This window comes from Carex rostrata, chromosome 16, assembly GCF_964058835.1.
Source record: "Carex rostrata chromosome 16, lpCarRost1.2, whole genome shotgun sequence".
Lineage (NCBI taxonomy): Eukaryota > Viridiplantae > Streptophyta > Magnoliopsida > Poales > Cyperaceae > Carex > Carex rostrata.
The window spans coordinates 3,698,404-3,826,247 of record NC_135933.1 but is presented as its reverse complement, the minus strand read 5'-3'; the positions used below and the strand labels follow the sequence as shown (position 1 = coordinate 3,826,247).

The 127,844-nt window shown below is 33.6% G+C and overlaps 9 protein-coding genes across 12 annotated transcripts; 7 read left to right on the top strand and 2 right to left on the bottom strand.

Annotated features, from left to right (window-relative positions):
• Positions 1-21,770: 21,770 nt before the first annotated feature.
• On the top strand, positions 21,771-24,105 carry LOC144567187 (B-box zinc finger protein 19-like). The gene is made up of 5 exons (XM_078317256.1): positions 21,771-22,103; positions 22,658-22,754; positions 22,867-22,982; positions 23,321-23,629; positions 23,734-24,105. Exons 1-5 carry the CDS (start codon positions 22,011-22,013, stop codon positions 23,815-23,817), a joined length of 699 nt encoding a protein of 232 aa, XP_078173382.1. The 5' UTR covers positions 21,771-22,010; the 3' UTR covers positions 23,818-24,105.
• Positions 24,106-40,709: 16,604 nt separating this feature from the next.
• On the top strand, positions 40,710-42,238 carry LOC144567734 (auxin-responsive protein IAA26-like). The gene is made up of 4 exons (XM_078317897.1): positions 40,710-40,910; positions 41,126-41,277; positions 41,480-41,570; positions 41,920-42,238. Exons 1-4 carry the CDS (start codon positions 40,831-40,833, stop codon positions 41,993-41,995), a joined length of 399 nt encoding a protein of 132 aa, XP_078174023.1. The 5' UTR covers positions 40,710-40,830; the 3' UTR covers positions 41,996-42,238.
• Positions 42,239-51,669: 9,431 nt separating this feature from the next.
• On the top strand, positions 51,670-55,222 carry LOC144567360 (endoglucanase 23-like). The gene is made up of 5 exons (XM_078317484.1): positions 51,670-52,128; positions 52,703-53,002; positions 53,471-53,632; positions 54,153-54,428; positions 54,748-55,222. Exons 1-5 carry the CDS (start codon positions 51,700-51,702, stop codon positions 55,072-55,074), a joined length of 1,494 nt encoding a protein of 497 aa, XP_078173610.1. The 5' UTR covers positions 51,670-51,699; the 3' UTR covers positions 55,075-55,222.
• Positions 55,223-56,485: 1,263 nt separating this feature from the next.
• LOC144567798 (cytochrome P450 71A9-like) lies at positions 56,486-59,269 on the top strand. The gene is made up of 4 exons (XM_078317980.1): positions 56,486-56,845; positions 57,006-57,282; positions 57,739-58,030; positions 58,558-59,269. Exons 1-4 carry the CDS (start codon positions 56,530-56,532, stop codon positions 59,149-59,151), a joined length of 1,479 nt encoding a protein of 492 aa, XP_078174106.1. The 5' UTR covers positions 56,486-56,529; the 3' UTR covers positions 59,152-59,269.
• Positions 59,270-62,021: 2,752 nt separating this feature from the next.
• On the top strand, positions 62,022-71,149 carry LOC144567797 (uncharacterized). The gene is made up of 11 exons (XM_078317979.1): positions 62,022-63,470; positions 64,289-64,368; positions 64,594-64,787; positions 65,207-66,170; positions 66,641-66,768; positions 66,860-66,919; positions 67,019-67,069; positions 68,472-68,542; positions 68,974-69,125; positions 69,230-70,051; positions 70,219-71,149. Exons 1-11 carry the CDS (start codon positions 62,164-62,166, stop codon positions 70,977-70,979), a joined length of 4,590 nt encoding a protein of 1,529 aa, XP_078174105.1. The 5' UTR covers positions 62,022-62,163; the 3' UTR covers positions 70,980-71,149.
• A 3,456-nt stretch (positions 71,150-74,605) lies between these two features.
• Positions 74,606-76,970, top strand: LOC144567796 (uncharacterized). The gene is made up of 5 exons (XM_078317977.1): positions 74,606-74,988; positions 75,334-75,503; positions 75,783-75,831; positions 75,928-75,994; positions 76,614-76,970. The coding sequence occupies exons 1-5, from the start codon at positions 74,814-74,816 to the stop codon at positions 76,732-76,734; spliced, it is 582 nt and encodes a 193-aa protein (XP_078174103.1). The 5' UTR covers positions 74,606-74,813; the 3' UTR covers positions 76,735-76,970.
• Positions 76,971-78,602: 1,632 nt separating this feature from the next.
• Positions 78,603-82,979, top strand: LOC144567185 (subtilisin-like protease SBT3.5). Of its 4 annotated transcripts, none has more exons than XM_078317252.1 (12): positions 78,603-78,870; positions 78,983-79,077; positions 79,601-79,698; positions 79,781-79,936; positions 80,040-80,151; positions 80,421-80,646; positions 80,728-81,045; positions 81,136-81,233; positions 81,390-81,629; positions 81,726-81,840; positions 81,964-82,168; positions 82,254-82,979. In XM_078317252.1, the coding sequence occupies exons 1-12, from the start codon at positions 78,799-78,801 to the stop codon at positions 82,820-82,822; spliced, it is 2,304 nt and encodes a 767-aa protein (XP_078173378.1). In that variant the 5' UTR covers positions 78,603-78,798; the 3' UTR covers positions 82,823-82,979. The 4 variants fall into 4 exon arrangements, with proteins under 4 accessions (XP_078173378.1, XP_078173379.1, XP_078173380.1 ...); XM_078317253.1 differs by having other exon boundaries at positions 78,603-78,874; positions 78,993-79,077; XM_078317254.1 differs by lacking the exon at positions 79,781-79,936.
• Positions 82,980-84,201: 1,222 nt separating this feature from the next.
• Positions 84,202-92,716, bottom strand: LOC144567679 (uncharacterized). The gene is made up of 10 exons (XM_078317843.1): positions 92,654-92,716; positions 86,599-86,697; positions 86,399-86,464; positions 86,191-86,307; positions 86,024-86,098; positions 85,818-85,920; positions 85,674-85,721; positions 85,460-85,581; positions 84,929-84,946; positions 84,202-84,619 (listed from the first exon to the last, which is right to left on the bottom strand). The coding sequence occupies exons 1-10, from the start codon at positions 92,714-92,716 to the stop codon at positions 84,533-84,535; spliced, it is 798 nt and encodes a 265-aa protein (XP_078173969.1). The 3' UTR covers positions 84,202-84,532.
• A 16,524-nt stretch (positions 92,717-109,240) lies between these two features.
• Positions 109,241-123,521, bottom strand: LOC144567678 (uncharacterized). Its single transcript, XM_078317842.1, has 4 exons — positions 122,676-123,521; positions 122,536-122,568; positions 109,502-109,767; positions 109,241-109,349 (listed from the first exon to the last, which is right to left on the bottom strand). The coding sequence occupies exons 1-4, from the start codon at positions 123,519-123,521 to the stop codon at positions 109,241-109,243; spliced, it is 1,254 nt and encodes a 417-aa protein (XP_078173968.1).
• Positions 123,522-127,844: the final 4,323 nt, after the last annotated feature.

Sequence of the window (127,844 nt, the reverse complement as noted above, 5' to 3'; positions counted from 1 at the left end):
GTCTTTCCTTTTTAGCTTAGTTCTGACGTGGTTTCAACTGCCACAACCGTCATAATTTCAACTGTCATAATTTCAAGTACAATATGTATGTTTACATGATAATATGTGTATGTTTATAAGATTATATGTGTATGTTTATAGGATTATATGTGCATGTTTACAGGATAATATGTGTATGTTCACGGAAGGTGGTCCCCAACAGCTGTCACGCGTTTTTAACAGCTTTCACGCGTTTTTATGTTGACAGGATTTGTTGAATTAGTTTACAGGATTTAGTATTGATGTTTACAGAATTAGTTGAAAATATCTGAAGATTTTTGGAAGACTGAAGTTGGGGAACTGTTAGCTGCTTCCATAAAATAAAACAAGCGATAATATGGAAAAATGTAAGATACCTCTTGTGGGGATTGTCGGATTATTCGGGGCATCTTTTAGTTTTTCAAGTTATGTTTCGTCATGCAATAGAAAGATGGAGTTAATTTCTTTACTTTATATTTAAATTGTTAAATGAAAAATAAAATAAAAGTAATGATAAAATAAAATAAATGAGTTAATTCGAAATAAATTATTTTAGTTTTTCAAGCGGATTATATATAGGTTTTCTTTTCTAATAACTTACCCTTCCATAGAATTAATTTAAATCATGATTTAAATATCAAATGGATGTATCCAATTGATGGTAAAGTTTTCTTTTATTTTCAATATCCTTGGAGATATTCGAAGTATCGAACCAAATTTTAATTAAAAAAATGAATTGAGTTTTTCAGTTTATGGCAATGTGACAGCTGTTGTGAGCGACTAGTCGACTATAGATTTAAATTGTTTTTTTTTTAAATATAGGAAAAATATCAAGTCAGGCCGGGTGTTTTGTTTAATTCTAAATTGAAATGTATTTTGAATAAAAAAATATAATTATAAACGTTTTCTTTAATTCTTCAATAATAAAAATGTTAAATTTGGGTAGATATAAAAGACATTTATCATTTCATCGTATAATTTAAAAAAAATTCACAATACAATTAATTTCCAAATTGACTCAAATCTGATACATCTTCTATCTAAATAATTAAAAACACATATAATAATTTTATTTTAAAATGTTTTTCAAAATATCAATTAAATATATTATAAAAATGTAAGCAAAAATTATCTATGTATTTTCAAATTTGGTGCATAGAAGATGAATAGAATTTGAACAAGCCATCAAGGCTGAAGCTTTCAATTTGTTTTTCTAAAGAGAAAGAAAAGGATATTTTACTTAATGGAATTGACTGTGATGGTTGATTGCTATTTTCCAAACAACTAAAATAGGTCTTAAATTAAATTCATAGAAGTTAATTCTTTGACACTTGGAACTGCATGAGACACTTTTCGCGAGGATAAAAAAGTGATTTTTTGCGACGGAGTACAGTCATTGTTCAGTTTTTTCTTTTTGCGACGATACTTTTCGCGAGGGAGTACCGTCATAAATGTGTTTTTTTTCTTGCGAAAAGTGTCTACTCTGTTGTTGCATGCCTAATCCATGAAAGATAATTTAGTCATAGAATTCCCTGCTTTCAAATAAAATAGGATTTGACTTGAAGCCTTCAATTTGTTCGTTCAAAAAGAAAACAAGACGATTCATACTTTATTGTTGAATTAAAGTATTAAACATCATAATTGAAAAATATCTAAAATGATATGAGAAATTCAAAAAAGATGGTGTTATCATGCATGAACTGATGAAAGTGTTTTTGTAATTACACTGTTTCAGCAATGAAATGGGCTTATAATCTCTTTCTAAAAAAAAAAAAAATGAACTGATGAAAGTTAGATCTAAACACTTTATTTAAAGTATGTAGATAATTGACAGAAATATTTAAAGAGCTAGTTTGATTTCACGCATCGTACGGCCAATAGAAACATAAAAAGAAATGGAAATAAATTTGCTGCGATCCTACAGGATCGCAGGGTTCCTGCGATTCTAATCTCCGCCGTTTATAGTTTTTGAGATTCGTGCACAAAAACTATCTCTTTTTAAGATTCCCACACTGTAATAAATAAATGGTGGAAATTGGAATCGCAGGACCTGCGATCCTATAGGATCGCAGCAGATTCTCACCCAAAAGAAATATGATTAGTGCGTTGCATGAAACTAAATTAGCTTTGTCAATATCTAAAACCGTAACTAATTTTTGTAAATTTAGAAAAATTATACATTAATTGTTTAACAAGAGTAACTCAGGTTAATTAATATGGTTTTTTTTTGTAAATGATATTAGGGAAATATAAATATTGTTATTTGGTATCACACCATCACCGAGCGAGATTTGGTGAAATGGCCCAGACAGAAATATAAGATCTTTTAGCACTCTTGAATCTTTGATTGCTGATGCCTGGTGGTGATAGCTCATACCGCCTGACTTAATAGAAAATAATAAGATTTAGGAGGGGGCAAATGAGAAAATAGACTGCATTGCTTAAAGTTCCGAACTTTTGCCCTATAAAGCTATACGCGCGGGCAGTGCATGAGCAACAACACACCTTTTCCTTTTCCTTTTTTTTTTCTTTTGACTGTACTGCACGCCTCCAAATATATATATACACGAGAGGCATCGGAGTACACCCTTTTTTTTTGACACCGGTTACACTCAATATTTACAAAATTCAAACAGTCAATCTAAACTGTTTAACTTATTGGATATGTTAAAATATGCTTGTAGATCAAATTTTACATTTTTTTTTTAATTTTGCCTGAAAATCCGGATGAACAGTAAAACAGTAAAAATTTCTGGACCACCGAATCAGTAATTTTCAAAGTGGCTTAATAAATAGTAAAAAAATTTAAAAAAAATGTAAAATTTGGTCTCCAAGCAAATTTCAATATGAAAAACAAGATTAACGGTTCGGATCGACGTTTTGAACTTTAAAATCACAAAATATGAGTGTGAAATAAAATAGTCGCTTTACTTCACAACTCACCGTAGCTCATCTATATATATATATATATATATTTTTTTTTTTTTCATTCGGCTGAATACCAAATACGAAAAAGATATTCAAATGGGTTTTCCCATTATTTATACGTCGTGTCCGCATCGGCAAAAATAAAATAATAAAATATATACTGCGGAGGGACACCTGACAAGTGACAATGGGTACTTTAATAATTTAAATAAATTAAATATAAGTACGTTATTGGTATAAGATCGTCTAACAATCAAAACTTATGCAATCTAAATATTATTTAATGATATATTAAACAACGTTATTTAATATTATTGAAACATCAAGTTTATAGAATAGACATCAAATTTTGTCATTTTTATATATGTAATATGCGAATAATATTTAATAAAGTTTATAATTAATGTTGGATTTCAAGTTTAGACTTTGCTTCTCTTCAATTGTCAAAATAAAAAAAAAATTAAGTGCTTCCTCATATATATCTATCTTTAAAAAAAATCTGTTGCTATTAAACAATATGTAATATTTAATAAAAATAAACAATATATTAAAACGCAGGAATGTTTTATCTATAATTTCAAAATAAATGTAATATTAATATAAGATAACATAAGCGTGTCCGAAATGAAATTGCTCTCTATGACATAAATGATATCTCATTGTAAAATATTTGGAATGATCAATTTCTGCTTTGGAAAGCATCTCAATATATCAAATGTCAGGGTAGCACAAGGGTGTTTCTAAGTTTACTAAGTCTCTTTGTGAATTCAATTTTAAAATATATCGGATTGACTTCAAACGATGAATCTAAACTATTGAAATTATTCTACCTTACGAGCGAAAATTTTAAATTTTCAAATTAATTTTGTACAGAGTCAAGCGGTCAAAATGTGTCCAAAAAATGAATGCATTCAAATTAATTTATAAACCTTCTAATTTTAACCTTATGACTCTATATAAAATTAATTTAAAATTGAAAAATTTCACATGTAAAAACATCACTCGTAAAGTAAAAGGATTTCAACGGTTTAGATTCGTCGTTTGACGTCAATCCGATAGATTTTAAAGTTGAGTTCACAAAGTAACCTGGTGAACATAGGAACACTCTTGTTCTACTCCAAATGTCATACATTACATGCTACTAGTCTCGTGAAACAATTTATCTATATTTATATATCTCAACATATTCTATAACAAGTTGCTCAGGGGAACTGTCGTCTTCAGTTAACCTATAAATTAAACATATGTGATGTTTACAATACTTGAACAACTCGCCACACATTTCACATTATATAATTTGTTCCGGATAAAATCTCCCTCATGTTGCTTTACAATGCAGCAGTGAACGACAATTGGCGAATTATGAAACTGAACTGGCGGTTGGAGCAAAAGTGGGTTATGAAAAGCACTAATCTTTATTATTATGATGATCTTTGTCATGATTACCAAGTAAGAGCAGTTGGTCTACTGTCATTTTCTCAAATTTTATTAGCAATTGCTCTCTCTCATTTTATTCATTTTACCTCAAATAAACGAGGTAGTTACACTGAACACAAATTAAAGAGACCTTAGATCCGAAGATTTAGTTGCCTATAACATGTTTTATTTTATTTTTATAATGTAGGACGGTTACAAAATGAATACTATTTTTAGTAAACTTGTAATTGTTTTATCAAATTTTTACTTTATCTTTTTGTTGCCATCTAAAGGCGGCAAGAGGGAGTTCATGCTATTGACATTTATCATTATTTAACACATAACTAGAGGTGCTATCGGGTCGGGTCCGGATACTATTATATTTGGACCCGTACCTTAAAAATGTTCGGGTCCGAATTTCGATCCATACACTTATCTGTTTCAATTCGGGTCGGGTCCAGATCCGGATACCTATCTACTCGTAGATATTTCGGATCCAGTCTTTCGGTTCCGGGTAGATAGATACACATAACTTGTTTGTAGATTATCGGGTCCGATTCGGATACGGGGCGGTTCCGGATCTGGAGCGGGTATATGTCACAAAAAAATCAGGAGGATGGAGAGAAAATAGCTTTTGAAAATAAAAATATTGAAGAAGAGATATAATTTTTAAAAAGTAAAATATTAGAGATGACGATTTCTTTTTCTATGGTTCAAAAAATATATGAATAAAATATTAATAATTTGTAGAAAGGACATATCAATGAGAACAATAAATTTCCATTATTATGCAGAGGATATCAATGAAAATATTGAAGGATGTATTCATAGTAATAAATTTTATTTAAACAATCAATGCAGCTGTTATGGAAGAAATAAATTTGACATTCATCTATGTGTATAAACTTAGCGAATATGTGACTGCATTATATTTTCTCACATTAAAAAATTTACTGGGCTCACCGCGGCTTATGCAAAAATTGATATGCAAAGTTGTATTTTTATATATTAATAGTTATTAATATATGTTTTATCGGGTATTTATACGGGTATCGGGTCGGGTTCGGTTATGGGTCGGATAATTAAATGAAACCCATATCCTACCCATTATAGTATCGGTTCCGGTTCGGATCCGGATCGGATATTAAATTATTAATTTTGTAACCATACCCATAATTTAACCAGTTATATTTTTTAAACCATGCCCTATCCAAATTAATCGGATCCGGATCGGTTCCGGGTCGGATCCGGGTAATCGGGTAAAAGTAGCACCTCTACACATAAGTTACATTCCTTATATTTTTTATAAAGAAAAACAAATATTCAAAAAACAACAATAGGATAGATTTTTATATGTAAAATATGCCATTTCTATATATATGAAAAGACCCGTTCCACATTCTGCATATCTTATTTTGATTTTTTTTTTTTTTAATTATCCCCCAATCTAACACGTAGAATTTTACATAGAATATTGAACCTGATTTGAACTGCCAATGGTTCGATATTGCAGAAAGAGAGAAATTAGGAGGCGGTTTTTATGCTGTTGAGAATTGGAATGTAGCTTTCCAATTTCTTTGTTTTTATTTCTGGGTTGTGAAATTCTGTAACTTTAGAAGATTTTCATTTATTAAAAAATATAGGTTGATAATTTTTAATTGAGTTTATTTTTTTAAGGAAAAAAAGAAAGAAAAAAAGTAATGCCAAAGCTTGGAACTCATAAATTGGCACATGTTGCTTCTGAAATTAAACATTTAGGACCACAAATGATAAAATATTTGGGCCATGCAATTCTATCTCATGATAAAATATTGGGCCGAGATTTGTTTGATCAGCCCATTAGAAATGGGTCGACATGCTGTGCATACATACTTCTTTCAGGTATACTCTAATAAACCAAAACGGAGGATCAACATATAAAAATCCTTCTAAATAATATCCACCGTGCAAGCCTTAAGATCGGCAAAATCTTAAATCGGACACTCCGCTGATCCGCTTCATATATAGGCAACCGACTCTTTTCTTTTTGCTATTTTAAGAATATTTTAGATAAGATAATTACAGAGCAGCCATATATTTCAGGCATGAAAGATATATGCGATCTTGTCCTTGTCTAACGAAAAAGGTTTCTTCTGGTAAATAATAACCTTTTGAGCAATACTAGTCAGTAGTCACTGTTAAAAAACATCCAACAAGTGGGCATGTGCTGGTGATTGTGAGCTCTAGAGTCGCAACCATCAAAATGTACAAATAAAGTAACAGAATGTCTCAAATAGTGTAAATTAATACAAGGAGATATCAGATATAATCCTTCGTAAAAATTCCCAAAAATTAAGGATGTTGATGGGAAACACTAGTGCTGACAGGGGTGATCAAGGTAATTTTGTTGCTACAAAAGAGAAGTTTATTGGAAAAAGTAAGTTTTGTGAGTACAGAGGGGTAATATTTTGAACTCCTTAATGCATGGCTCAACTTCAACAAAAGGAGTCAAATAGCAGTGCAGGTCCTGTTTCATAATTACTTTAGTGTGTATTTGGGGATATATTCATCTTCTGGCTATCTAGTCAAAGACCTCTTAATTTGTTGATTCATTATATAGAGGCATACATGTTCATGTGCTGGTCTATAATAAGAAACAATAAGCAAACGGATACATGTACTGCAAGCATATATATTTGTATTAAAATTCAGGCTAATGTAAGAGGGAAAGTACCACACTGGAAATTTTAGGCCAATTTTTTTTCACAACTTTTACCCATCAACCTTGTAATTCAATATCAGGGCCCAAAATCACTACATTAGTTGTAAGCAAATAGAGAAGTAGAGAGAACGAATCCAGCTTAATTTAAAAGCAAAAAAGCAAAGCAAAAAATAAATCATAAGATAAGCCGAACTTAAACTTTTAATTTTGCAATTCCAAGCAAAGAAGAACAACACCAACAAGTAATCTACATATATAAAAACATACACAAAAAATTCTCTAGCCATAATATGACACCACTGCACACCAGTCTCAAATAAAAACAAACATGGCACTTTGCCATACTAGTCATTAAGTCCACTTGAGCCCCGTACTGCAGCATTACAGCTTCTAAAGTCATATTAAAGGAAACGATTCACAAGTTAGATCATGCCAAGTGACATCAACAAATAGTTTTGCAGGGCCACTGTCTTTGACAATGAAGCGGCAATAAGAACAATGCCGATTGGTGATCTCCAGAGTTGTCTTGACAAACAGCTCTGATGGAGCGCCTGAGAGCGCAATGTTGCGGCGTGCATGCCTGAGATCTATATCAAGGAAAAATGATGATTTACGTGGAAAAACTACAAAAGTCTTTGAGAAGGGAATGAGATTGCCAAGCTTAATATTGACATCCTCGTCAATTGCCTTGCCAAAGAGAGTGGTGGTAGCATCAGGATGAGTGAGTAAACTGTTGCGAGCTGTCACTTGCCCAAAAATGCGCATCCCATCTGCCATGGCGATGTAGGGGTCAGGTTGGCAGCAGGTATTGGCACGTCGGTTTCTCCCTTTCCCTCTAGGACTCCCAGTGAAATTACTAAGGTTCCAATCTGCAAACATGATTTCCACGCTAACTGCCCTCGCATCCTCATACACTGCATACATGACCTCTAAGGAGCAATAAGGGTTGGTAAACTTCCTGCGCAACAGCTTATCAATGCACGGGTAGAACATACCATTGGTGTTCCACATATCAAATCGTTTAGATGCTTCTGCTCTTGCAGCGTCTGTCATCTTTTCTTTTGCATATAGTTCTTTTAACAAACACTGTTCTGTTGATAAAGATTCTTCTTCTTCTTCTTCTTCTTCTTCTTCTTCTTCTTCTTCCTCCTCTTCTTCCTCCTCTTCTTCTTCTTCCTCTTCTTCCTCCTCTTCTTCCTCCTCTTCTTCTTCCTCTTCTTCCTCCTCTTCTTCTTCCTCTTCTTCTTCCTCTTCTTCTTCCTCCTCTTCTTCCTCTTCTTCTTCTTCTTCTTCCTCTTCTTCTTCTTCTTCTTCCTCTTCTTCTTCTTCTTCTTCTTCTTCTTCTTCTTCTTCCTCTTCTTCCTCTTCTTCCTCTTCTTCTTCTTCTTCCTCCTCTTCCTCTTCTTCCTCTTCTTCCTCCTCTTCCTCTTCTTCTTCTTCTTCCTCTTCTTCCTCTTCCTCTTCCTCTTCTTCCTCTTCCTCTTCCTCTTCTTCCTCTTCTTCTTCCTCTTCTTCTTCTTCTTCTTCTTCTTCTTCTTCCTCTTCTTCTTCTTCCTCTTCTTCTTCTTCCTCTTCGTCTTCTTCCTCTTCGTCTTCTTCCTCTTCCTCTTCTTCCTCTTCTTCTTCTTCCTCTTCTTCTTCTTCCTCTTCTTCTTCTTCTTCTTCTTCTTCTTCCAAAGCAAAAGTCCTATCAAATTCCAAGTTTCCATAGGATTTGTCAACCAGATCCAACCTGATCCCAATAGGACCAATCCCACATATAGGTACTTTCGCTCCTCCACTCACTTCTGTAAATTTCTGAGGGATCAAATAAAAGAGGTGCTTAGTTAGATAATGCAAACAAAGTTATCAGGAACTTCTAATTTTTAGTTTCATTATATCATAATGTCTGAGCCCCATAATTATATGTAATAATAAGAGTGGTGAAAGATATAAAGAGCCTCATGCAATTCAGAAGAATCTGAACATGGCAGTAGCCATCTAAATTTTTTGTCATGGTCAAAAATCAAAATAAAGCATTAAAAGGAAACTGGTTATAGATTTGTACCCCTGAATTTATTAGCAGGAATGTGCTAAAGAGCGTGTGCAGAGCAGGACGGTCTATGATTGTAATATTACCTGAAATTTCTGCTTGCATCCTTGGACCAAAACCAAACTTTAGTGCAAATACCTCCATGAGGGGCATCGTGTAAAAATATTCTTCCAACTCAAAAGGCTCTAAGTCCTTCACATAACTATTCCAATCGCTCTGGGCCTTCACCATTTTTGCAATTTTGAGTTATCTGCACATGACATAGCAACAAAGTTTAACATTTTCCAATCAAACAAAAGAGATGGATCATGTGTGGCTTACATACAAAATTTAACATTTTGTAATCAAAGGGTACTGTCTCGTGCTTCTTAGTTAACCAATACTGAAGGCTGGACTCTAAAATCTGCTAATTTATGACAAAAAGAATAGAAACAGTAAAGAAAAAACAGAATACATATTGGTCGGTGAATTTCAGCAGGCTTAAATTGAAATAACGACCACCATGAATCAACAAGCACCAGATAAAAAGTTACTAAAAACAAATTACATTTGTTTATGAAAGTTTCTTAATCTTCTAATTGATTTGGCACAACAAAATAAGACAGACTATCTATCAGTGGCGAATCTGACAGAGGAAGCTAAATGGGGAAACCGATGACTATATCCTGGAACAACGCCCCAACAATCCTTATCACGCAACAGATTCAATTTTTGGAAGAGAGAGAGAGATAGATAGAGACCAGTAGGCGATGCCGATCAGAGTTTGCGCGAAGAGCTTTGCTTGGAGTAGTCGTCTTTCGCCTTTCTAGGGTTGGTTGCCGATCAACATAGACCGACCGCAAGAGAGTTGGGAATGAGGTTCTGAGGCAGAGGCCTGGAGGTTTGCTCTCGGCCAGCAGTGGCGTAGCCAGGATTTCCATCAGATAGGCAAATAAAAAAAAGAAACCCTTCCGAATAAAGACGTCGCCTGCTATTTATAGTCCTACAGAACTCGTCTCCGCACAGCCACACAACTGCAACTTACAATTGTTATTTCTCTGCAGTTTTTACTTGTTAAATTATGAGAAATTGAATACTGAAAGAACATAATATAGTGACTATTTATGGCAGAGCGCCAGATTTTAGCACGGATTGTAGTACTGATGTCAAAAACCTAGAATCATAGTTCTAAAAATTAGAATCAAAATTGATAAGTTGATAATGAAATCAAAATCGAAATAATCGGAAAAACATTGACCAAATCATATCGAAAACTCATATTTTCTTGAAGTTTTATACTAAAAAAATAGAAAAAATTATACAAATTTATTTTGTCGAAAAATTATGTTAACTCAAAATACATCCAAAAATTACTAATATAATATAGGAAAAATTGTGAGATTGCCACTACAAAATCTTGAAATTGCGAGATTGCCACTCCAAAGTTCGAAATTGTAAAATTGCCATTGTAAACTTAGTGAATTTGTAAATCTGCCATTCATGGTGTATTCTTAAATTATTTTTATTAAAAATTAAATAAAAAATACTGATTTGGTATACGTATTTATGTATTTCCAATTTTACCCTTCATACCATTAATATGTTATTTGTTATCTGCCATTTTAAACTGCATGCCTCCAATTCCTCTTCATATCTCGTTTCTCCCTGCTTCTCAGTGCGTCCTTACCTCCGGCGCTTCTCCGTGCGTCGTAGCACCCCTCCGCGCCCCTCCAAATCACAGATCTGTCATCTCTTGCGCAACACCTAGCTCCTCTCTCTGCTATCCACTTTCTTGAGCTAACGACGAAAACCACCTCCCTTGCCCTTTCAAAGCTCTTCATTTCCGGTAAGCCCTCGTTCACAGCGCAACCAACCACTTTCCTGAGCTAGCGATGGTAAGCCTAATGTTAATCTCTGCTCAAATCTCCCCACACAAATATCCACATACATTTTTCTCTACTTTATCAGCCACATACATCTTTATTTTAATATTCTATTTTTAAGGCCCACACAAAAGTCGGCCCAAGAAACCATCTAAACAATTGTCCCACTTTGTTAGAATCTCCTTCTACCTTGGTTCTGTTCACACTTTCCTCTTTGAACAATCATCTAAATTAACAATGACTTCGAAGCCAACTGTGGAATCTGGGTTGTGAGTTTTTTACAGGAGTAGGCGACGAACCTTATATGGAGTAAGCAACGGTCCTTATCAGAATTAGACAGCAAGTTAGTCCTATATACTCAGTACATTTTTTTTCAAAATCTAGGGGTAGGCAGTTGCCTACCCCTGGATAACTGTGGCTCCACCTCTGCTCTCGGGTAGGGTACGGGTACCTCGGGTAAACCTGAGACGGGTAACGGGTAGGGTGGGTAACGGGTAGGATGGGTATTCGGGTAGAACGGGTAGGGTGGGTAACGGGTAGGACGGGTATTCGGGTAGAATGGGTACGGGTAGACGGGTAGACGGGTACGGGTAGACGGGGTTTTTTCTTTCAAAAAATGTACCCTACCCTTTTCATATCTGTGCCCGTCTCGGGTAGGGGTAACGGGTATCTCGGGTAGAGTCCGAGTTTTTTTTTTCTGTTTTTTTTACAGTGTTGTACGAATATTATTACGTGTTTATAATTTATAGGTACAAATTGGTCCAAATTGAACAAATTATGTGACAATAGCCCGTATTTGTCCCGTAAAACGTACAAAATTATTCTCTCTGCACAGACCATCGAATTCAGATCCAGTGCAATACCCGACTGAGTACAATTACATCTCATTTGTCAGTTTTAACTTTGCACGAATTTCAAAACAAACTCTCCTTATCTAAATAGGCATCAAATTTCAATCGCTCGGCTGTAAGTTAATATGAGCTAATTGGACTCGGTCAAGCACCTGGGACTGGGAGGATACATACTCCACAATTGGCCTATATATTAAGGGGATATAAATTGATTTATTGTCATGGCAAACATCATATTCAATGGACCATGTTTTGAAGTACTATAACAAATCATATCAAATTTATTGATACTCTATTATTACTTTAATCAGTAGTCCAAAGTATGATTTCTTAAATTTATTGAAGTTTAATATTATTTTTTTCTGATACTTATCTTAATTTATCATTGGATATGAAAAAGAAACACATATATAATGTTGTCTCACTTCCCTTAGCAAATAAATCAAATAATTTATATTGATACAAATTAATGCTTCAACTCAAATAAATTACCAGTTTATCGTTTATTAAATAGTAGAGTGAGATTATGTACTAGAGTTATCAATATGTGTAGCTCTAATTAATTTTAGGCGTCTTATAATCAAATAGTTGCATGAATGATTATGCTAGAGATGGGTACTTAAATTAGTCACAAGAAATTTGTCAATGAAAAGAAAAACTTGTGACTTAATGAAAGGAAAAACTTGTGACTTAATGAAAGGAAAAATTTGTGACTTGGTAGTTTAAACATGCTTAAAATGTGAGAGCTCACATTATAAATTAATACCAAGTGACTCAAATTTATTTAGAAAAAAAAATACAAATTGAAGTTATACATCATATTTGAAATAGTTGGCATTTAATAAATAACTATAGTTTGAAATAAATATTTCATAAACCGTTGGAGGAAACTAAATGAATGGAAAAGAAATAAGAAAATATTATTTTTTCTTTTAGTTAAAATCATAATAAAATATCAATAAATAAAATTGAGTTATCAAACATAGCACAACCGAACACTAAATTTAAATTTTTTTATTATTAAATTCGACAAAAGTAAAAAATAATAACAATTTGATGAACTAATTTATTACCAAATGTGTAATCTTTATAATCAATTTACACAATTACTTATTCGCATATTTTTTTATGGTTCTCACATACCATCATTAGTTTGCAATTAGCTCTTAATTTCATAAATGAGAAATCAAGTCTTAAAAAAAACTAAGATTTGATATGTATAAAATAAGTTCTAAATTTTATAATTTTGGATATTATATTTATATCACTTGTGACTTAAAACAATACTATGCTTCGTACATTTATTTCAAATTTGAATTTTCAATAACTATACAAACATAAAATGCTTGTTAATATCTTATTAAAGAGAATAAATTAAGATAAAACTTATGGTAACCTAATGTATCCCATTTAGTTGGGCGTTCTTAAATCTCAACGAGTTAATCATGCAATTTGTATAAAAAAGAAAATAATAGAAATAAATAATATCAGACGAGAGTTAGAGAAGGTCATAATCTCATTGTCCAGTCATTAATTATAACTAAAAACTTAACAGTGTTGAATTTAGTAATAAAAAAAAAAACAATGCATGTAATAACAGAGCCCCATAAAAAAAATATTGAAAAATACAATGACAAAACTCAAATAATGCACCAAAACATTATTTTTTTTCTTCCTTGATAGTGATTTTGTTTAGCAAGATTAAATAATGCACCAAAACAGAAATCAGTCAATTGTTATGTTTAAACGTTTCAGATGAAATTCAACAAATTTTCTAGGGTAAATTTAATCTGAGGTCACTAAATTTTTTACTTTGTCATGAATTGATCACTCAACTTTGATTTGTTCCAATTAAGTCACTAAATTTTTTATTTGTCCCAAATTAGTAACTCTATAACTTTTCCATCCAAAATGTTAACCGTATATGCCTATTTCATCCAAGATGCTAACGGAATATGCTTATTCCGCCGAAAATTCTAACGGAATGAGCATATTCTGTCCAAAATACTAACGGAATGAGAATATTCCGTTCGAATTTTGGATGAAAAAGTTATTGAGTGACTAATTTGAGACAAATGAAAAGTTGAGTGACTTGATTGGAACAAATCAAAGTTGAATGACCAATTCATGACAAAGTACAAGCTTTATGACCTACTGAGAAATTTACCCAATTTTATAACACAATTCGAGGTTCATCTACTAGGCAATGCAATGAAAAGATAGAATAGAATAATAAAAAATAAATTTTGATTCATGAAAATAAGAAATGAATTTCAGAAATATGAAAATAGAATTCAAATGTTTGTTTCTACGACGCGATTGAAACACGTTTAGTTTTTTTGTCACTTCTTTCCAATCGTATTTTATCTGTGTCCAATGCGCGTCAACAAACTGACCTTATCCAGTGTCTAGACATGTTGGTTACGTATCCATTTTTGACACAGGTGTCAGACTCAAACTGTCAAGGTGGATCCAGAATTTTCATAAGGGAAGCAAAAAATTATCAAATCGGCTTTAAATAGCTAATCAGATTTAAACTCATTAACTAATTGAGTACTCGATATAAAAACAATGCTTTGACTTATATTTTTCAATTATCTAACTTGTAATTTTTGATGCTTTAACTTATAATTCTAATTACCAATCATAATTCAAAAAAATTATTTTAATTTTAACACTAAATTTAATCTAAATTACAAATCAATGCCATTGGCTTTTTCACTGGTTGAGAGATAGAGTTTCAAAGATTGTGGGTGGTTTATGCAATGGTTGTAGAAAAATGTTGTTCGATCCAGATTCGTGTGTCATCACTGATAGGGTAAAGGGTATCAAAAAAGTGTTCATACAAGATCATTTGGGTTGGATGAGTGCGTCCACCATCTTTGTGCTACTCACATAGCCAAGAACATGAAGAAGAACTACTGCAATGATGAGACAATCAAGTTCTTCAAGATATTTGTGAAGAAGATGAAGATGGGCGATACGAGCAAGGGATGGAAGCAATGGGGAATGTGTGTGTCCGTGCTCTCAACTGGTTGGATGGGTGGGTAACTATTTGGATCAAGATGAGTGTGAGTGTCCAAAGCCATGGAAGATATTTTAAGCGCTGGACGGTGGTTACCGTTGGAGAATAATTATGACTACAAACGGGTCCGAGTCACTTAATAATGTCTTCAGGTTATCTCGTAAGTTATCAGTGGTAGCAATAATTGAGGACATGTTTTACAAATGTCTCACATGGTTTGTGCAAAGGAGGGCCAAAGCGAAATTTGCAGCCAACCAAGGCCAACAGTTATCTTGTCGGGTTCATAAGGTACTTTTTTTCCTTCATTTAGTTTTAACAAATTCATTTAAATAAATTATTAATTCACTATTTTTATCTATTCGTAGTTTATTAACAAAAGATTCAAGAAATCAAATTTTATGACGACGCTTGGGAGTTTTGGCAACTTCAATGAGTTTGAGGTAACATCCACACAGGAGAGAGTTCATGCATTCATACTTGATGATTATGACCGATTTACCAAGGCTAATTTGAAATACACTATGATCATCAGAGAAAATAACACAATGGGATGCGCATGTCAGAAGACGCAATTGGAAAGAATACCGTGTTCTCATGTTCTGACCGTGTGCCGTTTCCGATGCATCGACCCTGGTAATTTTTTGAGTCACTACTACCGTATTCAGACACTGATCAACACGTGGAGGGATGAATGACATGTCTATGACAATCAGTCGGAATGGCCTGAACACGAGGGCTATGTCCTTGTTCCAGAACATAGACTCATTACTTTGGGAAGAAGACTAACCAATAGGATTCCGATGTGGTTGGATTTACTACATAAGAGGAGAAGAGGACACCAAGCCAACCAAGATATACAAGAAAGTCAGAATAAAGCTAGAAGAGATGCACGAGGTAGCTAATTTTGTTAATTTTATTCAATTCCAACTTTTAAAAAAATTATTGAGACAATGAGATTTAACAATTACTATTGTTTTATCAATTTGCAGGTTGAGAGGCAATCAATCCATGTTTCTTTCTATTTTGTGGTTGGATTTACTACATAAGAGGAGAAGAGGACACCAAGCCAACCAAGATATACAAGAAAGTCATAACAGAGCTAGAAGAGATGCACGAGGTAGCTATTTTGTTAGAAGCTAAATTTATGGTTTTGTTTATTGGATATTTCAAGAATATGTGAACAATGTGATGTTCTATTGCTAACTAGTGGTTTTTAATATCATGTAATGTTTTAATCTATAATTGTTACTATTTATTTGGTAAATTTTTTTCTTATTGTTTATCATATTTTGTGAATAAAGCAACGATGAATGTGGTAGTATACACGTAGTTATGGATGAAACTACATAATAGACACTCAATATACTTCTGTTATCTATGATAGACAAAAAACCAATGATATTTATACATAATAACAAAATATAATCCAACAAACTAACATAATACATAACTATGTTGGTCCCAAGGGCACCTAGAGGGGCTGAATAAGGCATTTTAAATTTTTTAATCCAAGTTATAAAGTTCTAGTGTGTCGTAAAGTTATTTTTGATGGAAACTTAGAATAACTTTGTTCTAAACTAAAATGTAAAATAAATAGTAGAGTTTAGAGACACTTGACACGAGAGTTGTTTACAGAGTTCGACACTAACGCCTACATCTCTGGGGCCCACGACCTTCGAGTTGGCGCGCCTTTCTTTACCCAATAAGAAAGGATTACAAAGTGGAACTGGTGAGCCCTTACAATCTTCTGGAAAGTCACACGGCCCGAACACGAGCACTAAAGGCTCAAAGGAAGACTATCTGATTCGCGAGGCCTCAAGGATTGCTAGGTGAGCACAAGGCTCGAAGTAGTAATTGATTTGATCACGCAGGATCACCTAGGAGTTATTGAATTGATTGAATAAGCTTGATATTGATTATGAGTATTGAAGTTTAAGTGCACTAGTAACAATGACTTTCTCTAGATGTGAAAATACAAAATACAAAATATTGGAGCTAGAGTGTCAATCCAAACCTTGGTATAACTTCTATTTACAGAGAGCTGGTAAAAAGGAAGTATTTGGTGCTGATCGTTGCAACAATACATGGACCATTACAATGGTAGGATAATTTGAACTGGTTTGGATTGCAATGGTAGAGGACCGTTATAACGGTCCCCATAACGGAAGTCTCTAACTTGCCAACCATTTAGCGCCGATTATTATTGATTTATTCCGGCGCAGCACATTCTATGAATTTATTTCGTTGCAACGGTTCTTGTACCGTTGCAACGGTAGACCCCACTTAGGTCAGTCTCAAGCTTATTTTACTAATTTTACAGATTGATTGCCCTTAATCTTGAGTTAATGCTTTTGCTATCCAATATCTTGTGCTTCATGACTACATCATCGATGTTATCTTACAGTTTATTAATTCATCCTCGATGTGTATTTATTGAATCCTCAGTTGTCATGAACCTACACAGTGTCTCAAGAAGGAAAACTGTAAAATGCAATTATGTATGTTTTGTAAATCCAGTCAAACGGACAAGTCGAGGGCTCCAAAAGCCAACAATCTACCATTTTTGACGATTTTCAAAACATACATATCAAGTGAGTGCATAAATTGGTTATTCCCACAAAGTTCAGAAAATTTGAATTTTTTGTTTTTCCCTTGTTCTTGTGTTTGTGTGTAGTGTGTCATGGAATACCAATATAAAATGAACTTGTAATATCTCTCCCCCTTTTTGAAAATAGTCAAAAGGGTTAGAAATAAAACATAGTTATGGTCAAAACGGAAGAAATGGCTCCCTTTCAATTCATGCACTCTCCTTTAATTTGATAAAATTGTAAATTAAGTCATATAAATAAAATATCAATAAAATATTAAAATTAAAGTATGTAAATTTGCACTAAATTTGAATTTTAAAGTATATGTAATGCAACAATGAAATTTGACTCTTTTTAGTTATGAAATAAGAGAATATGTAGTGCAACATATAAACACAACTTGATCATTCAATTCTTCTAAAATAAGAGAATATTGAGGTTAAAATATCGATTAAGTGTATTAGCCTCTTTTTCTAAGCAAAATATTGAAATTATAGTGTGAATTTCTAATGAATATTAAAATTTAAGAATATATATATATATATATAGGACTTGGCTACGGTGCTATGGGTAGCTAAGAGGCCTCCCGTGCTACGGCTCAATATTTGACTTTTCAAAATTCTAACGGTCGATCCGAACCGTTCATCTTGTTCTCCATATTAATATGTGCTTGGAGACCAAATTTTACATTTTTTAAAAATTTTTTACTATTTTTTTAGATTTATTTAAAATCGTTGTTTTTCAGGCAAATCTGGACCATAAAAAACAGCGATATTCAATAAATCTAAAATAATAGTAAACAAATTCCAAAAAATGTAAAATTTGGTCTCCAAACACATATTAATATGGAGAACAAGATGAACGGTTCAGATCGACCGTTAGGATTTTGAAAAGTCGAATATTAAGCCGTAGCACGGGAGGCCTCTTAGCTACCCATAGCATATTAGCCAAATCCTATATATATATATATATATATATATATATGAGGAGGGTTCAAATGCGCCCAAATTTTTGTGCACCCAAATGCATCCTATCCTTTTTCTCTGTTTTCAAAGTCCGAATAGTCAATCCGAACCGTTAGATGCGATCTATAAATTAAAATGTGTGCTTGGAGACCAAATTTTATATTTTTTGGAATTTATTTACTATTTATTAAGCCACTTTGAAAAATCGCTGATCCAATGGTCCAGAAAATGTAAAATCAGCGATTTTCAAAGTGGCTTAATAAATAGTAAAAAAATTCCAAAAAATGTAAAATTTGGTCTCCAAGCACATCTTAATATATAGATCGCATCTAACGGTTAGGATTGACTATTTGGACTTTGAAAATGGAGAAAAAAAATTTGAAAGATAGGATGCATTTGGGTGCACAAAAATTTGGGTGCATTTGAACCCTCCTCTCTCTCTCTCTCTCTATATATATATATATATTGATCATTTTGGTGATTCTTCTAATCGGTATAATTTTGAAATTTAATAAATGATCAATAGATTGTGCCTCTAAATCAGGTGGAAATATTGAAATTATATTGTTGGAATCGATCATATTTTTGTCTTTTTATTTAGATATTTTTAAATATGGTTATATAAAGTCTCTAAATATGCGGAATTATTGAGATTAGAATTATTTTAATTTGATCATTTTTATTCTTCTAAAAGTAAGATATATTGAATTTTTAAGAGATGATCAAATACTTTGCTTCTAAATATAAGCATACATATTGAAATTATGCAGAATTTGAAATTGAATAAGTTGATCATTTTTTATTCTTTTAATCACCGATATAATGAAGTTATATTTAATGATCAACTATGATGCCTCTAAATAGGTGGAATTTTGAAATTAATGAGTTTGCATAATTCAATCAATTTTAGTCTTCTATACATAAGTGAATGTTGAAATTTAGAAATTGATCAAATAGATGCGCCTCTATATTGGCAAAATATTGAAATTAAAATGCATCGTATTCATATATCACAAAAATTTGCATAATTTGGCTATTGAAGAAAAATTTGTGCATGATAGATACTCATATAAATATGTGCGCAATACAAGTCGTAAAGGAAATCCGTGCTTTAAAAATAATCACATTATTATATCGAAAATTGCATTTTCTTTTTCAAATGTGAGGATTATATTTTTGATTGTCATATGATTTATTCTAAAATATAGGACTTTGTTTTTATGCATTTTAAATATATGGCATGTGTGAGATATATTTTCGACTTGTCATCTTATAAACTTGTATATATTTATATATGTGTGTAGATATATAAGTTTTGTAGGAATGCGTTCATTCGAATCGATATCTCGCAATCTCAACACTATTTTATGTGTGTGCGTATATATATAAATGTATATATTATTTATCCATTTAATCGCCTCCTAATAAGCAATATGTATAATCTAGCAGTTCAAACCATAGCCTAAACAATTTATATCACATGCAAAATAATCTGTGTTTAATAATTGTTTCGAATCAAACGTCTCATATATATAATTTTTTAAAAGTTTTTTTTTCCTTATTTTTGTTTAATCTTTCATAATTTAATGCGTTTTAATGAATCAGTTAATACTTGATCAGCGTTTAATTAACTAAAATTTTAAATTAGGGGTAATTTTAATAACTTGTTTGTTAATTATTAGTCCAAATTTATGGATTATAACAAAAACTGTTGGATGTGATTTATGTTATTTTCTCTATGTGCTCATAAAAAATATCACATTTCAATTTTGTTTTTATGTGAATTAATAAGTTGAAAAATTAACGTCTCTAAATTATCCACATTAGTACATTTATTACAAGTTCTTGATGTCAATCAAAATAAAGTTGAAATATCATAATTTTTTACAAGTGCATAGATAAAATGATGTAGATCATATCTAACGATTTTATTTTAACTTTTAAATTATTAAAGTATTTAAAAAAAGAGTTACAATGAAGACACAAAAAATTAAGGCATTTAAACCTTTAATAATCTTCCCAAACATTTTGAAAACATATTTGACCTATTGATTAATTATATCTCACACAGAGACAATCCAGAAGAAAGGAAAATAAAAATAAAGGTTTGCTGTTGCCCTGTTGGTAACCACTAGAATAGAAGCAAATGATTTGGAACCACAAGGTGTCTCTTCTCGTCAACTTCAAAATTATGTGGCTATGAAAGCAAGAAACGAAACAGGGAGACATGAGGCCCGTGAACAGTTCATAGCCCAGTAGACCAAAATTCAAATCCAAATCCGGGCCTCTTTGTCTCGCCGTCGCTGTGCGCCACGTTCAACTGATAAAAAGCGCTCTTTTAGACCCACCTCTATATTACTAATTTACTATATATACCGAAATTTTAAAATTTTAAATATTTTAAAGAACTGTCAAAAAAAGAAAAAAAAAACTTGGCAATATCAAGTTGGACATTTAATTATACATTAAGAAGTTGTGTTGGATGTTTGATAACAAACTAAAGATAATTATGTGATTAATTAATTAGTGATTGATCTACAAAGAAATTATAATTAATTGAATAAAAAAGCATAATAATAAAAAATATTTATAAAGTGTGAAATTGACATGTATTTAAGGATTTACATTTTATATATTTATAAAAATACTGTATTTTGATACAATAATTTATTCTTCTCATCAATTTTGGCTCCCAACAAAACTATATTGTTCTTTTTATTACAACACGGTTTGCTAAATTAACTATACAAATGCATAATTGTAGTTTGTTAAAACATTTGTAGCGAGAGAAAAAAAGTCAGCTATAACAAAATCAAATTTAATTGATAAATCTATTCTACGTAAACGTAATAAAAACACTTGAAGCTATGCACAAATTTTATAATTTCTCCACATTTAAATTTAAAATCAACAATTGTAATTTCCTTAAACATATAAAGCTCTTGTGTTTAAGAATATTCAATATATTTTGAGAAGCAAAATCATACAAGCAGCAAGCGCGATTGAAATATTATTCGATCTATCTGGTTCATACATTTAAAAACCAGGAGCTCTCCCCAGTATATTCCTGAGCGGAGCTCTCTGCCTCCGTTGGATACCACATCCACATGCCTCCCACCGAACCAGTGGCCCCACAAACTTCGAATAACATTTTTTATCTACATCTCTATCAGTGTAACGGGTTACTTTTATCCGGTTAACCTGCTTGCTATACAAATCATACCACTAAATGATTCATCGAGAACTTAAGACGGGCCCTACGACCACCGCCGCACCATCGGCCTCGATCCAACAAGGCAGCAAGCATATATATGTTAATAATTCATTATTATATTATTTTCCGAAAATACCATAAAAAGATAATAAACTCTGTTTCCTTTTTCTGGTTTTATTTATATCTCCTTGGCTCGCCGTCACCGCCACTTATCACCGCCGCCTCCACTCCCTCTTCTCTCTGGTTTTATTTTATCAAACATCTCCTTTCTCTTTCGTTTGAACAACGAGGGAGGAAAATTTTCTATTATAAAAAGGCAGGAGATTCAAGAGGAGGTGGAAATGGGAGGCGAGCGGGAAGGATGAGAAGGAGAACTCAATAGGGAACAAGAAGCACTCATAATTGGAAATATGCCGATGATTTGCGATGTATGCGAGAGCGCCACAGCTATTCTCTTCTGCGCCGCTGATGAGGCGGCGCTGTGTCGATCGTGTGATGAAAAGGCACTTCTCTCTCTCTTTCTCTTTCTCTGATTTGTATAATTGTTGCTAATTTTAAGAAAATGCTAGAAATTGTTTCAGTTTATTGCTCTAGAAGTTGTAGAAAACTGTGATAGATCTAGTCGCTTTGAATTTGTTGTTTGGGATAGTTAGCTTCTAAGATTGTGGATAATTGAGATGTTTACTTCATAGGTTGAGTGTTTTGTATTTGATATCTCATGCTCGAGCTAATTTTTAGTATAATTTTAGTTGATCTTAGATGAAATTTGCTAATCTGTGAAACTCTGATTTAGAGATGATTTTTTTTTGGGGAAAATTAATCAAGGATTATTAGTACAATTAGTATATCACTCTGCACTGACAAAAGAAACAAAAGAAAACTGAAGGCATAAAGTGCAGCAATTTGATTTGTACCGGATTCCTACGGGCTAGCAAATGGTAATGAAGCGATATTTCATCTGAGTGGGTAAAATATCAGTATCTGCTTCCTGTTAATTTTTTTTTTTTGTTACAATTAGTTAGTAACATGGATTGGTCAAATTTAAATGGTAATGCAGGTGCATATGTGTAACAAACTTGCTAGCAGGCATGTCAGAGTAGGCCTTGCCCAACCCAATAAAGTACCCTGCTGTGACATTTGTGAAAACGCCCCTGGTATCTATTTTTTGATAAAAAAATTCTAGAGCTGTCAATAATTGAAAATAAATGTATTTGCTATTAAATGCTATTACTGCAAATGAGTATTGTGGCTGTACATTTCCTGTAGCTTTCTTCTATTGTGAGGTAGATGGCACATCACTTTGTCTACAGTGCGACATGATTGTGCATGTTGGGGGCAAACGAACTCATAGCAGATATCTTCTTCTGAGACAGAGAATTGAGGCAAGTTATTTCTATATATAAACATACATGTACGTTGTAGCTTTTCTTTTGTTTTTATTTCATTTGAATCAAAGGCACTGCTAAACTTTACAGCATTCCTGATGCTAATACCAGTATGTCTAGATGTTTTCTGTTATTTTGAGAGATTTACCTTACCATATCAACCAGAGAAATGTAGAATTTATTTTTAGTTGTTGTACCAATTGAATATATACCCAATTGTATTAACAAGAGAAAAGTAGAAATTATTTTTAGTTGTTTTACCAATTGAATCTTTAAACTTATCTATTTAGATTGGCATAATATCTTCATAACTCATTTTCCTATTTTCTGAACAGTTTCCTGGGGATAAACCCGGACAATTAGATGACTCATCAATGCAACCAGTAGTACAACCGAATGAGAATTATCAGGACCAAAACCAAAACCAGAACCAGAACATTAACCAAAACCAGGTTGCATCCATGATACAAAGAGAGAGCATGATGAACTACAACACAGGTAATAACACTACAGCCAATAACGGAGAAGGAAATGAAAATGGAATGAGAAATGGAAATGATGGTGACCATGTCAATATTGATTCAAAGATGATTGATCTCAACACAAGACCTATTCGTACACCCGGCCAAACATCAAACTCCCAGGTTTGTCTTTTTTGTTGTATTGAATATCTTTCCATTCGTTTTTTTTTTTTCTTCTTGTGATCATCAAATAACGATTGTTCTTGCTTATATATTCTTGGTTAAAGACTCAAGGAGCAGGCCTTATGAGTGCGAGCAACCATGACTCTGCAGGTGTAGTACCCACATTCCAGGCAGATGGAAATAGATGATTCAATTTCATTTGAACTAAGACGGTTATACCTCTTTCAGCCGAATGTTTGTAAAATTATGTAATTTCTTTCCTTCCTCTCCTTCCTTCCTTTCTTGGTTTTCCCTTTTTATTGTTTGGGCTGGTTAACTGTATATCCGCAAATTGCGATACGGTCTGAATATCTTTTGGGATGTGATTGGCAACTTTAGAAAAGTTCAGAGTGTACTATAGTGAGTATTTTCAGTAATTTTTCTTGCTGTAGACTTTAGCAATGAATATATTGACATTAAGTAGTAGTTTGCTGATACTAACTGTTCTGAGTTCATATTGCATAATTTTTCATTTAAATTATTACAGAATTATTTCAGACGTGCTTGAGCATACATGGCATGGCAGTGTGCCGTGAAAGCTATTTTATTTATTAGCTGATCTGCATCTGCTTCTTGAGTTCTGACCAGAGATATAAACTTCATCCTGTTGAAGCTGGGGCAAGATATGAATTCTCACCATCTGTTGGGCCCCACTATGTGTCACCTACAAATAACCCTATTACCATTATCAAGTTAAAATTTATGCCTGCTCTAAATCTATTTATGATTTAATCCCAGGTTTGTCGTTTGTTACTGCTTATATATCAGATCAGCCAGTCAGGTTGAGTGCCCAAAACAGCATACCAGATCAGTTGCTGGTACTTCGTAACAAAAATCCTTTATCAGATGTCTTATTATACCACCATGGTATGCCACCCTAGCAGATCTGCAAAAAGTGGTTACTCATGCTGGCTATGCAAGCCTAGCAGCTTGTTGGCATTACATGTGGAGTGTAGGCACTGATGACCATGAGGTCTCAGTTATGCTCTTTTGCAGCATGCTTGTGGAACGTGGCTCTTACAGTGGAGGTTTGCTGTGTATGGGATCAACTGGTAAGCGCAAATGTGCCAAGTGACGGGAGGATTTTGTGCTTCATTGTTACGAGGTCTTAATTTGGAAGTGGGTGACCCTGTTCTTGGATAAGTATTTATTTTTTTGGATATTTTTTTCTTCCCAAAAAGGAGGAGAAAGGAGGTTTATAAGACTGCTTATGAAATTCGGCATCTAAACAATAGAGAGGTAAATAACCTGATTTACCTTGAGCGAGAAGTGTACGAGACGTGTGTTAGTTTTACCAATCTTTTGTTATATACCTATATGGCTAAATAACCTGTTTTAAGCCATCTCCGGTCTCAGAAACCAACCCACACAAATCAGTGTTATATGTTTAAAACAAAAGGGATATATGTTTAAGATAAAGAAATGACCATAAAAAGATGGAATTAAAACATAACCCGTTCAGATGTACATGGAAAAGAATGAACGGCTCTCGAATAAATCAAAATCTTAATGGGCCCAATTTGAAAGTTAGAGCCCAGAAAAAAGGGTCAAAAGAATTGTGGCCGACCATAAAGAGCCTTCTTTCTCTTTCTCCCTTTTCCCTTGAATTTTTTTCCTTTTAAAATTTTAGGAAAGAGGGCCTTCTCTTGAAATAAACAAACCAAGGAGCAGATACCACCTCCCTTTTAAGTTAAATTTATAACTATAGAAGGGAACATGCTTGACTGAACTACTAGTCTGGTCCCAATCGATTACTTATTTGAAGCGTGTGTCCACTTTGTTCTCGTTCAATAGACCTGGTATCTACATGGATTGTGACATGTTAAGCTGTACATGCTTTATTGTCAGGATAACAACGCTTTTGTAGTTTTCCCTTATAGTCAATTAAAATATGAGATGTTTTTGTAATCTGAATCATTCAAATTAATCTGCTTTGCACTAAATTTGATTGGACGGATGCAGAATCATGTTTTCGCTACGATAGGAAAAAATAAATAAAGGAACCACATTTTATACTAGTAACAACATTTAAAATATTATTAGTCTCAACTATCGTGATATTTTATCCTCTATCAAATTAATATTTTATATTTTAGATATAAAAAAAAAATCTTTAATAACGAGAAATAATAGAAAAATATTATAAAGGACACATCATATATAGCAAGACTCTTCAAACAGCCTAACAAATAACAATACATATTTTAAATTATCTACAACTTTAGGTACTTATATTATTTGTTTCTCAGGAAAGAAATTTAGGCCGGGGAATTATAATGAAGAAATTGACCCGTAAATACCATCAGATCCCTTCAACGTATCACTTTCTTTTCCAATTAATTTCCTAATGGCCGCTAAATACTAATACGCAAGTACATCGTAATATTGCTAAAAATGAACAGAATATTATGTTGATTGTTAATTGTAGTAAAGAGTCCTGTAAATTGTTGTCCACCATATTTTTCCTATTTTTTCTGATGATTTTTTTTCTACCATCTTAAAAAAAAAAGATAAATCAAATAATCACAATATCTGAGAAATTCCATTTTCACTACGTCCACAGTTCGAAACTACGAACAAAAGATGGGTGTCCGTAGTTTGAAATTACGAACACATTTTTTTTTTTTCAACGTTGAAGGGTTGACTACTGTCCAATTGAATGAAATTATCAGTGAAAGACGTGTGTACACTCCAGCATATTGAGTGAAATATAGAGGAGAGATGATTCTTTGATTCCATCTGTTTGAAAGAAATGTTATGACAAAAAAAAGAAATGGCGTTCTGACAAAGAAAAAAATGTGTCCGCGGTTTAAAACTCCAGATATCCAATTTTGGTATGCAGTTTGAAACTGCAGGTATGGTGAAAATAAATTTTCCACAAAATAATGATTATTCGGTTTATCGTTTTTTTCCAGACAGTATTGGATGTCTCAAGATAAAATTTTTAAAAAGGTGCAAAATCGCTGTATGGAGCATAGTGATAAATGAATTATTTGGGTTGGGTTTGGCGGGATCAAAATTTCGTGATTCGAGAATAAATCGGGTATAATTCGAGAATGGTTCAGAATTTATCCGATCTAGAGATCTAAGTCCCACAAGGGAATAAAAAAAACCCAAAAAAAAAAGTTATGGGAAAAAATCAGAAAAATTAGGGAAAAATTCGGAAAAATTCAAAAACTTCGTGAATTATTCGCGAATAATTTGATCAAATTAAGTTCGATCAACTGAATAATTTGACGTTTGATTCGCTGTCACTAAAAAACAAATTATTCACAAATCTTATGACTATGTAACTGTAGAGTACATAGTTCATATACAAATTATATCCAATATTTTAAATCAACCATACTTATAAAGCTTTACCTGGTGATCATGTCACAACTCACAAGAAACATTACTATGTATGTGCATAAATTAACAGTATCTGTCTATTTAATATTTTGTTGTTGTCATAATATTTTTTTTTTGAAAAGTATTGGTAGTACCACCGATTTCATTGAAATCAAACATACTTGATATGGTACCCAAATTAGATACCAAAATCAAATATGAGAAGGTCTACAACAATAAAGTATCCATAGCAAAAATAGAAAACATCCCAAAAAAACAACAAAGGAATAGTAACTACACAAAACACCGCTAAGTAATCAAAACAAAAGCTAAACAATCAGCATAAGAAAATACTAATAATCATCCAGTAAGTCTTCATCCGTCAATTCTTCGCCAGACATTTAACCTGGGGGCTGCCAACTCCAAGAGCTTGAAGTGCGTCCACTACCTCCCGTGCCATGGATACCAACCGATTTTCCTCCTCCCTGATTTGATATGAGAGATCCTTAACATCAGATGGAAGCATTAGACTTAGTTTAAAAAAAGAGTTTTCAAATTTTGATTTGCACCAAAATGTTGCTAAAGAAATAATCTTAAATCCGATAGATCTGATAGACAGGGGTTGAATATCATTAAAAATAATATGTATGGTTTCTATATTCTTCAGAAAAAAATAAGTTAATGTATCTTGAATGTGCATGATTAATTATGTCCAAGGAAAAATATTTTCTCGATCTTTTGTAGCAGTACGACATAATTAACTTCGGTCTTACTCATCATATTGTATCCATCATTAAGAAAACAATCTTTTATAAATGGACTGTGGCTACGATATTATGTATAGCGCACATTTATTGACTTCATTATCTCCATTTTTAAAGTGGAAATGATCGATCATAATTGTTCACCGTGATCTTCATATGAAAATGTACTAAAAGATAATTTTTTAAAATTTTTTTTTATTGGGGAATCATAAAAGGCCAAACAATTACGTCTTATCTAGAGATTAAACAATTACATCTCATCTAGGGGTCAAACACTTACACCCCGGGAAAGGAGAAACAGTTTGATCCCCACCTTAACCTAAGGACCGTCCTATGCCAAAGAGACTCAAAACATAAATCATAAGTGCGGAACATAATACATGATTCCATGTCGTTTGTCATAGAATAACCAAAGCCTTGTAGAGCAAGCCGTCTCCGTGAGCACGAGACGAGTCTTCAATGGCAAGAAGTCATTCTCACCTTTTGTCGTCGGGTCGAGGAATAAGTCTTCCAAGACAGCAAGGTGTGGCCCTTGAGAAATCATCTCCAAATTTTCCAAATGAATTTCTCTTCTCTATTCTTTGATGGTGGAAGAAGAAGAGAAGGCACACAGAACTGTATTTTTCTTAAGAGAAAAACATATGTTCAGTTTCTGTGCTTTTCTTGGTTTTCTTGTGCGTTGGGGACCAATCCTTATATATAGAGATATAGAGTCGACATATTGCCAAACCCTAACCCTAAATTGATTTTCTGGCCATATGCCAACTTAAAAAATGTGCATCAAAAAGCATGCAACTGCATCAAAATCCGTGCAGCAGCTGGAGAATCAGTTTCCTTAATTGCAAATTTCATAATCAGTCCATCAATGATTTGATCTTTGCCTAAATTGTTCTACATATTTATGGACCACATCCTAATGAATATATTAATTGTCTATTACCTTATTTGATCACTTTAATTAACAATCATATATGACTGTAAACAATGCATAATTAGATTACATATATGCTCAATGTTGGCATTAAATCCAACAATCTCTCACTTGAGCAATATGTCATGACTTTTTAATTATGCATTGTATTCCTTATGTGCTCACATTTCTTTACTGTCTTCCTTATATATTCTCAAACCAATTCGGTCCATCAACTATACTAGTAAAGGACTAAAGCGGCATTCGTCGCATTTATTCGCAACTAAACCCTCAATAATCACATTACTAATACAGCTGAATGACATGAATCATGATGTGGATGTGTAGCATAGAAATTACATATAATTATGATCTTCACATGCCTATTTCTAATTTGGTCTCCCACTTAAATCTTGAAACTAAATTTCATAAATTAATTAAATATTCAAACATAAACGAGAAACGGAATGTCAAAACTTCATAATATATATAACATTTGTTACATGTCACAAGTTACATATCCAAAATTACAATGAAAAATAGAACATTAAATTTCAAATAACAGACTCCCACTAAAACTGAATATTCTCGATAGAGATACACCCATATGAGCAACATGCTATTTAAACTTAGCCGGTGTCAATCTCTTAGAAAGAGGATATTCTAACACAGAGTCTGTTCCTACATGTTCTATTTTCAATTCACCATTCTGTACTCTTTCCTTTATTTTACTTTATTTCAGCATTGTTCCATTAACTGAATAATACTTTGGGCACTTGTTGAGACTAGATTTGTCTCCATTCCCTATTGAGATTTATTTTCTGGTTACTGTTTTGCTTGTCATATTTAAGGAGAACCTTATCGATATAATTCATTTGGGATAAACTTAGAATATTTTTGGATCTCATCCTTAGTATTTTCATCCCTAAGCTAAATGATGCATTACTAAAATCTTTCATCTCTGAATTCTTTATCATAAAGTTCTTAGTTACTTGCAACATATTTATATCAACATTGGCAAGCAATATGATATCCACATATAAACCAGAAATACAAACTCACTCCCACAGAACATAAGGTATACAAAATCATTCAATAAATTTATCTCAAAACCAAACGAGATAATCTCACTATGATTTTACAATACCATTGTTGAGACACTTTCTTTAGTTCATAGATGGATTTCTTAAGTTTGCACACCATAGATTTTGCGTCTCCTGACACATAGTTTTCTAGTTGCACCATATAGATTGTTTCATTAATGTCACCATTTAGAAACGTTGTCTTAATATCCATCTACTAAAGCTCCAAATTAAAATGCGTAATCAATGCCAATATGATATTTAAAGAGACTTTCAAAAATAGAGTATTGATGATTCAAATAACATATCAATCAATATGCCTTCCTTTGGGCCGACAATATTAATTATATGTAAACATAATAATCATCACTATACTCTATGTGCACATAATTTTAACAATCATTAACCTTCCTTTGGGTCGGTTAATGCTTGCATTCATTAAATAAAATCAAATAGAAAGTCTCTTAAATCTTTAGAGACAAGACAAGCTTTATATTTCTTTATTGACATTTCTGAATTTTCTTGAGAGCTTCCAGTATTGTCTGAAACAATCTGGCCTACAACAACATCTTTCAAAACTTGGTGCGGCCCTGAGTGTCCTGCACCTGTCTCTGGATTTTCATTTTGTGTTGTTTCATCTTGTTGAGTTTGAGTTTTAATAATGATTTAGTCCATAATGGTGTTTTGAGTAAAACTCGGATCTATATCCACAAAACTCGCAACACCTGATGGAATATTTGCATATTACTCTTCGAAATCAATTATTTTCTCACCCCCCACAAACTCAACATCCTCCAAAAATTTTGCATTTTCCTGTCTCAAATACATTATGTTCTGTAGGATTATAAAATTTATAACCCCTTGAGTGCTCATTAATGCCTCTTCATGAACCTTTTCATTATCATAAAACACATGTGATTAGACCTGTTCCACTTTTTCTTTTCCTTCTTTTGATCAAAAGTACTTGTATCCGTAATAGTAGGACAAGTTTCTGTAAACGCAAGGTCCAGATCCATGACACCGAGAACTATTACTATGTTCTCATGTCAAAATTTGAAGTTGGTTCCATTCAACATAAAAAAAATATTGTTTAGGCCTTTAACAATGCTAACTGAAAAATCGCAAAATAAAAATCACAAAAAACAACATAAATAAAAAAAATCTGAATTTATAAATTACATTCAAATAAAGGCACAGCTTGCTCAAAATATATGAGATGATTTTCTCTTTTGTTACTATACACACGAATTTCACAACCAGGTAAGTTCCCAGGTAAGTCAGGGATCCCTAAGGATACACTTCGAATTCCGATTTGCCTAGACAGAACTTTCCTCGACATTGTTACATTCATAGTATCGTAACTTATCTTAATAAATCATCACATTTTATGAGACTTAAAAACCATCTTAAAACCAAAGTATCAGTTTCCATTAAGCGTCTACCTTTGGGTAACGGGTCAATTTCTTATGATACTTTGGCGCAATAATAAAGTACTGATAGCCTAGAACATATCGAACAACATACCTTCCTTTGGGCCGACAATGTTGACATATGTGTAAAATTTTTGGTCATCACTATACTTTATTATCACTTGCACAGATAATTTTTGTAACCATTACCTTCCTTTGGGCCGATAATAATTACATCCATTAATTGCACCTTAACTTTCTTTTGTAAAATGAATTTAAATTAATCTTGTCAAAAAGGGTACATTTGGGTACAATTATGACTCAATTAATTCAATTCAAGATACATACAACTTTAATGCCTTTATAAGAATTATAATTTATACCTTAGCCATAAAATAAAATTACAATTAAATAAAAAAATATATAATTGCATCATAATAACTGCAATTTTAATCTCAGATATTATTATGTGGCCTCCACGAATTTCAGTGTGATCTGCCAATATGAAAAAGGTATTTTGTGTATTTGCATAAAAAACGTGATGTAGCATCAAAATCCGTGCTGCCAAATCTGTTTTCTAAGTAGCTGTAAAACTACATTTATTATGCTAAATTGACTTATGATCTAGAGAGATTTCATAATTTTGGAAGCACCTTAAGTAACCTTTGAAATTTAGAAATTTAATTTCAAATCTGTATATTTTGTTTTAGGAAATTTATCAAAAATAAATTTCACCAAAAACCAAAAGAAAATTCATAACTGCCTATTAAAATTTGCCAATAAAAACTATGTGGAATTTTGCGTAGCCTCTGTGAGTCCACACAGAGGGTTGTACAAAATCTGCCATGACCAAATTTTGATTAAAAATTTGCGATTTCAATTAGAAAGTTTTACAAAAAACAGTCAATTATGGCAGAAAGTTTTACAAGTTTTGTGCTCTCCAAACCAAAATTTTTAGATTTAATTCAATCAAGAAAAATCCAACAAAAAACAACGAAAAAATCATCAATAATTTCTTATTCTCTCTAGATCCTAAAAGACTTAATCCTTCAGTATAGGAAGACTTTGATACCACTTGTTGGGGAATCATAAAAGACCAAACAATTACGCCTTATCTAGAGATCAAACAATTACATCTCATCTAGGGGTCAAACACTTACACCCCGAGGAAGGAGAAACAGTTCCCCACCTTAACCTAAGGACCGTCCTATGCCAAAGAGACCCAAAACATAAATCATAAGTGCGGAACATAATACCTAATTACATGTCATTTGTCATGGAATAACCAAAGCCTTGTAGAGCAAGCCATCTCCGTGAGCACGAGACAAGTCTTCAATGGCAAAAAGTCCTTCTCGTCTTTTGTCGTCGGATCAAGGAATAAGTCTTCCAAGACAGCAAGGTGTGGCCCTTGAGAAATCCTCTCCAAATTTTCCTAATGAATTTATCTTCTCTATTCTTTGATGGTGGAAGAAGAAGAGAAGACACACAGAACTGTATTTTTCTTAAGAGAAAAACATATGTTCAGTTTCTGTGTTTTTCTTGGTTTCCTTGTGCCTTGGGGACCAATCCTTATATATAGAGATGTAGAGTCGACATATTGCCAAACCCTAACCCTAAACCGATTTTCTTGCCACATGCCAACTTAAAAAAACGTGCATCAAAAAGCATCCAACTGCATCAAAATCCTTGCAGCAGCTGGAGAATCGGTTTCCTTAATTGCAAATTTCAGAATCAGTTCATCAATGATTTGATCTTTGCCTAAATTGTTCTACACATTTATGGACCATATCCTAATGAATATATTAATTGTCTATTACCTTATTTGATCACTTTAATTGACAATCATATATGACAGTAAACAATGCATAATTAGATTACATATATGCTCAATGTTGGCATTAAATCCAACGAGGTTGGCAATAAATCCAACAATTTTTAGATTTTTTCCTATTTTTTAGATAGGTGCAAAATCACTTGATCTAAAGATTTTGGACCATTTGAAAGTAACTAATTTCTATATATATAATAAAATAATAAAAAGTTTTTCAAAAATGTAAAATCTATTTTTTATATACATTTTCATATAGAGATCATGTTGAGCGATTTCAATCGACTGTTTGGATTTTACAAACTGAAATATGAAGTCGTATTATGGACCTATGTTCGTTATGCATATATAGTACTATTGTATATATATAACCTCACTCATAAATGATCATGACTATTTTTACAATATTGATAATTATTCTAAAAAAATTATTCATATACTCTCTGAAAGAAAATATCCAAATAAAATTGAAAATTTGAAAGTAATTTATGAATATGCTATTAAACATGAGGAGGGTTCAAATGCACCCAAATTTTTGTGCACCCAAATGCACCCTATCCTTTTTCTCCGTTTTCAAAGTCCAAATAGTCAATCTGAACCGTTAGATGCGATCTATATATTAAGATGTTCTTGGATACCAAATTTTACATTTTTTGGAATTTTTTTACTATTTATTAAGCCACTTTGAAAAATCGCTGATCCAATGGTCCAAAAAATGTAAAATCAGCGATTTTCAAAGTGGCTTAATAAATAGTAAAAAAATTCCAAAAAATGTAAAATTTGGTCTTCAAGCACATCTTAATATATAGATCGCATCTAATGGTTCGGATTGACTATTCAGACTTTGAAAACGGAGAAAAAGGATTTGAAAGATAGGGTGCATTTGGGTGCACAAAAATGTGGGTGCATTTGAACCCTCCTCATTAAACATATAGATAACTGGCCTAATAATTAATTTCATGCAACTTTATTATTGGTTGATGATGCAGAAAATATCGTTGATTTCGAACTATTAAATTTAATGTCATTTAATGTATGATGAAATATACACTAAATCTCATTATTTTTATATACATAATATGTTTATAATATACATCATATCTACAATGTTGAATTTTTTTTTTTTTTTTAAGGTTGTTAAGATTGTCAAAAATAAAGAACTGTTAAATTAATAAAAGAAATTTTAGAATTGAAATATTTAATAAAACATGTTACTAGAAAGACATGTCAAAATTTGTACAATAGCCAACATATAATTAAGCGGTCAAATTTAAGCTCGTAATTTAATTTCTGTTATCCAAATTATTTTCTTCTGGAAGCTAGCTAGATCCAGCTAAAAACCATAGATATTACCGATGTTCATTTTATATATTATCCTTCCTCTACATTAGATTATCTATAAATGTTTAAGATTAATAAAAAAGGTTGTATAAGATATAAGAATAGCAAAACAGACAAGAGAATGTCATGATTTTCAACACTTGGCACGGAGAAGTTGTCGTTATAGTGTCTCTGACTAGGTTAATTCTCTCTTAATTTCGTTTGTTTTTGTGAAAGTAGAGATCTCAAACGGCACGTTGCTGGTCGACAAGAATCCCAAACCTATTATCATGCTTCAAAATTTAAATTACATCAACCCTAAATTAACCTTCTCCGAGAATAATAGTTAATCCTTTTGGATTGGTTATTAAAATCAAGAAGAATTTAATTTAATATTGAGTTAATTACATTGTACCCCTATAAGGTGTTAAAGATAATACATTGTAATACAAATGGAAAGACAAGATTGTCACTAATTTGTTGATTAAGTTTTCTTTTTGCATAGCAGTGTTAATTCTTCAGAGGGATGTGAAATGACCAGTGTTTTAATATTCGGTCTATTCGGCTGAATATTCGGTCGAATATTCGTATTCAGTTGGAAACCGAATAGGAAATGAGTATTCGGTTCAATATTCGGTTTCAAATATTCGACCGAATATATTTTTCCGCATATTATCTATTTGGCCGAATATTTCCGAATAGAGAATAAAAATCCGAATAAGAACCGAATATTTCCGAATAGAGAATAAGAATCTGAATAAGAACCAAATAAGTTATAATTTCATTTATTTAAATTTGAACTTATGTTTTATTTATGCTTATTTGTAGTTTTGTAATTTGTACTGAGAGTTATTAACTTGTTCTAACTTGTGTTATGTTTTATTTATGTTTATTTGTAATGTTTATCTATGTTTATTAGAGTTAATGCCTATGATTTTTCATTTGAAAATCCGAATATATAAATCCAAATAAAAATCCGAATATTCGGCCGCATACTATATATTCGGTGGCTTTTCGAATACCGAATAAGAACCAAATATTAAAACACTGGAAATGACAAACTACAAACAAACAGAAAAGATTTGATAAGATGTCATGTTAAAGAAAGTGAAAGAGTACGAACAGCTACTTTTAATAGTCTCACAATTCCATCCATACCACTTTGTTTTTGAAGAGATAAAATTATTGTCATGTTTCGTTGAAAGAAAGAGCAGAGGAAGGGAGATTAAGAGAATTTTATGATTATTTGAATATTTTATAATAATTTTTCTGCCTACGAAAATTACATGATTTAATACCAAAATTGCAAATTTCAATTTATAGGGAACTTAATTAGTCCCATTTTTTTCGCTACCATCCACCCAAGTCACTAATCAGAAAATATGAATGGTTATTATTATTGATTTCGGTGGTTGTTATTTACATAAAGACTAAGATAAATAGCTATAAATCCACCATGATATATGAAGAGAATAAAAATGGCTAAATGGAAAACAATAACTGTTCTCATTCGAGTGTTAACAAAGATAATTTAGTAATTATCACAATTAAACTATTACAAGATTTACTTTTAAATTTTAATACATCTGATCATATTTATTTTTCTATATTATTTTTTATTTACCATATTGTCAAACAAATATCAGAATTTTCTTCATTAAAAAATAAATAGTGTACTCAAACAGATCTCCAAATTTATATCTCTATGTTAGTCTTAATACAGTCAATTTTTTTATGAAAGGGTTAGATTCATTCAACTTAGATTAGACAACGCATTCCTTTGGTTTTCACGACCAAGTATTTAAAGGAATAAAGCTCTAGGTTACGTGTTAGCACAATTAATTAATTAATTAATCACACCAGTAAAAGCAGAGCCATGCACACGTGCATGCATCAACATAAAAATCTTAGTAAAATTCATGAAACAGGAAAGCAAAGAGTTATAATCATTTTTTGTAAAAGAGGAACCACTTTGTAGATGATAAAAAATAATCATTGGTTTGGGAAATTTCTTGGATAAATCGACTCCTTATTCTACGTGCTGAGAAAGCAAGATGAGTGCAATGTTTCCTTGTGGTGGGGTTTCTTCATCTATGCTTGCATTGACCCCTTCTTTTTTGTCTCCTTGAACTGCCTTTGTTTTCCTTCTAAGGGAGACATCTGTGCTTGTTTTTGTTCAAAGCTTTCCATTTCGTTTTGAGCTCTTAAATTAGCCTTTTTATTTATTTTTGGACCAACAACTTAATTTCGTCTTCTCTATATCTATTAATTATATTTTTTTTCCATATGTATATATATATGGAAAATATGACATGACATTCTTTCTAAAAAGGAACAATGTGCCCCTAACCAATTTTATATGTCGCTTTGTAATTTTTTTTAAAAAGGAAAAATGTGAACATAACCAAAATATGCTATATATATAAATATGACTATTCTTTAAAAAAGAAAAGAGCACCCTACATGCTATATAAATATGATTATTTCAAAATGATTGTTGGTTACTTAGTTGATTAGCACCATATTCAGTATATAGGATTTAATTAGACAAAAAAAAAAACACATCTATGCATGTGGATCTCTTTTCATAGAATTTAAGGGAATTTGGAAATTTAAAATAAAAAAGAATTAGGAAATATATTATTTTTCCCTCCTTAAAAGATAAAAGTAATATATAAATTAAAGTGAGTAGAATTAGGGTCTTCTTAAGTTCACCAAAATTATGTGTGAACTCAACTCTAAAATCTATCAGATTGTCTTTAAATGACAAATCGATCTGAACCGTTAAAATCCATCTACCTTATGAGTGATGCATCTACATGCAAAAATTTTGAATTTTCAAATTAATTTTGTATAGAGTCAAGTGGTTAAAAAAAACTTTAAAATAAAATAAATACATTAATATTAATTTATAAGCCTTTTATTTTTGACCGCTTGACTTTATAATGTATTAATTCAAAATTTTAAATTTTTTACATCTAGACACGTCGCTCATAAAATAGTTGGGTTTCAACGGTTCAGATTCATCATTTGAAGCCAAAGAGTTGAGTTAACAAAAGAGCATAGTGAACTTAAGAACACCCTAGTTCTACTCAAATTAAAGCTGCTATATTAGTTAAAATATCAATTGCTTTAAAATAATAGAGAAATAATTAATATGCTTTCTCTAGTGTAGGAGTTGTTTATGAACTTAGCAGCCGATCTACATTAATTTCATAATCAATTTCTATCATCAGGACATGCTAACTGATATCATGTTACCAAACAGTTGCTAATTAATATTAACAATATATTAAAATTAATGTCCATGTGTAGAGGCCAATTAATTTGACTAAACTCACCAATTTGGTGGTTTCGAATCTTATAGTTAACCTGAAAAGTAAATGTATATGTATTTTAAAAATACATATATAATTTAATTATTAGTAATATTATCATATAAAATTTTATTGTCATTAAATCCTGTAAGTTCTTTCAAACGTAAATAACTACATAAAAAATGGACAGTTCTTAAGTTATAGTTGAGTATATATAATGGATTGATAAAAGATATCTAATTGGTATGGATTGAAATTAAAATGTACATGAAATCCGACTAATTCAACCTGTGCATGCATAATCGTACACAATAAATTAAAAAGGCATTAATTAATTTGGTCTTTCTCTTTCACACCCAAGCTGGTACTTCATTAAAAACAAGGAAATCTCTAATAGATTGATTTACTTATCAATAATTATACGTAGTTGTTAGAAGTTTATATCTTGATGTTTAAAACATAAATACTTAAATTAATTGATATTTTTATGCATTAACGTACACTTCAGCGTACATTTAAGATTCGTTCACAGTTCATCAATTAATCATGGAAAAACATAATCATGATATTTATAATATATTATATAATATATATTATATAATTGCTTCTTTAGCAGCCTTACTCAATTATATATATATGTATAGCTATCTAGCTATTTTTGCTGACAATTTAATTGTTTAACCTTTGAGCTAGCTTCCATGAAAGCAGTAGTGTACAGTTTTGCTTATACAAATTAATATATTGCAAGTAGCAAATAACATGTGATTAGATTCAGCATTTAGGTTTACTTAATCTATCATTAATTGAGCAAATTTAGTAGCAACGAATCCTAACAAACATGTTAATTAAGCCCTCACGTGCCCACTTGTAAATATAAGTCCCTCTCTACCCAACATGAAATTTCAGATCTTCTATGGTTGCAATTTCTATTAAATCAACTTTCTTTCATTTTTTTTAATATTTTAAGATGAACTAGAAGATAAAAACCTTAGTTAGCTTATATGTGTTAGCTAGCATCATATATTTTTCAATGCTATCGGCTATAACCGATGTATATTAATATTAATTAAGTTATTAACGCTGTCAGCTAATGTGACGACTGTGCCTACGTGTGCAAAACTAAAACTATATATTTGTTTTTTTTTTTAATTTGTCAATCTCTCAAAAAATTTATACAATCAACTATTTCACTATTCGAACTAACATTTTGTCGAACAATATTTTTGTGAACTATTCTAAGTCGCTTTCAACTAGTACTATATATATATATTCACTCACTATTTTATTTTCATAATTCGAATAGCCTTATCAATTCTAACGTTAACGTTCCTTAATTTGTCAAAGAACAGAAAATAATCAGTAATGCAAAGTGTATTTTAGCTAATTATATTTGACTCAGTTGCTTCTATGCTTATCAGGAAAACGAGTTTTTGATCATTTACAATATTTATTTGATTATTTTAAATTAATTTAAACTAAGTTGATTGTATGATTTTTTATATTCAAAGTTCAATTATAATATTTTGGTCTCGATTTAGAAGAAATTAAATCATATATCAATTAAATACGTACCCAAAGATGATGGGAGGGTTAATTCGTACCCCTCAGCCCTGCCTTGCTACAAATATTCGTCAAATATTGTATTAATCCTACTTTATTAATTGCTAGCATTAAATTTCATTCCTAATGTGAATTTATATAATTGGGCATGCTTTCAACTCTTAAGTGCTTTTATTAATTTTAAGTTTGGGATTCATTTTAATTTTGGTAAGTGAAATATAGTTGCGTTATTAAAAGAAAATATGGAGTTATATATAAGATATACTACAAATGAGGAGGGTTCCAATGCCTTCCATTTTTGTGTCTTCATTGTGTTTTCGTTTTAAAATTTTAATAACTTAAAATTTAAAACTTAAATGTTAAAATAAAACTGCAAGATATGATTTATATCATGTTCTCTATACATCTATAGAAGATTATGACATTTTAACTTTATTTTAATTGTGTATTAATAACTTACAGAAATATACTAATGTGAATAATTTCTAGACGTTGATCTTTTAACTAATGTTTCATGTAAATTCAATAATTATATTATTTTATGTACAGGTAGAGTAAATAATGTAGATTAAATATACAAATTTTATTTTAACATATTAGTTTGTGAATTATTGTTACTAGAAATAAAAAATGAAGGTTTTGGTAGAGACATCAAATATTGAAGTAAAGTTCTTTTAGAATATTTATTTGGTTACATAATTGCCATTCTTCAATATAATTTAACTATAAAATACTTAAATCAGCAATTAAAAATTAACATCTAAATTGTAATTCTTAATTAATTAGCTAGTTACAAGAAGTGTATTTGTTTGTATAGTTTAGTCATTTTAGATCAATATATTATTGAATCGCAACTTAGTACAGTGGTAGGAGCTCTTGTCTCTTTAGAGAGACACATGTTTAATTCTCAAAAAGAATATAAAAAATATATTAGAGTGTATTGGACTCTTTAATAAATAAAAAAAATCAATAATTTTTTACAAATATGAGATGGTGAAATTAACATGTAGAAATCAAAGATATGCCGCAGTTGAATCCTTATTTCAACAATTTAAACCAGTCATATGCGTTCGTTAACATAGAAATATTAAAAAAATGTAAAGATTTATTTATTATCTTCATAAAACCAATGTCTCTCCGTATTTTATAGCTGTACACGACTACACCAAAAAGAAGAACGGGATAATTTCATATTCCAAAAGTAACCTCCTCACCAAACAATTTTTCCAAGTAATTAATTAAATTAATTTACCCCAAAAATTAACCTAGCCACAGCAGATCAGACATGGACCCCGCAAAGAATCAACCCTGTTTCCTTTCCAGGCAGCAAACCTCACCGACACATGGGCCCACAAGGACTCTCTGTCCCAGTTCAAGCCAGACAAGCTCTTAATGTTGCCCTTCACTGTACCAACCAGCCCAAATGCCCAGATATGGCAGTGATTCTTTCATTGCAAACCCTCTAGAATCTCTACTCTCCTAAACTATATATAAACCTCTCTCTGTATACCACCACCTTCCACATGAAATCACAAATTAACTGCCTTCTTCTACTAACCCCTTCTAAATCTTCTACTAGCTACTGAGATCATTATAAATCAGCAGCTTTGCTTCTCAAGTGATTTTGGTGTTGTGTTGAGATATGGCAGGCTATGGTGATGATGTCGACATGACCGAGCTGACCCTCGCTCCGCCGGGCAAAGCCGGCTCTTCTTCCTCAAAGTATGAACTAATTTAGTCCAAACCATTTATACTTTGATAAAAAAAATTCTCATAGTGCATGCCATTTTACTTATTGGGTTATTAATTGATTTTCTTAGTTCTATTGGTTTCATGATTACAATTTATTATTTGTATGTTATAATATCTTTCCCATATATCCATGCATTGTTTATTTTCTGACAATGTTCAGTTCAACATTTGTAATTAAATTATAGGGGAAGGAGGAGAAAGGTTGAAGAAGATGCAATTTATGTGAAAGTGAGCATGGATGGGGCACCTTATTTAAGAAAACTTGACCTCACTGTCTACAGAGACTATGAAGACCTTATAATGTCACTAAGCGACATGTTCAGATGCTACTCCTTAGGTATATATAGATAATTTACTGAAATCCAGAGAAGGTTCCTAACTAATTAAAGTAGGTAGCATTTTACATGCAATACCCAATTGGAATTTGTTAAATGGAAAGGGGAGTTGGCAATTTTTTATTTTGACAAAATTGAAATTGAAATTTACTTTAATATTTTTACTCAATTAATAATTTGAAAATAATGTTTCATTTAATTTAGGTGGATTGGAAGGCTATGATGAGTGCGAGTATGCGGTCGCATATGAGGATGGCGATGGTGATTGGATGCTAGTTGGAGATGTACCATGGATGTATGTTATTTGTCTTAATTTTGTACTAAATTAAATTAAAATTTGGTGTTTATGTTCTAGTCTAGACATGGTGCCAGCATTCTTCCTATACAAAAGACCAAGATATAAGTATGCCAAATTTCAATTTAAACTATGATCCAATTAGCATTTTTGTCTCAAAATTTCTACAGAGTTGACATGTCTCTGTTTTTCTCTTCTCTTTTTTCATCTTTTATTGAAAAAATAGCCTGTTTGTTACCCGTTTCATTAGCTGAAACAGAAGATTTTGTTATATTCTTAATTATTTATATGAATCAAGGATTAAGATTAACCAAAATTTACTAATTTTAGGATATGTATTTATTCATAGGATGTTTGTTTCTTCATGCCGAAGGATGAGAATCATGAAGGGATCTGAAGCAAGGGGTCTAGGGTCCAGCGATTAATCGATCAAATTAAGAAAATATGAAGAGGAATTAATTAAGAGAGGCGAAATTAGCTCCAAACCGGACTACATATCTTGTTATGTATAACCCAGCAGATAGATTTTGTGTACAGTTTTGAAGGAACGGCTCCTGTTTTCTTTTATTTATAATTTTATTAATTATCTTCTGTACTTGCGTGCTTGTGTTTTGTTAGTCGAGAAGAATTTTGGTACATGATTTATATGGAAGGTTTATTTAGATTGAATTTGTACGAATTTTGAAGCAAACGACGGACTGATGCAGGGAATTTCCTGCGATCTGAACCTTTTGAGGCTCAAAGTAGGTTTGACTTTAAATTAAGCCCAGAAATACTTCTAAGTAAATTATTTAAAATTTAATGGGCTAACTGGTTCACAGGCACAAATGTGCGTCTCTGGTCGGCCCATGTATATATTTTCTGTGCATTTTTTTAGTGAACACGGGTAGCATTTTTCTATTTCTTCTTCGACTTTTTTTTGTTTTGTTTATTTATGGAGGGGGTGGGGAGGGAAATTCATATTACCTGAGGTACCTCATTCTTTAAATTTTGAATCCGGTCCGTTCGTCATATACTAGCAAGAATTTTAAAAGGATCTCATAAATTACAAACTTGAGTCGGATTGGTCTACATTCTAATCGGATAGTTTGAATTGAAACTCAAACAGTACATTACTTCAGAGGATTCAAACGGAGGACCGATATTTTTTCGTGGCAACAAATTACTATATCGACAACTGGATCAAAGATGCCAAGAAATCCATGTTCGGGTTTTGGAAAGAGCATGTGGAGATGCCCGGTTGGCAATTAAGGCGCGACCGTCTTCAGTCAACAGCGTTGTTTTGTGCGGTCGAGCATCTAGATAAAAATGTCTACCGTCTGGCCTTTTTTTGTTTCACTTGAACGCTTAAGAGAGCGTCTGCGGTTAGTTTAGAGTATTCCATACACTACTTGTGTGAGTGATTTTATAACACTCAGAAGATTTCCAATTTATTGCGAATCTGATAGAGAATCAGAGAGATTTTACAACTTGCATTATTTTATCTAGTTACTACGTTCTCCCTAAGTCAAACCTTGAGGTATAGGGGAAGGCACATCTATCATACCTCTGCAGCAGGAAGGGTGGAAGAGTCGTGCCCTCGTCCTTAATGCATCATTGGCACTGCAGTTGCAATTCGTAAAAGGGTGGTCATGCGTTGGGAGAATGCTGTCCCAGTTGCCGTTGAACTCGTCCTTTTTCATTGTCTGGTTGATTTTCTCTGTTGTCCCAAGTCTTCAAAGTCGTATAAAAATATATGTTGATTTGATCGATTTACCACTTAGAAAACTCTAAATCATGCGGTGGCAAGTTGTCATGTATTTGTGTGACGGCTAAAAATAGCGGGTAACCCCCAAGTATCGTGTGAAGCGTCTGCCCATGATATGCACTCACAACATGTAAGCGAAAGTAATGCTCTAAATTAACGTTACCTTATAGACCGACCATGTTTCATGTGTCTTGACTAGAGCTGGCTGTTTTGCGAAACTCCTGTTTGTTTACTTTCATCATGTTCCTTTGGAATCGAGAAGACACCATGCGTGTGGATGAGCCTTCTGAAGAGGAAATTGTGCAGCGCATCAAGGAGGTAGGTAGATCCACTCAAGCTAGAATTCGAAGCCAGGATGAGTGGATCTACCGTGCCAGGTCCATTCCTATTCTTCTACTTATATAGTTGTGACTTTGTAGAATTAGAACTAGAACATGAGGCATGGTAATGGGGCATGTGTAATATGAGATTTATCCAGTTTCGGCAGCGAAAGCCATCAAGCAGTAAAGGGGGATTATGGGAATTGCATTTTGGCCTCCTCTAGCCTGCCCGGTGATGAATGAGGTAGTTGAGTGTGTAGATAGGCAGGCGGCCTTTTTCTTTGCTTAGGGCCTATTCTTTGCATTCGGATCTATAGGTGTGTCAACTGGCACCCTTCCGTCCCATTTCCTTCAATAGATCAAGGGAATACTTCCATTGGGATAGATATATACCTCGCTTTTACCTTGCAACCTCAATACCCAGGACTTTATGTTACCCATATCTTTAGTTTCGAAGGTACGATATTGAAAGAGCTTCAACTCATAAATCCCAAGCTGGTCATTGCTATGACAATATCATCAAAATAAACCACCAAAGAAAAAAGCGTTTACCTGCTAAATTGATGCGCGGGTGATCTTAACTACACCGGTTAAGCCCAAATTCCATCACAGCAGCACTAAACCGTCCAACCTTCGCTCTGATACCAACTGACTGACGTAGCGTATAAGCGTAAACAAGGTTGGCACTAGATCCATGGAGGAAAGAATTCCACGTCTATCGTGAAAAGATGCTTTATTTCTTGTAAGTTAAAGGTAGTCTAATCCCTCCCTTTGTGTTTTGAGTGAGAAAGCTCCTGCGTGCCCCTGAACTCTCGCTTTCGTTTTGTGAACATCATTCAAATCGCCAACAAAGCATAACTCTAACGATTCTTTTATAAGATAAGAAATACCTTGAGAATACGCACCTCGATAAAGGATTCTTTTTCGTAGATAGTATGTCCTCCCTCGGCGCTCCATGAGAAGCAAAGAATGAAGCGGCGAGCCGTCGGAGCTGACTGAATTTGATCCAAACGCTATATGCTTAACACAAGTAAGTCGAACCTGGTGTTGGATTTTCTTTTTTACTCTATAAAAAGAAATGGTTTTCTGGTTTTTCCTCAAAATGCAAATTTTCACACACAATTGTTGCTTGCCTGGCAGGCAGAATGTGCCGGGACGAGAACGACTTGACGGAAAGGCTGGGACCGAAAAGAAACATGAAAAAGAAAGGCAAGGGCTTTGGTCAGGATTTTAGTCTTCCCTGGGGGGCTGGCTTAAAAAAACCAGCAGTAGGAAAGCATCTCCATAAAGAAAGATGTAGAATCGTTAGAGCAACTTTGAACTCTTTTCCCGAAAGGAACTTTCTATTTCTTTTTAGTACGGACTTTGTTTGATCTGATTATTCTATTTCTTTCGGTTCCGCTCGCTCGTGCCACTTACGTTACACTCGTTGGGTAGCGAGTCTTTTTCGGCCTCTCCACTCCTCCTCCCATGCCTTTCTTAGTTGGACCAACCCGACGCGGTGATTTCTGACAAGTCTTTCTTCAAGTGGTGTTTGTATTTGTAAACTTTGTTTGGTTGCTATCTTATTAATATCTGTTATACTAAGTGCACCTCTAATTACTCAAAAACTGAAATTAAATTGCAATTGAAAGTAAATATATGAGTTTAGAGAAATTTGACACGCGGGATGTTAACGGAGTTCGGCAAAACAAAGGCCTACGTCTCCGGGGCTTCGCAACCTCAAGTGGTGCGCCTTTCTATTACCCAATACGAAAGGATTACAACTTGTGAACTGTTGAGCCCTTACACACCAAACAGGAAGTTAAACGGCCAACTCAAAGAGATGAGAACAAGGTCTCTTAGTTCAAGCTACTCAAGAGAAACACTCAATATATCACTCTAACATAATCTAATTTGAAATTAGTGAAGTGGGTTTGAGGTTGTTTGAGGGATTTTGAAGTTTTAAGCTCTCACAACAATAGAGTAAGCTAAGCTCTCAGAAAATCACTTTTTAGAAGATTAGGGTCGACTGAGATGGATTGAGAAGAAAGCCCAATCCCTTATTTATAGTGTTAGCTCAAAAATGAGCTATTTGACATAAAATATTACCAACGTTTTATAAAACCTTACAACGTTTTAGTTCAAAAATGCGATTTAGGATTTTAATTTTCTAACAGGTCAGCTTAAACGATCCAAAACATTACAACGTTTATAAAATGTTACATAACGTTTTGCTCTGTAAAATCTTGATCAAAAACAGGAATTGTTTGAAACTCATATTTAATTAAAACGTTACAACGTTTATAATTTGAATTTTTACCTTCAATACAGCTGTACTTATCATTCTGACAATTTCTAAACCGTTACAACGTTTTAAGTTGTTTCTGTACAACTGTGCTTCATCAGTTCTGACAATCCTAAAACGTTATAACATTTTACAAAAACGTTATAACGTTTTAGGGTGTTTCTGAGTTTGATCAAGCTGTTACTTCAGCGTTTCTGACAGGTTCAAAACGTTACTAACGTTTTACCTCTGTTAAAATAGCCTCAAACTTACTTTACCAAGTATCTGATTTTACAATTTGTATTCTTGATAAAGGTCTTCATGATTTCTTCAGTCCAAGCACTTCATAATGTAATTCTATTTGACTTGAACCTACATATCTTCATTTAAAAATTTATTTATTTTTAAGTAATTTATTATAAATTCAAGTGGTAAAAAAAAGTTAGAAATTAATTTGAATCGATTTATTTTTCATTATTTTTTGAACCTCTGACTTTATAATAAATTAATTCAAACATTTATAATTTTTGAATGTAGATGCATCATGAAGATAATCTGTCTTCATGATGCACTCACGAAGATAATCTGTTTCATCTATTCTTGATAAAGGTCTTTATGATTTCTTCAGTCCAAGCACTTCATAATGTAATTCAAAAATTAGTCAAATAGATGAAACAGATTATTTCTCGAACAACAATATCAACACCTGACAGTCTCTGCTTGATTTTTTTTACTCAAAAAAAATTATATTGGCATTAAATAACAAATTTATATTGTTAAAACGATATACTTCACAAGATGCATCTACATTAAAAAATTATAAATTTTTGAATTAATTTATTATAAAGTCAGACGTTCAAAAAATAATGAAAAATAAATCGATTCGAATTAATTTCTAACTTTTTTTTACCACTTGAATTTATAATAAATTACTTAAAAATAAAAATAAAAATTCATACAAATGTATCACTCACGAAGTACGTCAGTTTTAACAATTTAGATTTGTTTTTTTTTAATTAATACAAACATATTTTAGAGTTAGGGCCGGTCCTGAAGATTTTGGGGCCCAGGACGAGAGAAAAATTTGTGGTCTTAATATAAATAATTTTTTTATTAATATGTCAATAGATCATACAAAATATGGGGGAAATTAAAACAATACCCCTCAAAATAAAACACATACAATGAGTCAATGATTAACATACCCACATGGCCACATTGTGCTTCTTGCTAATATATAGAGAATCACCTATTGTAATTATCCTTAGAAAAATTAATATTAGAATCTCTAATATGACTATTCTCAATAAGCAAATCTCTCAGTTTTAAATCTAAACCATCTCACACTCTAGGATCATATATATTTATATATAACGAAAAATCTAAGCACTCAGACACACGAAAAATCTAAGCACTCAAGCACATTTGTTATTTCTTCATTTACCTCATTTTTATTTTCATACACATTTATTGTTTCTTGATTTACCTCATTTTGATTTTTAGATACATTTCTTGTTTCTTCGTGCATCTCACTTTCAATTTGGTTTTCTAAAAACTCATTTTATGGTTAAATTTTTTTCCAAAGTTTTTGAATATAACCTTTTTGAGATTTTAGTTTTTCTTCTCCCTCTTTTTTTCTATTTCTTTTTTCACTGCCTGATTCATATTTTCTAGGAAATATTGTTTTAAATTAAAAGACAAAACAAAGTAATAGAACGATAAAACCTAGGTAATGAGGCAGAGTCCAATACAGAGGTCACGGTCTGCCGCCTTGTCTCACCCAGTTCAGTCACTGTCGCGCTGTGCTGTGCTGCTGCCGCTGCTCGTGAGAAGAACAAGATTTCTTAATTTATTTCTCCCTCATCTACTCGTTTATTGATTTACAGAGAAGAAATGACGGAATTAGATTTTCAATTTTCTAAGTTTTTAATTTTTTGAGTCATGTTGTTGTCACTGTTGAAAAATTGGTAGGTTTTAAAATGAAGAAACTTTGAACAAACGTGTAAAATGAAAAAACAAAAAAACTAGGGACACGACCTAAACAAAAAAACTAGGGACACGACCTGGGATGAAAGGTATAAATCCAAAATTAAAAGGCGTCAGAAATCACATTCCTCTCTGATGGATTTGCAAACATACATGTCCATCTTTGCTGAGATCCATACCAAAGTAGCATCTGATGCTTTAGCTCTTACAAGCAAAGTGGTTGTAGATGAAAAGGGTTTTGTGTAAGCTTTTGGGAACAAATGGTGGTGTTAAAATAGATCTATGCCTGTCTAGTTTTTGTAGAAGCATTCAACTTGAAAGCTATGAATACTTTTTTTTTTTTTTTTGGAAATGAGCGATATTTATCACCGGTTTCTTTTTGTTCCGGATATTTAAGAAGTACTGAAGTACTATAATATGTTTAGTTATTATGTTCAAATAATCCTCAATTTATTTGATCATTTAAAAAATAAATTGATATAAATTATTATACAATAATCAAGTGTGCATTTTAAGAGCAGCCTGAACAATGATCGTAAAAATTCAGACCAACAAATGTGCATTATGTAATAATCAGTTTTGTAGTTCAAAGAGTTTCAATTATGAGTTCATAAATTAAAATTTAAATAATATGTTGATAGTTGCCAAAACGTGTTTTACTTGGTAGAAACGAACGATAATTGTCAATAATCATGCACAATTTGAAATAGACGAGTGTGTATTTTATTATAATCTAGCATATTTTTATGTCGATTTTTTTTTATGAAAGATATTTATCTAATTCAATAATTATTAAATATAACGAGGGTAAAAGTACTAATTTGGATGAATACATGCATAGTCGGTCTTTATATCTCAAATCAACCAATTTGGATGGCTTTTTAAATAATCAGCAGCCTAGTAAACAATGTTTGGTTAAAATTAAATATCTCCTCCGATAATGCTTTATTACATCGATCTTATATTGGGTTAATACCTTCCGCTCAGTTTACAAAAGTTAAAAGAGAACAGTTACACAAGGCCGAAGAAGAAACGAAAGGAGAAATGGATTAATGAAGGAGATGAATCACTGGTTCACTATGAAGAAATTAATGAGATACTTACTCAAATTCATATATAAAATGCATTGCTATCGTGGAAAATCACACTATTAATTATGATATTCTTACTAAAATTATTTTTCGGACTTCGCTCTAAAAAATATTTATTAAATAAAGCATTAATTTTGAAAGTATAACAATGTTCATAAAATTCAGAAATTTTTTATTACAATCAAATGATTAATTTGAAAAGGAGAGAAATCAAATTGAACGGATAAAAATATATAATGATGGGACATATATAGCTAAAAATTTAAAAGCTTAGCATTCTTAATTTAAATGTGAGAGCGTCTAATTAATAGTATTATAACTTCATTCTTTCAAATCGATCCTTCTAATTGTTTCACCATCTATGGCAACAAATAAGGTCTCATGCACTCTAAAAACATAAATATACATCAGCACCTGTGTCTTACGTGCAAACTCATCTGTACCTATAAAACTTAATTAGTCTTCTCGGCTCAAATATAATTGATTAGCCTAAAATTAATATATTTTATGTAGCTACTAAATTTCACTGAATTTTTTTTTATTCTTAAAATTCACTATTGAGATTTTAACAATTAATAATGCATCACAATCGACGACTAATGGTATTAATTTTGACATAATTTATGTATTACTAAAGCATAGAAAAACACAAGTGTTCGGATTGATTCTTGATCGTTTGAATTTTAAATTAATTAACATCACATTAAAAAGTTAGGCAAAATTGTTCCTCTTTAATTTTTTTTATATAAAATATTTTCATAATTAACATTTCGGGAGAATTTGATGTGGATGTGTAGTAATTACTGTTGGTTTAGAAATAGTTAATTTGAAGATTAATTAAATGAAAAAGGTTAGTTAATCAATCATAAGAGAAGTGGTTGGTTCTCAACATTATGTGCAAAAAATAGGCTTTAATTTAGTGACAATTAACAACATTCGTCTCAGTACGTATAGGAGATCCTGGATTCAAAATCCGAATGAAAATTCTTATAAACGTTATAATGTGAAAGTCTACACCACTATTTTTTTTTCAAAAAAATATATATATATTATGAGCAAAATTGGGGAGTAAACCAAACAATTAATCCATCCCTCACAATTTTATCCCTCAAATAAGATTTCAGCTTGGGTCCGATGGTCATTGGATTCAAAGTGGTTTCAATGAATTCGTTCACCGTCGGATCTGTTTTAGGATTTGTGTGCACGAATTTTAAAGCATACGCAAAAGTGCAGGCGCGAATCCTAAAGCAGATCCAATGATGAGCAAATCCATTAAAACCACTTTAGATCCAATAACCATCGGACCCAAGCTGTTCTCCTCAAACAAACACTTACCAAGTCGTGACTTGTGAACAGAATGGGTACAAACCGGGAGGAGAGGTGCAAAGGTATTGTAGCTGCATGTGACTACGAAAACCCAAAGAGCACTAAAACCAGCAGTAAATTTGCTCCCGTGATTCTCCACCTTGTCCTATTTAACCCCTATATCCTCTTCCATACTCCCATCCCTCCATTCAAGTCTTACAAAGATCGTATAGTAGCAACTATCATTATATTATTTTGTTTTTTTTTACAATAAAAAATCTTAAAAATAAAAATTATGGTATTCACTAAACATTATTATTACTATTATTATTACTATTCAGTTCTACATTTTAAATATCACTTCGAAAAAAACTAGCTTAAGGATCATTTTTAAGACAAAATAATACTTTGTTTAATTTATATATTTTTATTATACATTTTTAAGGAGCATGGTTCATTTCAAGTGTAAATTATATGACTATGTGACTTCAATACTAGAAAAAGTCATCATATAAATGAATCTAACATATAATTTACATGAAAAAGAATCTGACTATATCTTATATGGTGCATCAATATCAAATCTAAGAGCCATTTTACAAAATATTTTGTATTTATTTGACCCAAGAAGTAGTTTAAGAATATTGTATATAGATACAAAAACGTAAGAAGCAAGAGGCCATAGACAATCATGTTGCTATGTTATTGATGATCCAACAAAATATGTGCCTATTCCTATTTGTATGCAAGTTATAGCGCATCTTCTCACTGGTGAAAAGAGTGTGGACTAATTATACTTGAAATTTGAAAAATATATTTAATAAATTTAATGTTTTTTCTAATTTTATACAATAAATTTTAATTTTCTATTATTCTCCTTTTGACATCCAATTTTTTAAGCTCTCCTATTATTTTTGATAAATAAAGTAAGCTCCTGGCTACATTTTTAATCTGTATTTTTGTTAATTTAGTATCTATATGCTAATACAATATTATTTGTAGTTTTATATTAAAAATAATAAAGTATATATTTATTAAACAAGTTGTGTCCTAACATTTTGAAAACTATCATTTTTGTATCTAATATCACGTATAATAATTAATGTACAATGCAGCAGCATCAATTTATGTTATTAATATATAGCATAAATCATTGCCGAACTGCTAAACAAATAAATTAATGTTGTTTTTTATGCTTACTCAGTAAGATCTGGCATCTAATAAAAATTGGCCAACTTCTCCTTTTGTCAATTTGGTCTTGGCATCATATAGTAGACCGGTTCTAGGGAAGAATTTATTCCAAGCATGGCCCTTTCCTTTCTTATGTTGTCATTATATATAAACCTCAGTTCAGCATCCCTACACGGCTACACTCATGTTTGTTCACAAGCTCTCAAACTTCCAACACCAAAAAATGTGGCCCCACTCTCCAGCCCTCCCCTCTCACATCCTCCTATTAGTACTCTTAGCCTCCTCCATTTTTCTACCCCTTTCTACCTCCATTCATGACTACCATGATGCATTGACCAAGTCAATCCTATTTTTCGAGGGGCAGCGGTCGGGTAGGCTTCCACCTGATCAGCGAGCTACGTGGCGAGGTGACTCAGCCATCTCAGATGGAATGAAAGCGGGAGTAGACCTCGAGGGAGGGTATTATGATGCGGGGGATAATGTGAAATTTGGTTTTCCCTTGGCATTCACCACGACAATGCTCGCATGGGGTGTCGCTGAGTTCGGGGAATTGATGCCACCGGATGATCTGAGAAATGCTGAGGTGGCAGTTCGTTGGGCAACGGATTACCTCCTCAAGACAATTTCACATCCTGGCCTGATATTCGTTCAAGTGAGCGACATGTACATAATCAAAAGTTAATTTGGAAAAAACATTTAACGCCCGTACGTAGTTTTACCTCTCCTTTTCACCCACCTCCTATGTTTGCTGGGACCCACAGCACATTATAGTGGGTGAAATATGGAGGTGAAAGCAAATATATCTTACATATCTTTGCTTATCTGGAGATTGTTGATGATCAGCATATATGATATATCGTACGGAATTAAGATAAATTAGTATTAGCTCATTGACTTTTTTCTTGTCTAGTTGAAGATAAATATTAAGCATTATTTTTTATCCTATAAAGTGGTGAACACGTGAATTCTCATTCTTTTAATCTTCTAAATTTTCCTTTCCCTGTTTCCCATACATATATTAAATTAATACAGAGAAGGGAAGGCAATATGCAAATAAATATACACATTAACACATACATGTTCTAGTAAAAAGGACCACCACTAAATAGATTCACACTCATTAGCTAGTAATTCGTTTGTTTGCCCACCGATCAATCACCGATGTCAGTACATTGCATAAATGTGACCTGAAATCTGAATCCCTATAAATTTGTAACAATTAATAGGTAGGGGACCCCATAAATGACCACAACTGTTGGGAGAGACCAGAGGACATGGACACAGCACGCACTGTGTACAATGTGACCGCAGAGCGGCCGGGGTCTGAGGTGGCCGGAGAGACTGCAGCAGCACTGGCGGCAGCTTCAATGGTCTTTAGGGAGACTGACCCGGAGTACGCAGACATGCTTATGGCCGGTGCAAGAAAAGCATTCAACTTTGCAGACACGTACAAGGGGGCGTATAGCGATGACCCTGGTCTGAAAGCCGGAGTCTGTCCTTTCTACTGTGACTTTGATGGCTATCAGGCAAGCTTTGCTGATTACTCCTTGTTTCCATTTCCTTTCTATCTTCCTTCCGCTTCTTCTTTTTAAATATTTTGTATCTCTTGAACCTGTTACCTGTTTTTTATTGTGATGTGTTGCTCCCTTGGGCCTTGGTACTGTACTAGTGTTACTTCTAAAGAAACAAAAAAACCCTGGCTTTCTAATTTAGGTTCTGACTCCGCCGGCCGGAGGTGGGGCTGGGCTAATTAAACTAGTCAGATTTCTCATCCATTAGATGATTACACCATGACTGCGTCACATGCTTTACTGGGCTTAAATTAGATTGATCATATTTTATTTAAGGCCCAAAACTAGTTTTGAGATAGCCAGACAGCCCTTTGACAGGCCCATGTTAAACCAAAACCAGCCCAGCTGAACACCATCAAAAACATCAGATTCAGAATCAAAATTCTGCTCCCATTTTATGTAACCATAAAAAAATGAATACAGGATGAATTGCTGTGGGGAGCAGCATGGCTGCGCAGAGCCTCTGAAGAGGACACTTATCTGGAGTACATACAAAACAATGGCAAAACACTCGGCGCAGAAGAGAACATCAATGAATTCGGCTGGGATAACAAGCACGCTGGCCTCAATGTGCTAGTTTCCAAGGTACGACATGATGCAACTTGGGTTGGTTATGTATGGTCTCTGATCTTGGCATCATACATAGCTGTCGGTACAATTTTTATACCTGTCAGGATGGACTATTCTTTCATTTTAGTTTGTTAATGGATAGGTGTTTGGTTGAGATTCCAGAAGTTAATATTACAATAATTCCAGGGTAAAATTGGATGACAGCTTAAAACAGGTTGGAATTTCTGAATGCTCACTGTTTGCATACTGAAAAGATGTAGTACCAGTAATGAGCATAATTGGTATAGTTTGGAACTGATCTGGTACCTTGAATTATGGGTTTTTTTTAAATTGTTTAGTTTGATTATCACCTGGATTGGTTGAACCTTAGTAACAATATTGAAAGTACAGCTCCTTCATTGAAGACATAAAATGAGGCTACAAGAATCAAAATTTCATTAAAGAAAAAATATCTAAGCACACTATGATTATCATATACCAAAATTTTTGGGGGAAAAAAAAAAAAAAACATACACAAAAGTCTTCAATTTTGTAGGAATTTATGGAGGGTCAGGTGCTCTCTATGGAATCTTACAAGGGTTCAGCGGATAGTTTCATGTGCACATTAGTACCAGAATCTACATCATCTCACATACAATACACACCAGGAGGCTTAATCTACAAGCCTGGAGGGAGTAACATGCAGCATGTCACCTCAATTTCATTTCTTCTTCTCACATATGCAAAATACCTCTCTCAGTCTTCTATGACTGTCAATTGTGGCAACATAACTGTCGGTCCCACTGCACTTATATCACAAGCCAAAAACCAGGTATTTCATATTGGATTATATTTTTTTTGTCTACCCTTAATCACTCTCTTTGACTCCATTACTACTTGTGGCCCCACTTAACAAGAGGATTGCTCCAAACTTATATGCATTGAATATGCTCCCTTCTTGTTTCTCTTTTTGGATAAATTGATCAGGCGGTACGTGACAGTCTATACAGTACCGAACTAAATTTACTTATTTGTTTGGATTTCTTTGGTCAATGTCAGTCTTGGACTAGCTAGTTCAGTAATAGCACCAAGTTAGATATTTCTATATCCTTCTTTATGTTATGTTGATAAATAACTTTTTAATCAACCAGGTGGACTATTTGTTAGGAGATAACCCAATGAACATGTCATATATGGTTGGGTATGGAACCCGATATCCACAAAGGATCCACCACCGAGGCTCATCTCTACCATCTATCTCAATCCATCCACAACCAATCAGGTGCAAAGATGGGTCGGACTACTACAGATCGCCTGACCCGAACCCAAACCCTCATATTGGGGCAATTGTTGGTGGACCCGGCGATGATGATGTTTTTGAGGACGATCGAGCTGATTTTCGCAAATCGGAACCCACCACTTACATTAATGCACCATTAGTGGGAGTCCTAGGTTATTTTGCTGCTAACCCTAATTAACTAACCCTTGGCTCTGTTGAGAATTTACTTGAATATTTAAGATGTAGATAGCACAGTTTAAACTATATAGGATTTTGGATTGGATTAAAGGACTTTTGAGTAATCCACTTATATAGAGAATTGATTTTTTTTTTCCATGAAATAAAAATTGTTTGAAAAGCTGGGATAAATTTGAGTTTTCATATATTGCCTTCTTACTGTCTAATTTCTGAAACTCACAAGCAAGAATCTGTGCCTTAATTTGACAAATCCCATTGAAAGGCCATATCACAAACCTTCAATAGTAGAAATAGATAATTGGTGCAGAACAATTTTTCACAGCATCAAATATAACTGGTGCAGAACAAATCCCATTGAAAGGCCATATCACAAACCTTCAATAGTAGAAATAGATAATTGGTGCAGAACAATTTTTCACAGCATTCAAATATAACTGGTGCCGAACAATCGGTGCAGGATTAAGTCTGACCCAACCTCTTGTTTAATTTCACTGGTTTTAAGCACCAAATTTGAGTTCTGCAAAAGATAACCATCAACTGACTAGCTATCCAGGTTACACAGTAAACATGAAATTATTACTAAAAAATGAGATCATTGAGATGTTTGCATAAATGGATTTTCCATTTAATATGGACCATACTTGACATCTTCTGGAAACAGTTAAAACATGAATTGACCAGGGCGGCTAATATGCTAAATATCCATGAGTTGACTTCGTTGTTTGTTTATTAATTCCATTCATGTTAACATCCAATTATATATATATCAGTTAATAAGGGTGGCTTTGAAAAAGGGACATGTACAGCTCCATGATTTCTAACTAAACCCCACCACATAAATCAATAAAACAAATGATTTTATCTGTCAATTCAAAAGCCAAGCCAAGCATTAACTGTATACTTGCCACTGGAAGCAACGCCATATATAAAAGATTTTCCTTACCTTTACTAAAAAGATATATAATAATAAGATCCACCAAAAGTACCCAAAAAATACAAGAGGGTTCAAATGCCTCCATGTTTTTGTGCCTCCATCTCTCTCCATTATTTTTAAAGTTCAAACAGTCGATCTGAACCGCTCAATCTAACTTCCATACTAAAATATGTTTGGAGACCAAATTTTATATTTTTAAGAATTTTTTTTACTATCTTTTTAGATAGATACAAAAATACTGTTTTTAGATGATTCAGATTTACTGATTTTGTACCTATATAAAAAAATAGTAAAAAAAATTCCTAAAAATATAAAACTTAGTCTCCAGACATATTTTAGTATGGAGGTTAGATTGAGCGGTTCAAATCGACTGTTTGAACTTTAAAAATAATAGAGAGAGAGAGAGACGACGAAGGCACAAAAATTTGAACCCTCAGAAAACAAAGGGATCACTGATCGATCACTGGACACGCACTCTCTTCATCTATTTTTCCTTCTCCCCTATCCCCTTGCATAGTTCCAATGTCTCCTCTACTATTCCTCCTATTTCTCATCCCCTTCCTCCTCCTCTTCAAATCATTCTTCTCCAAAAAATCAAACCTCCCACCATCACCAGCTTCGCTTCCTTTAATCGGCCACCTGCACCTCCTCAACAGCCGCTCCCAACACCGATCCCTCCATTCTCTGTCTCTCCGCTATGGCAGAGCTGATTCCTCTCAGATCATGTTCCTCAATTTGCCAAGTCCAACTCTTGTTGTATCCACCGCCACAGCTGCCGAACTTGTGCTCAAGACCCATGATTTAGCATTTGCATCCCGCCCTGCCTCCTTCTCAGAAGGTTTAAAATACTTGTTCAATCTTTAGCAAAATCTTTTCTAGTTCACTGATCAAAGTGGACTAGAATCTACTTATATTTTTTATGATTTTTTATAGCTAATTGGGTAAGAGTGCAGAAATGTGTTTTACTTTTATTGATAGTTGTTCCATTGCATTTGCAGGTACTCTTGTGAATGGAACCGGCCAAAATGTATCGTTCTCCGAGTATGGTGATTATTGGCGCCAATCCAAAAAATTTACTGTCGTTCACCTTCTTAGTCAGAAGCGTGTCTTTTCAGCCCTTTTCCGGGCAGCGCGTGCCGACGAATTGACCAAAATGATGGCTCATTTATCTACCAACAAAGGTAAAGTGAATTTGAGTGACTGCTTCTATGCATATGCAAATGGTGTGGTCAGCCGTGCAATTGCTGGGAAGGAAAGCAATGCAGACAAGTTCAGGTAGTGCAACTCTAGTAGATTTTCTTATTCTGAAACTCACTTGATTAACTAGAAGAGTGCCAGAATTCGGGATGGTCCGATGGTCATTGGACCAAATTCGATCTGGTGCAGGTCATAGCCATTGAGCCCATCGGACCAAATTAGGTATGGTGCTAGGTCATAGCCATCTGATCCGCATTTAGATTGTTCGTGCGGAAATAACAAAATTTCTGCAGATCATAGCTATGACCGGGCATCAAATCGAATTTGGTCCGATGCCCATTGGACCGCCCCCACACCAAAGAGTGCCAGTGGGTTAGCCAGGTACACGTTTATAATAAATTTGAATTATTTCATAATTGACACTACAGACCTACCAAGAAAGATATGGGTCAATTAGAGACAAAGTGATACAGCTTATATATTTCTTTAATTTTTTGTCCCACTAAAAATTGACTGGTAAAAGAAAAATACTAGGGAGTTGATGGGTGACATCTCAGCAGTACTAGCACAGAGATCTCTTTATCGGGTGGCAGCCGAAGTGTTTCCAGCAATAGGGAAACTAATAAATAAAGTGTCAGGACTCAATGAGAAGTTTGAGGGCTATAATCGGAATTGGAATCAGTTCATGGCTGAAATTCTAGAGGAGCATAAGAAGAAAATGGTAAACACCGAGGAAGAAGATTTTGTTGATGTTCTGCTAAGGGCTAGAAACGATGGTACAGCCGGATTCGATCTAACGGAGAATGAAATAATTGCAATTGTTAGGGTTGGTCTACTCTTCCTCTTATAAACTTATTAATATATGAGTAAGGCTTGGGTAATGGACCAATTGTACTACGGCTTCAAAAATTTATCAAATAAACTTCAAACTTTAATTTAAGTAGCTCAGTAAATTGGTTATATAATGAACTTGTAGAATACTAATTTTTACTATTTTGAATTTTTTTATTATGTTTTATAATTTATAAAAGATGACAATAAATGACTTAAAAATAAAAGAAAATTATTAATATTTTAGATTATTTTTGTCATCTTTCATAAATAATAAAAAATACTAAAAAAGTTTCAAAAATATTAAAAATTAATATTCTACAAGTTTATTATATAACCAATTTATTGAGATACTTAAATCAAAGTTTGAAGTTTATACGATAGTTTTTTGAGACCATAGCACGGATGACCTTATGTTATCCATAGCACCTAAGCCTTACTCTTTATATATACAATACTTTTTAAAATTTTCAAGATTTTTGTAATTTTAGCTGATACTTAATATCATTATTTTATTTTCAGGACATGACTGCAGCTGCAACTGACACAACTTTCATATCACTTGAATGGATCATGTCAGAGCTAATGAAAAACCCAGATGTCATGGCCAAGGCACAGGCCGAAATAAGAAAAATTGCAGGCAAGAAACCTATGGTCACAGAAGATGACTTGAACGGAATCGAGTATATTCGTGCAGTAATAAAAGAGGTAATGAGACTGCACCCTCCTGCTCCACTGTTAGTTCCGCATGAATCGATCACCGCCGTGGAAATATATGGGTACAAGATCCCGGCCAAAACAAAACTAATCATCAATGGATGGGCAATAGGCAGAGATCCACAGATTTGGGAGGCGCCAGATGAGTTCAGGCCAGAGAGGTTTATCGGCAGCGAAGTGGATTTCCGGGGAAATAATTTCCAATTCATCCCATTTGGCGCAGGGCGAAGGATGTGCCCCGGGATGAACTTTGCTATGGTGACCATAGAACTTGCATTAGCAAATCTTTTGTACCGGTTTGATTGGAGATTACCTGGTACGAATTTGGATATGGATGAAGGTGTTGGGATTTCTGTTCCCAGGAAAACTCCCCTTTATCTCATAGCCACAGAAGTTTGATACCCCCTTTATCTAAAAGAGTAAAGGTTTGGCTTGTTTGATAATAGGCAATAATGCTGTTGTATATAAGAAGCTATATAATATATCATATAGATGTGAATGAAATTCTTAAAGTTCTCCAAATATCTTTTATATAAGTCGCTAGGCACTGAGCAAACTATAATTTTGGTACTGATATTGCAGGCTGGACAGCCGTATAACTATCCTGTCTATTTATTATTAGAGCAGAGTAGAGCCGACCTACTTCAGGTTCGATGACCGTCGGATTCGCTTTGAGATCGTGTGCTTCGCTGTAATATTTGTGTGTCCACTTTAATTTTTGTGTTTGCAGATTTTGAAGCGGATTGGACAGTCTTATTGTCTATCGAATCATTGATGATCATTAGACCTACCCACTCTAATTTGGAAAAAATTATCTGTAGAAATTAAAATAAAGAAAGAGAGAGTAACAGAAAGAGTATATCATATTTTTAATTGGTAGAAAGAACGATAGAATTTCTACATATTTTAAAATAAAAAAGTTTAGAGAAATTTGAAGGACATGAGAAATTTTCCAACAAAAACTACGGAAATATTCAATTCAGTATGGTCCTCAGAACTCAGCACCCTTGTCGGTATTTTGTTAGTTTGAAGGGAGATATAATACAAGGAGTTTTTTTTAAAGCTCATCGAGTTTTTTTATAAGCTTGATTTAAAATTCATGAGATCAGATTCAAAAAATAAATCTAAGCCGTTAAAATTGATCTATTTCACAAATTTGATGTGTTTGCAACTTTGCATACAAAGTTTTTAAATCAAATTAATTTGGTATAAAGTCCAATGATCATAAAAATAAAATTATAAGTTATTTTTAATGTATTCAGTCTTTTTAACATATTTTGACCACTTTTTAATGTATTCAGTCTTTTTAACATATATTTAACCACTTTATTTTACACTAATTTAATTTTAAAAATTATCTATTTTATATGTAAATGCAAACACTCATAAATTAGATGGTTTTTAATTTGAATTTATCATTTGAAACTAATCTCATTGGTTTTGAAGTGAAGCTTATTAAAGAATTTGGTGAGCTTAAGAACATTAGTCCTGATTCTGTTCATAGTATAATGATTGCATGTTTATTATTAGAACAATAATCCGTTAATTAGTCCCAAACGTCCAACTTTATAATGAAAAATATAATTTATAGGTGATGCGAAATCAAAATTTCCAATCATATAGTTACAACATCATATAAAACAATAATTGAATAAAAAAAAGAGGAGGGTTCAAATGTCTGTATTTTTTGTGCCTATATCGTACCTCCATTTTTTTAAACTTTAACAATTCAAAATTTAAAAACATAAAAGTCAAAATAAAACGGTTGGATATGATCTACATTATTTTATCTACGCGCGTTTAAAAAATTATGATATTTTAATTTTATTTTGGTTGTCATCAAGCGCTTGTTAAAAAAAGTACTAACGTGAATAATTTCTAGACATTGATTTTTTAACTTATTGATTCACATAAAAATAAAATTGAAATATGATAATTTTTTATAAGCACAGAGATAAAATAAACATAGATCGCATCTAACGGTTTTATTTTGACTTTTAAATTTTAAGTTATTAAAATTTTAAAAAATAAAAGCACAGAAAAATAGAGGTATTTGAATCCTCCTAAAAAGAAAATAGCGAATAAATTTTTTTCGTGAGAGCGGTGATAAATATTACTTTAAGGGCCTGTTCGGCGCCTCCAATTTCCTTGGTTTTTCTAGGCAAATTACAATTTTCCTTAAAATTTCCCATGCACCGTTCGGAGGCTCGTTTTATTTTCTATTTTAATACCCAAGGGAACTTTATTGCTATTCTTTGTGTTGATATTTTGTAGGAAATTTACTACCTAGTCGGACCTCCGTTTTTTTTTCCCAAGAACTAAAAGCTAAAACATACAAGAAACAAAATGTATTTTGACAACAAGCTAGCTGGTAGTTGTTTAATAGTTGATCAAATAGAAATTAAAAATAATTAAAAGATGAATTATACTAATCAATACTTGTTTAATTAATTAAAAAAAATTAACTTGTACAATCAAGCACTTAATTAAACAAACACAATTTAATAATACAAAGGCTAAAATTAATTAAACAAGCACAATTTAATAATACAAGAAATTATTAAACAAGCATAATTAAACTAGCAACACTTAATTTTAATAGATTAAACTAGTCAATTCACTCATTTAAACTTTTTTAGAATTTGATATATACAATTATATTGATAATAATCAATGAATAGTATTAACACACTTAATAGAGTTTAATATTATCATTATTACATCTATAAAAAGAAAAACAAACAAACACCCTAACAAATTTCTCATACATTTGCCGAACACCTACATTCACTAATTTCCTATGAATTAAATAACTTTAGTTTTGACAAATTGAAATTTCCACTCCTATAAGTACAAAATTTCGATGGTGCCGAACAGGTCCTGAATGTTCTTACTTCTTGTCCACGAAAATAATCCAACGCAAATTAAACATGACAGAGCAGTAATGGCTCAGAATTTGTTGCCACCGCCCACGGGGCCACGGGCTTCCCATAAAAGAAAAAAAAGTTGTTGCCACGTGGCTCCCTGCTTTAATATCGTGAAAATTCAGGTAGTAATCGAAACAGAAAGTTTAACATGTTATATGTCACGTGTCAGTTCCCGTCTTCTAGATACAGAAACTGTTAATTTTGATTTTTGAAACAGTTTCATTCTCGATCTCCTGTTAGTCTGCATACCTCTTAAAATCAGGGGAAGATAATATTTTTGATTTTTCCCATCGATATATAGGTTATCTTCAAAACCTCTTAAAAAATTAACATATAAAACAAGAAACCACCCCAAAAATATAAAATTTCGACCTCGGCCCCCTCTTGCCTTTAACCGCTCAAGATCGAGCCAGATTTAACAAAAACAAAGGACACTGACCTAGGGTTTGGATCATATACCCTAATTTCTCTCTCCAACTCCGCCATGGAAGAACCAGAGGGCGAACCAGGTGCTCAGCCAGGAACCCTAGCTCCTCAATGCGAGAACACCGAAACAGCGAACGACATTAATCGAGACACTGACGCGCCGCTATCTCCAAATTCGACCAACGAGGTGGCCGTATCAGAAACGGATTTGGAGGATAAGGGGACCGTGAGCTTGTCGGGAGAACTGAGTTCCATTGCAAATTTCACTCTAGGTGAAGAGAAAGAAGAAGTGGGTGCTATGGCTGGAGATGTGAATCCTTCTGTGAAAGGAGAAGAAGCTGATGCTGGGGAGGTTGCTACAGCTGAGGTCGAGTCAGTCCAGTGTTTGCATCCTGTGGAAACAGCAGCTTTGCACGAAGCAGTAATTTCTGGTACAGAGGAAGTGTTGAAAGAAGAGGGCTCTCAAATTGACCATGCAGTTAAAAAAGAAGGAGATGATGATGATCGGATGGAGATTTCCATGAAGGGAGAGGTGGGTCCAGCAGTCAACACCGGTTTGGTTAGCGAAGCAGGAGCAGTTAGGGAGGTGATGATAGCTGGAAATGATGATACAATGCCAAAAGAAGAGGAAGAATTAGAACAGGAGGTGGAACTGATGGATGAAACTGAGAGAAAAGAAGAAGATGTTACTCGGACTGACGAAGAGGCCCCACATCTGGACCAAAAGACGGTTCAGTCAGAAACAAACATTGAAGTCACTGATGAGTTGCGACCAGAAGATAGCAACCCAGCTCAAGAAAAAGAAAGTAGCATGGATGCATTGATGCATGATGATCATGGCGGTGATAAGGGAATGGATGAGGATTTGACACTGGAAGGAGACGGTGATAAGGCAACGGATGAGGATTTGACACAAGATGGAGATGGTGATAAGGTAACAGATGAGGGTTTGACACAGGAAGGAGATGGTGATAAGGCAATGGATGAGGATTTGACACAAGGAGGAGATGGTGATAAGGCAATGGATGAGGATTTGACACAAGATGGAGATGGTGATAAGGCAATGGACGAGGATTTGACACATGATGGAGATGAGGATAAGGCGATGAATGAGCTCTCCACGGGTGCGGATGGCGGTGGATTGGATGATGACACTGATGATGATCAGGCTAAACATGGGGAAGAAGTGATGGGTACGAATGATGGAGAGGAGGATGAAGAAGAGGATGATCCCCCACCATTGCCAGCGAAGAAAAGCAGTGGGGGGAGGAAGAAGCGGGGCCGGGCACCAAGGATCAAAAAGGGAGAGGAGGAATTATGTTTTATTTGTTTTGATGGTGGTGAGCTTGTTGTGTGTGATCGCAGGTCAGATGAGTAGATCGTGTTCTTGTTTTTTCTTGTAATTTACTGTAACAAGAGCAAAACCTTTCTTTATTGGTACCGACCTTGTAACAAGAACAAAACCTTTTACTGTAACAAGGAGAAAGCCCTTCTATTTAGTTGAGTTGCCCAATAGCTCAAAATTAGTCCAAATCTGATCGACTTCTGACCAAATTGATAAGGTTGAATAGCAACATCTGTTGAATTGATTCCCAATGGGTACTGACCTATGACAATCTATACAATTGAGGCTTTGAAGCTCACATTGACCATTGTACCAGTTAATGCAAAACAGAATTGAAAAAAATGATATCCCTACAACGTTTCAAGTCCGTTAAAGACTAGATTGGGTGTCTATTTGTTGGCATAAATAAACTTTAACACCCGGATTAATTTGTCAAGCACTCAATCTGGTTTAGGTTTCCCCAGAGACATCCAAATTTTAAATTTTGACAATATTTTGTCTCATTACAAAATCAGTAACATAACAACTCGTATTGAGTTCCTTTGGAAATTCACTATGCACCTCTGCACACTTCTTCACTCTGTGCTTGCTCTCTCATGTTCATATTTTTCCCTTGCTTAATTCTAGCAGTATATACATGTAAATTGCCATCTGCACATTTGGCCCCTCACATGAAGAGAATTTGCACTAAATATTGCAACTACCTATCTTCAGTGTCAGTGTCCTTGGAGGATTTGCTTGTTGCTAGCAATATAACTCACCAAATATTTGAACTGTGGGTTTGGCTTTCTTCCCTTGTTTTTGTTTTAACCTTTTGTTCTTTCTTTTTGCTATGCAGGGGATGTCCGAAGGTGTATCATCCGTCGTGTGTTAATAGAGACGAAGCATTCTTCCGTGCAAAGGGCAAATGGAATTGTGGTAAGTGCTATTTGCTTTTGATCCTGAGGTTAACATGGCAATATTGGATTGAGTTGAATATTAATTATAAAAATCAGGATGTCTAGTCAAAGCAATATATGTGCTTAATCACATTATGGACACCTTACTGGTCTGTTTCTGACTGACATTGGAACTTCAGAAATTTGTTTGAATATCCCTCTCTGACATTGGCCATTCTACAACTGATGCATGACAATATGGCAGGATGGCACATATGCAGTGAATGTCAGAAGCCAGCTCGATTGATGTGCTACACGTGCACCTATTCCCTTTGCAAGGGGTGCATGAAAGGAGCGGAGTTCTTGAGCGTCAGAGGGAACATGGGCTTCTGTCCCTCTTGTCTGTCCACTGTAACAATGATTGAGAAATATGAACGAGGAGAGCAGGATGCTCTTACGGTATGTTCCTTTTATACTATTTTTTTATTAATAAATATCTCTAGTTCCACGTTGGGTTGGTTTTTTCCTGGGAAATTGGGTCAGAATGAGAAAGGATGATTTTGCTTGGCCTTGTTGTCTCCTTATTTCTTGTTTTACTAAAAGACCTATTTGGATACGTGAACAAATGAGATTTTGTAATTTATATTCTCCGTTCAAATTCCTTTGCAACGAGGTTATAGAATAAACCATGTACTTGTTCTTGGAATTTGCTTTGTCCTAGAGAGAAAATGATCACTGGGGTCCTCACCATTACTTCCTTTAGGAAGTGATTGCAATTAAACAATGGTTTGGAGTAACAAATTCTCCAAAAATATGGCTTATTTTGTGTGGTTTTGGCACCCTTGACTCTATGATATTTTTGCCTTCTTATTTAACAGGAAAATATAAATTTTGAAGACAAAAGTAGTTGGGAGTTTCTATTTAGAGACTATTGGCTTGAGACAAAAGGAAAGCAGTCGCTGACACTAGAAGAGATATTGGCTGCCAAATCTCAACAAAACACCCCAGTGACCCCTGCTGCTAAAGAAAAGGAAACCTCTGATGAGCATGTCAGCTCTGACAACTCCTCTGCCCGTCGTACCGAAGCAGAAGAAACCTTGTCCAAGAGAAAATCTAGAAAGAGACTGAAACAACCAAAGACTACCCCCTCTCCCTCTTCAACAAATAAAAGGTTGAAGAAAATGCGAAAAGACAAAATTGGGCTTGCTGAGTGCTCAGAGAAGCGCACTCGCACTAGTAACAACAAGTCCAGCGGGACTAACTGGGCCTCTGAAGAATTACTTGACTTTGTTGCGCACATGCGTGATGGGGACAGATCAGTAATATCACAATTTGATGTGCAAGCCCTCTTGTTAGAGTACATCAAGAGGAAGAACCTTCGGGACCCACGAAGAAAGAGCCAGATAATTTGTGACCGCATGCTGGAGAATCTATTTGGCAAACCACGTGTTGGCCACTTTGAAATGCTGAAGCTTTTAGAATCCCACTTTTTCGAAGTGCCTCCTACTGTGATGGATGATAACCAAGGGGGTGGAGTGGTTGACCCGGAACCCGACCCAGAACCTGAAAACAGTGAAGGTTCCGCTTTGGGTACGGGTTCGGAAAAGAGAAGGAAGGGAAGAGGCAAGGGGACCAGGGCCATGCAGGGTAACTTGGATGACTATGCAGCAATAGATATGCACAATATAGGGCTGATTTATCTAAGGCGTAATTTAATGGAGGAGATTGTTGACAGTGAACCTGAGGACTTTGAGGAAAAGGTAGTGGGATCCTTTGTCAGGATTAGAATCTCGAGCTCAGGTCAGCAGCGCCAGGATATATACCGTCTTGTGCAAGTTGTTGGTATGGATATTTTTCCTCAAAGAAGTTCTGCTAATTAGATCCTCATATTTCTTGCAAATTATGCCCATTAAGTTTGCAGTATTTGTAGGAAACACCCAACATTCCTCATATAAATAATATATCTATAATTACTTTGGTCATTTTAGAAGGGAATCATTATTAGAAGTAATACATCAGAGACTGATTTTTCCGAAACGTTTTGCTATTTACTGGACAATTCCTTCATAATATTTTTTTGCAATAATCTCAGTGCTCTTTATTTAATCTGTTTTCTTAATTTTAGGTTAATTTGGGCATTAAAAAAAAGAGATGTTAAGTGGTATTGGAACTTTGAAAAATATTGGTTATTGTATGCAAAGAGAGATGTTTAATATCATTTGCAATTTTAGTAAAGTTTGGCTATAATCTGTGGAAACCCCTTATACCATTCGTATTGAATGTGCATTGTCACTGAGTAATTTGAATTTCAGGAACTGGTAGAGCAGCTGAGAAGTATAAGATGGGTAAAAGGATGACAGATATAACCTTGGAGATCTTAAATTTGGACAAGCAAGAGTTTATTACTATTGATATCATCTCCAATCAGGAATTTACTGAGGTAACTCTAGTTGTTTCCTCTATAAAGTATTTTATTCTGATGATTATATTTAATAAATTGCTCTGGCATGTAATTTGATTTGGTTTTGTAGGAGGAATGCAAACGCCTGAGACAGAGCATTAAATATAATTTTATACCACGCCTAACAGTGGTAAGAAAAATAGAATGAACGACTCATTTAAAGTAACAATCTTTGAGATTGCTACAAGTTTCAGATCATGACTTATCCTTCTTTAATTGCTTTTTTAAGGGAGAAATTCAAGATAAGGCCAGAGTGCTGCAGACCGTAAAAGTGAATGATGTAAGTAAATCTCTACTATTGTGTTTTTCCATAGGCGAACCTAACATGGCATAATTGCTCGAAGTTAAACTAGTATTTTATCTTGTCTTGCACAGGGATTGTGGTGATTTTTTATAAATATTTAAAAATTAAAGAATGATCGCAAATTTTAAAATAGTAAACAGGATATATACTGAAGAAATGTATAATTTTTCTAGTAAAAATATTAGGTTAATGTATTCTTTGGGATAAACTTTAGTATTTTGCAAACTAGATGAGGCTCGAGCTATAGGTGCTATTCATTCTAAGGATGCATACCAGCCCAACACAGAGCCAGCATAAATGGTAGGGTGGGGCAAAAATCCAGGATGGGGCATTATTTTGCAATTATTTTGGAAATAAGGCATACTTGTACAAATAATTTTGGTTATAGCTATACTTTTATTAGCATATTTTAACAATTATTTTGGGTCCTGGGGGGTGGGGGGTGGGGGGTGGGGGGTGGGGGGTGGGAGGAGGGATATGGCAAGTTGCCCCCCCACCTTGCCACAATGTGGCTTCGCCCTTGTACCATTATGTATATTTCTGTATCTGATATGTAAATAATTTGTTCGTTTTTTTTAAGTCGCTAAGGTATGCTCTTCTCTAATCAAGGGGGCTAAAAAGTAGTTAGTAAGAAGTAATTACTCATATATTTGTTAAAAAAAATATGTACAAGTCAAAGAAAATATCAGGTTTTTTACTTGTGATCGTACAATATTATCCAATCAGTTAAAGTTGGATGGAAAATCTGTATATTAAGAAAACTAGAATAATTTAAGGCACCTCGAAGGTTCAGCCCTCAAAGTGAAGATAACACATACTTGAAGGTGATAAAACAAAACAAGTACTTATAAATTGAGGATGTGGTGGGAGTATAAAATTTAACAAAAGATAACTAATTGGCTAAGCTAAAATGTTAAGATAACTAATGACGACTGATGAAGAGCAACATGATATTGCAAGATTAAGAGGATTTACCAGCTTTTGGGGGGGGGGGGGAGTTTCGCATGGAAGAGTTGATAGTTTATTCTACTGGTTGATTAAGTGGAATTTATATTAATTTTTTTATTAAGTTATTGTGGGAGTATCTATGTATTGATTAAAAGGTGAATTTAATTGTATATGTGCATTATTAAAAGGCTATTATGAATCGATGATTCAAATCTCAACCCATTACCTAACCAAAATTTGAACCCACTGTTTTGGGCCAGGTTAGATTACCAGATAGTGTACACTGCATTAAGCTACAATGAACTTTTGCTTAGGTCCCACGGTTAATGTGTTATATTTTCTAATTTAAGTGTGTAACACGAGAGCTTTTTCTCCTTTTTTTTATTGTTACACTGAATTTTTTGATTAATTATGCTTGAGTATTGTGCAGTGGATTGAAAGCGAGAAAATGAGACTCAGCCATCTTCGGGATCGTGCTAGTGAAACAGGACGTAGAAAAGAATATCCTTTTAAAGACTGAAATGTTTATTTGTTAATTGACACATATTTCCTTTTGTCTTTCTATATTATCATTTTTATAATTAGCTATTTCAATCCATATGCTGTTTCCTTTCTTTTACCCATCTTCTTCAAGTGTTAGGATTTCATTAGCTTAAAAACATGGTTCTGCAGTTCTTGCATTTTTCAGTATATCCTACCTGAGGATTAAAACACCATCAAACCCAAACAATAGTGCCATAAATATTTTTATTCCCCCCCCCCCAACCCCACCCCACAACCCACCCCCACACACACACAAAGGAAGAAGGAAAAAAAAGAAAAACTCTGAACAGTAAGAGATAATACTGAAACAACCTTGACCAGCATAATTTTAGTATTCAAGTTACGTTTAAATTTGGGTTTGTTAGTCCTTGACTTTGGTTATCTTCCACGCTGCGAGAATGTGTTGAGAAGCTGCAGCTTTTGAACACACCGGAAGAAAGATTGCGTAGGCTGAGAGAACTGCCTGAAATTCATGCTGACCCCACCATGGATCCTGATTATGAATCTGCTGAGGAGGTCGAACCTGAGATTGTCAAAAAAGGTAAAACTTGAATTGAAATATTCTCCTAATATAGTAGCAGATACATATTTGTATTACTGTATCATTATTCAACTGATATCTCTGTTCCATGCTCGATATTGCAGATCAATTTACCCGGCGAGATTCATTTGGCAGAAGAGGCAGTGAGGCAGTCTCACCACACAGAGGAGGAGATTCATTTGGCAGAAGGGGTGAGGCAGTCTCACCACACAGAGGCAGCGGCTTCTCAGGTGACAACTGGAGGGGTGGTGATAGCTGGAAAGGATCACGTAGAAACCAAAATGAGGCCTTCACTAACTCACTACCCTCCCCAACCACTCCCACTGCAAACAGGTCAGCCCATCCTTGGAGCAGCGAAAGGGAAAGGGAAAGGGAAAGAGAAAGACAGAAAGAAAGAGAAAGGGAGAGGGAGAGAGAAAGGCAAAGGGACAGAGAGAGGGAAAGAGAGAGAGAAAGAAATTTACACTTGTCAAGCAGTCATACCCAAAGTCAACAAAGTCAAACTAAGGCGTCAACAGTTGATGAGTCTGAAAAGATATGGCAGTACCTGGACCCGGCAGGAAAGACGCAGGGCCCTTTTTCGCTGGTCCAGCTGAGAAAATGGAACTCAAGTGGGTACTTCCCATCTACCCTCAAGGTGTGGCGGTTGAATGAGAAGCAAGAGGACTCCATACTTTTGACAGATGCATTGAACGGGAGGTTTCAAAAGGAAGAGAGGAATACTGCCTCTCCTTATACAATAGGTCAACGTAGGGGTGGTGGCGAGGATAATCCACCAAAAAGTGAGAAGGCTGCAGGTGGGAATGAGTTGAAAACCAATTCAGTTGTGAATTACGGGGCTGTGAATTCAGTTTCAGTTTCGCCTGCATTTGTCAAGGCTGAAAGTAGCCGTGCTCTTGATAGAAGTGCAAGTTTTTCTGCTGAAGGTACAAGCTCTCTAAAGTTTATCACAGTACCTTTCCATTGTGTTACATAACATAACCTTTGGTGGCCACTGCAGTCTTGAATCATTCTAACTATTAAAGCCAATAATATATGGTGCATAGAGCCAAAATTCTGATTAATAGGATCTCATTTATTACCATTGTTTTAGGCACAAGTCGATTAACAGATGATGCAAGCCAGGTTTCCTATCCACCAACCGAGCACTCACTGAACCAGAGTAACATTCAACAGAAGTCAGATCCAAGCACCACTGTCTTGTCAGATCCAAACAGCACTTCCAACACAGTACCAGCATCTGTGGGTCCTGCACAACAGATGACTAACAGTGCTGATTGGGCTACAGCTGCAGCAGCCATGGCACAGCAGATGGCTGCCATGGGCACCAATGGGGCAATGGCCTGGAATCCACAAATTCCAGTCCAGGGAAGTGCCAACACTAGCTGGGGCAACATGGTAGGTCCCACTGGCATGAACATGAGCATGAACATGGGGTGGAGTGCACCTAATTTCAACATACCAAATCAGTTTCCAGGAAATCCAAACATGAACTTTGCATGGGGCCCACAGGCTATGCAACCAGCTACAGCAGCCTCTTGGGGCACACTAATGCCCAGCAGTGCAAATCCAGTAAATCAGTTTCCTGCATGGGGAGTGCAGACACCAAATGTGAGCAACTGGGGAGTGGGACCAGCACAGGGTCCTAATGCAACCCAAAACCAGATTCTCAGTGCAGGACCTGTGCAAGGGAATGGGAATGCTAATGTAGCACCAGTTGGCGGTGATAATACTGGTGTTGATGCCTGGCCGCAGGGGGGCCTGCGTCCAGGGGTTTGTAAGTTTTATGAGAATGGGCATTGCAGGAAGGGTTCTGGTTGTAACTACTATCACCCACCAGAGGAGAGGCGGTAGTCTGAATAGCTGTAATTTCTAAATAATATTTTGGTGGAATAGTTAGTTTGTTAGTTTTGACATGATGTATGTACATACATGTGGCAAATGCAAATGCTGGAGAGTGGTGTTTTGACGCCTTATGGGCTCCCTGCAGTTGAGTTGTCATGTACTGTTTACTTGTTTATTTTCTTTCTTTTCCTTCTATTTTAGCATCTCTGTGTAGGTTGAGTAGGTACCTTCAATGTTCATCAGTAAATTTGTGAAGGTAGAAACGTAGAGTGATGAAGAAAGAAACGCCCAACTATCTGATCTGATATCTTTTTCCTTAGTTCTTTATTCATGCTTTGTAGTTATGTTTGATCCAATCTGAACCGAATGATTGGGAGCTAGCTTACTATCAAATTTGATTTGAGATGATCCAACAAATCTATGTTCAACAGGAAGGACTCCAATCACCCGATATTTTTATTAATTGAATTTAAATGGAATTTCGATTTGTAGTTGATTTATCAGAGAATGGAACAATCTATCTTGTCCCTCTAATTCAAAATTTAATCTTGAAAAAGGAATTCAGGATGTTGAAATCCGTCTCGTCTAGGATAAAAGAGAACCTGGATGTTGTGAACCATCCCGTTGTCTCGGATGCAAAGAAAAACAGAAAAAAAAAAAATTAAGATTAACTCGTATTTATGATACACCTGGAAAAATGTAGCAACACTCAGAGGCGGACCCAGATTAGAACAGGGGGCAGCCGTCCTTTTTAAATTTCGAGTTTTAGTGGTGATCTATAAGTACTGATCGACTGTTTCTCCTTGGAAATTTTTCTGCCCCCCCTCTAAGTGTTTAATTTGTAATTTAGTGTTAAAATTAAAATAATTTTTTTGAATTATGATTGGTAATTAGAATTATAAGTTAAAGTATTAGAAATTATGAGTCAGGGCATTGGAAAATATAAGTCAAAACATTATTTTTTTTTTTATCAACTACCAAATTAGTTAATGAGTTTAAATCTAATAAGTTATTTAAACCCGATTTGATTTTGACTCCCTGACAAAAACTTTGGATCCGCCTAGGGCTATAAATGAGCCGAGTTTGAGCGAGTTACCCCCAACTCGAACTCAGCTCGTTTAATAAACGAGCGAGCCAACTCAACTTGAGATGATAAGAACGAGTTGCAGAGCCAACTCGAACTCAGCTCGTTATCAACTCGAGTTGGCTCACAACTCGTTTATAACTCTACAAACAACCAGTGATAGTATTACAACACAAGTTCAAACTCAGCTCGTTATCAACTCGAATTGGCTCACAACTCGTTTATAGCTCGTTGGCTCACAACTCGTTTATAGCTCGTTTAACCAGTGATAGTATTACAATACAAGTTCAAACATATTTTACACGAATCTCAAAGCACAAATAACAGTCTAGAGATTTGGATTTGATTATTTTATGATTTATTGTGACCAATACTATGTAACTTTAATGTAACTCGAGTTATAAATGAGCGAGTTGGGGCCAACTTGAACTCAGCTCATTTATTAAACGAGTTGGCCAACTCGAGTTATAAATGAGCTGAGTTGTAAATGAGTCGAGTTAAACGAGCTGTAAATGAACGAGTTATGAACAAGTTACGAGTTCGAGCTTTTTTGCCCAGCCCTAGATCCGCCCCTGAAGCTTCTGACATACTCCACTTCATACCTTAATTTGCACACTTTTCAATTAAAGTCCCTAGGTTTCAAGACAACCCAAAACAGTTTACACAGGGAATAAATCCCGATTGAGATGCAAATTGACAAAAGAAAGGAGTGAGAATGTAAATGGGGAGGATGCAGATTTCTTTCAATGGTTGAGATTTCCCAAAAAGGCACGCAAAATATGAGATATCTCAGAGGATGCGAATTCAGCGGGAGGAATAGGGATTGTATCGTGCATATATATATATTAGATTATTCCGTCCGGTTAATTTTTTTATGAGGAGGTTCAAATACCTCCATGTTTTTGTGTCTTTATCATGCCTTCATCTCTCTCCATCATTTTCAAAGTTCAAACAGTCGATCCGAACCGCTCAATCTAACCTCCATACTAAAATATGTTTGGAGGCCAAATTTTATATTTTTAGGAATTTTTTTACTATTTTTTTAGATAGGTACAAAAATACTGTTTTTAGATGGTTCAGATTTACTGATTTTGTACCAATCTAAAAAAATAGTAAAAAAAATCCTAAAAATATAAAATTTGGTCTCCAAACATATTTTAGTATGGAGGTTAGGTTGAGCGGTTCGGATCGACTGTTTGAACTTTGAAAATGATGGAGAGAGATGGAGGCATTTGAACCCTCCTCTTTTTTTATTTTTGTTTTGTTAATTACGGTATGGGATTTGAATTATTAGGACGAAATTGTTTGTACCATCCGCTCAACGAGATAATTCATCCCGTTTTTTTTTTATATTTTGATTTTTCCCGAAACGCCAACCTTTAGTGATATTTTTATTTTCTATTTTCTACTAATAAAAAAATCGGCTCCAATCACACATCCTGATATTTTATTAGATAAAGTGGGACCGATGTCTGTATCAAAAGCCCAGTAAATGAAGTTTGCTTTCGTTGAGAGAAACATTTAATTTTCTATTTGTTAAGATAGTGAAAAATATCTAATACAGTTTATAAAATTTTAAAACATCGGATCGATAAAAATGCGTATGAAAATATTTAGATTTGAATTATTTTAGAGAAGCTCGTAAACAATCTAGACTAGATTGTTCAACTAAAATATTTAAGAGGACAAGACTAATGGTCCGGTTACAAATTGTTATTTTGTTTTAGAACAATTATAGAAGGAGAAAAAAGAAAAATAGTTTTAGAGCTACCTTATGCATTTCCCTTCAGAAATTATCTCAAACTCTGTTCACAAATAAATTATATTAGTTTTAAGCCACAAAATTAATTCGATATACAAAATTAGTTCAAAAATTTTAAATCCTTGTATTTAGACACATCACTCGTAAGGTACACAGGTTTGAACGATTCAAATTTGTCATTTGAAGTTAATTCAATAGATTTTAGAGTTTAGTTCACAAAAAAACTTGGTGAACTTACAAACACCCTAGTTCTACTCTATATATCAAATCAAAATAAGAAAAATTAAACCAAACAAAATATAGAAACTTAAGTAACACTTAATCGAATTAGTTTCAAAATGAGCGAGACACGAGCAAGCTAATGTTAGAGTTCGAGCTAAAAAAATGGCTCATGGCTCGCTTGTTTCCAAAATGAGTGAATTAACATTAAGGTTTAAGCTAAAAAAGTGGTTTGTGACTCACTTGAGTTTGAGTGAGTCACGAGCTTTTTTGCTAGTCCCACTCTCAAGTACGTGTAAGGTGGGACCCACTACTTTACGATCCGTATTAACCAAAAAAAAAAATGTTTATTCAGGAATGGCGCAGGCCAGTATTATTTTGTTTTGAGATTTATGTTGTGCGAGTCATGAATATTTTTGCTAATCCTACGTTACGACCCATATTAACTAAAAAAAAATGTTTATTCGGGGCGTGCAGGGCCAGTATTATTTGTGCTTTGAGATTCGTGACAAGTTAAAAGGAACGGTCCGGATCCACTGATTTTAAAAGATTTCCTTTACGGTACCACTGTACCAGGGAGTATCCGAATTTCCATTGAACAGTGAACACCATACTTGCGATCAACTGGCGAAGGTGTTGCAAGCTGCAACGTGTGCTCCATGTTTATTCAATTAACTATCCATCTTTGGGTCCATCCCCGAAAGCCCGAACTAGGTTGGATCGTGGTTCATGGAGAATTTGAGAAAGAAAGAATAGAAAACGTCCGAGAGGGAGAGAGATGGAGCAACCACCGGAAGGCGGTGGCGAGACGAATCTAGGATCCAACGGTACCGGCGTCGATCGTCCGGTACACAAAGGGAAGTCGTGTAAAGGGACTCTCTACTACTCTTCGCTCCGAAAATCTCGCGAAAAAAATCCCCTGTGCTGGGGCTTCCCTAAGTCGCTTCCACAAGGTAATTATCTTGACTCTTTTTAAGGTTTTATTTGTTGTAGAATTGAAATTTGGGGTTTGTTCGAGCATCGTGGGCTAACTCTCGGATATGTTTCCTTTATCTGTATTATATTATTAGACCAATATTGATTTCTTAGCGTATATGTGTTGCGCTTGGATAATAGTCGGAGTGCAAGATTGCTCAGAATGGGTAGTTTATGGATCAATTTGTATCAATCGTAAAGCTGAGTCCCATTATTTTGGAAAACCTTGGATCTTTGGGCCATCAATTTAAGATTTTACTGTTCTCTCAGTTTCAATTGAGTTTCTAACATGTGTTCTTGTTATCTTGTGGTTGGTTGCACAGTGAATAGCAAACTCGTAAAACAAACTGAAGCTGAAGCTAGAATTAAAGGAAACCAACTAACAGACTTTAAGTACTTTTGTGTTGGTTATTCCATGTACTTCGATAACAAAAACAGGAGCAAAGAGCAGTCAGAGGATCAAGTAGACCTTCCCTTTTGTGTTGGAATTGAGGTACCTTTTCTTTTTTGTATTTACTTATCATTTAGCATTTAGCATCTTACAGGTTTCTAGGGTAGTATTTTTCCAATGGGACATCTCTGTTTGATTGAACCGCTATTTATTTCCTACGAGTACTAAATCAATTAGGAAACTGGGAAGTAGTTGGCATGGTCCTTGGTTAAGAGGTGGTTCTTTTAATGCTATTAGAAGTAGGGATGATCATTTTCTTAGCCTGTTCCTTTTGCACTTAATTTCAGTTTTTTTAATCTATCAAAAAAACTTGTCTTTCAGATCCTAGCAGATAAAAGAATGAATCCTTCAGCTCATGCTAATAGAGAAGGTATGAAAGTTTTCCTCGTATATTATTTCTGTGTTTTTTCTTGATACGCTTAATCTGACCTAATTGATTGATTTTGCTATTTTGTTTTCTCTATAGCAAATGAACCACAGCCTCAACCACAGAGGAAGAAACGTTATAATTCTCCTATAGAGTTCCTTGAGAGGTACTGTTATTTGTCCTGTTTTTTTTTTCTTCCTTTTCAATTTTACTTGGCATTTGTATGTACAAGAAGGAAAAATTGCATAATAAAAACAATTCTCAAATTGTTGTGATAGTTTAGAGAACAGTCTTCCTCCATTATAAGAACTTTTGCCAATAATTAAAGGAGGAGCTTTTCTGAGATTCATAAGTTGTGTAGAAATTTTTTCATAGCTTTCTGTAAAAGATCTATATATGGTGTTCTTTTGGAATTAAAGAAAGAAAAAGAAAAGCTAAAGCTCCAATCAGGTTTGAGGGAAAAATGTATTGTGTTGGATAGTACATTAAAAAAGTATTCTGGACCTGAACTGGTGAAGATTGTCAAGAAGTATATAGCGTATAGTTTGGTAACATTTAGTTTGTGTTTCATTTTGGCTGCTTAAAGTCATCTCTTATTCTATAAGCTGGATATGTTTGCAAAAACAACCTTTTTGATGCGATATTTAAAATATTATTTTTCTTGTATGTTATGCCATGTCTTAATTAATGTATCATTTTCCTTTTCTCTTTACTATTCTTTATTCAATAATCAGCAAGGAACTTGAGAACGAAAAATGTTTCTATTATTGTTTCTTTGAATACAGGTTTCAGAAATGCTCTGGACTAGTGGCGGCAGGTGTAGCCAATAACATGAGCAAGGTAGGTGGCTATGTAAAAGAGAGCGTAGATGACATACTGTATCCATATCGTAAACGGCCCAAGTAAATAGTTCTGCTCTATTTTGAAATAATACACCGAACTGGAGGCTCCATTTGATCTGCTTGATTTTTGTAATTTCTTTAGAGATAGATGTACTTGATCAGTTCTATGAATAGCTGAGCTTCTCTGTGCAGCTTATTACTAGTGTTGATCTTACTTTTTTTCTCTCTCTATGTATATTATACTCGCTAGTAATACTGGCTTAGCTATGCTCATGGCTAACTCGTATATGCTGGCAATAATTGATATGTTCGGCATATTTTTTTATTGTATTGTTGCTATAACTTCGTAGATTAAGATAACACTCACCTTTTGCTTCGATTTAACCTATTATAATACGTGCTTATATAAGAGTAGAACTAGGGTGTTCTTAAGCTCATCAAAGTGTTTGGTGAGCTTGATTTCAAAACCCGTCAAATCGGTTTCAAATGACGAATCCGAATCGTTGGAACCCGTCTATTTTACGTGTGATGCATCTACATGTGAAATTTTTAAACTTTCGAATTAGTTTAGTATAAAGTCAATTAGTCAAAATTAAAAGGTTAATAAATTAATTTTAGTGCATTCATTTTTTGAACATTTTTTGACCGCTTGACTTTATACTAAACTAATTCGAAAGTTTAAAAATTTCACATGTAGACGCATCACACGTAAAATAGGCGGGTTCCAACGGTTCGGATTCGTTATTTGAAACCGATTTGACGGGTTTTGGAGTCAAGCTCACCAAACACTTTGGTGAGCATAAGAACACCCTAGTTCTACTCCCTGTATAATATGAGGTGTGCACGTGCATTACATGTATTTCTTGTTTGAATCGAAATTTGCAATTATAACTCAATTTTGAATTTGAAATTTTTAATACAAACTATCAGAGCAAAGAAAACCATATTCAGATTCTTGGCGAGCCGAATATATATATTTATATATTATAACTTGTACAGTCCTAATTCTGATAAGTGTTAACTCATAATTATCCATGTCATATGTTTGTATCATCAAGTGGCATCCTTCAACCTAACAAGTAAAATTTCCAAATATAGTTGTGTCAACCATTTTTCCGCTACGTTTTATTAAAGTGTACCCCATGGACAGAGTCAGGAATTTTTTTATGGAATTCAATAATTTTACAATAAATAGTTAAATACTGTTATATTTATTCAGAAAAACAAACTTTGAACAGGAAAATTTTCAGATTAGAAATCCCAAGAACTTGCTGAGTTATCATTTGGATGATGTTCCTTCAATTACTTCTTTTGCACATAACACACTTTAACTAAATCCCATCCTTCAAATTTGCCAGGAATTTCCATGAATTCCCAACAATCCCAAGATAACCTAATATAAAATTTCATTTTTTGCGCCTCAAAAAGTTGATGTCGCGTTGATCTATATTCTATATTGTGCACAATCCACATTCAATAGTTTCTTCCTCTGATTGCGCACTTCCAAATGTTGATTAGAAAATTTTATTAAATCAGAAAAGATGGAAGAGCCATTTACCAAAGTTTCCAACTCAAAGTCTCCACTCTCAAGTCAACTTCTAGCCCCTACCATCTCAAAAAGTCAAAACCCTTTTATTTAGCTCAAGAAAAGTTTTTTACTTTTTGAGATAAAGTGGTGGGTAAGCATTATAGGAAGCGTATCCTCTGCGGAGTTTTTCCGTGCGGAGCTGTGCGGATCTTTTAATCTGGTTTGTTCGTTTCGGATCGGACAGACTCAATTAAAAGTTCCGCAAATTTTGATTTTTTTTCAATTCGGACAAGATCTGATTTGGTCTGTCCGATCCGAAACAAACGGACCAGATTAAAAACTCCGCAGAGGATACGCTTCCAAACATTATATGGAACAACAAATAAAATTTGGTCTACTTTTTGGTGGTACCAAGAATAGTTAAACGAGTATGATCTCATTTTGTTCTTTGAACAAACAGTAACACGCTCCTGCTCTATGGCCCCACTAACCAACAATAGATAGTACAAGTGTACAACTGCTGGTTGGTTTCTTAACTACTTAATCATACACATCTCTATCCAATTTGAAGCTCCAAATCTCTTCTCTTTCTCTCGAGCAATGGCCGTGTATCTGCTTCTTCTGGCACACTTAGTTCTTATATTTGGGAGTACACATGGATCCAAATCCAATGTGAGTTATTTTTCATGTATCGGCTCTTTTAGCTTTCTGTTTTGATGCCTGGCCAAAAATTTGGGTTCTATAGATTGTAAAAGGAATTGGGTTTGTAAATTTGTTTTCTTAGGTATACATAGTGTATATGGGAGATAAGGAGCCAGATATTGAACCAGATCTTGTGCAAGAAACGCACCACAGTATCCTTGCCTCTGTACTTGGGAGGTCTCTCTCTTTCTCTCTCTCATCCCCCCTCCAAAACACACACGCACTCTTTTTTTCTTTTTCTTTTTTTTTTTGAAAAATTGGGAGCAGCTGCCAAAATATATTGAAATGAAAGGAAACGTAAACAAAAATACAAAAAAAGCCTAGATAGTCCAGCAGTACTGATCCTGTCTAAAATCGAACCCAATCGGACTGGTACCGTATCAGTACCACTGACAGGGAGCGGTACTGTACCAGAAAAGGCTGGTACCACACGCACTCTCTCTCTCTCTCTCTTATACACTGGTCGCTGTCAGGTTTAGTAGTATTACTATAGACACAGGTAATGGACCATCTAGAAGAATTAGATCTCATTTCAGTTTTTTTTTTCCTTAAATAATTCACTTATTAGGCTTTTTTTGTCTAATATAGTATCATTCTGTGACAGAGGTTAATTGAGCCAACAATATTGAAATAGGTTGATATTATACTGGTACCAGCTGATAAGTTTTGAAAATTAACCATGATTCATCTCCTTTTGTAGTTCAAAAGAGGCAAAAGGATCAATTATTTACAGCTACAAACACAGTTTCTCAGGCTTTGCAGCTGTGCTCTCTCCATTTCAGGCTGCCCTTCTGGCTGGTAGAAATACTAGCAATTTTGCACAATATACTTTCTTTTTCTGAAATAAATTCGTACTTAGGTTTTACAGTTTGTAACACAGATATTCCTGGAGTTGTAAGAGTGTTACCGAACCGGAACCTTAATTTGCATACCACCAGGAGTTGGGATTTCATGCATTTGAGTCCCTCAATTTCAGATGGACCTCTTTCAATTAACAACCCTGGTCAAAACTCAATTATCGGCATTTTAGATACTGGTAATTGCTTTACATAGTTTTTAAATTCTGATTAGGACTAAATAAATTAATTTTGGGATTTTATGATTCTTTTGGCCATAATTTTTTCTTTGTTCAATCAAAGGTATTTGGCCCGAATCGGAGAGCTTTAGAGATGATGGTATGGGTGAAATTCCGTCTAGATGGAAAGGAAAATGTGTTGAAGGAGAAAATTTCACTATGTCAAATTGCAATAGGTTACTTTCTTTCTTTGTTGTTTCTATCATGAATAACAATTGGCCATTGTTCATCAAATACTGTATGATTTGATGCTTTTTAGATTTTTTGTTGCTTTTTTTAACTTTATTTTTTTCATCTAGAGATAGAACAATTGAGTTAAAATTTCCTGAATTATCACTAGTTCACTACCTATCAATGTCCTCAGGGCCCTAGTTCAAATTTACAGCATCTGTTCACAAAAAAATATCATAAGGTAGTGAGTTAAAAGTATATCTTAGGTTCGCAGGAAAATCATTGGGGCAAAGTGGTACATAAAAGGCTATGAGGCTGAAAACGGCAAATTAAACAAAACCACCGCTATGGAGTTTCTCTCTTCTCGGGATGTGGCCGGTCATGGGACCCACACATCATCCACGGCAGCCGGATCTCCAGTCACCAGTGCCAGTTTTCTCAACCTTGCTTCTGGCATTGCTAGAGGCGGTGCCTCCGGGGCCCACCTAGCAGTCTACAAGGTGATTAATTGAAAAGTTAAATGCAATGAAAACAACTTAAAACCTAATTCTACCCCTAATTGTACCTTTTACGGCCCCAAGGTGTGTTGGTCAACTGGCGACTGCAGCTCAGCAGATATTTTGGCAGCCTTCGACGACGCGATCCATGATGGCGTGGATGTAATCTCAGTTTCTCTAGGTCAATCCCCGCCGCTCCCAGACTACGTAGATGATGCCTTGGCCGTCGGATCATTCCATGCAGCAGCAAAAGGAATTGTAGTGGTTTGCTCGGGAGGAAATTCAGGGCCTTTTCCAGAGACAATTATAAATGGTGCACCTTGGGTTGTAACGGTTGGAGCGAGTTCAATTGATAGGACATTTCTCTCACGAGTTGTTCTTGGAAATAACCTTTCTTTTGTGGTTAGTATATATATTAAAACTTAAAAGCTGAAAAAAATTAAATTAAACTTTGAGCTCACACATTTACTTATTTGATTTATAAAAATTCAGGGAGAGTCTTTGTTTACTGGAAAGTACCGCGATAAACTTTTAAAGATTGTTTATGCCGAAGATGTTGCAGCCTCTGATGCGTCAGAAGCTGATGCAAGGTAATTACACTTTTGTAGTTATTTGAATTGCATCTTTGTTGTCTCCTTTTAAAAATCATCTACAGATCTTCAAAGTTTACATGCAATTTGCTTTTTGGCCGTTAAGGACATGCTTTAAATTTACTCTTCTATTTATTTAAACTGATATTTCCACAGAAGTTGCAATACAGGTTCTCTAAATTCCACATTAGTAAGAGGAAATGTGGTGCTCTGTTTTCAAACAAGAACTCAAAGGATGGCCTCGGTTGCCGCTGACACTGTCAAAAGCTCTCATGGTGTTGGTGTAATATTCGCCCAATCTCTGACAAAAGATACCACATTTTCATTTGACATACCATGTGTGCAAGTTGACTTTGAGGCTGGAACTTCTATGTTATCTTACATTGGCACTACAAAGTATGATTATCTGAACGGCCTAAGAAATCCATTGATTAAAAAGTATTACTGATAACATTTTATTCTGATTATTCACCTCAGTTTTTCATCTTTCAGAAATCCAGTGGTCAAATTTACATCAATTAGAACAGTTGTTGGCAAACTGATGGCCCCTGAAGTTGCATATTTCTCCTCTCGAGGCCCCAGTTCTTTATCTCCATTTGTCTTAAAGGTTAAAATAATTGCAATCTAGATAGCATAAATTATATCAGCTATTTCTGCGATGTACCTTCAATATTTTTCTTTACAAAGTAAACAAATAAATAAGCATTTGATATTTGCGAATCAACTGCAGCCTGATGTTGTTGCTCCTGGTGTAAATATCCTGGCATCATGGTCTCCAGCCCTACCACTATCAACTTCTACTGGACCCGTCCATTTTAATATTGAGTCGGGCACTTCAATGGCATGCCCTCATGTATCAGCTATTGTGGCAATTCTTAAATCAGTACATCCTACCTGGAGTCCTGCTGCTCTAAAATCCGCACTGGTAACCACGGGTAAGATGTGCCGATACAGTAAAAACAAAATTATAAATATTATTTGTGTGAATTTGACTTTGTGATATATTAACTAAAATCACAGCTTATACAAAAGATGATTATGGATTTGACATCGTAGCTGAAGGGGCTCCATATAAACTAGCAAACCCATTCGACTATGGCGGGGGCCATGTTGACCCAAATAAAGCTGTGGATCCGGGTCTGATATTTGATTCAGGTCTACCTGATTACATAGATTTCCTATGCTTAATGGGATATAACAACTCGGCAGTAAGCTTAATGGCACGTCATCAAGCTAATTGTCAAAATTTTCATAAAAGCCCCCACAATCTTAACGTGCCATCTATATTGATTTCAAAGCTAAGAGACCGTATAGCAGTTGCAAGAACAGTTACAAATGTTGGTCCACCTACATCAATTTACAAATCACGCGTAGAAGCACCTCCTGGAGTTGAAGTATCAGTAAAACCAGAGATCTTAACTTTTAATTCAAGTGTAACAAAGTTGAAGTTTAAGGTTGTGTTTCGGCCCAAGTTGAAATTGCAAGGGAGGTATTTTTTTGGTAATTTGATTTGGGAGGATGGAATTCATTTTGTGAAGATTCCTTTGGCAGTTAGAATAGTGGTGGATGATTTCTATGTTGATGCATGAGTACTTTCTTTCTTTAGTATATATATATTTTTTTCTTTTAATTTAGATTGTAGCAAGTCTTTACAAAACCGCTTTTAGTGAAATGAAAGGGCAAGGGAAAGTTTAATCAAAGCTCCAGTTGATACTACATGCTAATATAAATGAGGTTGTTATTCAAGCTCTCTAATTGTTAATTGAGATGATTCGATGAAAATTTGGAACACTTTCAGTACTGACTGATAATAACTAGATTTATTTTTCAGATATTCAATAAAATAAATTCCCTGTCACAAATCAATTTGCAACAATAATCAGCCCACATCCCATCCAATAAAAATCTCCAATATTCCCATCTTGGAATACCATTTTACAATTTTAACTCCACAAAAGGAAAAAAAAAAAAAAAAAAAAATCGTGATTGCATTTTTGCATCAAGTATTGCTGGTCTTGGAATCGGGATCAGCATTCAACGAAGCCAAGCTCTTGTTATACTCCTCGAGCTCATCGTAATAGATATCCCATACGCACCTCACGCACCCGCTCCCGCAACAGTCGCCGGGAAGTGGCTTTTCCGGCGGCTCCAACGCCTTCTTCGAAACCTCAGGTTTGGTTTCCTTGTCTGATTTCTTGATCTCGATGCTTCCTTCTTTGTTGAGCGATGCCATGGGAGAGAGGGACGAGAGCTGGTGGTCTAAGCGGAGAGAGAAGGCGGGGCTCGGGATTTTGATCGGAGCCAATGTACGGATGGCGGTAAGTAGCATATGTCGTTAAATTTTTTTTTTTTTTTGGATTTTTGAGGAAAATCTGAAATTTTGAATGGCGTGCAGCGTGCTGGTGTAGAGAGAAGGTCGCAATTGGCAACAAGGCTTTGGATGATTTCGTCCAATAATGACGTGACACGTGGTATAATCTAAGAAGTACGGCTCTTTTGACGCGTTTTCTTTTTGTGGGCTTGTGGGCTGTGGCCATATTCGAGAGTGAGCTATGATACTATGTAAAGCACACATTGATCCATGTTATGAATCCGAATTTTTATTTTTAAAATCTAAACTGTTTATTTCTTTATAATTACGTATTTGGAGAATGAATATTACATTTTTTTTTAGAAAATTTACCAATTCTTTTTTAGATATCTAGAAAATAATTTAATATAGAGATTTTGGGCCATCTAAAATTAATGATTTTCTATCTACTTTAAAAAATAATTAAATGGTATAAAAAAATGTAAATATGACCTTCAAATACATGACAATCATGTTAAACAATTTAAATTGACTGTTTGTACCTTATAAATAAAATACGGATCTATACTACGGCTGATGTGCGCTAGCATAGCATAGTATCGTAGCCTCACTCCATATTAAATTGTCTAATGTTGCCACGTAGTCAAAATATGTTGCTAGTCACCTTTGCAATAAAAAACTTACTATTAAATCTACAATATACACATACGGTTAGTTCCATGCATGAGTGTTATTTTTGGACCAACAATTGAACATGCACAGGTGCCAATCTTTGCCACAAAAAATGATACAAACTGAAATTTTCAAACAAAAAAGGTGAAAAAAATTTCAACCGTCCTTGTGACATGGGCAAAGTTGAACCATATACAATTGTAAAATGTGAGTCAATTCAATGACATCAATTTCCTCTTTACTCTTTCCTCTTTACTCGTAACATTGACCTCAGAGAATGGCGTACAAAAAGAAACAACACTAGAGAATCAAATCATCATTGTGTGGGTCCGCCTTGAAGTGCTTGAACAATTTCTTCTGTTCTTGACTGGATGCCTTTTAGGTACTCCACAAGAACACGCTGAGGGGTGCAAACGGATCGCATAGTGGTACAACCATATCCGTATCCGTTTTTATTTTCCAGATACAGATACGAATTGGATATTAATCAGATACGGATATCCGCTTTTTATAATAGTGAATAACATAATTTTTTTCATAATTTATATTAAATTATATAATATATATCTACTATTTGGATACGGATAATTAAAATTCAAAATCATATCCATATCCGTATCCGCACGGATATTCGGATATCGGATATCCATATTAAATTTTCGGATACGGAGTCGGATACGGTCGGATAATATCCAATCCGTTTGCACCCCTACTCGTAGGACCCACCTTCCTGTCAACAGTGACAATTTCTTTAGGCTCATTTTTTAAAAGGGCATAGTTCCTTTAACAAGATGCCAACTCTAAATTTTTCCAATTTAATATGGTTCTTTTGCAACTTCAATCAATAATTCTATCTTAGTTGTTAAAGATAACTGGTACATCTTTATGTAAGCAACCAGGAAGGAACATTGTTTGAGATGGTTCCAAATAGTGCCATTTGTTACAACAATTTTGCACCTAATTCAAAATGTCATTTTCCTAAGCACAGAGTGTAAGAAACAAAGACAGGAGGATTACGACCTTGGACTACAAATTTGAAAGGGAATTGGTTCAGTTCATATGAAAAAAGGGATGGCAAGTTAGTAATTTTCTGCTACACAGAAAGCTATGATTTAGCGATTGGGAGGTGATTAAATTTGTGGGCAATTAATTTGCAAATTGAGTGAACAATGGATCAGATTTGCAAAGATATTTTTTATCATAAGAGCTAAAAGAAGGTTATTCCTAATCAGTAAATCTTAACTGTTGGAATTAAGATTCTCTCAATTCTTTTTTTAATGGCAGCATACAAATCTTCAGGTTTGATTTCTCCTTTTCCAATTGTCAACCCATCAATCAGTAATTTGTTCCAGTTACTCTCAGGAGCTGCATTTACATTAACAAACATAAAGGATGATCTTAAAAAAATCTTTCATGCAAGCTAAAAGATGTCAAAGACTAACACTTGGTAGTCTTACCTTCAATTATAGATTCATGGAACTTCTCTCTCGGAATAACTTCTCCACCTGAAATAATTGGAGAATTTAAAGATTGTGACACTAAAATTGAACTTCAAACTAGAAAAAAAAATGCTACAATTTGAAAAAAAAAAATTAAAGCACCTTTATAAGCATAGCTACGCTTCCTTAGAACCTTGGAAGCGTATAATTGCAACACTTTTTGTAGCATTGCTTGTAGCCCAGGCTTATCTCCATCTTCTTTCGCCTAAATTACTCAATTTTGTAGTGACTGTCAAAATTCATTTTCTATGTGGTTTTTCAAGTTTTAATGGTGTCAATTCCTTTGATACATTTTGAAGAATACTAACATGTCGTAACTGTGCATTAACCTCGGACGGAAAACCTTCATCAATGTGTCCTTCTTGCTCTCTTGTTGATAGTTCCTATGAGAAAACAGATGAAGAAATAAATTATCACCACCAAACTAAAACAAAGATCTTTTTTGAAAAAAATAAAAAATAAACATTGGACTTACCTTTTCCATTAACTTGAGCACCTCAGGGTCTCTAGGGGGCCATGAAATCTCTTTATGCTCATCCATAACAGGGTTCAAAATTGCTTTTAAGACATCAGTTGATGCCTCTATTTTTTCCTAGAAAAAGATAAGATGTGTAGATATCAAACAACTAATGTAACAACAACAAATAAGATAATCAATGAAAAAATTGCATAAAAATTCATACTTCTGTCTTGTGAACAAGGCGGTCAACAATGCTCATAACACAGGCAGCTAATTCTTCATAATCTTTCTATACAATCAGCAAATATTATCAATCCATAAAAGTGCCTGTTGCATCGCATTTTAAATCAAACCAACAAAAGAAATTTAACAATGAAACAAAAATAAAATTAACAAACTAAAACATATAAATTGGAACTGTACTTTATCATCTTCTGATTCGCGTGTGTTAGTTCGAGTCGCAAGTCGAATCCAGAATCCTGTGTCTAATGAAAGAACATTTTCAACCACAACTTGCTCGAGCTACTTAAGCAAAGACAAAATGTTTTAATTAATCCCCAATCTAATTAATCAGGAACAACTACTGCTAACACATCAATTAATCACCGATCAGTTTTAACCCAAAATTACTGCTGGCTTTCACCTCAGCACCATGCCAGCCAAGAAAAAGATAAATGCTAATCAATTAAGCCGATCAACTATACAATTGATCCTCAATCAACTGTCGATTTTTCCACCAATTTAAACAATTTAACCTCAGTTTACCCCAACCGGGAGATCCAGTAATTTGATATGTTCAAAACCTACTCAAACGGGCTGCTCGAAACTGTCCAAATGGGCTTCTCAAATGGGCCGCTAAATGAACATAACCAAACTTTGTACAGGTCATGTTCAGATTTAATACAATGATAAAAATTATATTGAACCTGAACTGAACATTGAGCCCGTTCGTATTATAACTCGTCTGAACTTTGTTCAGCCCAGTTTGTCCATGGACAACCCTGTCCAATTAACAACCCTAGTTGGAGATGGTGCACGTGTACCGTGGTCTTCTCGTCTGGGCCTGATTAAGGCCTTTTACAACAAAACCCTACAGGAATTTTGAAGCCCATGGGTCATTAGGCCTGAAACTGGGGAAAAGTTTGAACACATGACAAACTAAAACTGCAAAATGAAAATCGTGGATGTCTCCATATTCTATCTTTTCCAGATTTCATCGAATTTAATCTTCTAGATTTTATATGATAACAATTGCCCATCGTAACGTGTAACGGGTTTGAAGGAGAAAATATAAAAACTTTAGGGCCTGTTCGGCAGGACTTATTCCTATAGGATTTAACAGGATTTTGGGCAATTCTCATTTTATTTTCCAAAGACCGTTCGGAATGCCAAAATAATTCCAATGGGTTCTCATATTCTCTTCCCAAAAATGTCCCCAACAAGTCAAAAGCAAGAGAAAACTAAAATTAGGTAGAAGTGAATTAATTTGTTCCCACCACTCTCTCTCTTCCCTCTTTGCCCCCGCGTGGATGGATTTGTATTTTTTATGTTTTATCTTCTCTCTCCACATATGCTTCATGCACATGCATGAAATGTTATATATAAACAACTCCCTCTTTGTGTAATTTCTATTGTGGGACTAATCAAAATTCAGATCAAGAATTTTCTTTTAATTTTTGTTTTAGTTTAGTTAGACTTACAGTTTTTTCACTATAATAATTAATAAATTATTTGGTTATAAAATACAATAAGTAATCATGATGCGAGATTTATATATTTTTTTTATTTAGTGACAAATTTCCATCAAAGATCTTAAAAATTTATTTGTCGATAGTCCTAAATTTATTTTATTTACAATGAAGCTCAATTACTAAATACTTACCAATGATTTTATTATTATTTTTATGATAAAAAATATAAATCATATTAATTAATCTAGTAATTACAAACAAATCAGATTTAAAGATAATACTAGAAACTTCTATCTTTTCAGTATCATTAAATATAAATATGTAGCTACAAATTCAATTGTAATTACATAATTTAAATGTTTGTTTTTCTGTAATTGTTTGTAAATGTTTTTAATTACATATTTTAAATGTTTGTTTGTTTTCTAATTTTTCTAATTATATATTTTAAATGTTTTAATAGTTTATTTTTTTGTAAATGTTTTTAATAACATATTTTAAATATTTCTTTCTAAGTGAAGGGCTTTTTTCTTAAAAATCATATACAACATCTCTAGCATAGTTGTCAATAAAATTTGTTTATTTGATTGTTACATTTGTATCGTATATGATCCGATGAGTAAAGATAAAAATTAAATTTTCATGAGATTTGTATAATTTTATCATATTGTATAATACTTATTTTTTGATAATATTTCGGAGTAAATGTGGGGGATTTTGCAAATGTAAGGACTTAAGATGTTAAGTTTTTAGAATAATTATTTTAGTATCCGTGCTACAGTACTCACACTACATTGCTCGTGCCACAGTACTCGCACTTAGAGAAATAATGTATTATGGTCTCCACTAATTACACAGTCTCAACTAATTATTATTCTAAAATCCTGGCAGCAGCATTTCTCTATGATCCTCACTAATTATATAGTTCCTTTTACAATCCTCGCACTCGTTCTCGCGTCAATCTTTCTCTAACAAAAATAGTTGACTTCATAGGAATAAATACTTCAATGCATTGATATAAATACTTTCAGTGCTTAGATATTAATACTTTCAGTGTTATATGTAAAAATACTTGGATATATATACATTCATAGTTATAAAATACTTAGAAGATAAGATATTAACACTTAAAAAAAATTAATACTTTGATGCATGACTTGTTATAATTATCCCTTTTTGAGTTTCCTAATCATCCCCGCGTCAGCCTTCCTCTAACAAAAATAGTTGACCTCATACGTATCAATACTTCAGTGTATAAGTATAAATAATTTCAATACTTAGATATTAATACTTTTAGTGTCATATGTAAAAAATATTTACAAGTATAGGTATAAATACTTGTACGGCGAGGTATAAATACTTGCATGACGAGTCTGAAAGTACGTCATCATGGATCTCATTTGAAAGGAAAAATTGCGTAGGTATTAATAATATGGAAAAAATATTAAAATTGTGGAGATTTTGCAGTCCATGTAGGAAGTTATCTTTCTGCATTTAATTTTTGGTGGTCCCCCCTGCGGGAACTATTATTTTTGCGCTACAGTACCCGCACGATTTAGTCTTAATTCACCTCATAACTATAAATACTTCCGCACATAGATATAAATATTTCCATGCATAAATATTAATATTTTAGGAAAAAAATTCGAATTGTGGAACTTTTGCGATCCCCAGAAAAAGTTATTTTTCCACATTTAATTTTTGATGCCCCCTGCGAGTATAGTGTAAGTACTATAGTGCAGGTACTGTTACCAGCTTCCAAGTTTTTAATGAATAACATTAAGTTTCGAATAAATAAATTAGACGTGAAATTATTTATAGCAAAACTCACGAAAGACTCCGAATCCTCCGTCCCCCTGGATGCAAGAATTTTCTGCCCCCTCAGTCACTGCGTGTGGAACCGATCACTTTTAATTTTTAAACTGAGGATTCACCTCGAACCCACACGCAATGACTATGGAAGCTGACGATTCGGTTCCCGAAACGAAATTATTTTCCAGCACCGTTGCAGACACAAAATAAAGATGAGTAATCTATTCGTCAGAAAGTTGAAAATTGGAACAAAAAGTACTAGTGTAGTTTAACTTATTGCAGTACTGGTGGTTGGAAATCGAAACAAATACGATGCACTTTCTCGCTTTCTGCCAAACGAAGTTTTCAAAACAAAAAATAAGGTTAAAACAAAAGAACTTACAGGCTACAGAAAAAGGAAATCGGGAAAGGGAGAGGGAGCCAAGGGCCCAAGGTGACGGCGTGACGCATAATCACCTGTAGAGAGCGACTGTGTACGGTTTGTCTCCAATGCCATCTCTGCAATCTATTCTAAAATTGTAGAAAAGTGTAATCAGTATGTTGGATTTTTCATCTAATAAACAGGCTCAGCAAACAAACAAAACACCAAAAAACACGACGTTGTACCAATAAATGCAATCCAAATAAAACGAAGAAAGTGTCATTTGTGCGGCACCAACAATATTGTCGCGAGTCAGAAACGGTCGCGGGTACCCGCTTTCTTACACGCGAGCAAATCATTTTTCCGTATCAGATAACTTGCCCAAGAGTTTCGTGTTGGATTTCTTGCGCAGGGAAAATATAGAATAGGCTTGTGCTCTCTTAATGCCTGCGTTATTGTTTCCGTGAAAAAAAAAAATTCAATTCAACTGAATTTTTTTCTGACGAAAACAGTATTTTTCAGTTCAATTCTTGTGCCCATGCACATTCTCAATTGGAGGCCGAATATGCCCTTATAATTTAACTGGGAATCTTGAATTATTAAATAATAATGGATTTAATTTAATTATGGAATTTGTATAATTAATTAAAAAGTTGGTCCTTTTCATAAGTTTATCAAAGATTTAGATAGTGTTCATAGCGATCTTCGCTGTATATAATACATGTATAGCGTTTTAAGAAAAAAATTATCATGGTGCTATCAATTTTTCAATTATTTAATATCTCGGACAATAATATCAAAATAGTCTAATTTTGAAATGCTTTTTATGGAATTACTTTATAAAAACTAACTAAATCTGACATGCTATGGTCAAGAAAATACACAAGGATATTAGCAATTTCAACTAAAACATTAGTTGAAGTCGTAGATGAGTAAGTTCAACCCAATAGAAGATAAAGAGGAGATAACTCATATCAAACATATAAAATTTGTAATAAATAAAGCTTCTCTACAGTTTGATTTTAGGTTGTTATGTAGATGTTTTTTTCTCTAAAAATTCTATCTAAACATTAATGCTACGGCCAACTACTTTTTATATTGTCAAAACATACTCAGTGACTTCCAGAGACTCGAAAGACATGACTAGAAATAACAATGCACAACTTGAACAATATAAAACATACTCTCCTTTGACTCCGTTAAAAACACACACCTAATTATTATTATTATTTTTAAAGAAGCAAAAAGTCCATTCCATTGCTGAAATTGAGTTAAATACAAACCATACTGTTGTTCTTAAGTGGCTAGTAACCTAGACCACCTATCAAATTTTTTTTTTTTTTTTGCTTCAAGACCACCTATCAAATGCAAAAGCAAGAAACGATATCAATTCAGACAACACCAAAAGTATAACAGACGCCAAGTTTCAAAGGTATTTAAAATTTGCTAATACTAAGCCACTTAGTAAAGAGCTGAGACTACTTAAACTACTAGAGCAAAACAAATTCTTGGTCTTCATCAGCTAACTATGAAATCTCTACATCTGGCTCTGCCCCTGTGGGCTGGTACACCACCATAGGGAGTGGCATGTATTGACCACACACCCAATTATTGTCATGTATAGATGTGTGTATTTTTTAATGGCTTCATAGATAACCAATTATTTTTAAATTGAAGAAAAACTATACGCAACCTATCAGGTAATTAATTCGCTAATTCGTCATAAGTTTGTTATCCTGTTTAAATCATTAATATTTGCCTAATTTATATGTTATGTTATATATTATGAGCAAAGGGAACGATATTAGGAGTACGTGAAAACGGAGTAAATAGTGGTAAAATCATATTCATATTTTTTTTGTTTGCCGGATACAAATACGAAGCAGATATTAAATGAATCTGAATATGAATACGGATCGGAGCGGATATTTATTAAAATAATATAAATAATTTTTAAAAAAATACTAAAGTTCATAATATTTATCTAATTATAATGGTCAATAACATAGTATTTTCATAATATACATTAAAATATATGTTATATATATATTATTCGGATATAAATAATTGAAAAGTAAAATTATATCAGTATTTATATCCACAAAAATATCGAATATCCACATCTATTTTTTTAAATATGGATTGGATATTATTCATACCGTTTTTACCCATGGATAATATGGATGTTATGTATTTTATATATTAATTCAGTATGGATGTTCTCAAAACGATAGCCTATGTCTATTCTTTACGGGTGCGTTTGGATTGTTAAGGGCCTGTTCGGCTGCTCACAAAATATTGTTCACGTGGGAAAAATAAAATTCACTCAGACTGAATTTTTTTCCCCACGTGAACAATAAATTTCAATTCAAAAATTTCTTATTCCTATTCTCATTCTCATTCCCACTGTGCAACCGAACAGGTCCTAAAAATAGCATGGAATTGGCACTTTTCTTGGTTTAGTGACTATTTTTCTCTACTATTCTACGTTTGTATCCCCTAAGAATAGAACTATTCCTAAGATTAGCAATGTCTAATGTTCTTTCTAACCCACCCAATAGTGCTAACTCCAAATTCATACTATTTTTGCTAATTTTAGAGTTGCATCCAAACTAACCTGTACATACCTATTATAAGTACTGGTGTCACAGAAAGGAAAATGTTTCCCTTCACATCCCATTAATAGCAATCCTCATCATCACTAGCTTTCCCATCCATGGAAAACTACGACCTTCCATTTCAAAAGTTAAAAAGGTTGAATATTATAGAAATTTTTGATCTCACTGCCTCCTTACCTTTTTTGTTGTAGAAGTACAACCCTCAATCCTTTTTCATAGGAATTTTTTTATAAACCATAATTAGAGAAAAAAAAAAATTTACCAAACCAACACAATTACTTTTTTTTTTTTCACACAAACTATAAGGACCGAATATGGTACCTGATTTTCAAATTTTCATACCGAGCATCATTTCCGGTGGAGTTGGTTTTTAAAAAAAAATTATAATCATGTTGATTTTTAAATTTTCAAGATTTAGTGATGCTTTTTAAAAAATATAAAAAATCCCCACATTCACCCCATTATTTACTTCTTCCTGCACGATATGGTGATGGGTTCTTCGACATATTTTGATGTCTACTTATAGATATGTTTCAATCACTTCTATTTTATTTATTCGATGTGTTCTTGTTTCTCTAGATTAGAAAGAATATTTCATGCCTTTTTTTGGTCAGCTTCCATGTTATGTAAAACTCAAGACTGGTATTTTCTGTGAGAACAGCTACCCCATACGCAGCCCAGCACAGCTAGACAAAAGAGACGTGCGTGTAATTAATGTGGTGCAAATGCATAGCATGGCACCAAATAGTTCACCTGCTAAACTACCAGACACTATAAGTTGGAACATAAAAATCAACTTCAGAATTTATGGTTTACCTTTTAGAATGTCCCGTAGTCTTTAAGTGTATCTACACATGTAACATGCATGCTTTTTAGACAAGAACGTCCGTGTATTAATATTGTTCCCAAGAAATACAGTAAGACAATACATATGTGGTTTAGTTGTTTCTGAATTTCTCATTACGAGTCTTTTACTCTCTTCTTCCTCTACCTAAGTAGATATTTCAACACAATCTTTCTAGACACCCTACATCTAATAAATGACATCTAATACTCTCTTTGACCTGCTAAACTTTATTAGTAAGAATTTCTTACTTACCAAAACAAGCTTAATTAATTAGAAGTTCTCTCTCACTAAAAAAAAAGGCATAGAAGACCACAACCATGATTTCTCATCCACCAATTATCTAAAAGCCTGCACAACTTTTTAATTTAATTTCTAACAATCTTAAGTAATTTTACCTATTTAATTACAACGGTGTATTATTGTTGTAATTACGTGCACTCGGTTACTGCATCTTGATATATAAATAAAAAGATAATTATGTACTTTCTTATCAAAACACGTCTCCTTAATTATAGGTCCCACTTTCTCCCTTGACAAAATTAAGGATTTGACAAAATGACATCTTAACAAGTCAAATTATAAAATATTATTAAGTAGTGACACAAAAGGATGATTTTTTGTCAAATATAAGTTCGATATTTCTTATCATCTTATCTTGAAAACGTTGCATAGGTCAAACTATTAATTAAGAATATATATACACAGGGGAACCATAGAAAATTTTTGTACAATTCATAGGTAAATACATGATACGTAATCAATTTTAAAATTAGCTACGACAATTATCACAGATAACGATAATTGATGGTCTGGTCCTTTGCATAAATCTGCTTTCGTGCTGTTACATCGATCGGACATTCTATTACAATTTTTTTTTTTGAAGGTTAGCGGCTTTCATTCTATTATAATTTGCAATAACAACTGTTATAGATCCCATAATAATGTTAACTGAAAACTTCGCTACAGAAAATAGTGCCGGGCATAACTATATCACAACTCAGAATGATCGATATTGCATGGACACACTCAAAACATAAATAGTCCCATACCACGCTGGACATCATTTATATAGAGTGTGAATATGAAGCTACTGCAATTAGAGAACTAATAAATAGTTTCCAACAAAATACAAAATAAGCTATCCATTTCCATTTTGTCCAATTATATGCTACAATTAACAAACACAGGAAAAAAGAAGGAAACTTAATATATTTCATTAGCAAACTGCAGTCAAAGAACATAACAGTCATAGACAATAACTAAAGAGAGCTCGAACTACGGTCATACTTTCCAACAGTTACAACAATATATATCTACTTAGTAATATGAAATATTAAGATTGGCCACAGTTTCTCTCCTTCTATCCATTCATGCATATGTAGATCTTAAATGAAAAGATAGAAGGTAAGAAAATTGGCCTTCTTGCTAAAGCTAAGGTGCATGCACATTCCGCTAATACCTTACACTCTCCTCCCATGGATGTACTCAATAGACACATTTAACCCGTTATAAGGTGGTTCAAAATGCACAGGCAGATACTTGTCCGGCACGCTCGGATGAAATATCATCTGATCCGAATGTTCAATTGACTCGGCAAGGCCCTGAAAAAATAACATGACAAAACGAGATCTCAGCTTAATAACATCAGAAGAGTACTACTTGATTGGACCTACATATTGACAGTTTACACTTTACACAAGAATTTGTCATTCTGAACAGCTTAATTAATATCTTTATGGCCCCAGATTACAAGCAAAGCTCGCGAAACAGTGTCGCTACGCTAATATAGCCCGAAACCTCAAGTACAAACTCCCAACCAACAACACACACAACAAATCCAAAAGAGAACTTCGTCCAAATTACTTCGCCAGAAATAATCTTAAATCAAATGCTACTTAAATTACAATATAGTTTTCCCCAATTTCTAATTCAAGGACTAACACATAAACCCAAATTCTGAAAAGGGGAAAATAAAACGGTTGACTTGGATCAATCTAACAAAAACTAAATATTACCTGGATCCGCGCAAAATTCAATTTGCACACCTTATTGGACCCAGAAGAGATCCAATGGTGATTATGCAAGTACTGATACAGCCGCCAGGCACCGATTGGTGAAGTGAAATTCACAAAGGCATATCCAAAGTTGCTGTTTGTCCTACAAAAGAGATCAAAGAACCCAGAAAAAAAAGGTTCTAAGAATATTTTGACCAGTTATTAACTCCCTTCCCTAAAATACAAATTATTAACAACGAGAATAAACTCGATTAATGCAGTCGAATACAAAAACTGTGTGAAATTAAATACGCACGTCCTTTTCCAATGAAATCTACATAGCGTGCACAAAACAATATATCTACAAATCAGAACAACACAAAAAAGAGCTTTAAACAATATTTTTTTTAAGGGTAAATGCTACACTTACATAACTTTTTACCTGAAATCCATGGGAAGGTAAAAATAATCGAACTCGGAAAGAACCGCTTCCTTGCCCTCTGAAGCAAGGGCTTTTTTATTCTCTGCAATGCAATGACCACGGAGCACGGCAATAAACCTTCCCTTGCTAAATTTAACCAGAGTCGAGAACACAAATCAAAATCAACAAACACAGACAGGGAAATTTGGTAATAAAAAAAAACTAAAAAATGACAACAAACTTGCCTGAATTTCCCAGGAATATTCTTTATCATCAGAGTTGTCTTCCCTTCCATCAAGAAATCAACATCTTCCCTGATTTCGTACATACTATGAGAGACCTTGACTGAATATTTCCCTCTCGGTTCCTGACAGCGCAGAGCCCGGGTTCTCCGGCATTTAACGACCGAGGTACATGCCATTGGTTTTGGCACGACCATTTCTTCATTGGCGCTTGATTTCTCTGAACCCGGACTCTCATCCAGTTCTTCAATGGAGCATCTGGGGACAGATAGAGGTGAAGTCGGTGTGCATGGTGGTGAGACCAACTGGAAAGTCGCGTAGAGAGGAAAGCTAAAGCACTGGTAAGAGAAGTACTGATAAAAAGGATCATTGTAGTAGCTTATTGGGAAAGGATTAGGGTTTTGGGGAGGACTGATATAAGGAGTAGCAGAGGGGAGGGTATTTCGACGGGAAGGGAAGAAGCTCTGTGCTTCGTGATTTAGAGTGATGATCGACATGGAGGCTGTGAGAATATGGGAGCGGAGGGTAATGCTCTAGTGCAGGATGTATTCTCAGGTAAGAACTAAGAATGGAAATGAGTAGCAGACGGTTTGCAGTTTCTAGGTATAGATATATCTTGAACTGGGAAGGGAAATATATTGACGCTCCAATTTGTACAAACTGGAGGGTCGGGTTCTCTTTTGATGTCATATGTCATCTGCTATTAACAGGTGGAACTGTTTTTATTGTTTTAAATGATGAATACTTGATCAGATATCTTCCATTTACAAAATTAACACATAATATTATTTTTGTAAATTATTTACAAAATAAAAATCTTATTTTTATAATATCTCATTTAGCTCAATTTTGATCTCCCTGCCCACACCTTTTTTTTTCGGTCGCTTGCTTATTTTTTTTTTCTGCACTTTCTCAAAATTTTAATTGCAATTTCCATACTCAAAAGGTATTGATCTTTAATAACTTATAATTCCATAAAATTTTGCGTCGTATTATAAAAACAAGCTATTTGTGAATCATTATATTTAAAATACAAAGTTCAAATAATAACACTTCGAAAACTTGAAGCCATGATACATCTCAAACATTTTATTATTTAATAATTCCTGCACGGACCATATTTAATGTCAAATTAAGATATTTCGAATTTTAAATAAAATATGAAATTTAAAGTTTATTTTTAAGAAATAGATAATTAGAAGATTAGAAGAAATCAAATTTCAAAGTTCCAGCATTTAATGCTTAGAAATGCAAATATATAAATATTAAGAACTTAAAATGTGTTGCTGTTCAAACGGTGACATGTTCGAGTTTACGAGATGATTAAACTTGAAATTAAAATCGCATCAATTATGGCTGGTACCAAGAAATTATGGTGAAATACAAAAACATGTTAAATCTGCCTGAGAAACGATCCGAGGAACAAATTTAGTTTTTTTTTTTTTTCTTGACCAGGGTCGAGGGTTATCACAGGCATAAACAGGACTCGATTTTGTCTAGAGAAGGTTAAGACACCGTGTTATATATTGAGTTGACTCGTTGACTGATTGATGACGCCGTCAAAAAATTTAAAATATGATTTGATATTGAGTCAATCGTAAACATAATAATTTTCCTGTTTTTCGCACTTTTTACCAAGTTATATATATTTCACGAAAATAATTATGATCTTCACAATTCAACATTTTTTTACCAAGTTATAACTTTTTTCATAACATTAAGGGCATGTTCGGTAACATGAAAATTTTGTGGAAACGAGAATTTTAATATGGGAATGAGAATTTCAATTTGTCAAAAACAAAGTTATTTAATTCATGAGAAATTTTAGAATATAGGTGTTCGACAAATGCATGGAAAATTAGGATGTTGGTTGTTATTTTTATTTTTATAGAAGATGTAATACTACAATTAAACTATATTAAGTGTATTGATACTAATCACTGATTATGATCAATATAATTGTATATATCAGATTCTAAAAAAAAAAAATATTTAATTAACTAACAATTTGTAAATCACTGCTAATTAAAACATTTAGTTAATTAAAAAATGAATTAAATTATGAAGACATACATTAAACTAACACACAAAAAGTTAAATTTATTAAATTAAATTCGAAAGGTAAATTGAGATGTTAGATCCGAAAAAATAAGGGATAACGATATAATGTTAAATATTTATGTAATTTAAAATACAAATTTTGCGACACATTTAGAATTAAAGAAATCAAATTTTAGCTAATTAAAAAGAGAAATTAAATATATAATGTTCTTTATTAAACCAATTTAAAACCTACAATTTAATAAAATTAAATTTTACCAATAAGATTTTCATGCAAAAAATTACAATTTACAAAATATTAGAAATAAATAATTTTATAAAGTATAAATTTGGTGATTTATTAGAAACAAAAAATTTTATAACAATAGTGATGCCGCAATTTTATAACAATTTAAAAAAAAATTATAACAAAATATTATACACAATTTACAATGGTGATGCCGCAATTTTATAATTGATTGTACAAGTTAATTTTGATTTAATTAATTAAATAAGCATTGATTAGTACAATTTCATCTTTTAATTTCATCCATCTTTTAACTTGAGTGCTGCCACAAGTTAAGTTGGGGAAAAAAAATGAAAGAATGAGTGAATTTTTTTTTTCCAACAAAAGCTATTGTAGAGAGCATGGTGGGTTTCAAAATAGGTACAATAATGTATATTTTATCAAGCTGCCGAACACCATATAGGTAAAAATACCATTACGTCTATTTTTACCTTTAAAATCCATAGGAATGGGTGCCACTAAACAGGCCCTAAAGATCGAGTTTTGGTTATGATATTCAAAATCGTAAATTTTAAATATAACATTTTTTCAATATTATAATTGTCTATTTTCATAACTAAAATTCAAATTCGTAATTTTCATGATTGAAAGAAATATAATTTGACACCTACTTGTACCGTGCTGCAACTATAAATTTTTCAGAACTTGTGAGGGGCGAAAATCTATCATTTTGCATTCGTTTTTAAAGCGGCGTTCATTTGTCATTTTGTTTTTAATAGATACAGTATATCGCACGTAGTATTCTAAATTTATTAAATGTTGAAAGCTAAAATTTTATTATGAAAATTGAAACAAAAAAAAATAGTGAAATTTTCAAAAGAAACATAGTAATGGAGGAGAAAAGGCAATAGAGGGAAATTGAAGTACAAGTTAGCAAGATCTGAAAGAACATATTGTCGAAGAATTTTAAATGTCAGAATATTTTGTAAAAAAATTATAGAAAAAAATAAGGTTCTAAATAGCACACTATAGCGCCGTTAAAGTGATTTCAGACCATAAAAGTTATGATGTTATCGACGCTATATGGTCATAGCGTCATTTTTTTAACCGAAATTTTTAAATATACCATCATCCCAAAAAAAATAAACCCAAACACTCCGGTTTTGAAAATTTTCTAATTTTGACATGACCGCATCGCTCAGATGCGGCCACTTTTCTGCGGGCCGCATCTAGGGGCAGCGGCCAATTTTTTTTTTTTTTTTTTTTTTGTTTTTTTCTCATGTGACTTTGAACTGAAAACAGGGTGGCCGCTCCCTCGGGATGCGGCCCGAAATAAGGTGGCCGTTTTCTCGGGATGCGGCCGTGTCATTCGAAAATTTTCAAAAAAATGGTGTTTGGGTTTATCTTTTTTTGAACCATGGTATATTTAAAAATTTTGATTTTTTTAACCATACCGCTATAACGTGATAAACGCTATTTAAACCTTTGGAGAAAAGAGTGCGGCTTCTTATTTTCACAAAGTCCGGCTAAAATCATTTCAATTTGTGTCCTTTGTATATAAGCCAACATGTATGTCACGCATTTGCGTGTCATAAATGACAAAAATTCGAGGATTCATTCTTCTTAAGTACTCAGAAGAACTTAACGGAGAGAAACGGAAGACGAATACGACAAAAGTCTAAATTTATCTTATTGTTCGATATGAACAGAGTTGCTTGGAACAAAATAAAATGAAGGTGAATTTCTTTATATATTTGTACAATATTTATTTGTTTTAATAAGTAGTTAGCTACAATATTTACACATTTATAGTTAGCTAAGAACATTTATCTACAAGGTTTTTTTATCTGCACCTCTTTTTCTTTGATCTTTTTTTTTTTTGTTTTTTTGCGGAGAAAATGCCCTTGGGCGTTATATTAAAACGAAATCTCAAATTACAGGCTTTTCCTTCATATCCAAAATGAAAAAACATGCAGAATACTAAAAGCCCTTTCCCACTATCAAAACTAAGCTACTTCCATTCTCTCTAAGTATTGGATATGTATGAGTGTATCCTTGTGAATTGCACCCATTATCCCTGCCTTTATTTGCCAGAAAGTAAGCCAAAGTGTTTCGGCTTCTTGACACATATATGGAGGCAGGTGAAATCTGGCCTAGACTTGAATCGGTGCCATACCTCTAAGTCTAAGGCCTCCTGGAAAATCCTCCAAATCTCCAATCCGCACGAAAATGGGGGCTCCTTGCAATCAGTCAGGAACTTACAGCCTGAGATGTTTTGACTTGTGATTGTGGGATCATTGCAACATTTGTTGAAAATAACCATACTAGCTGTTGAGGTTGCGCATTAGAAATTGACCTCCCTTCGTCTCGTAGGTCGTAGCCATAGTATTATACTAGTACATTATTTATAAATTAAATATATTACCAAGTATTATACATTTCCCCTGCATTAGATGTGTAATATATCTGTAATATATATCTGTAAAATATGTACATCTCTGATTTTTGAATAGGGCTACAGGGATGCCTCCTTAAGATACACTTTTGTTTTTGTGTTTTCAGCTGTACTGGTAAATTCCTGTAGCCTAGCTTTTGGTGTTCGTGTTAAAAAGGGCAAACTGAGGGGTCTAGATGCTCTTTTTGCCTGCTTGGCATGGCCCTCTTGTCAGGGTTTTTCGTTGGTACCGGGAATGGGGAACTACTCTTGTTATCTTGTAACACGTGTGAACTCACAAGCCATATGTTGGGCTTACGTAATTCCTGGAATGAATTTCTGCCTACGGGCTGTTAGCCGAAAAAAAATGGAAATGGAGAGAATTGGTAGTAGGAGTGCAGGAGTTTAGTAGACTAGGCGGCAGGCTCATGATTAAAATCTATTTCATTTAATGCTCAGGATTTGTTCCCGTCTTTTCCGAGGGTAAATGACGCGAAAGCATAGAGGTCTTCGGACTTCGGTTGATTTATGAGGGGACCGTGGGATAGTGATGGAGGTGATGGATGTCTGTGGGGAAAATATTTTTCTTGGGCGAGTTTTACACCTTGTTTGGATGGCGAGTACAGGAAGGGAGGGAATGGAATGAAAATAAAATTTTTGATCGAATGGTATTTGGTTGACAAAATATTGTCGGAGTTGAAAGGTTTACTTTTGTATTATTGTAATTTGTAGAATTGATTTTTTTTTTTCAATTTGAAGTGTAACGGATGAAAAGAAATTTTATTGTAAATATTTAAAAAAAAATAGCACAAATGTCTAATTCTATATCTTAATTTTCATACAAGTTTTTTGTCACAAACCTACAGCAGTCATCGGATTTCTCGTTAACCTTCTAAATTTTAATCAACCAAACAAAAATAAGAAAAAAAGAAATATTAAATTTATTTTTCTTCATTAATCATCCAAACACAAAAAAATAAATACATTAATCTTCCTTTCCATTTCATTCCATTTCCTTCTATTCTTCACGCCCCCTTCTGTCCTCTACTCTCCATCCAGACATGGTGTTAGAGGTAGGGGTGTCAACGGGTACGGTAAGGGTCGGGTGGAAGCATTTTCATACCCGTACCCGTCACAAATTATCCTTACCCGTACTCTACCCTTACCCGTTACAAATTGCCTTACCTGTACCCTACCCTTAACCGTTATAGTTGTCGGATAACGAAACGGTAGCGGGTAAATAACGGTTAATACTTGTATAATAATTATTTTTATTATTTATTAAACAAAGCACTAAGACACATTTATTTGTCACATATATAATCACACTACTAATATGAAAATTAATTCTAACTATATTGATTTTTATCAAAACATAAATTTAAAAAAAAAAATATCTCTGTTCTTTAATTAAAAAATCAGGTATGCAAATAAAAGCAAGATGGTCAATTGTTCAAGTACTTTAACGGTGATTATGTTTAACACAGTTACATAAATGGTCAATTGTTCAACTTAGAAAATTTAATAAATTTTATTTTCTAAGATTAAGAGTAGTTGCCAGTTGGACTGTTGGAGAGGGATAGTAATTCAATACTCATTAAGATATATAATATAAACAATTTTTTTATATAATTACCCGATCGGGTAACGGGTACGAAATAGGCTCTACCCGTACCCTTACCCGTTTTGATAACGAAAAAAAATCTTTACCTGTACCCGATAAGTTTACGAAAAAAAAATCTTACCCGTACCCGTCTTATCGAATACGGTACGGGTTGGATAAACGGATAAAGGGGTGCCATTGACACCCCTAGTTAGAGGTACACAGAGAAAAGAGAACTAGGAAATACTACGAGCACGGCAGGCAGCACGCCAATCCATCACTAGGTAACCCAACTGAGGTGGTGCACCATCTAATGAAATAATTTTAGCTTTTCTAATGTCAGTCACGATAATTTTATCTACATCCGTAAAATTAAATTGAAAATTAATTTCGAAAGTACTTCACTCGTGCAATTAATTTTGAGTATTAAAAATTAAAAAGAAAATATAATACATCTCAAAATTCATTTTTTTTAGATGGATGGGCAAAATATAAATTCATATTTTTTTTGTCAGCATATATAATTTCAATACAAAGTATTTTTATTTATGAAATCATCAGACATTTCTAAAATTACAAATGAAATTATCAATTTAAATGCTTCCGTGAGGCTATTTAGGTCTCTAACGATCAATCAAAATAACTGTCCTAAACTCGTTCATTTGATGTCAAGATTATATTTTTCTATGATTGGTGTATTCACAGTTTCACACTGTATCAATTCATAACGGTTAGTCTTGCTTGCATAGTTACATATCATTAATTTATTGTGCATATGCATGATTTAACAAGATATGATACTGACGGACGCTTGACGTAATTTCGGTGATGAGAAAAAAAGTTATCTGTCTTTGACTTTTTCCAAAGAAAGTTGTTGCATGTTTACAACACTAATATCATTTTACGCTTAACTCTTTTTTGCTCAAGATTTTATAAACATATTAATTTTGTATAGTGGCTAAGGATAGTATAATTGGAATCCCTGTAGTAACTACGTTTGGGTGGCACAGGAATAGCTGCTATTCTTGGTAAACTATTTTCAACAAAAAAAAAATGTCCGGGTTAGCTGTTATTCAGCTATTCCTATGAAATGTTGGATTAGCAATTATTCTGAACCAAAAAATAGCTGCTATTCCGAGCTATTCCTTAATTCATCCAAACGCACTTGAGTTTGGATTCGGACCGTCCAATTTACATTGGTATTAATCAGTGTTTTAAAATGCGGTTTTGTTCATGCATGCGGAAGCCCACTGCATACCGCATATGCGGATTTTCATGCGGATTTTAAAATAAAAATTCACGTATATATATATATTCATATTCATATATTTGAATTTATTTTCACATAATAACATAACCAACAATAATTTTTTGAATTTTTTAATATAAATTTTAATTAAAATACAATAAAATTATCAAAACCGCATGGAAAAACTGAATGGCCGCATATTCAGACCGCATGGCTGCATTTTTAATCCGCAGGACCGCATATGCGGCCGCATGGTCAAAACCGCATGGGCATTCTGAACACGGCTGCCGACCGCATACGCATATGCGGCCCATGCATACGCATATGCGGCCCATTCGGCCGCATTTTAAAACACTGGTATTAATGGAGTCGTACATTCCATCTAGCACTGGATATATTAATCTGCATTCTGATTGGATGATCCGAATTTAAACTCAAAATTTCGGTTTTTAGGCGATCTGGGTCTGGAATATGCAGTCATGGTGGCTTTTATCATGTTAATGGTGGTTTTTAGGCGATCTGGATCTGGGTCTGGAATAGCCAGCAATATGCTTTTGTCATGTTATAATATACTAGTAGTTGCTTTTATTCAGTTCAGATTAATTTAACGGCTATGAACAAACAAGTTTTCAAAATACATTGTCCATGGACTTTTAATATTCATACAAAATAGTCATTCTTTGCCATCAAATTAAAATACAAAAGTTATATTACCTTTTATAAATTAAAAAACATCCTTTCATAAATGTCCTGAATTTCCTTTATATGCTTGCAGGATTTATTTCTTCCAAAATGCAAAATCATACCACACTCAAAGCTCCAGTCCTTTGCATTTGATATTTCCCGTAATTGCACTGTGATGAAATAGTGGTTCAGAAAATTGCAGATTGTTGTTTTTGTTCTGATAGTTTTGTTGGAAACAAATGTTCCTCTCTTGTTACCAAAGATGGCAAATGTTAGAGGAGCTGTAGCCTGTAGAGGATGTAGGCGACCATATGGACCACATAACTAGCAAATAAACAGGTCCTAACTGGGAGAGGATCTCATCTAATTACTAATTCTCCATGCTGTCCGGTTAAAACTGGAGTTTAACATTAGATGCGCGCCGCAATATCATTTAATGTCAGGGGCTTATCAGCCGCTGAAGGATGCTTCTGCACCACAGAGAATTTTTACTTGTATTTGATATGGAAGGATTATTTAATTATTTTAGTTCAGTTTCAAATTAACACGTGGACAAGAGGAGATGCGATTTTTGTTATATGCGGTCTATACAAGGGGAGTATTGTATCAAGCGCATCAATTATAATTTTGGGAGCTGAGATAATTTTTATTTCTGAATACCTATTATATCCTTATAATGTCCGTCCTACATCTATCATGATTAATTGACATAATTAATACAAAAGTTAATAAAAAAATAATCAATAGATGAAGGTTTTTAAGGAGCATTTGTTTTTTACCATAATTAATTAGTATTTTCTTAATTGCCAGCAAATTGAATAGTATTTCATCATAATTTTTTTTTATATTATATATTGATACCAGAAAATTGCCAGCAAATTAATTAGTATTTTATCATAATATTTTTCTATTATATCTTGTTTTTCATATCTATAATGATTTGATAAATACCAAGGAATATCATATTTCATATAGATTTTCAGTTCAAAAACTTTTATCGAAGAATTTTATTTTATTAAGAAAATAAAATACTAATGAATTCGTTTTTTCTCTCAAATCACTAAGAAAATACTAATCAATTCATTTTTCTCTCTCATTAATTGTCAGCAAATTGATTAGTATTTTATCATAATTTTATTTATATTAAATCTTGATTTTCATATCTATAATGATTTGATTAATATTTTTTTAGTAAGGAATACCATATTTCATATAGATTTTCAGTTCAAAATCTTTTATCAAAGATTTTTTATTATCTTTATTATAATTCTGATTTTCAAGTTAATTATACTGTTGTACCACTACAAATAAGGAGCGATAGTGAGACGAAAAAAAACAGTAAGTTCCTCTATAGTGAGAGAAAAAAGGCAGCAAGTTTTTTGTATTTTTTATATTCATTAAATTTTGTAAATTTTTATATGTTATTGTCAAACACCTACGGGTAGGGGTGCAAACGGATCGGATAGTGGTAAAATTATATCCGTATCCGTTTTTATTTTCCGGATACGGATACGTCGGATATTAGACGGATACGGATCAGATATTAACCGGATATGGATATGGATATCTGCTTTTTATAATAGTGAATAACATAATTTTTTTGATAATTCATATTAAATTATATAATACATATCTACTATTCGGATACGGATAATTAAAATTCAAAATCATATCCGTATCCGCACGAATATTCGGATATCGGATATCCGTATTAAATTTTTGGATACAGTCGGATAATATCCAACCCGTTTGCACCCCTACCTACGGGCTTCTCTAAAAAAATAACTTCTTTTAAAATACACTAAATCATCAAAATTGAGGACATGAGGCAGTTTTCATTTATCTTTTTTTTTTCAAAATAATAAGCGAAAATTCAAGAGAAAGAAGAGTTGTTCAAGGTATAATAAGTATTAATTGTGACAACCTTCCTTTCTTTGTTTTTTCTTTATTAACTTATGTATTAATTGTGATAGATATGAGAAAGAGTGTAAAGGATATAATAAGTATTAAGAAAGAAAAAAATTTCTTAGCTCTCAAAATTACAATTGACGCGCTTAATATAGCGCTTCCCATAATCTAAGCAAGTCCAGTTGCGATGGGTCCAATCATAGTCACAATATTCGCAAATTAAATCCAAATAGTTCATTTTTTGGTGATGCCAAACCGAACGCTCAATTATTCGGTTGACCGAACTTTGACCAAATTAAATCTGAATAATTCGCGAATTTATGATCATTTTCCGAATTATTCGTCAATTTTTTTCCAAATTTTTCCTAGGACAATTTTTTTTTGTTTTTTTTTTCTCTCTTGTAGGACTAAGACCTCTGATCTGAATAATTCCGAATTATTTACCGAATTATATTTAAATTATTTCTGATTCACAAATTTTTAATCTCGTCAAATCAAATCTAAATAATTCATTTGTCACTGTACATCCAACTCCAACCGTCCAAGCCCAAGAATACTTCCGGGTAAGGTAACAAAAGCAAAAACCAGACAGAGAGAATTGAAGAGATGCTTCCATTCCCCAATTCAAATCCATTTGCCAGTGTACTGGGTCCCAGCTAGTAGTTCAACTTCCAAGACAATGAGAGAGAGAGGGGTTATGTTATGTATCTGCAGGGGATATATATGGCCTTGCACCATATTTTGCCTTGCTTCATTAACACGCAAAAAGTAATTCGCTGAAATTATTTCTGATGCAATACCACTGTATGCATGTGCGCTGGGTTGCTCTGACAAAACATTTCAAAGAGGAGTTAACTGTTAAGTGTTAACGATCAATCGATCATGACCTTATTTACATATTCATTAATGCTTGTTTGAATTATCATTTATATCTATAACCATTTATATGATCACAAAGGAAGCATCTAATTGTCCACAGAGTTTTGTCCACCATCTGTCCACAGCTTTGACTTGCGCGAATACTGTAAAATTACTTCTACATGCTGTATAATTATACAATATATCACATAAAATATATCAGTTAATCTCAAAACATCCAGCAACTATTTGAAGTGGTCCATGATAGTTAGAAAAATATTACAACTTGCACAACAGGAGAAAAGAAATGTACTTTCAAACTGTACTTTCGGGAATTGCAGTTATAGGAAGTTATTGGCAGTTAGAGTTAGTTATTAGCGTCCGCACTGAGTTGAATCTTGTATACTGTAAAATTGAATCTTATATAATGTAAAATTGAACATTGTATACTGTAAAATTGAACCTTGTATACTGTAAAATTTTCAAATAATACTGTAAATTTTCAATTGAATCTTGTATACTGTAAAATGTCTAAATCTAAACCATAAAATAACACCATGTATACTGTAAGATAAAATGTAAAAAATGCTACATTTCAGCTTAAACTACAACCTGCAAAGAATCATGTATACTGTAAAATTTTAAAATATAAACCATAAAATAATACCATGTATACTGTAAAATTTCTAAATCTATACATACATCCATCATCGGTTCAACAAAAATCTGTTCACCACACAAAAAATATGTTCACCACAAACAAAATCTGTTCACCACACATAAAATTTGTTCACCACAATGTTTGACTCTGCTAATTCTTCAATTCCTACATCTCTCAAAATATCGGGTTAGGAATTTAAATCGATTTCTACAACCCTGATTTCTGCAACACTATTCACGCTAGAATTTTCACTTGCCAAATCTTCATTCAAATCAAAAGCCATTGGGGCAAAACTGTAAAAATCAATACTAAAGAATGTTAGACACAAACAAAAAAAGAATAGTGATGTACATCAAAATGTATTCATAACACTGTATTTGTATATCTTATATAAAGTAAATTATTTAATATAAAATGTAACATACACATATCATAACAAATAATACAAAGTGCATATGAAAACATTACTTATATACTGTAAAATTTGTCACCTATACCGTAAACCAAATCCATTTATAACATAAAATGATATACATAACATTTAAAAAATAACAACATATATCATGTAAAACTGACTTGCGCCAATCTTGTAAAATTCATAATTCAAAGCTGTAACTTATGTAAAACAATCTAATAACAATTTTTAAACATAAAGAAAAAATGTCATTTCACTTGCACCAATCTTGTAAAATTTATCATTCAATGCTGTAACTTAAATACCAAATCTTAAAAAAAAGGTCATTCAAATTTTCAAACATCTATAAACTTTCATAATATATTGCAAAATGCACAATTTCGCAAAACTAACAGTACAATATGAAAACATTTCAATATGCACCAATACTATAAAATTCATCATTCAATGCTGTAACTTATATAACAAATCCTACAAAAAATGTACTTCACATTTTCAAACATCCAGAAACTTTCATAACAGTTTGATATCCTGAAAAATGTGACATATATATTGTAATTCGTATATATATATGTACTGTAAAAAATAGAGATACAAAATCATACGAAATTACAATATACGAATAATATTCAGATAAAAATTCAGTGAAAATAATAAATCTGTTACTGCATACAATGAAAAAAACAAATTCAACAGAAAAACTTACTAGATTTGAATATCGTCGTCTTCTATCCAATCAAAATACACTCTTCCGTCGCAATCATGTTTAAACAACGAGATCGAGTCAGTAATCTCAAAAAAAAATCTTCATTGCGAACAAAAAATGAATGACAGAAGCAAAATACTGTAAAACCACAAGATGCATATTGTAAAACTACAAAGCGAATACTGTAAAATAACCCGATTATGCTCCAGATCGCCTTGCTCTTATCTCTCTTCTCCAGATCGCCTCACTCTCATCTCTCTCCACCAGATCGCCTCTCTTAGATCATTGTACGCTCGTACTCCGTCGCCTCTCTTAGAGAAGAAAGCGCCAACAAGTAGTCGTACGCTCGTACTCCGTCGCTATCTTGATCAAGTTCGCCGGTTCTCCTAAGAAAGACCAGAAATGGTAAATGATTTGATACCTAGTTATTTGATTAGTAGCCTCCCAAAATAATATCAAAGGTCTAGAAAGAGATCTAGCTAGCGTGGAGCCTGATTCTATTTTTTAGAGATAACTCGTACAATGTAGAATCATTGACAGAACTATAAATCCAGAACTATAACTCGTACAATGTGGATTCAAGGGGTCGGATCTGGCACTCAAGTAAGAGCGATACACAAGGGAATCGTGCTCGATCGCGTCCTCCGGTGATAGATTACAGATCTCGCTGTTGTTAATGGTGACCTTATTTGCGCAGAGGTAGAAGTTGTAACAAAAACTGAGGAGATCCAGCGCGAGCTGGATTTTGTCAGAGGAGAGGCTGTTGGAGAGGAAGTCGGGGAAGAAAGAGGCCATGGATTTTCTCTGAAAAGTGAAACTGATCGACAAAATTTGAAGAGAGAGTAAAGAGAACAGAAAAGATCGGAAAAATCTTAAATATGGTAGTTTTGACATTGGAGGCGGACAGTTGAATGCTTGTGGAGACCGTTACGGAGATTTTTCGGGGAGATCGGGGGACTAGTTAAAAGGTACAGGATAAGGGGATAAGGCCGTTGTGGACAAAGACCATTTCTCGGATTTAAAGGTCTTTAAGTCTAGTTTTGGGACATGTTTGGCTACACAGATTCAAAAAAAAAAAAATTCCCAAATACCGTTCGGTATTGCAAAATTTTCCCAATAAATTCTCATCTTCTCTTTTCAAAATTGTCTCCAGTAAATCAAAATCAAATGAAAAACAAAATGAGGTAGGAATGAAAAACAAAATTCTCTCCTTCTCTCCTCCAGGTGGATGGATTTGTAATTTTCTTTTTTTTGTTCTCTTATTTTATTGGATTCAAATCGGTTTCTTTTTTTAAGAAAATGAGCATAATTCTATTCTTTAATCTGAACCGTTCAAAATCGATCACACGGCTTCAATTACATCTGATTCGTTTTAATATATTACATTGATATAAAAAAAAAGTAATTGAAACCGTGTGATCGATTTTGAACGATACCGATTGAAAAATTGAAGGATACCAATTTTATTAAGAAAAAAAGCAAATTTGAATCCCTCCACAAGTACCTCAACACATGACGCACCGATGAAATGTTATATATAAACAACTTCCATCTTGTTTAATTTCCACAGTGGGACTAAGCAAGGTTCAAGGTTTGGATCCGGATTTTTCTTTGATTTATTTTTAGTTTAGTTAGCCTCTCAGTTTTTTTACTATAATAGTTAATAATATTACGCGGTTACAAAAATATATTAAGTGATCGTGAGACAAGGTTGAAGTTTTTTTTTTTAATTTACTGCCGAAGACATAAATTTTTTTACCGAAGATGATATTAGAAACTTCTATCTATTTTTCAGTTTCATTAAATATAAATTTGTAGTTACAAATTCAATTGTAATTTAATTACAGTAAAGAATCAATAACTTAACTTGTTCAAAAATAATTAAATAAAATATAATCAAATTAAATTTCAGAAAATTAAAATGTTAACTTATAAGATTGTTTGCTTTATTTGAAATTAATTAGAAACTAATATAATTGGATTTCATGTTTTTATTATTTTAAAATTGTTTTGTATCCTCGAGTTAAATTAAGTTAACTATTTTTTTATTGTCTTATGTGGTTATTAAATGGTTTTTCTCATCCATGATATAAATATTACTTCTAAGTGGGACGCATCAAAGATTCACTTTTTCAAATGAAATATAAATAAACATTATTATTAAAACCAAATCAGGGTTTTTTATAATTAATTCTGTGCGTACTCTCACTCATGGATTTTCACTTTTTAAAAAGTGAGTTTCCACTCTAGTCAAATTTCATCGCGTGTAATACTGCGACAAATGAACAAGCACTTAAATGGTGAAGATTTCAAGTCTCTCATCCTTCGCAATAAAAAATTGAAGCGGATTCAAATACCTATTGTATGTGCGTCCATCATATCTTTATATTTTAAACATTAATAAATTAAATATCAAAATCAAACCGTTAGATTTGATTTATATGTATTTTTTTGTTCATATAAAAGATCCAGACATTTTGACTTTATTTTGATTAGTATCAAGAGCTTGTAAAAATATACTGATATAGTAAATTATGAACATTGATTTTTCAACTTAATGATTTATACAAGAATAAAATTTTAAAGTGATAAATTATTATATGCATACAGAGAATAATATATATCACATCTAACATTTTTATTTTGACATATACAAGTTTTAAAATTTATGCAATTTGAAAATTTAAAAATGTATATATAATGGAGGCATTAAAATCCTGTCTTTGATTTAACGAAGAGACGTCAGAATTAATTTATTGTGTTTGAACTTTGTCTCTTCTTTAATGTCTAATGAATTTCTTGAGTTTTTTTGTTTGTTTAGGATTTTAAAAGAAAGAAACGTCTAATTGCCTACTATTTGTCTATAGTCTTAACTTGCGCGAATGCTGTAAAATTACTCCTACATGCTGCATAATTATACAATATATCACATAAAATATATCAGTTAATCACAAAACATCCAGCAACTATTTGAAGTGGTTACATCATAGTTAGAAAAAAATTGCAACGAGAAAAAAAAAAGAACTTTCACACTGTACTTTCCGAAATTGCAGTTATAAGAAGTTATTGGAAGTTAAAGTTAGTTATTAGCGGTTATTCTCAGTTAGTTATTAGCGTCTGCACTAGGTTGAATCTTGTATACAATAAAATTTTCAATAGAATCTTGTATACTGTAAAATTGAATATTGTATACAGTAAAATTTTTGATTGAATCTTGTATACTGTAAAATTGAATCTTGTATACAGTAAAATTTTCAATTGAATCTTATATACTGTAAAAATTTCAAATAATACTGTAAATTTTCAAATTAATCTTGTATACTATAAAATTTCTAAATCTAAACCATAAAATAATTACATGTATACAGTAAGATAAAATGTAAAATATGCTACGTTTCAACTTAAACCACAACCTGCAAAGAATCATGTATACTGTAAAATTTCAAAATATAAACCATAAAATAATACCATGTATACTGTAAAATTTCTAAATCTATACATACATCCATCATCTGTTCAACAAAAATCTGTTCGCCACACAAAAAATCTGTTCACCAGAAACAAAATCTGTTCACTGGGTTGAATCTTGTATACAGTAAAATTGAATCTTGTATACTGTAAAACTACAAAGTGAATACTGTAAAATAACCCGATTATGCTCTAGACCGTTCTTCTCTGAACAAGTTAATGTCATTGTCAAGGGCCCCTTCGTCCCTCTCTTCCTCTTGCTGCATCGTCGACCGAGTTAGCATCGATTCTTCAGATTCGATCTTGCAATGGTGTTTTAGAGGCAGAAGTAGAGGTCGATGTGATGATTTGATGATCGGAAGAGAGATTTTGGAAAGAGCAGAAAGTATGCTTCTGTCGAGATCAGATCTTGATGCAAAAGAAATGGGGGCAAAAGCTAGTGTGTAAACGGGGCGAGATCAGATCTGAATCCATAAAAATGGTGAGAGAAGAGAACGGGGAGAGAGATTAGAAGAGAAAAGAGTCAGCGGAGAGATCGAAAATTTGTAAAAAGGAATTGCTGGTGAAGAAGGAAGGTTTGTTTAAGGAAATCGTTAGGAGAAGGTGGGGACTGACAGTTAGAGCAGGAGTTGGATAAGGTTGTGGACATATGGTGGACAAAATTCAGTAGACATAAACATTTTCTCTTAAATCCAGTAGTCACGCATTCAGATTGACCAGCGTTTACTCTTTTAAAATATTTCTTTAATGAGCCTCAAATTATGTCCACTGTAGAATTTAAAAGTGTTTTTATTTATATTTTTAAACAAATCTAACTTCATTTTGAAAAAACAAGTTTATAATTCAACGTCTGCTCCTGAAGAAGGATTCGATTATTCATTTTATCCTCTGTAAAACAAATAAGAATAATGTATGAAAGGAATTGATTGTAGCTCCATTGTCCTTCTCATTTATGTTATATAGTTACTATGCATGCTTCGTTTATACGGCGATATTGTATATAGAGTACAACTATGGTGTTTCTCAGTTACATTAAATTTTTGAAAGTCAACTCTAAGATCTATCAAATTAATTCAAATGATGAGTCTAAACTGCAAAAGTCATCTACCTTATGAGTGATGTATTTATATGCAACAAATTTAAAATTAATTTTATATAGAGTCAAGTAGTTAAAAGACGTCTAAAATGAATACATTAAAATTAATTTATAAACTTTTTAATTTTAACTATTTGATTTTGCACTTAATATATTTAAAACTTAATTTTTTTCGCATGTAGATACATCACTCGTAAAGTATAAAATTTTGAACAGTTTGAATTTGTTAATTAAAATCAATTCAATAGCTTTTAGAATTGAATTCATAAAAAGATTGATAAACTTAAAAACATCATAGTTATATTCTTGTATGAGAAGGGTTCAAATGCCTCCATGTTTTTGTGCCTCCATCGTGCCTTCATCTCTCTCTATCATTTTCAAAGTTCAAACAGTCGATCCGAACCGCTCAACCTAACATCCATACTAAAATATGTTTGGAGACCAAATTTTATATTTTTAGGAATTTTTTTTTACTATTTTTTTATATAAGTACAAAATCAGTAAATCTGAACCGTCTAAAAACAGTATTTTTGTACCTAACTAATAAAATAGTAAAAAAAATTCTTAAAAATATAAAATTCAGTCTCGAAACATATTTTAGTATGGAGGTTAGGTTGAGCGATTTGGATCGACTGTTTGAACTTTGAAAATGATGAAGAGAGATGGAGGCACAAAAACATGGAGGCATTTGAACCCTCTCTTCTTGTATATAAACATTTATGATGTTTATATACAGAAATTTTACCAACTGTAAAATTTAGAAATGATGTGCAGCAAGACTCGATTGAGGGAAAATAGGATGTACTTTCTGCCAAGCTCATTATCCAATGAAAATCAACTGCAAGCGGAACGCCCGAAAAAGGAAAGAAAGAAAATACAAAACAAACAAATAGGGATGCAAACGGATCGGATAGTGGGCAATCCATACCCGTATTTTTTTTCTGGATATCGGATATTAATTGGCCGTTTTTTTTTTTCTACCATCCTCAAAAATCAGAATTAAATGAATACCACCCGAATAATCAGATTTCAGATTCCGCCATGTTCGCACCGTGAATCTATGGACGGATCGCCAACCCGTTCGCGAAATGGATCTGCGGACTGATCCGCTCGTGTGACCCGTTCGCACCGTGGATCTGCGCACCGACCCGTGGATCTGTGCACTGACAAGCTCGCTTTGACCCGCTCGCGTCATGACCCGTTCGAGTGACCCGTTCGCACTGTGGATCTGCGCACCGAACGTGGCGGAATCTGAATTCCAATTTTTTAGGGTGGTAGGAAAAAAAACGGTATTAATTGGATACGGAGACGGATACAAATTGAATATTAAACGGATTGGATATTATCAAATATAAATACGAATTCTTAATTAAAAATACATATATAATTAACTTGTTATGAATAAGACCAGTAAAAATAATTACAAAATATATATCTATTTAACTAAAATTTATTGTCAACTTTACTGATCACATATTTTGAATAAAATCAGTAAAAATAAGAGAGACCATTTAGTACACAATTGAGGTAGAAAATTCGATTTAAAAGACTGGTACGATTCCATATTTTCAAAGGGCTAGAGATCCTATATACATATATTGCCCTTCTCATTTTGATGGACCATATCAAAGCCGAGTCTACATATCAATGCCTCTATTCTAAAAATAAATAAATCAAAGCCTGTGACCCATGTGTCAAAAAACGGTGTTAGAGTGACAGCTATTAAGCTATATATAGGACATCCTTTAATTTATTTTTAATATTCAAATCAAACAAAAAAATTGAAAAGACAGGAAATATAAAATCGGATATCCAATAATTATAACATGCGGATACGGAAGGTAAAAATAAAAAAAGTACAGCAAAATGAAATCGAAAATGGGAGCCAGGGCACGGTGACGCCTCACGCACTGACGCACCTGCACGCTGCAGAGGGAAGTCTGTCCTCTGTACTCTGTACTGTTAATTTGTCTCCAATGCTATCTCTACAATCTCTTCTGATATTACAGAGCAGCACAATCGGTCTGTTGAATTTTTCAGTTCTGAAGTTCGGGATTTTTATATGAAAATTGAAAACAGGTCTATCAAGCATTTATTTATAATCATGATTGTGTTTTTGAATTCATCGGATGATCACCTCAAATATCTTATTCGTTTTCTTTTTCCTTTTTTGTGAAATCAAAACTTCGTTATTATAAAGAATTGTGATTGTACATAATTTGGATTGTTTAATTTGATTGAAACCTTATTTGCAAAATATGTGACTTTGTGTTTGTATTTATTTTTCTGTAACGTTACGATAAATGAAAATAATCGGACTAAAATTACAATACTCTTTGATGAAAATCATACAATTAGAAAGTTTAAATTACTTCAGACTTTCAATTTTGTTCCGAGGCGGTCATTGTACTGATCTGTGGTGTGTTGATGTTCTTTCATGATAATTTATTTCATAAGAGATTTTTGGGGCCAGAGACTAAACAAGGGACATAAAATAATAAAATTGAAACTTCAATTTATATTTAAGTATTTAACTCGAGAAGCTCAATGCCTGATTTTTTTAACACAGTTACGGGTAAATTATGATATCATCGAGTCAACATCTATGTTAAAACTTACACACCTAAGAAGGAAGCAAAAGATTTGGTTTGAGAATCTTTTATGTGTAGAAATTATTAAATTTATACGAATAAAAATAGAAAATGGGTTTCGTTTCTGTTACGGATAAATTATGATATCACCGACTCAACACCGATGTTAAAACTTACACACCTGAGAAGGAAGCAAAATATTTGGTCTGCTGTGTCACTAGGGAGAGAATCTTTTATATGTAGAAATTATTAAATTTACATGTGCAAAAATAGAAAAAGTATTTTGTGTTTAATAAATATAGAAAGCTCGAATTTATTGAATGCGATCTAATATCAGAGATATAACTTAATGGTTCTTATCCAATTCTAATGTGATAAAATGTGACAACAAAATTGCTTTTTTACTGAGTTTTTGAATTGCTACTACACTGATCACGTTAGAATTTGATAGAAACCATTAAAGGTTCGTTCGGCAGCTCAGTAGGTAATAGGAATGGATATGCGTTTTGAAAATTTTGAACTGGATTTTACTGTTCACCATGGAAATAAAAATTTCAGTATGAGTAAAAAAATTTTCCAACAGTGAACAGTAATCTGCCCAACGGCCCTGAATCATATTTTTAATATTACATCTAACTCAAAAAAATTGGTCTTTCTATATTTGTTAAAAACAAGATTATTTTTATTTCCGTAGTACTTTAACAATTTCTATAGATAAAAAATGTCCTATCAGGGAACATGTATAATTGTAGATCTTGATTTTGTGAATCATCACCAGTGAAAATAGAAGGATACATATACCAATAATAAAAAAATAGTATGCTCAGAATCGTTTTTTTTTTTAAATAAAATCAAATTTAATATTTTTAACGAAACAAATATCATTGATTTAGATTTTACAAAAGACGACTTCACCGATCTTGCAGATCAGTGGAGGCACAAAGACGTTTGCAGTGATCTGTTGGATCAGTGGAGCCATTTTAGGATACATCTATACAATCCGACCACATAAATCAATAGTAAAGAGCTCCACTGATCTTGCGATCGTTGGAGCTGTTTTTTATAAAAAAACCAAGTCAATGATGCTTGTTTGTTAAAATATTTAAAATAATTCTATTTAAAAAAGAATCCTCGGAATCTGTTAGATTAACCCCTTCCAATTTTTTCAAAAACAAAATAATGAGACTACATTACTATGCATACACGGATTGTTCCTTGCTATTTAGACAAATGGATTAATAAATTTTCATATAAAAATGTACATACATACTAAATTCTACATTTTTTGAAATCTTTTCTACTAACTTTAGATAGTTTGAAAACCACTTCATGAAAAATTCAAAATCATTAAAAAATAGTGATTTCTTAACTATGTATTAATGTAGATTAGGCGAGATGTATTAATATATTAATTCAAAATCATTCAAGAAGCGGGATTTCTTAACTAAATTCAAAATCTTTTCTAGTAACTATGTATCAGTGTATTCAAAAATAGTGATTTCCTTAATAATAGAATAATAGAATGGAGATTAACAAGTTCACATTGACAGTGGATAGTAGGGGTCTAGTAGATTAGGCGGTAGGGCTCATGATTAAAATATGAGTCATTTAATGTTCTGGATTGTGCTTGTCATTTCCAAGGGTGAACAACGGACGTGACACAATATCTTCTAAGACTCGGTACGTATCCCGCTTCTCTGCAATTACTCTGGAATAGTTTGTTACCACTGCTCTTCTAAGACTGGACTGCTCAAAACCTGATCGTCTATTGTTGGAATTGAACACCTTTAGCACATAATAGTTTCGCGAGTCAAGTTATTTTAGGACCGTGTGATAGTGATCGAGAGGATCGATGTGTGTGCGGGCCCATAAAATATTGCTCCTATAACTTCCAGAGCGGCGCAAGTCATTTTCTTGCTGCACCACAGGCCGTTACTAATTTACTTACCCAATTGCACCTAGTGCTATTAGTAGAGCTGTGGAGAATGTACGCGACCATGTGGATCCCAGAACTAGCAAATAAACAGGGAGATGTCTGGTTAAAACTGGAGTTTAACATTAAATGCACGCCACAATATCATTTAATGTCAGGGGCTGTTGAGGTGCCGAAGGATGCTTTTGCAATCCATGGAGAAAATTACTTTTATTCTACATGTCAGGAATATTTTAACACGTCGACAGAGACAGGATAAGAATGAAAGGAAATAGAAAATAGCATATTTCATGAAGTGAGTCTATGGTACTATGCATATTACGATTTGTTACTGTGTTGCGGCTCTATATTTGAGTTTTTGAATCCTAACGGTCGATCCGAACCGTTAATCTTGTTCTCCATATTAATATGTGTTTGAAGACCAAATTTTACATTTTTTGAAAATTTTTTACTATTTTTTTAGATTTATTGAAATCACTGTTTTTGGATGATCCAGAATTTTCAGATCAAGTGATTTTCTAAATATCTAAAAATTAGTAATTTTTTTTTTCAAAAAATGTCAAATTTGGTATCCAAACACATATTAATATGGAGAACAAGATAAACGGTTCGGATCGACTGTTAGGATTTGAAAACACGAATATAGAGCCGTAGCACAGTAAGAACCTGTGATATGCATAGTACCATAGACTCACTCTATTTCATGGCAGCGGTTCCGTTGTGTGTTTATTTTTTGGGTGGACAAACCATTTTCTTAATAATCATTATTCTGAATTGAACAATAGAAAACTAAACTAAATTAAAACTTGACCAACCATTAAAAGGCACTGCTGTTGTTTCCTTCTTTGCATTTCCAAAATAAATTAGTTGTTTTACTTGACCCAATTAACTAGAACTGTAAGAAGTCTGTGTTATTTAAGCGGTGGTGATTTTTTTTAAATAAACCGTAAGACCTTGAGATTTCGTTGAGGATTCTCTCATTACTTATCAATATTTCTTAAAATTAAGAAAAAGACAGGTTTCCAGTCCAGTCCAGTTGCGTTGGGTCCAAGTCCGAGAAATACTCCAAGAAGAAGGAAACAAAAACAAAAACAAAAACCAGACAGAGAGAATAGAGATGCTTCTATTCAATTCAATGGATTTATCTGCCCGCATAGACTGAGATTGTACTTCCAACTTCCAAGACAAACACAGAGAGAAAAAGAGGTGTATTTATCTGCAATTCAGCTGCAGGGAATGGATTATCACACCGCGCCAAGATTTTGCCTTGCTTAACAAGGGAAGGTAATTCTCTGAAATTTCTGATACTCATGGAGTGCGTATCCTCTGAGATATCTCAACTTTTGCGTGACCGACGTGTCCGGTGCCTATTCGGGGGTGATGCAGGGTCAGTATTATGTGTGCTTTGAGATTCGTGTAGAACGTATTTAAAAGTTGGGATTCTCCATAAAGTCACGCAAAGTTTGAGATATCTCAGAGGATACGAATTCATACTCACGGGCCACGGTGCATGTATGTGTGCAGGCTGTAGGATATCATAATGTAAAATATATCACATCAATACCAATGTGAACGATTTCATTCAGGACTTAAAATGTCAAATTATATTTTATGTATTGTTCTATAATATGCTAAAAATATAAACGAGTCTTTCATTCATGACCGTTTTGTTCGTGCTCCAGTTCTCTACTTTCAATATTTATAATTATATCACATCTAACAGAAGTGTTTTTCCTTTCACAGTAACGCAGAGCAGAATGTAAATTTTAGTATGGGAAAGAATAATTCACAAGGCTGTCAATCTTTAGGAGCAACAATGTCGATAAATTTCTTTCAATGGGAAGTAACGAATTTAAAACAAAAAAAATGATCAGATTTATTGGGGTGCTGATCGTTGCCAGCTAGCTAATTTTATGTTGTGTGTATCTATGTGATTTGTTCCTAAAGTATTATTCATACATTTTGCTAAATATTGATCGATGCTACCGTCAATTATTTTCGTGACGATTTTTAGAAAATGGTAACTCCAGATTATTTGGTCGCAATTATGCTGTCTTATTATAGAAATTAAATGGAATATATCCATTTAAGAATTGATTTACGATTTATGTAATAGATTTTTTATTTACGTATTTATTTTGGTTTGCTAAATTTAGTCCGGCATTATTCCGCTTGTCACAGAATTAAAAATCTAAATAGAGTTTATCACGTCATAGCGGAATAACTAAAAGAAGACGCTATATCCACATTGCGCTGCTATCACGTCAATAATATCATAACTTTTATGATCCAAAAATACTACAGCAGCACTATAACGCACTATTTAGAACCATACACAAAACTACCAATAATTCTTGCATCATCACTTATCCCATGATATCAAATACCATACACTATAGCATGCATTATTTTTATTTATTTATTCTATCTGTATTGTATTTAGTATCGTATTTAGTACGAGCAATATAGATAAAAGTCTTTTGTTTTGTTCTGTCGTATTAAGTAAGAAGAATATCGATAAAAGTTTTTTGTTTTGTTTTGTTGGATAAGAGTACGGATAAAAAATCTTTAGCATATCAAAACATTAATGAAAATAATAACCTTAATCTATCGAGAATTTTTATCCATATAAATTAAAAGTAGTAATTGATTTGCAGCAATTTTAGAAACATCGGGATCTAAGTGTTCCAATCCAAAGTATATATTTTATTATTCATTCGGCACAACTTAATTATCTATTAAAGTATACATAGTCCGGCCATTTTTATTAATATCCCTGAAAAAAAAGAAAATTTTAAAAATAACCCTGTTCCTCATTTTTTTTTAAATATGCCCTGACCGCCTGGACCAGGGGCGGCCCAAAACACCAAGTGAGGCGCCCCAGGGCCCGGCGGCCCATACCCCAAGTGAGGCGCCACCCCCTGGGGCGCCCCATTAGTAATTTGGTTTTTTTTTTTTTTTTTTTAAGAAATCTTAGTATTTTGATTTGAATAATTTTGTTGAAAAAAGTGTTGGGTTTATGTATATGTGTATGTCAAAAAATAAAATATTATGTATATGTGTATGTGTATGCCAAAAAATATAATATTTGATATATTTACGAAGTGATGTCGTAAATTTTTATAACTTTAATTTTTATTTTTATTTCTTTGGTGAACTGTATGTATAATATACACACATACACATACACACATGCACATACACATACACATACACATACACATATACACATACATATATACACATACACATACAAAAAAACTCACACATACACATACACATACACATACACATACACATACACATACACATACACATACACATACACATACACATACACATACACATACACATACATATACATATACATACACACATACACATACACATACACATACACATATACCAAATAAATCAATTCGCATAAGCAAAATAGCAAGTTTATCTGCCACCACGTCTGAATAAACCTAACAAACGACTAGTTCTTCTGGTACCAGTGGCACGTGCGGCATTACTTGTAGAGGCTTGGCTACTAGATGATTGGCTTACAGGAGGAGGGGGTTGTGTTCTACCGGTTGCTTCAGCAACAACTCTGGCATTTTCTCTTTCGTTGTGTTCGTTTATTGCATCTAAATGTAACAATGCAATTCAGTTAGTAATATAATTAAAGCATAAATAAATTTTGTACAATTCTACGTACCTGCCCTGCGCCTGTCGGAAACAGAACGGCGAGCCCGATTTCCCGACGGTCGCCTACCACCCATCTCGTCCATGGTCATTACAATACGCTTGTGTCTCCTCCTTCCCTTTCTTATCCATCCTTCTGAAGGTAATATTCTATCTCCGACATATGCAGGCCACTCATGCTGATCAGGATAAGAATGGAAAGATCCACCCCAAGTGGAAGCAAGGTAATCGGTACGGTACATGTCAGCAACATAGTGATCCTCACAATAGTTCCTCACTCGGCATACCGCCATCACGTGACTGCAGGGTATGTGACTTAGCTGGGGTCCTTGGCATGTACAGGTTACCGCCCTGGCATCTCCGAATTTAACCACATACTTGCAAGCCCTCTTGACAAACGCCATAGTGCCGTCTGGTTTACGGGTGGTAGGAACGTACTCATTTGGATTTTGCACTTCGAATTCTGTTCCATCGTTACCCATCGGGATCACGGTCATGGTTGCACCTTTGTCTCTGTGTCGTCTTAGTTTCTCCTCCACCCTTGTTGAAAATGACTGGTTCATCCTTATTAATTCTGCGGCCTTAGCACGCCGTTCCTGAAACCAGGCATTTAACTTGTAGAATGTGTCCTCTACAACTGCAGCCACAGGCAACATCCGGCTCTGCTTGAATACTGCATTCAGCGACTCGGATCCGTTGGTGGTCATAATTCCCCAACGCCAACCTCCATCCCGGGATTGATATATTTTCTCGTATGCTGGATCTTCGTTGACATCTCGGGGATTATTTTTCCTCACCTTCATTAAGTAGAGATTTGCCTTTGGCATGTACTACATAGAAAATAAGGAAATAGAATAATGTAAGTAAACAATTGTAGTAAAAAAAAATTGTTTTCTTAAAGTACAATAATATATGTAAACAATTGAAATGCATGTACCCTTGCAAAACTGCTAGTCATCTCTACCACCCTTCTCGGCTTTTTCTTTCTGCAATTCCATCTAAATGTATCAGTAACCCACGTGTCGCCTCCGGTTGCCTTGGAAAGGTTCTCCGCAACGTGTTGCATACACAACCTGTGCACACACTGGCCAGTACGTGTTGACCAACCGTAATCTTCACGATCAAAAACATATTTTATTCCTTTGTGCTGGTCTGATATCACACAGAAAAACTTCCCTTCCCCAATCACCCGTCTTCTTAAAAACTGCATAAAGAATCCCCAGTTCTCGCCGTCCTCTTTACGAACAATTGCAAACGCCAAAGGCAACAGCTGGTTCTCAGCATCATATGCGCATGCTATGAGTAGTCTCCCCTCGTAACGGCCAGACATGAAGCATGCATCAATGCTGATAACAGGTCTGATGTATGGCACAGCCTGGATACAAGGACCAAAAGCCCATGCTATGCCCTTGAATTGTTTAGCTCCCTCTATTAGTACACCGTCTTTATCAAAAAAAGGGCCATGCCATCGCTCATATACGGTGCCGACATTTGTACTTGCCATGGCCTGGAGCAATGGTGCCAGATAGCCATATGAGTCCTTCCAACTACCAAATATCCTGCAAATCGCAAGTTCACGACCTCTCCACAGCCTGTTGTATTTTGGGATTACATATTTGTATTTGTGTCTGACGGTCATAGCCACCGCCTTGATGCTCATCGATGGATCCAACTTAATGTCCTCCTCAATTGCATCGGCAATTAGTGATGCTGTCAGATTTGAATGGTCTGTCCTTGTGGACGCAGACTTGCATGTATGAGGTGGTTCGCACTTCTTAATCATCCATGCTTCCTCTGAACCCGCAGGGGTTGCAAAAAGGCGAAACTCGCAGTGCGGGTGAGTTGAACAAAGCACAACTAACCTTGTTCGGTCCCTTTTGTGTATTATACATTCCCAGTTGCCGTGAACATGAGTCTCATATATTTTCTTTACAAGCTCGTCTATGCTGGTATAAACTTGCCCTGCGGCAAGTTCTTTGTTGTATACAACACGAGGACCAAAGAAACTAATGTCTGCCTCTTCGAAAGCTGTGGTGTCGTTGAATGTGGCAACCGGATGCTTATTCCCCCGACCTCTAATCGGGAATTTTTCTGCCCTGGACAACCCTGCTACATTTGCATCAATAGCATCAACATCAACATCAACATCATTTCGATTAACGGGTACCGGTCCTGACTCTGGCATAGTTGGAAATCTAGGGATTATGGGTGTCTGTCTGGGTGGTAGTGGTAACTCTTCAGTATTTTCTGGGGAGTTGTGGTGCCCCTGGTTGTCATTACCGGGGCTGTGATACTCCTGGTGGTACCCCTGGTTGTCATAAGGGGATTGCTGGTGGTACTCCTGGTGGTCATAAGGGGGGTGCTGATGGTACCCCTGGTTGTCATAACCTGAAGGTCCAGCCCTCGTGCGGGGAACCCTCTTCGAATATATGTCCATTACCGGGACCCCACAAGCTACAAATTGAGTATACACAACTCTTCACAAATTGGCATCTGTTATTGGAAACTTAACGAAGTAAGGTCTACCCCCCCCCCCCACTTGAGTTGTCAATCCGTGTAGCCAACTCTATTTCATACCTGTTGGGGTTTACAGATGTCTTTTCGTATATTAGCTGCTTCAGTTCCTCAAATGTGGTATTTTCATTAATCTCGAAGCCAAATGCGACTTCTTTCGTGTAATGCACGCCATCTTCATCCCTTTCTAGCTTGCCGCCGACATACAGTGCAACTAACATCTCTTCTTTAACAAACTACATTTTAAAAAAAAAATTTACAAGTATTACATGACATAATAATGGGTACATTAATAAATGACTAATTGAAAAATAAATAAACAAAATTAAAAAAAATTACAATTTTTCTACAGTAGGTGTACAGCAATTGCTACAGTAATTGTACAGTACGCTGCAGTAAATACCAACAATAATGTACAGTACGATACAGTACAGGTCAACAGTAAATGTACAGTACGCTACAGTAAATGTCAACAGTAATGTACAGTACGCTACAGTAAGTGCAACAGTAAATTTGGAACAGTAATTACTAATTATTATAATTATAATTACTAATTATTATAATTAAAAAAACATACCTATTTTCCCCAGTTATCGCCTCCAGAAAAGGTCTGAGATCGGGAAGTGACAGAGGCAGAAAATGCGTTTAAATCACAGGACTAGTGGGGCGCCCCAGGGGGTGGCGCCTCACTTGGGGTATGGCCCGCCGGGCCCTGGGGCGCCTCACTTGGTGTTTTGGGCCGCCCCTGGTCCAGGCGGTCAGGGCATATTTAAAAAAAAATGAGGAACAGGGTTATTTTTAAAATTTTCTTTTTTTTCAGGGATATTAATAAAAATGGCCGTACATAGTCCGTACGATGTATTAATATTTTCATTTATAAAGTTATAATAATCGATCTGAATCTTCTAATATGATTCTATATAGAATTATATTAACAGGTTACATTTTATATTCTTTAGAAATTTTTATTATTTTTATAGACAGTTAAAAAATCACTTCTAATTAAAAGTTCAAACCATTCAAAAGTATTTTCTCCCTATCTAAATAAGTAATACTAAAAATCATAACAGTAAAATTCAATTTACAGCTACATGTTAAACTATTCAAATTGATTATTCAGATTTAAAAATATTTTTTTAACACATAGTAAGAACCGATCCGCATTATAAAAATTATTATTTAAGAACTATTACTGTTGCTTTGTGCACTGGTCTTTTCTAATATTTTTCCGAAGTAACGTGTCTAAATAAGAAATCAGTAGGTTGTCATAGTTGTCTAATATTTAATTATCAATATATATATTTTTTAATTAAATGATTGTCATCTTTAGTTGAATATAATATATAACTTACAAAATAATTGTTAAAACAATTAAATAATACATAAACAGACAACGTTCCAAAGATTAATTCTTGATCGTTACAAGTTCGTTATCCAGTTTAAATCTATCATATTAGCTTAATTTATGTTTTATATATTATGAGCATTGAGCAACGAGCTAAAACAATAGCCTGTGCCTATTATCTAGCTCATGCATACATATCTATGTTTCCCTTCACATCCCATTAATGGCAACTCTCATGATTGCTTACTTTCCCACCGATGGTAAACTAGACGGCTAGACCTCTTCCATTTCAAAAGTAACAAAAAGGTTCAATATTTTAGAAAAGATTTCATCTCCCTCACTCGCCTCCTAACCTTTGTTTTAAAATATGTTTGAGATTTTTTTTTTGTCTACCCCACTTAACGGGCTCTATGACTAATTGACTATGAACATTACCCCACAGATTGTTCTAGAAACTTTTCATAGCTCATCTCGCTTACATTTTTATCTATCTTAAATTTCTTCTATAATATTTTTCATCTCACTGCCTCCTAAACTTTCTCGTCGTTTTTTTTAGAAACAACAAGGATCTAGTCTCATTTTCATTAATCACAGGTGGTTACATAAGATGAGTTTCTGAATAGAAACCCGTGTCAGAAAAACAGATAGACAGTAAACCTAAAAAGAGAGAAAATAAGCAAAGAAGAAAATGAAAATAAAGAATTGCATAATCATAAAAGTGATTTATTAATTAACTTCTCGCAATTGAGACTTTCTGGTTTTTGTTATTGCCGATTGTGTCCACTGCATCTGTTGGTACGAGTTCTTCTATTCTCTTGCTTTTATCTCTGAATATGCGGCAACACGTGCGGTGCGCCATAAGATCTGAACGCGGGTCCCAAGTGTCATATACTGGTGGAAAATCTAATTAATAGTAATACATATTAGATTACTTCGAATAGGGCATTCTAATTTGCAATTTTTAACTGTTACAAGGTCTCATAAATAATATAAAAAACTTACAGTAACTATCTTACAATGAGAATAATTCCCACCTTACTGCTCGTTTCACATCTATTCTTGCATAAAAACCAAAATGAACCAGCTCACAGGTTAACCCATCGGTTTCCATGTAAATGTAAATATTCAAAACAAACTAAATCCGACAAAATAGACTCACCAGTTTGCAACATTTCAATGTAGGATGCAAGCAATTAACAGACACGGAAAAGATACAACGAAAATTAATACAACTGCACACTAAACAATCCACAATAACTCGGAGAGTTAACAACAGTCATAATTACTAACCGTTACATTATCTACTTAATTAGTAATATGAAAAACATAAAAGAGATAAGATATATGGGCAAAACTTTCTCCCCTTCTATCTATCCATGCGTATAGAGATATTAATTGGAAAGATAGAAGAAAAGAAAATTAGCCTTACAGAGGTACATCCGTACATGCACATCCCTCTAGTAAATTACATTATTTTCAGACCATGTACGTACTCAACGGACTCGTTTAACCCGTTATAAGGTGGCTCGAAATGCACAGGAAGAAACATGTCTGGCACGCCCCGGTTGAAAACCATATGATCAGCATGTTCGATTGACTCAACCAGACCCTGAAAACATAACAAAAGATCTCAGCTTCATAACATCAGAAACAGCTCTCACTTAATATAAGTGTAAACTGCCAAAATAGAAGATAAATTTTACATAATTTACAAAAAGAAAGTTTCAATATAAAGTTTTTAACAGCTAAAATACTCGTATGACGATAGATATCCTATATATTTTTACCCTAATTTATGGATAGAAAGTTCTGAAACTTCTTTTTTAACGACAAAAATATAAATATGACCATAGATATCCTATGAATTTGTTACCCTAATTAACGAATAGAAAGTTTATATACTTTTTTAAAGGCTGAAATATTTATGATCATAGATATCATAAATAAGTAAAAACTAATATGTGAAATACATTATAGATTACATACAAAGCTAGAAAAACAATATAGCCTAGCTAATATAGCCCGCAACCCAAATTGCAACATTAAACAAAACAGATCCAAAAATATCCGAGATCAAATTAATGTTACTGGCTTTACAAAAGAATCACCTACAATATTTAACTCCACCACTAACATACAGTACAACCCTAAATTCTGGAAAGGAGATGAGAAAACCATGAATAAAATTTGATCAAACTAGTTAAATTATTACCTGGATCCGAGCAAAGTTCAATTGGCACACCTTAT

What these genes read in the sequence shown, in the direction of transcription:
- LOC144567187 (XM_078317256.1), top strand. Translation starts at nt 22,011, where the DNA reads ATGCCGATGATTTGCGATGTATGCGAGAGCGCCACAGCTATTCTCTTC. An exon ending in CATTTGTGAAAACGCCCCTG is followed by an intron (nt 22,755 to 22,866) that starts GTATCTATTTTT and finishes CATTTCCTGTAG; the next exon opens with CTTTCTTCTATTGTGAGGTA. An exon ending in TTCTGAGACAGAGAATTGAG is followed by an intron (nt 22,983 to 23,320) that starts GCAAGTTATTTC and finishes TTTTCTGAACAG; the next exon opens with TTTCCTGGGGATAAACCCGG.
- LOC144567734 (XM_078317897.1), top strand. Translation starts at nt 40,831, where the DNA reads ATGGCAGGCTATGGTGATGATGTCGACATGACCGAGCTGACCCTCGCT. An exon ending in GCCGGCTCTTCTTCCTCAAA is followed by an intron (nt 40,911 to 41,125) that starts GTATGAACTAAT and finishes ATTAAATTATAG; the next exon opens with GGGAAGGAGGAGAAAGGTTG. An exon ending in GTTGGAGATGTACCATGGAT is followed by an intron (nt 41,571 to 41,919) that starts GTATGTTATTTG and finishes ATTTATTCATAG; the next exon opens with GATGTTTGTTTCTTCATGCC.
- LOC144567360 (XM_078317484.1), top strand. Translation starts at nt 51,700, where the DNA reads ATGTGGCCCCACTCTCCAGCCCTCCCCTCTCACATCCTCCTATTAGTA. An exon ending in GTGACTTTGATGGCTATCAG is followed by an intron (nt 53,003 to 53,470) that starts GCAAGCTTTGCT and finishes AAATGAATACAG; the next exon opens with GATGAATTGCTGTGGGGAGC. An exon ending in TCAATGTGCTAGTTTCCAAG is followed by an intron (nt 53,633 to 54,152) that starts GTACGACATGAT and finishes TCAATTTTGTAG; the next exon opens with GAATTTATGGAGGGTCAGGT.
- LOC144567798 (XM_078317980.1), top strand. Translation starts at nt 56,530, where the DNA reads ATGTCTCCTCTACTATTCCTCCTATTTCTCATCCCCTTCCTCCTCCTC. An exon ending in CCCTGCCTCCTTCTCAGAAG is followed by an intron (nt 56,846 to 57,005) that starts GTTTAAAATACT and finishes TTGCATTTGCAG; the next exon opens with GTACTCTTGTGAATGGAACC. An exon ending in AAATAATTGCAATTGTTAGG is followed by an intron (nt 58,031 to 58,557) that starts GTTGGTCTACTC and finishes TTTTATTTTCAG; the next exon opens with GACATGACTGCAGCTGCAAC.
- LOC144567797 (XM_078317979.1), top strand. Translation starts at nt 62,164, where the DNA reads ATGGAAGAACCAGAGGGCGAACCAGGTGCTCAGCCAGGAACCCTAGCT. An exon ending in GAGAGCAGGATGCTCTTACG is followed by an intron (nt 64,788 to 65,206) that starts GTATGTTCCTTT and finishes CTTATTTAACAG; the next exon opens with GAAAATATAAATTTTGAAGA. An exon ending in ACCTGAGATTGTCAAAAAAG is followed by an intron (nt 69,126 to 69,229) that starts GTAAAACTTGAA and finishes TCGATATTGCAG; the next exon opens with ATCAATTTACCCGGCGAGAT.
- LOC144567796 (XM_078317977.1), top strand. Translation starts at nt 74,814, where the DNA reads ATGGAGCAACCACCGGAAGGCGGTGGCGAGACGAATCTAGGATCCAAC. An exon ending in CCTTTTGTGTTGGAATTGAG is followed by an intron (nt 75,504 to 75,782) that starts GTACCTTTTCTT and finishes CTTGTCTTTCAG; the next exon opens with ATCCTAGCAGATAAAAGAAT. An exon ending in CCTATAGAGTTCCTTGAGAG is followed by an intron (nt 75,995 to 76,613) that starts GTACTGTTATTT and finishes CTTTGAATACAG; the next exon opens with GTTTCAGAAATGCTCTGGAC.
- LOC144567185 (XM_078317252.1), top strand. Translation starts at nt 78,799, where the DNA reads ATGGCCGTGTATCTGCTTCTTCTGGCACACTTAGTTCTTATATTTGGG. An exon ending in TCAGGCTGCCCTTCTGGCTG is followed by an intron (nt 79,699 to 79,780) that starts GTAGAAATACTA and finishes TTTGTAACACAG; the next exon opens with ATATTCCTGGAGTTGTAAGA. An exon ending in ACTATGTCAAATTGCAATAG is followed by an intron (nt 80,152 to 80,420) that starts GTTACTTTCTTT and finishes TTAGGTTCGCAG; the next exon opens with GAAAATCATTGGGGCAAAGT.
- LOC144567679 (XM_078317843.1), bottom strand. Translation starts at nt 92,716, where the DNA reads ATGGGATGTGAAGGGAAACATTTTCCTTTCTGTGACACCAGTACTTAT. An exon ending in GCGTAGCTATGCTTATAAAG is followed by an intron (nt 85,722 to 85,817) that starts GTGCTTTAATTT and finishes CAATTATTTCAG; the next exon opens with GTGGAGAAGTTATTCCGAGA. An exon ending in CCATGAATCTATAATTGAAG is followed by an intron (nt 85,582 to 85,673) that starts GTAAGACTACCA and finishes ATGTAAATGCAG; the next exon opens with CTCCTGAGAGTAACTGGAAC.
- LOC144567678 (XM_078317842.1), bottom strand. Translation starts at nt 123,521, where the DNA reads ATGATTAAGAAGTGCGAACCACCTCATACATGCAAGTCTGCGTCCACA. An exon ending in CAAATCTCTACTTAATGAAG is followed by an intron (nt 109,768 to 122,535) that starts GTGAGGAAAAAT and finishes TTCACTTTTCAG; the next exon opens with AGAAAATCCATGGCCTCTTT. An exon ending in AGTTCTGGATTTATAGTTCT is followed by an intron (nt 109,350 to 109,501) that starts GTCAATGATTCT and finishes GGTCTTTCTTAG; the next exon opens with GAGAACCGGCGAACTTGATC.